Below are 144,179 nucleotides of genomic sequence, written 5' to 3' on the forward strand. Positions count from 1 at the left end.
AGCAAAAACAAGCTTTCAACGTAATGGACAAAGGGCACATGTATCTGAAATAGCTCATGTCAATGACACGTCACATTAATAGAGTGTATGACCACCCCCTCCTACAAGACACGCAAAACCTCTCCGTCGCACAGAAAAAGTCTGATGACGTCACGTGGGATACTTCGCCATTCTTCTTGGAGGGCCTGGATCAGTCGGTTGGCTGGAGGATGTGGTCGCCGTCGAACAACACGATCCATGACATCCCAGACACGACAACACGTTGACGTTGATGACTGTGAGGAAGTTCTGTACGATTCGGGCTGTATGGGGTCTGGCGTCGTCATGCGGAGAAAGGACACCACGTGACCTGTTGAAGAAATGGAAGATAATCGGACGAAGAATGCCATCCATGTCAAATTTCCGTTAACGATGACCAGTGGTGAAATCTCCTGCCCACAAATCCCTCCACACACCACAACCCCCACATAACCGGCACGACCTCCTGAACGCAACATCCCGCCTTTCGTTCTCCCCTTCGCTGGTAAACACGCTATCTTCCGTCAGCTCTGAACAGGCTTTCATCAGTGAAGAAGACCCGCTGCCAACGACGTACAGTCTGGGCCCATCTCAATCTCTGACGACGATGTTGCGCTGTCCCCTGTAAGGTATATAAGCCCTACTTCCTTGATCCCTGAGTCGCCTGGCCACTATCTGTCGACTAACCAGATGCCCTAAAAACATTCGTCGCTGATGACGTCACTGGAATCGGTTCCGGAGAAGCAAAGTACGCAAATGCCGATCTTTAATTGGCGTCTGCCTGTTCTTGGCCTGCCTTATGTCTGCCCGGTCTGTCTGTAACGTTGCATCTGGTTAGTTACAGCAACACGAGAGCAACCAAATGTTTCAGCAATGTGGGCATGGGTGGCTCCCATCTGTATCATACCCAGCGCGCGCTCGCTTTGTTCGCCGTCCGAATCATTTATATACCATAATTGCACGTGTAGTTTCGACTGCCCAAGCGGCACGTGCTTCTCGCTTCTTCTTTTTCTTTTTTTAACAAATAATAGACCAAGAGATACCTGGGATTTTACAATTTTATGAATGTGCATCTATACCATGTAATTTCACATGTTTAAAACCATAAGACCGTGGTCTAGTGGTAGAGCATCTGCGTCATAACAAAAGACGTTAAAAGATGGTACTTGTTCTTACCCTGCCTGGCGCTTGGCATTGAGGTGCTTAAACAAGGACTGGTCGGCTCGAAGTCAGTATATTGTGTCTGGGTTATTAATGTTAAACGGTGGCATGATATCACTCACTCACTCACTCACTCACTCACTCACGCACGCACGCACGCACGCACGCACGCACTCACGCACTCACTCACTCACTCACTCACCCAGTGAACCTTTCCAAGTTGCCATTGGCTGGTTTCTGTTGTTCTTCTTCAACTGGAATACTATCCATGAGCTGTGTATCGTCAGCATAGAAATGGTAAGGAATGCTGGAGGTGTTGATGAGACCTCCTTTGTGTTTATTGTGATGTAATCGAACAAGCGCATTTGAATAAGCCACGGTCCGAAAGTTTAAGTTTTGCGACTGAGTAGAGTGCGTGGGATTTACGACGCTTTTAGCAGTATTCCGGCAACCTCATGCTGACACCAAGAATGTGATTCAAGCACTGCACCTATGTGCGGAATTGAACCCAGGTCTTCAGTTGACGAGGAAAATCATGATGGATTCCTTCGAAGCAACTACCAAGAAATGGCCAAACGAGAAGAGGAACCTGTTGGATGACTTTCAGAGTGGGTTAAGTCAGTTCGTGATGTTGTCATTGGTAGAACGCACAAACCGAAGAAGCGATAACAGAAAGTCTGGCTGCGCTACATGAAAACATGCAGTTGTTTCCACCGACAAGGCCTCAAATAACATAACCATAATATGTATTTGTCATGTCAAAACGTACAACCGGTACAAACAACAGGACCAGTTCATATGTTTCCGATACATTGCTTTAATGTAAACATAAACATTTACAAAAGAATGTATATTGCACAAAATGTGAATCTTTAAACAAGTATTTTAGCTAAAATGGATAGAATTTTCATATAAATGCCCGCGTGTTAACAGAAATCTGAGGGCAACTGTAACTGGATAGCAGTCCGTTTTCCCCCAACGAAGGGCTGCTCAGCAATCTATTCCATTGCTATGTGACGTCATATGACGTCATCCTATATTATGTTCTATGACGTTGTTATTTGTAACTCAGTGAGCTCCGTTGTAACCTGTTTTTCTCTATACTTTTTATTAATAAAGTCACGAACGTTGTTCTTTAAACAAGTTCATTTGGCCAATGAGTTTAACTTTAGTTTCAGGTATATCAATGAGCTGATATCGTTCAATAACCATCAAATAGCTAATTCCCTTCCACTAACATGCCCACTTGAACTAGAAATAAAGGAGACCATATTTAGATCTACATGTATGCATGGAGATTCATAGAGTGACAAACCACTCTCCATAAGACTGTATGACAAGAGGGATGACTTCAACTTTACAATAGTTAACTTTCCTTTCATCCTTATATTCCTGCAGTTCCAGCTTTTGGTGTCTACATTTCACAATTTTTGAGGTAAAATCGAGCATGCTCTTTCAACCAAGATCTCAAAAAGCGTTGTACGACTCTTGCTCAGAAGTTGTTTGATCAAGGTTACAACACTTAAGGCCTCAGAAGAGCTTTCAATAAGTTTTATGGTAGACATGTGAAGGACATTTCCAAATGTGACGCATCGATGACAAAAATGATGCAGGCTACGCTCACCTTTTCGCGAACACATGGTATCATCACTACTTGATAGTGACTCATAAACACATGCTCATTAATCGTACAATCGACTCTGCTTTCACCAGACATTTCTATTTAATATGGAAAAAGGTTTTGTCGCTTTTATTTATTGACATTTACAAATGATATCGGCAACAGAGTGACTGAGTCAGTCAGTAAGTCTGTGAGTCAGTCAGAGACTGGTTTATGAGTCAGTCAGTCAGTCAGTCAGTCAAATCTTAAACTCATTGTGCTTCATTCCACTGAAAAGAAGACATATCTCGTTTGATTTTACATTATTCAGAACATCTAGATTGTGTTCAAATGCTAAATAAATCTCTAGCGAGGGTCATTCTGCAGAATATCTCTGAGACATGGCTTTTTTAGAATATCCCTGGGCCGGAGGTACTTTCCATAGAATATCCCCGGTACAAAGGGCTATATTCTGGACAAGGTTCTGCTCAGAGGTTATTCTACGTCATGAAGGCTCCGTAAAACAATAGGATGACGTCACTAGTGGTTTCGGACGCTATTTAGAATCTCACCCGAGTGTCGTTTATATCAAATATAACGACACGATTCGATAAAGGTTTAAACCTCAGTGGCTTTTTTAAATGTTAATATATTGGATGTATTTGATGTCAAAAGACACGAGTGTGGGGATTCTATTTATCATCCAAAATCATTGTTCCAAATGATTCACCTTGTAAACATTACTAACCAGTGTTGTGAGTGTGACAAGTACAGCTTCAGTGGCAGCTTCGTGGTAACCGATGACGTCACAATGGTGATTCAATTTCACTGTACTGATATCTCCCAGGATGATTTAAAGCTATGTTTATAGTTTTGAATTATTTGTATTTGCCAAGCCGTTCGATTTTTATCATCATGGGTCTGTCTGTCCGTATTTCTTTCCGGAGCATAATTTGAAAACCGTCAAAGAGTTTTCACTAAACTTGGTACATGTATTAACCATGGCTGAGGTAGTGTATTTTGCTATTGTGGGGCCTTTGGGATTTATCATCTTCTGATGACTCGTGCTTGTTTGGTGAGATCAATAGAAAGACCCTACCACAAACAATCAGAAACCAAGCTAACTGTAGAATTCTGACAATGACTATGAACATGTTTCCTATGTTGTAGGCCTCTATAAACACCCGATGGAGAGATTATGTTTCTAGGCTTATCATCACTATACCCATCATCGCGGGTCTCACCAAAGCGGTAAACGTCTAAGATCTGCATCACTACGGGCTTCCTCCAACATCAAGCTGACACGCCCTGATAACATTTAAATACTGTCCCATCCCCAATAGAGAGAACGAATTCTCGGACAGGTATATACTCATTAAATAACCTATATCCCCAGGTTTAGCATATATATGTAGCGTTGGTGCATGGATGGTTGACCCCGGACAACAAACTGAGGTCAAGGTCATCTTCCCACACTGACCCACGGCTTATACTACCGGGGAGATGCGGCAGCAGTTATTGATACTTCGTGCGGACGGTAACATCAAAACATGTTTTGACTCCTGGGGGACATTAGCTTCTTTGTAATTTATCTATCACCGCCATCAATCACCCCCACCAATCACCCCCGCGGGGGGGGGGGGGGGGGGGGAGATGAAATTATAATGTTAATTCATACTAAGAATTCTAACAATGTATTGTATAGCCGGTAGTCATAGAAATATTTAACTCTAAAGTTAGAACATGGTACTGGTGATTCATTCTCAAACAAAACTGACCTGCCCATGGCAAACTCTCCACCCCTGCTGTCGACTGAGTACATCATTCAAACCTGCGGTGTCAGTTGTAGGCCCTGGCCCTCAGGCTGTTCAGCAGTAGGGGTGTGGATATAACAATTTTTCACGCCATTCCGGTGGATTACAATTATGCACATACACCAAAATATACAATATATGTGGATACTGTTCTACAAAGTGAACTTAGCGCCCTGGTTAATGGAGTATATTATAAACAAATTCATCCCTACACAACCTTCGACCCTTGGGGATTCCGTGTTAGAATAAGTCCCCAGCAAACTATGCTGGTCGTAAGAGGGAACTTAACCTTTAGCCTGCTGAATTGTTTTAGCATAAAGTGATGTAAATAGGGTGGACGATTTCAAACAGTCGGAGGGCCAATTGAAGAAATATTTAGCACATTTATTCCTGATGTAAAACTAGACATTACTATTACAAAATATCCTGATGTTTTCAATCATAGCAAGGTCAAGATTAAAGCGAACATAAATTTAATGAATTTACATTACGTCATTGGCGTTGGTATACTTTTTATGTTAGGAACCTGTTTCAAATTATGAAATGTGTCCAAATTGATTTCAATATTCATATCTCCGATATCTTTATTTTAATCGAGTATAAATTCGATTTTTTATCGGCAAATAACAGTGCGATGGTAAATTGTGAACCATTTCAGTACAAGTATTATCCAAACTTCTTTGAGTGGCATTTAGAAGTTGGAGTGATGAAGTATCCAAACGTTAAAAAGAATATAAAAATAATTCTAGGTCATCATGTCAGTTGCAGAAATAAGAACGTTAGGGTTAATCTAACGTGTCAATTTTATAAACTTTGCAGGAAACAATAAATGGCTTTAAAAAATTCACCGATCCTTATTTCAAGTGTTTTCAATGAATATGCGAAAATACAATTCCTGTGTCGTTTGATAGCAGACGTACGAAAAACATGGTACGCTTAGCCCGACCTCAGCATACCTTATCGCACATTTAATATCAACAAAGTTTACATTGCCTTCATTTCTACTTCACTATCTCCTTAATCGAAGAATGTTTCATTTGTCAGGTTCCGTTCAATATTACGACAGAAAAGCGAAAATAAAGATCGGGAAATCTGACATCAATATTTCAGTAAGTGCAAAGGTCAGCGGATGTGATGTCACAGATAATGTTTCCTTACAAAACAATTAAAGTTTGAAATAATTCGCCTATCAAATTCCAAAATAAACATAAATCACTACGTAGTGTCAGTAAGTACCACTAATATGAAATAACAATGTGACTTTGACGATATAATTTAATCCGTTTCACCTTTCATGCCCCCGTGACCCGGAAACGGTAGGCGATGAATCAACACGCCACATGCAAGTTTCTTGGTATCTTTTATTTGAACTTTTGTTGTTATATAAGGATCGTCATTCGATGTTACGATGAATATGAAGGGATATGATTCATGTATTTACGATGTACACGCTGATGATTTTGTTTCCACTGCAATACTTGTGTCCCACGCAATACGTCTGTAGAGATCGTCGATCGGCAATGATCACCCCCGTAACAGCGCGAAAATGGGCGGCGACAACGTGGGTTTCAAAATGACATTAATGCGTTGCTGTTACGAAACACGCTGCTGCGTGATGTATGTATCAATAAAATACTAAATGAAAATATTTTCAAATTTGAGATAGTTTACGGATTTTGCTATTATAATACATTTATAGATTCCAGCATGATTTGGGAACACTTTTAAGTAGCATATGATAATGTATTGATGATATATTTGTTAATGTTTAATTATTTACAGCTGACCTATCTTCAATTATTTTCTTTCACCTGAAGATGAATTATGTGAATATGTAACTATTTGATGTCTTTATTAAATTTTAGAATTCAATGAATAATAAATAATTAAATAGATAAGATAATTAACATAGACATTCAAAACTCATATGGACATTAATTTTATGTTTTAAGTGGTTTGTTTCCATACAAAATAATTCTAAAATATAATTGTATTCTGAATATGATTCATTTATTTTTACACGATATTATTGTTTGTTTAATTACAAAAACCTAAGCTGGTGAGGTAACCATATATTTATAAGAGAAAGTTATCTTTTGAAAAAGGAATAGGGCACATTTATGTACATTTACAATTCTTGCAGTTCTGTTGTAGAAAAGTACATGGACGATTTCCTACTTACTGTGTACTTTTCTGGGTTCTCATCAATGAAATCATGTGTGATCAGTCTGGCATGACTTTCCAGGTTTGTTGCAGTATGCTCCGGTGTGCGACAGTGACGCTCCTTCATGCCCATACAGGAACATAAACCATTGTAAACTGTGGTCAACAGGTTTTCATCGATCAGTCGACGTGATGTACAAAAATCTCAACTAATGCAGATCATCACCAGCCTTGGATCTGACATCCTTGATCAGCTGATGGGTTTCTGAATATCCAGTCAGTAAAGGTCCCTATCATGTTCCATATGTCTCAGTCTTCTGGGTGGAGTGAAAAGAAATGTCCCTATATATGATTACCCTTGCCAGATGTATTTCTGCCAGCCAGCCACTACCCCTGACTTTATCTCACCTTATGTGGTTTACTGTGCACATGCATGTACTGCTGCAAACCTGTTTTTCCCTTGTATGCAATCACAGTATTACACTGTCCGTAGTTGGTGGGTCACACGTTTCTCAGTTGGTGTGTATAAAAGTGCCAAAACCATCATGAAACGAGAATTGCAAAAAAAGGTCACATTTTCAATATAAAAAAACATATTTGTCATTCCTTGAATACTCTTTGGTTAAGGGCATGAAATTAATTATCAGTCTCCTAAAAAAATAATCTAAAATTTCTTTAGGATTTTTCTTTGATAGACCAACGTCAAACCATCAAGTTAGATAGACTTTTCACTTTAAAAGCCCTTATTTCTAAGGTGTCCATATTTTCTGAAAAAAATCTACTTTTATGACAAAAAAAATGACCTGTCTGCCTGTTTGGTTGAGTAAACAAATACTCGTTTTAATATGTGACAAGGAATCCCACTGACGAGAAATCTTGTTTTAAATCCCATCTTTCCACGACACCCAGTTTAAATGGAGTGATTTTTGTACCTCAAAATGTCGTGTGAGTTTGTTCCCCAAACCGGTGTGATTTTGTACCAAGAAAAATTTTGTATTATTTTTAAAGTTACTTTTAGTATCAAACAATTACATTATTATCACTTTTCTGTCAAAACAATACAATTAGCTCAGGTTTAACCATGTATCTGGCCTCTCCTTCAGTGACAAGATGACACTTCCCTATCAAAACCAAAAACAATTTGAGCTGTGGCAATGTAGACTGACCTCACTCAAGGACCAGGTACAGTTAGTCATATTATGAACGTGATGAAATGTTTTATTATAATATAGTGCACATTGCTTGCAATAAACATGAAAAATAAATATTCCTGGGTACAAAATTACCAAGTATTTTGGGTACAATATCACATAGGCCTTACATTCATCCAGTCCTTCGTGCAATGATAGACGGATTTAAACTTACAAATTTGGCGCAATCACGAAAAATATGAAACATAGGAGGGAAGACAGTTATTGCGAGTTTCATTTGGAGATGTCCATTGCGCCTGTCGAATGGGTTCGCCTGCTGCATTGAGAGCTTTAGTAGGCCTCCAACGCGCCTTCAATTATGTTCCTTATATGTTCGATCATGCGACTTTCTATGTACTTATTGGATTGGATTCACCCAGATGGTGAGCGTAATGGCGGATAAAAATCTTTATCGATCCGGTTTCAAATTCGATAAGTAATTATATTTTGTCACAGCATGTACCATTTGTGGGGTACTAAGCGCTGAAATTGAAAAAAAACCCTTCATATTTGATATGTTTACTAGGTGTTACTAACCTGCTTCAAACAAAGTAATCCTTAGGAAACAGGCCGTAGTATTATGAAATTAAATAATTAATTAGAGTGTATGAAGTACTAGTATTAGATTAAGTTACGTCCCATGACGCCTGAAAGATACTCAGATCAGTATTACAAACTGTTTAAGGTACTCGATGATAATGATAAAAATAATTGGTTTCAGATGTGAGAAATCTATTATTTGTTTGTGGCTTTTCATATGAATAGATTTCCCGAGATGTGGGAGATTCAGTTATGTTCATATTCAGCTAAGCAGAGACTAAATGCTATATTTTGTCAGCAGTGGCATGAGAGTATTTCTGTATCACTTTATCTTAGCAATTACAGCAAAGTGAAATCATTCATACAAACTGAAAGATATTTTACTTGTGAAAATGTTTAATCAGAGCTTATTGTGACTTTGGAACCTATTTGCACAATTTTGATGTGAGTGTATGTTGCATGTTCAAAGACGATGATATTGTGAATTCTATGTGTACAAATTGTTTATCCGGCGAATTAGAGGATGAATACCATGTCTTACTGATATGTGAACAATATTGTCATTTAATGTACAAATTATCCCCCTTAGCGCAGGGTATTTGTTAATCTACTGAACTCTGAAAAAACTGATATTTTTTATCCATGCTGTTGCTGTATTTTTAAAACATGTCTCAATAATGAGAAATTGGTAACTTGATTAAAATCTAATAATGTACATCACGTGATAAATGTTAATATGCAATCTACTTTGAACTATGGGCCGTGATGCCTAATACTGAATAAACCATCTGTCTGTCCGTCTGTCTGTAGTGTTGCACGATGTAAAATATAAGTACTCGTAAGGCAGGTGTCTCAGAAGGGTAATTTGTCGTCAGATGATGACACATGCACTTCACTGAAGAATATAAAGTGCGATGGGTGATACATGTGGAAAACGCTATGTGAGGCAGCCCGTTGCTCTGAAGCGTCAGGAAAATATTCAAACAGTTGGTAGGGAGACGCACAGAGATACCGTTACAGCATCTAGGTTTGTGGACCGAACGCGAGTATAACCATATGCCTGTATTCAAGGGACCCCTTTGCTTAATCAGATTTGTAGGCTCTGACGCCTTATATTTAGTCTTCTATGAACTTGGTGAATTATATAGGGGTGATTCTTTCAACATAGATAGACCTAACTGCCGACATTCGTGGAGAAGAATGAATGTCGACTATATTAGGCCTCAGCAAATACATACTGCACAAAAACAAGTTAGGGATCATGAACATTTTGGGGATATTATTTTGTAGTGAAGATGGAGAACACGATTTCATAAAAAAATATCCTCAATATTATTCATGATCCCAAAGTTTTATGTTCTGTATATTCTTCTCTATAAGTAAAGAATGTTTGCATTTTGCATCCTAGATCGGACGGTGACATCATCTAATTTCCTGTCAGTTAAGCTATGCTAAACAAAAACTAAAGTATACTAAAATATTTTATGTGAGGGTAGTGCCATTTAAGACATATCTTTCTTATATTTGGATAGCCCAATATTGTGGACAAAAACGTGTTTATCTAAGCAAACATGTATTGAAGTTGAAATTCAAAACGGGTATCAAAGACTAAGATGTTCAGCCTTTATAAATCATATTAAGCTTTGTTATCACCAGAAGTATATATATATATATATATATATATATATATATATATATATATATATATATATATATATATATATATATATATATATATATATATATAATGTTTTCCTACATTGAGAAAACATTGACACGTGTATTGGCAACGTTTCGTATCCTGTCACATAATTATAAAGTGCACAAGACCGGTCTAGTAAAACTGACAGGAACCAAAGCTTGCTGCTTGCTTGCTGATGGCGACAGAAGATGAGTAGATTTTTTTACGAACATGTAAAGACTATATTCTCCATCACTTTATACATATCATGCTACGGTCTACACATTTGTCTCTTACAATCTCTCGTGGCTAGAAGTACCAGGGTATTCTGTGTGTTTTGGATATGTACTTTTTCTTTCATTACTTTATTGAATTCTGTAAGAGTGTACTATGATCTAAAGGTTTCTGAAGAATCATGATATGATTCCGTGAAGATTCCGGGTTCACAATTGGTCTTCAGCAACCAAGACGACTAACGGGATCGGGTGATCAACCTCGCTGACTCGGTTGCTGCATGTCATGGTATCCCATTTGCGTATAAAATAATGATAACTATGTAGTGAGCGTGCAGAGACCAAAGTATATTATCAACATAAGAGGTTTGTTCCCCTTATAAGGTTTCTTCTTAAGGATACCTATGCTTTATCTTGGAAGGGCAACCTTAGTGTCAAATCCTAAAGTTTTGTTCAAAAGGACCGATTGAAAAAGTATTAAAACACTTGATATCCTTTATGAATAGAGTACATGAGTACATCACATTTCACGATACAGCAAAATATAAAAATACACTTTGAATAAAAACACAACACATGTCTCATCTATTCTCCCATTAGTCAACATGGAGCCCTACTACAGAATAAGCAAATATAAGAATACATTGCAATTATATTAAGGTAACACTATGAGAGACATGTTACGTAGAATAGGCGGGACGGTGGGGTAGCCTAGTGGTTAATGTTTCGCCCATCACGTCGAATTCTCCACATAGGTACAATATGTGAAGTTCATTTCTGCTGTCCCCTCCGTGATATTGCTGGAATATTGCAAATAACGGCGTAAAACCATTCTCACTCATTCACTTAGTTTAAACAATTTTCTGCTATCTAGCTATTACTACGAACTATAATTAACAACATAATCATTACTGAGGACTGTACTGTTTCAAACCACAAAGGCAATGATTCCTTCACGCCTACCCACTTTCAGGGAGATATTTGCTGATGACGACATCAACAGCTCTCAACGTTCCTTCAATCCATCCTTGAAGATCGTCTGCAGCCCAGGAGTTGCTGACGATGTGCACGTCATCGGACGGGGACGGTTTGGCTATCAAATCGCGAACTTTTCGTTCGTCAAATCCGGGCTTGAAATAGCTCCATGCAGCTTGGAAAGGATACTTGTCCCACAACATCATTGCGCCCCCCACAGCCTCGGGGATGTCAGATTGGCTGACGTTGTAGATGGCGCTCAGGTACTTCTCAACTCTCTTCTTGACGACGTCGGTAACGGCATTCGCTCCTGGGAGACTGCCAGGGATGGGTGTCCCGAACTGACTCAGTTCTCGCCAGTAGTGTGCCAAGTCCCCGTCGTGGTAGGACGCCAGGATGATGGAGACGTTGTTGGTGCCGGTGGACCAGTCATAGGTCTGTCTGTTGGGTAGGTCACTCCTGGTGTGGGTGATGTCAGGGTTCCCGGTCTTCCACCACGTGGTGTTGTAGGCAAGGAAGATTTTACCAGCTGGATATGAGAAAACAGAGTCCAGGTTCTTCACAATCTCCGGGTTGTCCTTGAAACCAGGGAAGTCAATATCCTGAATGCATTCCCGCTCGACAGCCAATACTACCTTCCTCGCACACATCACCACATTAGGGTCACCTGTCTAAAATTGGAAAAACACAAATTTATTACCTGACGTAAATAAATTTAACTCATGAAATACATCAAAACCATTAAACGATTTTATCAACACTAAAATCCCACTGACTATCTAAATATAAAAGCACTGGTTCTACAGGGAGGATACTGACCTGTACAGGAGTTGTGATTCCGTCTGTTGTCTGAGTCTTTCTGAACCCGAGGTTGTATCCTCCAGCCTGTCTCTTCTCTATCTTCATCAGTTGGTGGTTCAGGTGGAGCTCGTGTCTGTGGGGAAAACATATCATGTGAGGTTCAGTTGTGAGAATTAATTAATTAATTTTTAAATTAATATTTTCTTGTGCCATTATGTTTCTTTTCGTGAGATTGTTAGATTCATACTGATGAATCAACAACGCTGTTAGAATAAAGACATGTGAGGTCACCCGTAATCCGGGCTACCGTAGACGTAGTCAACATATTGTTTGGCTAATCTTAATGTTGTCCCTCGTTTCACGCGTACATGCACGTCGCTATGTAAGTGCAAAAATCTTGGACGCGACGTTGAACCCCATTTCACCTCACCTATGCTTTATCTTGGAAGGGCAACCTTAGTGTCAGATGCAAAAGTGCTGTTCAAAAGGACCGATTGAAAAAGTATTAAAACACTTGATATCCTTTATGAATAGAGTACATGGGTACATCACATTTCACGATAAAGCAAAATATAAAAATACACTTTGAATAAAAACACAACACATGTCTCATCTATTCTCCCATTAATCCACATGGAGCCCTACTACAGAATATACAAATATAAGTATACATTGCAATTATATTAAGGTAACTCTATGAGAGACATGTTACGTAGTATAGGCGGGACGGTGGGGTAGCTCACTTTGTGCTGGCCTCGAGGAATTTCTCCATGAGAGTCTGTGGAACCTTGCTCATTCCCCCCTCGATTGTCTTGTATCCTTCAGATGGTCCTGTATTCCCGGGGTATGACAGAAACACCTTTGGTCCGTGGAGAGCCCCCTGTCTACCCACAGCGTCAGCCCATCCACTGGTGTCCAGCTCGTATTTGTAGGCTTCCCTGCTGGCATATTGTCCAAGGAAGTTGTCGTACCTATATTAAATCATGTAAACAGTCAGTAAGTTATAAGGTTGAAGTATACATATTACAATCCTATTTTCTAGATCATACGATGGCTGTGAGTTCGAATCCTGCGTCGTTACGATAGTGGTGGTTCAAATCCCAGATCCAACACCGATTTTTGCAATACTGTTGAAAGTGACGTTAAAACCAACTCTGTCACTTCGTGTTGGAGTAGACTGAGTGTTGTCACGGGAATTGTCCGTTATCTCACGGCTTGCCAGCTTAACGTGTGATGAAACAATATAGACATCGATCACGTTGGTGAAGGCCAGCCGAACGGTGGTGGTGCTGAGCATTCTTTAATGAAGTGTTAATGACATTAACATTTGGGCGCCTGTGATACTTTATCAATGTCACCAGTGTATGGGGATAAGTGCCCTAGCTATGTCACTGTTCAACATTGGGTAGCTATATTTAAGGCTGGAGAACTAGATGTCCCTCAACTTCCAGCAAAGAAGTTTCAATCAAGGAGATAGAAAAACTTATTTCGTAAACTTATACATATTACCATTGCTGGACTAGGGGAAGAACCAGGTCTAAATCATGCATCCATTGAAACTATTATTCATGAACATTTACACATGAATGAGATATCTGCTCGTTGGGTGCCAACGTTTATAAATTCTGATCTTAAGGAAAAACGAACTGACAATGCAGAATTTAGAGTTAATTGAGAAGGATTTCGTCAAATTCAAAAAGAAATTAGTAATGGGTGATAAAACAATGGTCATAACGTCAAACCCATGGAATGGCACCGTTCCACTTCTGTGGAACCAAGGAAATTCGAGTCTTTGATAAATATCAAAGTGTCTGTGTAAGAGCTGACACATGACAAACAGGTTAAGAGATAAATGTGAGTGAGTGAGTGAGTGAGTTATTATTTACTGTCACGTCGGCAATAGTTCAGCCATACCGTGACGAGAGAAAAGTAACTAAATACTGACGACATGTGGTACAGTGGCGTTCCATCCGAGGTGGTGAGGGAGTACATTTGCTCCAGACTGGGGTAGGTATCGGTGATGTTGACGTTGTTCTTGAACAGCTCCCTGTTGAAACATGCATGCTCATTCACACACGTCATTATAACATATGTAACATCGCGCAAGGTCATATTTTGAGAAATAATCAATTATCGAAAAACATCCTAATTGGTTGATAGATATTAATATTATACGAGAAGAAAGTCCAACCATATCTTATTCTTTGAGAGTGCTGTGATTTTATCGAGAGAAAAAATGTTGTCCCATAATGTGCTTGTAAAACATAATTAAGCATTAGACTGTTGAAACAATAGACGACTTTTCTGCCACAAAAAATACTTTGTTGTAAGATGTTTTTAAAAATAAAAATTAATTAGGCTCATTGTTAAATGAATAATAATGTTAGCATGATTCAGAAACGGGTCGTTCCTTTATTGTTGGTATGATCGAAATAGAAAGTTATTGTTCAAAACTCCACATACCACAATAATGTATCAGGATCCTTCTGTTCTTCTTTGTTGAGGTTGAAGGGTGTCTTGTTTGTTCCAAGGTCCGTATTGCGCATGTGTGTGTCACGTGTGTACCAGATCGTCTCATCTGCATTTCCAAACCCGAAGGAAAATGGTATGATGTTTAGTCCCAGCGACGTCACTGTTCTATTCAATATTGGGTGAGCCCCGGATTTAAACCTCATTCCTCCTAACTCCACGTACGTGCCTGCAACTGTAGGAACTTTAGCTGTGAAGATTCTCCCCCCGACTCGGTCCGAGTACTCGAACACGGATATTGTGTGACCTCTGTCCTTAAGTCTCCACCCCGTGTAGGCGCCTCCCATGCCGCCGCCGATCACGGCGATGTCGAGACAGTAGGCGTCTGAAGAAACTAAAACGTAGGCATAGACAACTGTAAGTTCGTTTGGATCGCATCTTTCGTATTATGGTGCAGTCCTCATTCTACAGCTACAAACAGTTAGCGCATGCCCTGTGCTGTCTCCAGTCGTGTATGCCTACAATGTTCATTTGTCGAACATTGGTCTTTCATGGTTTACATTTATAAACATACCTTATTGCTAAAGGTTAGCTCCTGGTAAAGAAGCGGCTAATTTTATGACAGTTTCTTGTAAACTTTATGTCTTTTAGAAGCAAAATACGACGTTTGGCCAATCATTCCTAGAATCTACCGTCTAAAAGACAGGGTTGGTGACAATCAGGAGAGTATTAAAGATCGCATGTCACATATTATTTCTCGAAAGTGTAATACCTATCCTGCAAGTTACAGTTGTGTAAATAAAAAACTTTTACACGAAACACATACGCACACGCACACGCACACGCACACGCACACACATACACACAAACACAACAACAGAACCATTAAAACATGTTTCACACGAAACACAGGCAAGCCATTGGAACTAGCTTCAGCTAAATGGACTTACATCATCCCACGTCATACACTTTGAAAAAATACAGCTGCAATTTTTCTACCGGATATGCCTAAGCATTGGACAAGGTGTTAGTACAACAAAATACAGTTCCCAATTTCCCAAATCCTCAATTATCCAGTGTACATTATCTGTGTATAACAACAAGCTGTTGTCATAGATACCATCATATCTCGTATCAGACACCTACCATCCTGTCTCGTAACAACATAGAGGAACGATCTCTCCACCAAAATAATGAGAATGTGTTCTGACAAAACGTTTGTCAATATTGTTAACGTTGTAAAGTCTGCGTGAGTGTGAGTTAAGAATTCTAGTCACGTCGGCAGTATTTCAGCCATATCGTGACTAATAAATGTTATACATAATATATATATTTAAACAGTAAAATCCTGTCACCGAAGGACAGTAAAATAACTAGAATATCACAGATTATTATTTAAAACTAGAATACAACCATAAAAAGATTTCACTATATGTAACGATACAATCTATAAAAGGCTACAGATCGCCAGCAACTGAACGTAAATCACCACACTTGGGACCATGCTTCCAGTACTTTTGCTACCTGCATGGACCCTAGCAGGATTAACATCACCCCTTCAGGTGTTGGCGATTAGTGACAAATTTAGCTGAATTAAAAGACACATATTCTGCGATTAAAACTGTGGCAGTATTAATATACTTTGAATGACGTGGTCTTTCGTACCATCTCCGGGGGAAAATCGTTTTACACTAATTAAACCCCATCGAGGGTACAGCCACTGACAATCTTGGTTATCAAATGTAATCTACTAATATCAAAAGTAATTTATTTTATACAGGACTTATTAATCAAAATTTATGACACAAGACGATTTCTTTAAAAAAAACATATAATTAAATCAATGTTAACATTTGTAAAAAAGATCCTTAATGTTGTAAAGTTAATGCTTGGTTCTCACCTCCAACAGTTAACTTCTTGTTAATGGATGCACCAACTGGAAATGCTGCAATGTGAGCGGATGAAGTAATTGAAAATGATCAAGATCCATCACATATAATTGAATGAGTGAGTGAGTTGTGTTTAACACCGTTTTTAACAGTATTCCAGTCATATCACGGCATGTAAGCTTTATGTGGGAGAAAAACCCGAAGTGATGCAGGTCTCAGACGTTTACCACTTCGGTGAAACCCACGAGCACGGGTATGGTGCTGACAAACCTAGAAACATAATCGGGGCGAACCGGGATTCGAACCCACAATCATAGGTTTCTGGCATGCCCAAGGGACGCAACTCTGCACAGCTAATTGCGGCGCCTTAGACGACTGGGCCACCCATGCCTCCTCATTACATATAAACTGCTAGGCAAAAAGAATAAAAACACTTAAACGTCAGATTTGGCCAAAACACTCGTTAACAAAACGTTACTCGGATGAAAACAGTCGCCTTAACATTGCAAACTAAAAGGGGCAGGACGTCGATCGTTCTGAAGGTTTGTTTATAACAATAGCCAATAACCCCCGATCGTACTCAGAATCTTCTGCTACAGTGACCACACCGTGGGTGAAGGGTTATCACCTGCGAAGACGGTTCCCTTGTTTGAAAGCAAACGCACTTATTATGAAATAGTGAATGAGTGAGTATTGTTTTACACCGGTTTTATTCCAGTACTATTTCAGCAATACCACGACGGGGAACACCAGAAATGGGCTTCACACATTGTGCCCATGTGGGGAATCGAACCCGGGTTTTCGGCGTGACGAACGAACGCTTAAACCACTAGGCTACCCCGACGCCCCTATTATGAAATAGGAAACGGGCCTAATGAAAGCCTTTCGATGCGCTTTATATATTGTTTAGCATAATTATATAGACATACCACTACAACCATAACTTTACTTATAAAGTGACCGTATCGCCAGTACTCCGTAGGGCTTCAATGTGGGATAAATACACAAATGGAAACAGTTTTTCATGTTTTATGATATTTTCTCAATGATAGTTACGTTTATCTAAATATGTAGACTCGTTCAAAATGAAACATGTAAAAACACATGAATGGGCTGTGTGCGCTGTAACAGAGGTATTAACCTGGCCTCAAGGAACTCTGGGTAGGAGAGTCATTTGTAATCTAGGCTTTGATAAACACGGGTTAATCTAATCAAGGTGGCCATTAGTACTTTGTAACTCACCCGTAAGAAAAACACACGAACTTTCTCTTTCCTTCTAATAAAAAATGGGGCGGTCGGGTAGCCTAGTGGTTAAAGCGTTCGTTCATCACGCCGAAGACCCGGGTTCGATTCCCGACATGGGTACAATGTGTGAAGCCCATTTCTGGTGTTCCCCGCCGTGATATTGCTGGAATATTGCTAAAAGCGGCGTAAAACCATACTCACTCACTCACTCCTTCTAATAAAAACATTTCTGAAGTAACTTTACCCTGCGCAGCGCTTCCGCTCTCGGCTTCGCTGTGCAGAGCTCTAATGTTTCTGGTTTGACAATTGAAACGGGCATCACACTCGAAAATGATTAAAAAACACAAATATATCACATTCGAATAACAATGTGTTTGTGTTTGTGGTTTTTTTTATTTTAGCCACCATCAAACATGGGAATATACTTTTTTTGTCCGGCAGTTTATTTCGACTCTGAAACTTACATCTTGTCACAGAATAAGCATATTCGAAGTACTCTCATTTCTATTATGTGGCAACGACTTATCGTAAAATAGAATATAAGAATTATGAATTTCCAAAGATTCTCGAGAATAATAAATGCCTTTACTTGATACGATCTGTTTATAAGCAGGGGGACTATGCACAAATGTATAGTCTATATAGACTCCCTGATATTATAATAAGACTTAGCGTAAAAATTACTTAGTGATGGATGCTCTGGAAAACAACAACGGTATTTTATATCTATCTATAGAGGGCCATTAAGAGACTTACTTGTAGCTATAAGCGTGGCGCTGACCACGATGGTGGCACTAAGGAGGACCACCATGACAACCGTCAACATCCGGCATGGTCCACAGCGTCGCTCCAGGAATGGGTCTTTGGAAACCATAGCTGACTGCTGAAACCCAGGGGAGTTAGATGTACTCGTTAATACAATGTATCCGACCGCTCCAGTTGACGTTGTTCAGTCAGTACTATGTATAATTAATAACTGAACAAGATCAGAGCAAAGTCTCTGACAAGGGCAAACTCTATAAAAAGGGAGAGAAACCTGCCTGATAGAAGCACACACACACTTTCAGATATCATACATGTACTTCTATCGTTACTAGAATATTATGTGCAACACACCCTTTTTCAAAATCCTGGAAACGCCTTGTTGGAACCCAACAATATTGTAACAAATACGTGCTTAATAACTGTATGTCAAAAGTAAGAGTGAGGGCAAACGGACGAAACAAGATCAAGCCAACTATGTGGAACCCATCGTCATGCAATGACCGGGAAGCCAGCTCCGCAAACTGTGTGGAACCCATCGTCATGCAATGACCGGGAAGCCAGCTCCGCAAACTGTGTGGAACCCAACGTCATGCAATGACAGGGAAGCCAGCTCCGCAAACTGTGTGGAACCCATCGTCATGCAATGACCGGGAAGCCAGCTCCGCAAACTGTGTGGAACCCATCGTCATGCAATGACCGGGAAGCCAGCTCCGCAAACTGTGTGGAACCCAACGTCATGCAATGACAGGGAAGCCAGCTCCGCAAACTGTGTGGAACCCAACGTCATGCAATGACCGGGAAGCCAGCTCCGCAAACTGTGTGGAACCCATCGTCATGCAATGACCGGGAAGCCAGCTCCGCAAACTGTGTGGAACCCATCGTCATGCAATGACCGGGAAGCCAGCTCCGCAAACTGTGTGGAACCCGAGGTCATGCAATGACCGGGAAGCCAGCTCTGCCAACTATGTGGAACCCAGCGTCATGCAATGACCGGGAAGCCAGCTCCGCAAACTGTGTGGAACCCATCGTCATGCAATGACCGGGAAGCCAGCTCCGCAAACTGTGTGGAACCCAACGTCATGCAATGACCGGGAAGCCAGCTCCGCAAACTGTGTGGAACCCGAGGTCATGCAATGACCGGGAAGCCAGCTCTGCCAACTATGTGGAACCCAACGTCATGCAATGACCGGGAAGCCAGCTCTGCCAACTATGTGGAACCCGAGGTCATGCAATGACCGGGAAGCCAGCTCTGCCAACTGTGTGGAACCCGAGGTCATGCAATGACCGGGAAGCCAGCTCTGCCAACTGTGTGGAACCCATCGTCATGCAATGACCGGGAAGCCAGCTCTGCCAACTGTGTGGAACCCATCGTCATGCAATGACCGGGAAGCCAGCTCTGCCAACTGTGTGGAACCCAACGTCATGCAATGACCGGGAAGCCAGCTCTGCCAACTGTGTGGAACCCGAGGTCATGCAATGACCGGGAAGCCAGCTCTGCCAACTATGTGGAACCCGAGGTCATGCAATGACCGGGAAGCCAGCTCTGCCAACTGTGTGGAACCCGAGGTCATGCAATGACCGGAAAAACCAGCTCTGCCAACTGTGTGGAACCCGAGGTCATGCAATGACCGGGAAGCCAGCTCTGCCAACTGTGTGGAACCCAACGTCATGCAATGACCGGGAAGCCAGCTCTGCCAACTATGTGGAACCCGAGGTCATGCAATGACCGGGAAGCCTCTGCGTCGTTTGATTGTCCAGTGTCACGCGGGACCGAACACTGTTGGCCAATGGAACGGAGTGTTCTCAGCTGTTTTGGGCCGGGAAAGCCACATCAGAATGTCAGATAGTCCCGGGAAAGCAGAACTCATAATTCGAGGGATTCTGCTGTTGGTACCAAATCGATGGATTAGCCGTGAATGTTGTTAACCGTTAATGCTTATCGTTTTATACAGATATGCATCATGATATAAACGAGTTTTTTAGAATATAGTAGAAATACATAAAATGGATAAAACACAAAATACAATTAATTTTAACAGATCATGATACTAACAATTTGCAGATAATTGGCAGTGAGTCTACGTACGATGCGGATGTGTTTACAGATAAAGCTTTCAAGAAGATCAAAACTTCTGTCTCAAGGCCATATGAAAAAAGGTTATCTTAAAAATACAGTTAAGGATAAACTAAATGATATCCAGTTGCAATCCTGGATATCTGCAAGATTTAAATCTTCCAAAGGATCCATGTATAGAATTGCAAAAAATGACCATTTAATTAATACAGATGAAAACGTTTTTAGAATTTTACCCCCATCACAATTTAACAGTTGAAACAGGTGGATGGAGGAAATTACCATTAGCTGAAGGAAAATGACCACTCTGCCACTTGTATGCCATAGGACATGAATTTCACTTTTTGGTTAAATGACCTTCATTTGAAAAAAGAGATGAAACAACTCATTCATAAATATTATTATATTAAACCTGACATGTTTAAAATGAATTTATTGTTTAATTGTTTAATAAACATTGAACAAACTATCTAAGTTCTGTAAAATAATCATGATAAAGTTTAAACCTGGAAAGAACATTTCATAAATGTTCCTACAAATTTTCAGTTGTGTTCTGAACATGATCCGACTGCTCCGAAAAGATATGTCTGACAATGTAATACTGTTTTAAGTTCAATCTGAACTACCTTACCTGGTAGTTCATATGGGTACCAATAGGTACATTTTAACATTTTAAACATTCTAGCTTAACATGCATTAATTAAACATTAAGTACGGTAATGAAATTGATTCGGGCACTTCTTTGTTCTTGTTTTGCTTCCCTTGTACTGGGAGCACCAAACCCCGCGTCACTGAACCATGTCTGAGCCCTAACTGGTCCAGGAAGCGCCAAAATAGTTTTTCTTCCGCTGTAGGTGAGGTGAAATTGGGTTTAACGTCGCGTCCAAGATTATTGCACTTATATAGCGACGTGCATGCACGTGTGTGTTCCTTCCGTTGTAAGTGAGGGAGGGAGGGAGCGAGAGCGTGCGTGCGTGCGTGCGTGCGTGCGCGCGTGCGTGCGAGAGATATGACACATAAACTGTGTTCACTTTGACCTGGCGCCAGACATCATCCTGGCAAGGAAAGACAACATGAGCGTCAAATAACCCCCTGATTCGGTAATGGAACACTCCAGCCCTGCTCATCTCTCTTCTACCATCTCTACACGACCCATGCTCTTAAAGATGGAGTGATGTTCTCGTTTGTGTATCCTTCCTAACAGGGCAGAGACGACAGACAGACATTCTTTATTTCTCCAATAACTGAAGAGTACATATCAAGGTAAATTAGATCAAGTCATAAATGACCTGTAATTAACCAAAAGCAGATAACAAAAATATAAACATACAATGCCCTTCTAGGTAGATGCTAGTGAACAGTAACGGTTATAACATGTTGTGTTTGATGTGTAGCCTGCAAATATTAATTTTGAGACAACCAACACAAATTGTATCCAAGTGCTAAAATCAATACGACAGAAAGTGTTGTGATCTCCTCCAAGCAAACAGGTCAACATTGCAGTGTCATCCTGGTCACAAAAATTAATCAAATCGTTTATGTGCAGCACTGAAGAAATTTTATCGCACATCTGATTTCTCTGTTGTGAGTCCTTCACAGTCAATGCTGACATGTTTTCTACAGCCCGGTACTATGGTGTGACATTGTGTACATGAAACATCACCAGGTTTTTCTCATGCCAGATATATCATGGATGATATGTACAGTTTGTGTTTTGGATGAACGTATGCTCTTTTCCACAGATGAGTTATATATACCCACTGTCGGGTGAATTTCATAAAAGGTTTGTAGTCCCAGTTTGTTAAGGCACGCTGTATTGTTGATACCGAGGCTGAGAGGAGACTGTTTGGTCCTTTGGCTAGTTGGATATTGGTTAATATAACCGTTGAGGTCACGAGCTTGTACACATGTTCCGACATAAGAATATTTGTGTTACATAGTGCATTCAAGATGTCTTTATAAAGGCTAGTGTTCCGATAAGTCGAAGGGAGCCTTTTCCGAAGTACATATCAATCTTCAAACGTAGGTTTAACAATCTGTGTTATCCTAACGTGATTATCTTCAGATGGTACTTGCTTCGCTGTATATTCTGTTGATTTACTAAGTAAAATAGCAATGCCTCCAGATACACGACCCATGCTCTTATAGATGGAGTGATGTTCCCGTTTGTGAATACCCTCCTTCCTAACAGGCGAGGGACGACGTACAACCACGTGGAGGCATGGCACAGAACACAGTAAACAGTACAAGTTTGTAGGGTAGGTATCCCCAGCCCACACCTGAAGATGGGAGAATAGTGCAGCAAAATGACCATGGAGTACAGAGAACTTGAACGGGGGCTTGAGGATTACAAGGCAGACTTTGTTGCTGGAAAGGAAGGGCTCAAATGTTGTGTAGACGCTGAAACTCATACTGCACAGCTTGAGTAATTGTAAAAGCACGCGTGATATATGATATGAAAATATGCGATATGATACGTGATTAGTGATGTGATATGTATCAGTATCTGTGCCATTGAAATATATTAAAATATGTATATTGCTAATCATTATTATAAAGAATATTCCACAAGTTTTGTGGTAATGTTATCTCCTTAAACCAAACTTCGTTTAATTAGCAGCCATAGATACTAATATGTTGTCTGATATGGGTTATAGCTAAATTGCCTATAAAAGATGGCTACGCGATAAATCGCAAAGAACAATGAAGAACGAATTGTGGTATATTTCACGATAAAACATTGTTCTATCATGACGTCATTTCTGAAGATTCTAACATGCGATCGCATCTTGATGACATCGATATTAGACATTATGACATCGATATATTGTACAGTGGAGAAAATTATATATATGTTTTGTCACATAAAACATGCTCTACTTGAGTAACAAATAGTGTTCTTTTACCCCTATAAAACAATAGTGGGCAATCGTAAGAAACAGGTATAACGATTTTATAGAAATCGCCATGTATTCATACATGTGTTATGAACTAACAGTGGAGAACCAGTTATTTGTCTTTCAGTCTTGTTGTCCCAACCCATCCCCCAAACTAAAACACATGTTTTTCATCAACTACTGAAGATGGAGGTTACGATACCTACTTCAGACAGTTCTTTATTTTGGTGACTTCAAATATACCCAAAGACAGTGAAGCCAGCATATTAAGCCGAACACATTGAACGTCTTGCATTCAACACGTCTACGCCATAGAGAGTAAGTCTTTGGAAACAGTTGCCATAGTGCGTAAAGGGCACAATAGGGATAACTGTTATATATACTGATCACTAAGACTCAGTGGCAACACCAGGTATGCGCTAATAGGGTCAGCATTCCGGTTCTACCGGTAGCAGCCGCCACTTAGTTGTACAAAAATTGAGTTTTTTGTTGCCTTACGCCGTTCCAAGCAAACTTCCTGCCATAACTCGGCAGACTGAAACAACGGAATCTAGACCAGACAATCCAGTGATCAGTATCAGGAACGGTGTTCAACGTCGGTCAGAAAACGACACCACGCCCTTATCAAGCGTTAAGTCACCACGCCTTATCACACATAGCATTGCATACCATCCCGCTTAACCCCCCCCCCCCCCCTCCCCCCTCCCCATAATAAGGGGGATGGGGAGGGCACATTATTGATTGAAACCCATAAAAAAAATTCTGAAACTTACTTTTTCTTGATTTCTAATATCCTGTCAGTTAATTCCCACGGTTAAGCATTCACCATATTCTTTGCGAAGAGCGAGGTGTTTTTCACCCGGGCAAGTGACCTAGATGCGATTCGTGAGTGTCAGGTCATAGTCACATGACTTATGTGTCCAATGACGAAAAAGTTGCATCAATTCGAGATTACTCAAGCTTGTTAAAACAGGCTAGTAGATCCAGTTACATATCTGGCCCCTGCACAGGCTGTTGAGATGTCGCATAATTATCACATAAGTATCAACAACCACGTCCTCTGAAAAAAGAAACAATCTTTCGATATATGATCGAGGGTGAGATGTTGCTATGTGAGAGTTGTTGACAACTATGGTGACCCCAAGTACGACCGTCATGGTTGTCAACACCCGACATGGTCCACAACCTCGGTATGCTTCCCCAGAAATGGGTTTCTGACAATGTACCCATCGAGCGGCGTGACGAACGAACGCTTTCACCACAAGCCTACCCCACCGCCCCTATGACAGTACACAAACCTCAACTTGGTCAGACCACATCAGGGCCCAATCCTCGGGTCCTCGTTTTCGTAAAATGACCTCTTCAAGTGAGTGTCAAGTTGATTATCATTAAAAGTCTAGATTTTCATTCATAGTAGTACAAATATCATGTGACAAATGCAAGCTAATTGAAATACATACTTACACTAATGAGACACAAAGCATGCATAGTGTGCTATGCGTTTGTCATGTAGCTCACCTTACATATACGGATACAGTAACATCTTACAATTTCCTGTCAGTTAAGCTTTAATCCAAGTGTGAACAATCCCGCCAGTACATCTAATGACAGCCAAGGTATAACTATTCCTAGATATGTGTGGATTGACCTCGGTAAGTAAACAATTCCTGGATAATCTGGACTCGGAAAATACCAGCGCCATTATTCAAAGATTCTCGGTCCATATACACGAAGAAAGATTAAACAAACTGTTCTACGCTGTAATGAAGAAAGGAGGCTCGAAATACATGCTTAAACAATCAACAAAAAGATTTGATAAAGAATGCAGCGATTTATAAAAGATATAAAAAAAAACCATTTGCGTCTTCTTAGAAATCGTAGCATCAAAGGGAACACTGATATAGAAGTGTCGAGAAATACAGAAGCTCACCAAACACACATCCATTAAGATGTTCATGCTGCTTAATCAGTAAAATGATTCAGAGTGGTTGGAAAGCTTCACTACAGTTTGTTTGTTTGTTTGTTTGTTATTTAACACCGCACTCAGCAATATCCCAGCTATATGAAGGCGGTCTGTAAATAATCGAGTCTGTGATTGACATCATGAGCATCGATCCACGCAATTGGGATACGATGACATGCATCAACGAAGAATGCGAGCCTCACCACCCGATCCCGTTAGTCGCATCTTACGACAAGCATGAGTTGCTGAATACCTGTTCTACCCGGATCTTCACGGGTCAATGTTTATAAGAAGCCACAAACCATCGTGAAACGTATTATACTTTGTTGTACGCAGGCGCCTTTGAAAACAATCGCATTGATAGAACTTAAGACATAACGGAAGCGTTTTACTTCGTTAGAATACGATATGTTTGAATACGACTGTCGTAAAAGGCGTCTATGCTTGCCGTAAGAGGCGACTAACGGGATCGGGTGGTCAGACTCGCTGACTTCGTTGATGCATGCCAGCGATCCCAATTGCGTGGATCGATACGCATGATGTCAATCACTGGATTATCTTGTCCAGACTCGATTATTTACAGACCGCCGTCATATGGCTGGAATATTGCTGAGTGCGGCGTTAAACAAACAAACAAAACCACAAATCTTATAAACATTATCATGCTCACAAAGGTTCTTGAGTGTACAAGATTTGAATATTTTGTGACATTTAAATTTTTACTACTTATTCCTATGACAGAGTTTAAAATCCTAATACATTGAACAAACTATGTCGTCGTCATGACGATACACTATACATGCTAAAGTTCAGCTTCCTCACTCTTGCCGTTTCAGGGAGGGGGTATAACAAAACCTTAATGCATCTTTATATGCCAAATTTCATTACATTTTGACAAGAAATTACTGAAAACATATCTTGTAAGCACAGTTACTCTTATGTATCCACGAGAACCTTTACACGAGACAAAGGCAAACCATCGGAATCAGATCAGCTAGATGGACCACTTAACGTCGTCACACGTCATGGATTTGAAAAATTGCAGTTGTAGTTATCATAGAGGGTGTAGATAAGCATCGGAGAAGGTGTCAGTGAAACAAAAGTACTTCAGTTCCCATGTTCCCAGATCCTCGATTATCCAGTGTATTACACCTGTGTATAATAACATTCTGTTATGATTTATAAACCGTCGTATCTCGTATCAGAAACTTACCATCCCGTCTCGTACACAAGTGTCTGACACAAGTGACTCTTAATTGTTACTCTTAACATTATATGTTGATTTATTAAATGATTTGGGAATTATCCTCGTCCAACCGAAGCAACAACAAAAATACTGAGATAATTATCCCAGGATTAAACAGTTCCTAATATATGGTATGTTATCAAAACAACTTTTACCCGCCGAGAGTGCACATGACTTTGATTAATGAAACATAACATCCACTGTATTTATTCAACTTCTTCTATTTCAACTGTTTGGCTTGTTCGCACGACCAACACTAACTTAAGAAGCCCGTGCTTACAAACTGTCAAAAGTAAGAGCGAGGTCAAACGTACTAAACAAGATCAAACAAACTGTCTGAAACCGAGCGTCAAGCAATTTGGGGAAACCAGCCCTGCGTCTTTTGATAACTCACACGACAATATGTCACGCGTGACTAAAGACTGTTGGCCCATGGAACTGCAACAGCGGTCACTCATGCGTAACAGTCACATACATTCATTCATATACATTTTATATATGTGTCACATGTTGTATGTGCACACATTAGACATAAAAAACTTGCATAAATACATAAAACATCAGGTCATAATGGGCCGATGAGACACAATGAACAATGAAAAACATTATTTATATAAAGGAATTACAAGTTATAGGATTGCAAAACCCGATAAAAATGAATTACAGTTTTAAGTAAGGAAATGTTGCCTAGTAGCAAAAATTTTTGAAATAAGTGCGGCAAGAGGTTTTATATACGTGTTACAGTTCATTAAGAACACTGTCTGGTCCACAGGAGGGAATGAAATAAATATAGGATCAGACTTTATAATTCTCGACCATAAATCATATCATAAGTCAGAATAAAATGGACAGTTAATGAGAAAATGTATCTCATCATTTTCAGCTTTATTATTACATAATTTACAAATTCTATCCTGTAAAGGAGTGATAGGTTTAGCAAATCTCCCAATTTCAACTTGTAAGGGTAATGTGCCGCAGCGTAACTTGCTTAGGATACTACGATGAGACCTGTTCATAATACATGTAACATAGGGTTCGGCAGACAGCGAGTGTTTGAACAATCGATAAGTACGAAGCTTATTTCCATTTTGTAAACCTCTATCATTCCGCAATTCTGAATACCAATCATGCTCATCTAACGCTAATAGCTTATATTTTAGACGGGTAAAATCGAAGTGGGTTAAATGCAGACCGTCAGAGATAGTTAGATCTAAACTATTAAGCAAATCCAAAACATTGTTTACCCAAGATTTACGGAATTTTGTAGACCATATACTAATCCAACAAAGAAGTCTATTGAGATCGACCGCTTGAATTCGCCGCCAAAAACGAAATATTTCAATATGCCATACCAGCCGCTAATTTAAATTTACAGATAAGAACACCAAGAGCTCTATTTGCTGATTTTGCCAATTCCTTAACAGAATAAGTAATATCCAAATGCTCATGAAGCCAAAATCCTAAATATTTATAGGCGTCAATAATGTCAGTGTGAGAAGAGCCGATAGTAAAGAAAACTTCCGATATTTTAACAGATGGGGGCCTGAAATTAACAACCTTAGTTTTTTTTCACATTTACTTTTAAACGCCATTGTGCATCACAGCCAGAGACAGTCTAACATACGCTGTAAGGAGATTTCGTCCGTAGCAATCAAAGCTACGTCGTCCGCGTACAGTAAAATACTTAACATATTATCGACTACCTGAATACCACATTTAAGTTTATTAATTTCCTCTGCGAGATCGTTAAGAAATACCTAAAACAATGTCGGAGATAACACACATCCTTGTCTAACTCCAGAAGTTACTGGAAACGGATCTGTTCAGCAATTTTTTATAATTACACGTGACCAGGTGTTATCATACATTGCTTATGCAGCATGAAGAAATCTACCATTGACGCCACTATAAACACGAACGATTCACTTTGTCAAACGCCTTCATCGCGTCAATGAAACAAACATATGTGGATTGTCTAGACGACTTTCTATTATTGATAACGGAAAATAAACTAAATATATGTTCTTGAGTACTTCGCTTAGTACGAAAACCGTTTTGTTCATCAGCAAGAATGTTATTAGTTTCTAACCAGCTGCTTAAACGAGTGTTTAACACATCGGCGTATAACTTACATGGGACCGAAATTAAAGAAATAGCTCGATAACTTAACGGATCACGTGGATTGGTATTAGTTGTTTTAATCGGGTTAATAACACTAGAGCGCCAGGTTTCTGGACATGTATTGTTTTCGAAGCAAAAAGTAAAAAGCCTGAAAGAATGTCGTTACAAGTGCTGTTCTTTAGCGCCTCAACTGGGAGAAGGTCAAGGCCGACTGCCTTACCACGTTTTGCACGTGCAATAGCTCACTCGACTTCCGCACGTGTAATTGGAAGATCCAGGTCAGTAGTATCAAGTATCCGGTCATTTGTAATCCTGTTATTTGCGATCTCATTTTGAATCGAACTCAAGTGATTATCATCAAAATCCGAGGAAGAGCTTTCCACAAATAACGACAAATAATCGCTTTGCCATTTATTCAAAACCGTGGTTTTATAATACATTACCGACGGATTCAACCTCCCAGGGAACAAAATTACTTCTATCTTTCGCAATACCAATCCTACCAATAGTCTTCCAAAAACTGAGCGCGTCGCCTTGATTATAATTGTCTAATAAACGCTGCTGTTCAGCTAGTTGATACGAACGTTTATGTCTACGTAGAATTGTGTCAAAATATTTACGTTCCTGAACAAAATGGAACTTAAAAACTTTCTTTCGAACAGGAGATTTACATTTAAGATACCACGCTTTGTCCCATTGATGTTGGAGCTCTAAACACCAGTAAGGTTTACGAACAGATTTAGATTAGAAAATTTATTTTCAGTAGGTAAAGCAACCCTGTCTAATTCTGAATACATGAATGAGACAAAATCTTCGTAAGCTGTATTAATATCGCCTTGAACAGACAATTCAGATTAAATTTGAGTAATTGTAGCATTAACCTGATCTAAACACATACCGTCATTCAAAAACGTGAGTGGTATTTTGCTTTTAACATAGCATGTGGATTTTTCTTGTGTATGTTCTTCCTGAATACCCTGACAACAAGGAAGGGAAATATCGCACGTTAACATCGAGTGGTCAGGGATAGTATCGGGGACATTGCAGCCATTTCTGTATATGGTCTCTGTCCACACCTAAAGGCTGTAATATAGAGTTCTTGAAGAAGGCACCGACTGCGCAATGTAAAAGGACATGTGTCTCATCTTCGATGCAGCTGTCACAAAATCAGCATAACCGTTGTTGAATGGACAGTCCTTCATATCGGCCCGTTTCAATACGTATGGGGGCCACGCCATAGCGAAATTTACTTAATGCACTCCTGAAGTTTTGGGCATGTTAACTTGAGTATAAGGTTCCATACAGTAATCTTGTTTGAAAAGACGATAAGTTTTCAGTTTTCTTTCATTTTGTCGAATGTTGCCTCTCCATGCTTCCAGTATTTTCAGTTCATATGCATTAATAACACTATCGATCACATTCTTGGATATAAAAGTTTCAACGTTATAGGAATTACTCGACTTGTAAATTCTGTAGTTCCATATCTTATATCTTGATACTAGGTAATTGTCCAGTGGGATGAATATTCTTCTGTTCAATCTGTCCAATCTTCTCCACTGACGTAACACGGCTTTCCACAGATTGACACAGATAGGGGTCCATCCCATCTCCCCCTGTACTGACATCATTAGGAATATATTTTCCGACTCCAAGAAAATGTCTACGCGGTCTGTTTTGAATCTATGTAATTGTGGAAAATCCTCGAGTTCCCCAAACTGATGCACCATACGTAATCACAGTTAGCACAATTGCATCATTTAGTTTGGAATACGCATCGTAGGGGAGACCATCCAGGGCTTTACTCTTAGCAATGATAAGACCCAGGGCTCTACTCGCTGACTGTGAAACTGCTTTTGCCGTGGTGTTAAACTCCAAGAATTCATCAATTAAAAGCCCGAGATACTTGTATGATGAAACTGTCGTCACCGTAGTAAAAACTACAATTCGGTCTGCTGCACGATGGGTTACGAAAATGTACAGTCTTTTCTCTGTTAACACACATCTTGTTATTGACACACCACTTATGAACATGACAAGCATTATTTGGAGATCCGTTTCATTCTCCGCGAGTAATACAAGGTCGTCAGCATAAAGTAAACCACATATTAACTCGTCGTTTATTGTCATTCCTTTCCCAAGCGCCTTTAAGGTGATTGCTAGATCATGAATATACAGATTGAAAAGTAATGGAGACAGCAGACAACCCTGTTTAACACCAAAATGTATTTCAAAACAGTCCGTTTTAAAACCATTTATTCTCACACAACTTGAGACTTGTGTATATAACTCACATAATATCTGTGGTATGTTTCCACCAAGACCGAGTTGGCGTAGCTTCTCCCACAATATTGATCTGTCCACTGAATCGTACGTCTTTTTAAAGTCTATGAGTGCTGCGTATGTTGACAATTTCTTCTTCTTTCTCAGCTCCACAATCGATGTCAGAGTGTTTAAATGATCAACTGAACTTCTTCCCTTTCTGAATCAATTTTGTTCTTCAACTAAAATGCCATTTTGTTCAACCTATTCAGTAAGTCTATTGTTAAGAATATTGCAAAACAGTTTATTCATAACATTTATCAGAGTAATGCCTCTATATGACATTGGATCTCGCATGCCTAGATCTGCCGTAGATGCTTAGGGGATTGGGCTGATGATGCCTTGTCGCCATAAATCAGGAATTACGCCACTGCTAAAACATTTGTTGAAAAGGCTCAGGAGAAATGCATGCGAAAGTCCATTACGTAATACTACAATTGGTATTTCATCACTTCCGATTGCTTTCCCATTTTTCATTCTGGAGATGGCACGGGATAACTCTTCCTCCGTTATGGGAATATTCAAAGTATGATCAACATTAGGTAGCTGCCTATCTGTGGGGAGGTTAATATCATAGTCTGCATGAACATTTAAAAGATTTCTAAAATCGGTTTTCTATTTGCCCATTTCAACATCAAGTGAGTTGGATACAGTCCCATCACCTTTAATCACTTCCATAGGGATTGTCTTTCTGCTTTCATTACCCACACTCACTTTTCCTGTTGTCTTCCAAAACTGTGTGTTATCATCCCAAACCATGTCAGCAATCTCGCCATGCAATTTCTTCTCATAATCCCGTTTTGAGCTCTGTACACAACTATGTGGGTATCAAGGTGCCGTGCATGTATCGCCCAACATGGTGGCCACACAAGACATTGATCTACACTCCCGAAATGAATTTTAAAGACATTTGTCGTCATCATACCTTCACTATCATTTCATTACTCCCCTTATTTTGTGTGTGTGCGTGCGTGCGGTGGGTTTGTAGGTGTGGTCGGTGTGGTGTGGGTGTGTGGATGGTATAGGTGGTGTGGGTGGTGTGAGTGGTGTGGGTGGTGTGGCTGTGGGTGTGTGGGTTGTGTTGGTGTGGTAGTGGGTGTGGTTATAGGTGTGGGTATTTGCGATGGGTGTGTGGGTGTGGATGGACGGGTGTAGTGGTGTGGGTTGTGTGGGTGTGGGTGGTGTGTGGATGTGTGGGTGGTTTGGATGTGGGTGTGGTGGTGTGGGTGTGGGTATGTGGGTGGTATGAGCGTGTGGGTGTGGATGTATGAGTGGTGTGGGTGTGGGTGTTGGGGGGTGCGAGTGTGTGGGTGGTGTGGGCGGTTTGGGGTGTATGGGTGGTGTGGGTGTGGGTGGTTTGGGGTGTGTGGGTGGTGTGAGGGTGTGGGTGTATGGGTGATGTGGCTGTGTGGGTGGTGTGAGTGCGTGGATGTGTGGGTGGTGTGAGTGTGTAGGTGTGGTTGTGTAGGTGGTGTGGGTGGTGCGGCTGTGGTTGTGTGGGTGTGGGTATTTGTGGTGTGTGTGTGTGTGTGGTTTGGCTGTGGGTGTGGCGGTGTGGGTTGTGTGTGTGGGGGTGTGTGGGTGTGGATGTGTGAGTGGTGTGGATGTGGGTGTGTATGTGTGAGTGTGTTGGTGTGGATGTGTGAGTGGTGTGGATGTGGGTGTGGTGGTGTGGGTATGTGGGTGGTATGAATGTGTGGGTGGTGTGAGTGTGTGGATGTGTGGGTGTATGGGTGGTGTGTGCGTGGTGTGAGTGTTTGGGTGTGGATGTGTGGGTGTATGGGTAGTGTGGGTGTGGGTGGTATGGGGTGTGTGGGTGATGTGAGGGTGTGGGGGTGTGGGTGGTGATGGTTGTGAGAGTGTTGTGTGTGTGGATGTGTGGGTGGTTTAGGGGGTGTGGGTGGTGTGGGTGTGGTGGTGTGTGGGTGGTGTGTTGGTGTGGATGTGTGGGTGTATGGGTGGTGTGGGCGTGGGGGGTTGGTGTGTGTGTGCGTTGTGGGTGTGGGTGGTGTGGGTGTGGATGTATGGGTGGTGTGGGCGTGGGGGGTTGGTTTGTGTGTGCGGTGTGGGTGTGGTGGGTGACGGTGTGGGTGGGGGTTTGGTTTGGGGATGTATGGCTGGTGTGAGTGTGTGGGTGTGGGTATTTGTGGTGTGTGTGTGTGTGTGGTTTGGCTGTGGGTGTGGTGGTGTGGGTTGTGTGTGTGGGGGTGTGTGGGTGGTGTGTGGGTGTGGATGTGTGAGTGGTGTGGGTGTGTATGTGTGAGTGTGTTGGTGTGGATGTGTGAGTGGTGTGGATGTGGGTGTGGTGGTGTGGGTATGTGGGTGGTATGAATGTGTGGGTGGTGTGAGTGTGTGGGTGTATGGGTGGTGTGTGCGTGGTGTGAGTGTTTGGGTGTGGATGTGTGGGTGTATGAGTAGTGTGGGTGTGGGTGGTATGGGGTGTGTGGGTGATGTGAGGGTGTGGGGGTGTGGGTGGTGATGGTTGTGAGGGTGTTGTGTGTGTGGATGTGTGGGTGGTTTAGGGGGTGTGGGTGTGGTGGTGTGTGGGTGGTGTGGGGTGTGTTGGTGTGGATGTGTGGGTGTATGGGTGGTGTGGGCGTGGGGGGTTGGTGTGTGTGTGCGTTGTGGGTGTGGGTGGTGTGGGTGTGGATGTGTGGGTGTATGGGTGGTGTGGGCGTGGGGGGTTGGTTTGTGTGTGCGGTGTGGGTGTGGTGGGTGACGGTGTGGGTGGGGGTTTGGTTTGGGGATGTATGGCTGGTGTGAGTGTGTGGGTGTGGGTGTATGGGTGGTGTGAGTGTATGGTTGTGGATGTGTGGGTGGTGGGTGGTGTGGAGTGGGCGGTGTTTGGGTGGTGTGGGTGTGTGGGTGGCGTGAGTGTGTGGGTGTGGATGTATGGGGTGTGTGGGCGTGGGTGGTGTAGATATGTGGGTGGTGTCGGGTGGTGTGGGTGTGGATGTGTGGGTGTATGGATGGTTTTGATGTGTGGGTATAGTGGTATAGTAGTATACGGTGATATATAGTGGCATATGGTGGTATAGTGTTATATAGTGGTATAGTGATATAGTGGTATAGTTGTATAGTGGTATATAGTGATATAGTGGTATAGATATATAGTGGTATATGGTGGTATAGTGGTATATAGTGGTATAGTGGTATATAGTGATATAGATACATAGTGGTATATGGTGGTATAGTGGTATATGGTGGTATAGTGGCATATATTGGTCGAGTGGTATATATAGTGGTATATAGTGGTATATTGGTATATAGTGGTATAGTGGTATATAGTGATATTGTGGTATAGTGGTATATAGTGGTATATAGTGGTATGGTGGTATATAGTGATATGGTGGTATAGTGGTATAGTGGTATAGTGGTATATAGTGGTATATAGTGGTATGGTGGTATATAGTGATATATTTGTATATAGTGGTATAGTGGTATATAGTTGTGTAGTGGTATATAGAGGTATTGTGGTATATAGTGGTATAGTGGTATATAGTGGTATAGTGGTATTGTGGTATACAGTGGTATTTAGTGGTATGGTGGTATATAGTGGTATAGTGGTATATAGTGCTATAGTGCTATAGTAGTATAGTGGTATATACAGGGGTATAGTGGTATATAGTGCTGCATAGTGGTATATATGGTGGTATAGTGGTATATAGTGGTATTTGTCTAGGTATATATAGTGGCATATATAGTGGTATAGTGGTTTATAGTGGTATAGAACGCAACATTTGATTAGGCTAAATTTTAGGTTGATCAATTCGAATACGGTCAAGGGCTACGAAGGTGTGTATGAAACCGTTAGACATTGACTACCTAGCATTCAAAATACCAACGCCTGGGACTAATAAGTCTCGATAGTCTCCCGAAACAGATTCCTTAGGGCATTGAAGCACATTCCATGGAAAACAACATGAAACCTTTCGTTTCTGGTTGCTATTACCTGTCTGCTAATTCCCACGGTTAAGCATTTATCATATTCGTTGAAACCCTCAACGTGTATTTCAGTGACCTAGTGATCCTCTCAGGTGATTTCAGTCACATGACACCCTTTTTTTGTTAACCGATGTTACAATATCTATTCGACGTTACTCAAGCTTGTTAAACCCGGCCAGGGGGCCCATTTACAGATATGTCCCCAACACAGGCCATGGGTACCGTACCCAAACAAGGACAGACATCGCACAACTACTGCATAAGTATGTAAAACCACGTGCTGTAAAATAGAAACGATCTTGTGTCAAAAGCTTTTTCGTATATATTTATGGCCATAACGAGAGTAATATGGGTGGCGGTGAGATCTATGGTGACCCACAGGGCGATCACCATCACTGTCAACGCCCGATACGGTCATGCTTGGCTGCTGAACACAGTGTTGGAGAGCATCAGTCAGTCGTGCGAAACTAGGCCTTCGTCGCCACAAGCGAACGCTTTAAAGGGAAGTCAACATAGCAATTTCGCAGAATGTAATATTTTAGGGGATAACTAATCACAGAGACTTGACCAAAATTAAATTTGAAAAAAGATAATAGCGTAAATCTGACGATAGAAAAGCAAAAACGTCAGCCAAAAGAACTTTATATACAGAATTCTTTAATCTGGTACTTGCCTCTGGTGTGATCCCCGAATCATGGTTAACGGGAGTAATTAAACCACTGTACAAACATAAAGGTGACCCACCTGACCAACATTCGGATCGACATTGCTGAGTTGCTTCGGCAAGTTATTTACAAGCATTCTATATGACCGATTAAAACTCTTTTTTAGAAGAAAACAATCTTATTACATCAGCGCAAGATGGCATGAGAAACAACCTTTCATCGACAGATAATGCATTTGTTATTCATATGTTAACACAGATATTTGACACCCTCAGGAGACATGGTCTTGGGACCAAAATGCTCCAACCAGGCATAAAGGGAAGATTCTTTAATTTGGTTAAAAATATCTGTGTGAATATATAATCATTAGTAAAATCAAATGCTACATTGTCTGTTTATTTCCCATGGGAGTCAGGTGTACGACAAGAGGAAACACCCCTATTGTTTTCACGTTTTCCTAATGACCTGGAATCCTTTTTAATCGGCAAAATGCGAAGGAATATATGTGGACTGCTTAACGGAGAATGACCCCAGGTTTGGATACATTTGCTAGTTTTTTCTTTGATGAAGATGACACTGTACTTTTCAGCGGAACTCCTCAAGGTCTGCAAAGTTCACTGGATATGTTTCAAAATTATTGTCTGAGGTGGAAACTAATAAACGTAAAAATATAAAAAAACCAAGGTTTTATTTTTTGGAGATTGACAAGCTAAATCATCCAAATATATATATTTTTTAAATATAAGGTCCCTAGGAATAGTAGATACCTATACATACCTAGGAAGAAAAGTCCATAGAAACAGAAGATTTGTTATGGGAATAAAAGCTCTGACTGAAAGTGCAACGAAAGCGATATACTGCTTATTAAAAAGAGCTAAAAATGTAAACCTACCACTCGATTGTCTTCTAACTGCTTTTGAAATTATCGTTGCCCCAATCCTTTATAGTGGTCAGATGTGTGGGGTTTTGAAAAGTTAGAAGTAATAGAAAGAATACACTTAAAATTCTTGAAAATTGTGCAGCCGGAATAAGAAATTTAACGCCAACATTATTGTATATGGAGAACTCTCCAAGCAATTCTCTAACAAAGAATTCCGTATATTCCAAACAATACTACTTGTGGCCGAATGTTTTTAAACTCTGTAGAACTGTATCATCCAAAAGGTGACACGACATAAGAAATTGGTCCAGAAATATTGTATGTCTACGTAATTAACTTTGAAAAAACCGCTGACCTTTATTGTCTTATTATATCAGTAAATGCTCATGTACCACCAGTAGCGATTTCTCTGAGAATTAACTGAACTGAAGCCTACTTGTCATGCACCAGTTGGGATGGGATTGAAGCAACTGTTTGGGGCATAAATTCACCCGCGTGTTGTTGGGGATTTAGGGATCTCTCCAAACAGGTTTATTCCCAATTCTAAGGGGTATCGGAACCTGTTTTTTGCCGGAAACAGATTATTTAGGTGTTACGCGTTAAATAAGCTGTATATATGCAACAAATGAACATACAATTTAAAAGTAACTTCCAGCCCTAAGGCTTATGAGACACAATAAAACCGTGACATTGATTGATCCACAGATGAAAATCCAGTAAGCGTTGGCACACAAAACACAATCTCAAGATGCTCACTGACGACACTGTATAAACAACCCGTGCTTGTAGAGAAAAACCTCTTAAAAAAACAACATTGTCGAAACAAAACGACTGATACTTTCAGAGAAGAAAATCTAAAGGCGATCACAACTGATGCAGGTATTGACATGGCCAAATAAAGTGTATAAACTACCGGGCTAAAGATTATACTCTTGGAAATTGGATTTGATCGTTCGTTCGTTCGTGAGTGAGTGACGAAGGTTTTTTAAAGGTTTATATAAGGGGAAAATTGAAAAATGTTTACCTAACAATTCAACTCCGTTGTTTCTATTGTCATAGCATATAAACATTGAATAAAACTGTCGTGGTGACTGGTAGTGCACGATTTTTTAATCATTTTGTGGGTACAATAACATACACGTGCGTTTTCCTTTTACGGAGATGTGGGAACAATAACATACACGTGCGTTTTCCTTTTACGGAGATGTGGGAACAATAACATACACGTGCGTTTTCCTTTACGGAGATGTGGGAACAATAACATACACGTGCGTTTTCCTTTTACGGAAATGTGGGAACAATAACATACACGTGCGTTTTCCTTTTACGGAGATGTGGGAACAATAACATACACGTGCGTTTTCCTTTTACGGAGATGTGGGAAAGCATGCATTGAGGCAGCTGGAGGTCATACACGCTACTGAAGACAACTGTGTCGACAATGAACTTGTAGTGTGTCTGACAATTTTTTGGTGACATTTCAGACAACTTTTGAAAATGAAATTTCTTACCCCACCATTGTTTACCTTGAGCTTACATTACCTGTGATTGCACAATTTCATTCAAACTGTGGTTGATCAATCATTTGTTACCCCTCCCTAGATTCTATTATAATTCACAACAAAACCTCTTCTTGGTTTTTTTTTTATCGACCATGGAACTCGACCTATACTTTCTTTTGTCGCCCAGTTTAGAATTGGTTGGCTGTACAATGTGTATTTTCTTGGTTCATTGCAGTCAGCCTCTGGTTCGATAATTAACAGGTGATACGTGATATGATTGGTTTAGGAAATATGGTTGGTTTTTAAGTAAGAATCTCCACATACATTCTAGTAAAATGACTTTGCCATAAATGAAAAATAGCATTTTCTAAATTCACAATGTCATCAAAGGATTATGTTTCTGTTGGAAGACCCCAGGAGAAGTGTATTTGCATCGGACCAATGCGTATCTTTCTATCGCATTACAATCAGATCTTTTACCGCCGATTCGATGACTCTCGTCCTCCGTCTTCAATGGCAGTAAAGTATTTAATTTTGGTACTACAAAATCAGTCAACCTTGTTCACATGAACGAATATCCACCTCGCACAGCTGATAGTTAATCTTCTTCAACAGCTTAGTGTTTAGAAAGAGATGTCTTATTTTACAACAAAAATTTAAAAAATAAAAAAAAATATCTATGTAAAATTATATTTCTAAAACCAACATTTACTACGTATATGTCTAATATACTGTTAATTTTCACAAGTTGAAGGGGCATTGTGCGTTGGGTATTAACAGTATTATCCGTTTCGTCAATCTCAAGAGAAGCGAGTCACAATGGCGTGGTATCAAGAGATTTTACACCCACTTCAAACACTACAGTGTTGATCACATATTTGTGTGCGTGTTTGTGTGTGATTGCGTGCGTGCGTGTGCGCGTGCGCGTGCGCGCGTGCGTGTGCGCGTAATGAATGCATAGCCGAATGCTCTCTATATGTTTTCGTCTAAATAAGTGCATCGGGTGACATCGTGTCTGATCCTAACTGCAATATAACACAAACAGTAAGATATATCTTTAACAAGAACGTGACAGTTAAGTGATGCATTTGGGTATTATTAATAAACAAATGGTCATCACGATGCAAATCTGCGACTATGCAAAATGTCCTATTATCCAAAAGACTGAGACCAAATGTTTTTATGCCAAGATTAATCACAGAACTCCAGGTAATGGGATACATTAAGGTCATCCGTGTAATTGATATACTATCAACTATTGCTACCATACATATTTGCATCATTTAATCGATCTCTGCAACGGTTAATATGTAACACATTTCATAAATGAGCGCACAACATCTACCTATTGGCGCTTTTCTTGTCCAAAAATATAATTAACCAGTAGTTTTGTGTTTGTTTGTTTTCTTTGTTGTTTAACGCCACCCACGCCAATATTCAAGCTATGAGACGGCGATCTGTAAATAGTCGAGTCTGGACAATCTAGGTAATTGGATATGATGACGTGCATTAACCAAGTCAGCGAGCCTGACCACCCGATCCCGTCTGTCGCCTCTTACGACAAGCAGGGGTTGCTGAAGACCTGTTCTACCCTTATCTTAACGGGTCAGTAGTTGTGTGGCGTGGACAGACAGTGGCACCTGCTATGCCTGCGAAAATATTTCCCCATTTGGTGAGTAATCCACGGAACGTGTGTACATCTGATGAAGACATCGGTTGGTGATAACAGAAGAAACAACACGTGTCGGGGAATGATGACACACGTTCAGTAAGGCGACACATTACTTGTGACACGTTACTTGTGACACATTACTTGTGACACGTTACTTGTGACACATTACTTGACACATTATTTGTGACACATTACTTGTGACACATTACTTGACACATTATTTGTGACACATTACTTGACACATTACTTGTGACACATTACTTGTAACACATTACTTGTGACACATGACACATTACTTGTGACATTACTTGTGACATTACTTGTGACACATTACTTGCGACACATTACTTGCGACACATTACTTGCGACACGTTACTTGTGTCTACCCGATCCTCAGTTTGTCGGCCCATGAGAAAAGCAAGAGGTACTGGGGCCTGGTTGGAACCGGGATGTCCACAGGGGCGTGCCCAAGTGGAAAACTTTACTTTCAAGTTTCTTGTTTGTTGGTTGGTAGGTTAACGCCGTACTCAGCAATATTCCAGCTATACGACGGCGGTCTCTAAATAATCGGGGGACCAGACAATCCAGTGATTGACATCACGAGCATCTATCTGCACAATTAGGATACGATGACATGCATCAATCAACTCACCGAGCCTGACCACGGTCACCGTTTTTAGTTGTTTCAAGTAATCTGCTGTGCCCTACATCTCAAGACATTTCCCACGTTGGTACCAATCACAAGAAGTTGATTTTCAAAAAATATATGGTTTATTTAAAGAAAAGTATTATTATTCTGGTAAAAATATTTACAAATCATGTATACTAGTCCTCAAAGCATCAGAAAGCAATCCAAATAAATCTGTTACAAAACATTAATCTGATTGAAAACACGGGTATTTACTTATGGCTCTTATTACAACTGGTGTCATTTTGTTAGAGATGTACAAACAAATGTTCGAATCAGTAGAAACATGTTAGAGCTCGATATAGTTCACCATATCAGTACATATTGCTTAGACTGAACGGAAAGCTATGCGTTACATAATTTACATTAGGACTATCCTTGAACGTCAATGCAAGTCGTTAAGTCAAGAGACGTTTAATCCGAGATTATGAGGCCTTGGTTATAATCATGACGATTCTGGGTTCTACACAAAGGGGTATAAAACGTCTTAAATATAGGCGACGTTTTAACTAATATTTATACAATATGAAATAGAACAGTATAAAAATTATTATACAGATGATATGTCTGATCATGGTGGTGTTATTGCCAACAATAACACATAACATAGGGTTCAAAAGCTAAAAATATATACAAAGTTACGTATAAAAGTGCATATGTACAGTTCGTATGTACACAAAGCTCGTTTTTAACTGATGGACAGAATCATTTGTTAATTTGCCTAACAGATGCGACAGAGGTAGTCTATATTATGACTGTCTTACGGGATACACAAATTACCGAAATAACGAACATTTCACCTTGTTCCGATTCTTCCCCACTTACTTTCATTCTCAATAAGAAATTGTGAAACAGCTAATCGTGTACCGTTACTCATTTGTTCATTATTTGAGAAAAGACATAATTATTTCCAAATTGTAGTGTTTGCAGTTCTCTATTGCATAGCTGGATTTAAGATTGATTATATCTCGATTTAAGAATGATTCTGATGAGGCGAAAAGTGAAATGTTGCACCTATGAACTGTGTTTGTCGTACGGGTTCAGATCAATGTAGCGCTAGATGAATAACAGTTTAAGTTTGACGGCAAGAAAGCAGATGACAGCCAGAACGAGGCTAGTATGGACACGTGAGGAACCGTTGCAGCCATCTTTGTCTTCACAGTAACATGTTTCCCTGAACACTCCCGTGTAGTCCCAGCTCCATCGGCAGCCCCAGGCGACACCTGGTGAGAAGAAACAGTTCAGTATCAGCCATCCAACATTATACAGAAGATGTACTCTACTCTGAGGAACTGCCATCTTCCCGCGGCAAGGGAGATAACTGACTATAAAAGTCCAGTTTACAGTCATGTAACTCCCTTACCACCAATGTTAGATGAATGAGTAAGGTTTTACGCTGCTTTTAGCAATATTCCAGCAATATCACGGAGGGGGACACCAGAAATGGGCTTAACACATTGCACCCATGTCGGGAATCGAACCCGGGTGTTCGGCGTGACGAGCGAACGCTTTAGATGAAATGAAAATATTTCTTTGTTTGTTGTTTAAGGCCACACTCAACATAACCCGGGGCGGTCGGGTAGCCTAGTGGTTAAAGCGTTCGTTCGTCACGCCGAAGACCCGGGTTCGATTCCCGACATGGGTACAATGTGTGAAGCCCATTACTGGTGTCCCCCGCCGTGATATTGCTAAAAGCGGCGTAAAACAATACTCACTCACTCAACATAATCCAACTATATGACGGTGGTCTGGAGTAAATCGAGGCTATTAAATTCCAACTTTAATTACCACATGGATGAAGTAATGCAAGGATTAAGTAAATGATTAAATAGTATGGACCTATATATGTATACAAACAAAATAAGAAAGGGAGTAAACAGTTTTCTTTGACTTGTGTGTATTTGAGAGTACCTTTTCTCATACCAGGAAGTACATACCAAAATCTGTTCTGGAACCACAGCGTCTTGTGATTTTCTTCCAACCTCCATCTGAAATAAGAAGTAGAATTTATAATATATGGAATTTTAGATCATCTCAAACTGATGAAGGAATAAGCCTACACTCCGAAACGTTGTGTTCCTCATAATAAAGAAGTTGACATCCATAAACTCTCTTCCTTATGTGTATTTCTTATAAATGCCTTTCAAAGACTTCATCCTAAAAATAGCTTCATTATAATACATCTTCAGGAAAATAATCGTGATAACAATAATACATCTTAATGATGATAACACGGTATCTTAATAATGCCAATGCATTATAATATAAATAGGATGTCCACGTTTGTCCCCGTCTAAAGTTAGAAAAACCACAAGGAACATGGGGTGAAGGGAATAAAGCGATAGTAGTACTATGTTGCAACGCCTACACATCTAAACCATCATTAGTCGTAGCTTTGTAAAAGACTGCCAAGTGACATTTAGTCTATTTCAGTGACAATTCATATTATCCGTCATTACCAACATATGTATCATCACTCTATTAAATACATTCAGGTATTGGTAACTTCATTGGGGTAATGACACGGACTAGTTGCACGTACATCCGGGGCTTTCCTGATAAATCTTCATGCAGAATTGTCCGGGCACGTACGCCTCGAAGCTGTTGCAGTCCACCATGGCGTTGACGCTGGTGTCGAAGCGGCGGTCGCCGGGGCAGGAAATGTCCTCATTGCTGTCACACTGGTAGCACTGGATGCAGTTACCTGTGTGGGTAAAGTTGTCAGTGAGTGAGTGGGTTTTGTTTAGGGTAGAACAGTATGTAAGTTATATCACGGTGTGTCAAGCGGTGACCTCGTATTTCACTGTCAGTATTTACGTCGACATGTCAATATTCGCAATGTGATCATAATTTGTATTTTTCATATCTTAATTTGTTGAAGGGCATAATACCAGCAACCGGTTTTTTTAAGATTTCAAGTGTATTGTTAAGCTATCTGAAACTGGAACTAGTGAGTTTTAAGCTTTTTATATTTTTTCTAAATTATGATTAATCTTATATCATTAAAGTTTTTGCCAATCAATGTCTGTGTTCTATATACTCAGAACATGCCCATATCCCATCAGTATTTGAACTAATGTGCAACAGTTGGACAGTTTGAAAATGAAAAGAAATTTCGAAGTGTTCATGAATCAATCGGAAATATTTCCCCCAATCAAGCTACCTGGTCTACTTTGAAAGACCAAAGTCAATATAACCATTAATTATTGTTAATTTTCAATTACATATGCAATGGAGTGACAGCATCATCCCTTTGTTGTCACACCTACCTATGTTATCCCACTCATGTATGCTTTTGTTGTTACTGTTAATCCTCTACTGTTAATCCTCCACCTACTATATATATTCTGCACTATGTCCCTCATTCAGTCTTGCTTGACAATGGTATAAGGATCTATACCGAAACGTCGCTTTTCACAGTATTAAAGAAGTTGTTATCCATAAAAATATTGTGTCTATCTTGTCATCCGTCAACTTCTAAGTAATGCCTATCAAACAAAGAGTGAAATAAAATGAGCTTTTTTCACTTTCGCTCCCTATAATATAGCAATCGTAAGATTAGTCCAACTTTCATCGTTCTAGTTCAGCGTAAAACGGCGACTGAATACTGCTCGTATCAAATGCAAATTACCTGGTCATTGAAAAATTGAAAAAATTCAAACACAACCAGCTGAAGAAAGTAAACATGGGCCAAAGTCGGTCTTGTCCCAACGTTTGACACTACAAGCTTATTGATAACATTGGGTCGGACTGGTAAGTGCAAACTGTTTGATAAAACACATTCGATGAAACGCGAAAGCAGAATAAATAATATACATGTACTGTGTTCATATACTGTCGAATTAAGATTTTAAAATGTGTAAATTTTACTAAATTCATATAAAATTATTACTGCATACTGACAATTGACAGAATGCACCTGAGCCCTCCTAAATCACCTGTGCCAGGTGTAAAACGCCCTCCCTGCACTTGAATATGCTGCTTCATTTAAAAGGATCACGGATTAATCAACACAAAAAAATTGACATATAAATATATATATTCCTGATTGACTCCTACAAAAAACGTACCTAAATGATACTTTTCAACTACAAATTTATAACAATATAGACTGACAAACATGCATACTTACTGTTTATAACTCTATCTCGGTACAAAGTTATTTACAAAGCTCAAAGTAGCAGGCATTTGGGTTACAGTGTTTGACTGACATGTTTACAAAATACACTAAAATAATCTCATGACACTTCGGTATCATTATACATAAACAATAAACACCGAAATTAATAATCCGCCGCAGCAGCCTCATTACACTGACCCTAGGCTACAGACGAAACCACGCTAGAGAAGCATAGGTACACATATTAATATAAAGCTGCACAAGTCAATTGTATCTCGGTACTTTGATTATTTCAAATTACGATACGGTGGGAACGCATCTTTCACTTTAGGCAGCCACTGCTACCAAATCATACGAAAATACACAAACATCACCTGTATTTTGGAGGGTAGAGGCGCCCGGTCTGCGTCTCACGTTGTATGTATGAAGTGTGTCTATTTGAAATCCTGAAATGTCTTAGTCGAGATTTTTGTCTCCTAAATCGATTTTGGCTCTTGTAAGCATGGCAACGGCACGAGACACAAGACCTGGTACATCAAGAGCATTTCATCCCCACAATGATCGAATGTGCCCCTTTTAACCAGATTGAGAAAAAGCTGATGTTGTTTGTAAATTGTACATAACGCATTTTCGTTGAGAACACTTCCGGACACAACTGCCCCGTCGTATCTAGATTGCATTGATCACTTAGCCTCCTAAAACACATCGGTCGATTTCTCTTTTAATTTATTAACTGAAACAATGTTCAAAATTATTATAATACTTACCGATCGCCAGTACAGAGGCGAAAAATAGGAGCACTCCAATCACTCGATCTGTCGCCATCATGGCGGATGACTATTTTGTGTGTCAACGAAGGTGGCGCTTCTCTTCTCCTCTCACCTGTAAATTGCATTCAGGTAAGTCAGGTGTGTCAAAAATTATATCACCTCGTGTAACGAAATGTATTCGATTTTTAGCTTTTTTAAATGGATACTTGTTATATATGATGTATAATTCCTATTTTTCAAACGAAAAATAGTTTGGGTCCTGGAATGTTTATTAGTCATATGTAAAACGCGCATGCGTCATTTGGGGCCCTGTTTGGGATACAGGTATAACGACTTGTGGTGGTTGTGAGGATAGCAAAGATAACATGCTGATGTTATTTTAAAGCATTTGAAATAACTGATGTAAGACAAACAAGATATAATTTATATTTTTTATCTATTTTTGTAAAAACACTCCTATTAAACGATACATGATCGAGTGCGTAAGTGGCATACAAAGGGTGTTTTTATTCATCAGAGCGAAGCGAATATTTTCATAGGACAATTTATTTCTAACTTATATGAAGATGTTGTAGTTAGGTGTAATGAAATATGTCACATTTCAATAATATAAATAAACATTGTAAAAATACGCTGATACATTTTGTTTTTTTATAAGGAGCCCTGTGACGTGTGTAGACATTAGCAAGCGTGTAACTGATCTTGTTACTGTGTGCGTTTGTAGAGGTCAGCATCTATGCCTGTAGTTCGGACTTGGTGATGTCACACAAGCATGACGAACTTGGTGGTGATGTCACACAGGCATGACGAACTTGGTGGTGATTTCACACAAGCATGACGAACTTGGTGGTGATGTCACACAAGCATGACGAACTTGGTGGTGATGTCATACATAATATTGATGGTGGCTCATTCAAAAACATATGATGGACTTTGCGTTAGTGTCACACAGAAACATGGCGGACATAGCGTTAATGTCACACAGAAACATGATGGACTTGGCGTTAATGTCACACAGAAACATGATGGACTTGGCGTTAGTGTCACACAGAAACATGATGGACTTGGCGTTAATGTCACACAGAAACATGATGGACTTGGCGTTAGTGTCACACAGAAACATGATGGACTTGGCGTTAATGTCACACAGAAACATGATGGACTTGGCGTTAGTGTCACACAGAAACATGATGGACTTGGCGTTAATGTCACACAGAAACATGATGGACTTGGCGTTAATGTCACACAGAAACATGATGGACTTGGCGTTAATGTCACACAGAAACATGATGCACTTGGCGTTAATGTCACACAGAAACATTGGTGGTAAATGCAACGTTAATTAAGACTTTGCTAGAGAGAGAAACCACAGGACCATGTATAAATGGTATAACTAATGATAATAACAAACAAACTCGCAAAACCCTAGGCCTCGCCTGCATGTTTGTTTATTATTATTATTATTATTATTATTATTAGTTACGTATGATGCTGTGGTGAAACAGACGGGCCTTCTGTCATTTTACAAAACATCTTCGCATAAGACTGATGTCCTATCGTGAGTGCATCTTTACTACCCTAGCAGCTGCGTGTACCCACCATTATCCTATAACCAGCGAATATTGAATTTCAGCGAATTATTGAATATTGATATTTGAATATCAAGAAGCTAAAATCTGCTGACAAGAATGTCCCAACCCAGCGAGGGCCCCTGAGGACGCTTGTCACACCTGTGCAAGAGGCGACCTAGTTATCAAGCGGCTAAGGTAGTTCCGCAGATACGGTACGAGTTGACTTCAACGATGAAGGCGATTCTTGCCACTTTCGCCTTTATTGTGGCAGTATTTGTGATTTTGGATACAGGTAAGTTTTGGATAACTACTAATCACCGCCAGATGCAGGCGGCTTTTTAAATTGATCTCCAAATCTTCAGTCGTCCCATTTGCTATCAGGTAGTACACACACGGAAGTGCCCATAAGATAGCGCAGACCGCCATGTTTCGGGGTTTGAATAGTTTCATGGAAGATGTGTATAAACCAGAAACGTCAGATAATAATAAATAGTGATGTAGGCAACTGATCTGCGGAGTAAATCGAAAATGCATTAAATACGAATCGTTTAATGTTTAAATCTTATAAACTTTCAAATACACTTGTTACTAGTATTTTAAAAACACATTGTGTGTGTGTGTGTGTGTCTGTGTGTGTGTGCGTGCACACACACTTATGTTTTCAAATAATCTTTCCTGAACGTTATTTGTATTTTAAGTATGAAATACACAGTGCATTATTTAAGCACGGACATGCCTTCAAGACTCCAAGAAGTAACTGTCCTGAGACCGGAAAGTTGGGGGTTTGATTCCCAGGAACATTATACCAACAGAAGCTAAAAGATAGAACTTGTACCAGTGACAGACACTCCGCATTAAGGGGCTAAAACAAGGACTGGTCAGCTCAGAGTCAGTATACTGTATCTGAGTAGGGTAGCCATGTTAAACTTCCAAATGGTATCTCAATGGGCTAGTACTATAAAACAGACACTAGTCCGGACTAGTAAAGCACCATCTGTGTCTGTCGAAGGCCCAGTGTCTGTCGTAGGCCAAGTGTTTGTCGAAGGCCCAGTGTCTGTCGAAGGCATCTGTCGAAGGCCCAGTATCTGTCGTAGGCCTAGTGTCTGTCGAAGGCCCAGTGTCTGTCGAAGGCCCTGTGTCTGTCGAAGGCCAAGTGTCTGTCGAAGGCCTAGTGTCTGTAGAAGGCCCAGTGTCTGTCGAAGGCCAAGTTGTCTATCGAAGGCCCAGTGTGTTGGAGGCCTAGTGTCTGTAGAAGGCCTTGTGTCCGTTGAAAGCAAAGTGTCTGTTGAAGGCCTAGTATTTCTTGAAGGATTAGTGTATGTAGAAGGCCAAGTGTCTTTTGAAGGACCTGTGTCTGTTGAAGGCCCACTGTGTTGGAGGCCTCGTGACTGTAGAAGGCCTAGTGTCTGTTAAAAGCAAAGTGCCTGTTGAAGGCCAAGTGTCCCTTGAAGGCCCAGTGTCTGTAAGTGTTGAAGCCTATTGTCTATTAGAGACCTAGTAGCGGTTAGAGGTCTGGCATCTGTTTGAGGAAATACAGCACATTGCGTATTGATAGCCTAAATAAGCCAAATCTCAACAAAAGTCAGGCTGATTGTGTGTTGTTTCACCTGGATGGAAATGAACGATTTCACACACTATCAGTTTGAAACACTGGTGTCCTTAGGCCTGTTCTGATGACGTTATCATGCATGACTGTAGTAATGAACTCTTGTGTTTGCAGGTTCCGCCATCAAGTGTTTCCAGTGCAACTCCTACCATCAGCATGACTGTGCCGACTGGTTCGACAACGTCACACAACATCTGACGCAGTGCCAAGATAATGAAAACCTTTGTCGAAAGGTTGTGCAAGAAGGTAAGGCTAATAAAATACACTCGCTTGACTGATTTCACATAACTAGGGCAGTCAGGTTGCTTAGTGGTTAAAGCGTTCACTCGTCACACCAAAGACCGAGGTTCGATTCCCGACATGGGTACAAGATGTAAACCCCATTTCTGGTGTCCTCCGCCATGATATTGATGGAATATTGCTAAAAGCGGCGTAATACCATACTCGCTCACAATTCAAATGACTATGCTTTGAAGAATGTTTCCAAACACTGTGAAATGAGAGTTTGGTCTTGTTGCTTGTAGAGGGCACTTATGGGAGGTCAATTTTTAATTTGATAAACTACCTGTGATAAAAGTTCACATGCTACTGAATTTACCAGTCAAAAAACTGATATAAACAAATGTTATACCGCAATGACCCTAACAAAAATTAAGCAATATTGGCATTTAGCCATTTCATTCTTTCATATATCAGCTGTCTTTTAGATTCTGCATTATTCTTACTTCCTTGAGGGCAAGACATTTTGTTAGCATGTATAACACTACAAACAAATTCTTATTTGATTATTTTACTAATATGCAAGTGATTCAATTTGCATGTGATTGGCTTACCAAACAAATTTCTTTGCATTTGTTTAAAAAAACACTTGGCCATACCCACTAACAGACTACTATCCTGATAAAAGAGTGAGTGAGTGAGTGAGTTGGGTTTACCACAGCTTTTAACAGTATTCCAGTTATATCGCGGCGTGTCAGCTTAATGTGGGAGGAAAGCCCGAAGTGATGCAGGTCTCAGACGTTTACCACTTCGGTGAAACCTACGAGCACGGGTATGGTGCTGACAAACCTAGAAACATAATCGGGGCGAACCGGGATTCGAACCCACAGTCATAGGTTTCTGGCGTGCCCAAGGGACGCAATTCTGCACAGCAAATCGCGACGACTGGGCCACCCGTACACCCTCCTGATAAAAGAGTGGGTGGGACTTGTGTTGCATTGCTGCGCTGATCATATCACATCTACAGTTGTTTTATCTTAATGATTAAAAAGAAGTCTGTGAAGTTATTATTGTTGACTTATTTATAAGAATTGACTTCAAAATCATTCATGAAATGTTACAGAGCCTAATAAAATGAGTCAAACATACCCAATAATTCTGACTCAATCTTTATGTTGCTTCATTACAGTGTATTTTGATGGAGCGTGGGAGATCCGCTACGTCCGACAGTGTGCTAGTGCTGGGGAGATCGGGATGTACGAAGGACGGGTGTGTCAGGAGCGTCTCGGGACGTACCGCGTGAAGATGCGCTACTGTCACTGTGACAACCAGGATGGCTGCAACAGCGGTGCAACTTTGACAACATTGACACCAGTCATTGTGGGGATATTTGTGACATTTTTTCAGTATGTGCTACCAAAGTTATGAAGCTAAAACATTTTGGATCTTTCCTTGGGGAATCAGTAGATCTATGCAAGTCTTGTGAAAACAAAGTCTGAAAAACACAAGATGAATAAGGTGATATGGAAGATTGAAAGAAACAGATGTCTACACAATCACTGACCAAATAAAGTGATCATGGTGTGTAAATGCATGTCAACTGAGAAATTTGTTTTCCGGCAGATTTCACTTAAAATTTTATAATTTAATAATTGTTGAAATATTGATGAAAGTATCAAAGTCATATCTTATCAGATCACATGAAACCAAATAATGTGACATAAGTATTTTCATTATTTTCGATCATATAAAATGTTTTTGTCCCATTTTATGTTATAACCATATTACTGTGAGAGGGGTTCTACTTCCGTGTAGTACACTTTATAGCTAGAAAGTTCTTCATGTTTTACCGTACTCTGTAATTACCACTTGTGAGAAAGAGTCATGTCCTACTATACAACAAACCAGAGCCATTAATTCACCAAGATTCATGATCATTTCTGGGATTTTAACATGTTAACAATTGAGAAAAATAAGAATCAGTTAAGGTCTAATCAGACAAGAACTATCCTGTCTATAGTCGGCCATTATCATGATTGCTCATGCCCTCCCTGTCATTGACCTGTTGTATATAGCGGTCCCTGTATATTTGTACATTTGATATACCCTTTTGATCATATCATTTAATCAAACATGAACATTCTTTATCCATATGCCTTTAGGTTAGGTGACCATTTAATTCTTGTGAATAATTTACCATTATAAGGTTTTATTAGTTCAAGTGAATACGATTACCAGAAATGATTTTCACCACTGTTCGTATTAGGCCAACACTTTGGAAAAGTGGTTTCCACACATCACAGTCTGATTTGAGGCTATGATAACAGTTAAGATACATATATATGGTCCCTCTCTTGCCTGTCATAAGACTAAAATATGTTCATTCTGTTCATATAGTCTACTTTAGTTATTGCATTCCAAGCACTAGGGAGTTTACCTGCATGGTATAAACATTATTTGTTAAGTGATGTATCATACATCATGTATGGCAGTATCTGAGGCTGTACTGTATGTCATATAGTTTTATATATGTAATGGCATATACAGTGTTTTACAAATAAAATGTGCCTTTTAGTAATTTTATCTTTATAATAAATGATAATTTTGTACATGATTCATTTGTGTTGTGTTTTTATTGGTTCCTTGAGGTCAAGTCTATCCAGGATTCTGACATTTCCCCCATCCCACAATAGCAAATTGAATCCATTGTTGCCAAAAAAATGGGACATAAAATTGTTAATGAACATCCTGAGTATATGTCTTACCAGAATAGAAATGTCCGATTCACACAACATGCAGTCTACATTTGGATAAATTTTTATGATCAAAATAGTTTTAGAGTTTTTGAGAAGAAATATATCAACCTATACCAAAACCAGTTTTGGAACTCTGTGACATGAACTTCAACATTATGCTATTTGGATGTCAAGCACTGAGCTAATGAACAACCACCTCATTGTCACCCCTTTATTATCATGACTGCTGTTTCCAGCGAATGTTACACCTACAGTGCCAAGAATCACACCTTTGCACAGCACCTTCAGTAGACTACACCTACAGTGCCAAGACTCACACCTTTGCACACCACCTTCAGTAGACTACACCTACAGTGCCAAGTCTCACACCTTTGCACACCACCTTCACTAGACTACACCTACTGCAGTTCCAAAAGAAATGCAGGTCTCATGTTGCAAGTTCCCATCACACTGTCAGCACCATACCCGTGCTCATGGGTTTCACCGAAGTGGTAAACGTCTGAGGCCTGCATCACCTGGGCTTTTCCAACATTAAGCTGACACGCCGCGATATAACTGGAATACTGTTAAAAGCAGCATTAAACCCAATCCCAGCACACAGACATCCATTGAAAGTGATGTATTTGCACAAAACAAGATGCACAGTGATAGAATAACATGTCTAGAAGGGTGTGCATATTGTCAAAAACAAGTCCCGAGCATGTGCTGTGGACACTATGCATGCTCTTAATGTGAAACATCAACTGTTGGTTGTTGAGGCGAGGTGAAATGGGGTTTAACGTCGCGTTCAATGGTGAGTTGGGTTAAACGCCGATTTTAACATAAAATTTACATTATTCCAATTATATCACGGCATGTCAGCTTAATGTGGGAGGAAAGCCCGAAGTGATGCAGGTCTCAGATGTTTACCACTTCGGTGAAACCCACGAGCACGGTGCTGACAATCCTAGAACAATAAATTGGGGCGAACTGAGATTCGAGATTTGGGTGGTCGCTGACTTGGTTCATGCATGTTATCGTATCCCAATTATGTAGATCGATGCTCATAATGCCAACTCCTAGATTTTCTGGTCCAGATTTGATTATTTACACACATATTTACCGTCATATGAAATAACAAACAAACAGACAAGGCATGGAATGCACAGACAAACAGTGCACAGGATTGCCCTAGTCTGTCTTACAGACCCTGATACAAATATATATCAAATACAGCCCATGCAAGTCTATAATGTTTGGCAAGTCTAGATCACTGCAGTATCTGAAAATGAAGAGAGTCACTGGGCTCCTTTTTATTATATTTTTATTAAGATAACTGAACTGTTATTTTATGTACGATATGTTCATTTCAGAGACTAGATGTTAGTCTAAGGATTGCCCCAGAAGCGGACTTCCATGTGTACATTTGTCATGTCAACACAGGTTATCATCTGTTCTCTGCCACATATTGCAGACAGCTGGAACTCCCCACAGACCTGTGTCTGCAAACAGTGCATTGACTGTCAGCAGTAAGTCCAAGGTGTTGATGTCCTTTTGGAATTGAGTATACTATTGGGCTGAAAACCCCTGGTTCACTGACTAAATATGTTGGTGGTATTGTTTTCAGTGTGGAAAGGTGTGCTACCTGGGTGCCTAAACTGTCCATGTTATGTTGTTGTGATGAGAGTATTCTGGGTTATCATAGGTTCCCAGCAGCCTGTGCTTGTGGAATGGATCGGGTGGTCAGCCTGGTTGATGGTGTGTCAATTCAGCTTAAGATTCAGCCAATAAAATCAAATTGACTTGGAGATAACAAGTACTTGTAAGAACTATTTTCCAGGATACATGAGGTCATCCTCCATATCTCGCATTTGGTAAACCAACACTAACCACTGGTTCATTCCCCTTGTTCTCGCAACCCATAATAACCGGCCCTTGCCTTGATCTTCATTATTATATTACCAACAAATGAAACGTTGAAATCAGGAAATGGGTAAGAGAGGACTTTTCATCGCCAGTTTTGATGGACAATAAGACATCCTTTCCATCAACAAGATTTTTTAGGGTTTTCTTTTGTGAGTTTTGCAAAGTTGAATTTTGCAAACTCTATCGTAATGAATAGGCCTGGCCTTCACATTGTTGATATTGTCAACCCAACATTGAGGCTGGGTTGTAGCTCGCTTTCTGATTCGTCCATTAGCTAAATCAAGGGCAGATAATCTGAGATTGCGAGAAACACAGGAATGGATGCAGGGGTTAGTGTAGGTTTACCAACAGCGAGCCATGGGGGTATAGAGGATGACATGAGGTTGATGCAGCTGAATAAACCAATCATTATGCACATTCTTAAAATTAAAAGCCCTACACATGTTCCAAATACATTTGTCCTCACAATCAACTATTCTAATAAGAGGGAAAACTATCAGGATGTGTATTGAGCACACTTTAAGATTCATCTCATGTTCTTAGTTTCTCAATAAGTTAATACTGTCTAACCCATTTATTATCATGATTTTTTCAGATGCACAAACAATAATATTTCAACTTAGAGAGAAAAAGAAGCAAGGCATTTCTATCTAAAAAGCTTTATTAACATGTTTCCCATAAAATCAGGTATGTGACATCTGATAAACAGTTTGTCCTTCGGAGTCAAATGATGTTGAATGTCCTGGAATGAGAGTGTTGTCCACAGATGTCGTTCTTATGACAGATAAACAGGATGGCTTATGGTTGCTGAAGATGTGTTCCCATGGTAACAATTAAATGTCTTTGTTTCAATGATAAGGCAAGTCACAAAAACACACAGATCACCTTTTCTTGAAGCCATATTTCTTTCTCTCATAAAACAAGTCTGTCTTGGCACTTCCCAAATTCACAATTTTAGGACACCCGTCTCTCTAAAACATGGAAATGTGTTATGATTAATACACATGACATACATGAAATTAAAAATATATAACATTGGGGGGCATGGGTGGCCCTGTCATCTAAGGCGCTGCGATTGGCTGTGCAGAGTTGCATCCCTTGGGCACGCCAGAAACCTATGATCGCGTGTTAGAATCCCGGTTTGCCCCGATTATGTTTCAAGGTTTGTCAGCACAATACCCGTGCTCGTGGGTTTCACAAAAGTGGTAAATGTCTGAGACCTGCATCGTTTCGGGCTTTCCTCCCACATTAAGCTGACACACCGTGATATAACTGGAATACTGTTTAAAACCAACTCACTCACTCACTCATATATAACACTGAATGTTAAAGATCACAAAACAGAAGGGCAATCAACCTGCATTTAACACATCACCTATATAACAACCAGGGATACAGGCACATTTAGGGGAAATGAAAAAACAACAACATGTATATATATATATGTGTAATTAACCATTGTACTGATCATACTGATAAATCCTTTGAAGAAATGACAGAAAACATGTATCATGCCAATAGCAAGTAGGATTTCCAACATAAACTGACTGATATATTGCTCATATCCAAGCACATGAATTAATTAAAATATGCCTTGATAAATCTAACTCTTATGAAAAAGGTCTGGATGTTGTTTCAAATATATCAGTCAGATGTATTAATGCAAGAATTATATTACAATAGCACATATCACAATAATGATACAGGCCTGATAAATCACCAACTTGGATTGTATCGTCCCCCCATGTACAAGGGTAGACACTATTGCTCATAGCCAACAACTTTTTAGACTAGTCGTTTATGTAAAATATCTACACTTTTGGGAGTATGAGCCAGCAAGATTTTCACTTGTCTCCGACCAGTGCCGTGTCTACCTGCTGCCAAGTACATAGACCTACTCACATCCTTCTCCATGATGGTGCATTCCTTGCAGTAGTAGGCATCCGACACACCAGGCCCTCCACAGATCACACACCGACCCTGGTAGGACCCGTAGTTACACTCGTCACAGATCCGGACCAAGGTACACGGACGCACGTAAGAGTCACAGATAACACACTTTCCATCACCTGCAAATGAAAACAATTACAACATTAGTAATTTCAACTTCTTTGATGTGATGAACAAGGACCATTAACCATCCATCAATCATAACCCCAATACTTGGCTTGAAAAGTGTTAGAATCTACACTTAAAATGACATGGCTTATCCCCAAGTCCTTGTTGCATTAGTGAGGTGAGGTGAAGTGGGGTTATATAGTGACATGCATTCACATGTGGCTGCTTGAAGTGGGGTTATAATATATAGTGACATGCATGCACATGTGGCTGCTTGTACTTGACAGGACATACCGGTTTGAAGGTTTTACTAGTCTGCTGAGATACTTTGATGCATATTTATGTGTATACCCCACTCAGACACAGTATACTGACTCTGACCTGAACACTCCTTGTTGTATCCCCTAAAAGCCCAGCTACAAGAAGGCTAACACGACCAGGAATCAAACCACCGACCTCCCTCTGAGGCAGGCCATGAGGCAGTCACTGTTCATAGGTTATCTTGTAACCATTGATGGTCAACCTTATTTTAAAGACCATTACATCCTATCACCTTGTCGTAATCGTAACACTACTAGTTAAAGGAGTTCGGGGTTGGGAAGGGAGGGGGATTAAATACCATAGGAGCAAACCTCAAGGACCACCTTTATTTTAAACATTCTCAAGAGATACTAGGATTAAATTTCACATCAGACCTAACACAAATTGATTTTGCCATACATTTATTAATACATAATTGGGCTTAATCATTCTAATTGCAACACATGTTTATCATGTTTAAACTGAACTCCGAAATTACTGATGTAGTGTTCTTTTCATGATTTGACAGTTTTACACATTCATATACTGAGCTAAGAAAGTAACCTATCAACAGTGTTAAAATCAGTACATGTATATATCATACTTATGAGTCATGTATTATATATAATACAGAGTGTGTATCATGTTTATCTATTCTTAATGAATATAGGCAATGGTAACAATTAAACTTGGTGATCATGGTGATAGCATGAAATATTATTTGAAATTTTATTACAATTATCATGGTTATACTTACATTTTTCACAGAGCCTCCCAATAGCTGAAATTGTAACCAGAAAAAATTAGTACAGTGAATCATTGGTACCATTCAACTGAACAGTAAATCATGTCTGAAATCACCCCTGGTAGCTGTGGTAACCGTATCTGTGTGCAGCTCCTTATTAACGATTTTAATACTGACTTGTCACACAGAGCTATGGACTATCACATAGTGTTTTCCTAATAGATTTCCAATGCAATTCTGCATCAAACTTAATATGCTATATTCTATATTCTTACATTTTTGTTTGTGCAACTTTCAAAGTACTTGTAAGGTTGGGATCAAGAAACAGTGAATTCATAGACACTCCCAACTTGTAGACACAATTTATGGTGAATTCGTTGGCAAGTCTGGAGTGAATTTTGTATGTAGGCATATGATTGGTTGCATCACTTCCAAAATGCAAGATAAGTGTATGTTTCTGAGTGTTTTCTTTGGCAGGCTCTTTTGTGAATAAAGTAATTTTTTTTAAAATACATTAAGTATTAGTATTTCTTTAGCAGGATCTTTGTAACTATTATTATAAAAAATAATCAGGTAAGTATATCCACATGATCCAAGCCGAGAAGGAAAAGATCCAAGCTGAAAAGATTACATTGGAGGTAACACATCCAAAAAAGATAATTGGCAAAATGTCATGCCAGGCCATAATGTATCAAGGATTTATTTTTCTTTAAAATTTGAAATAACTTTTGTCACATAATAATTCTATAATTATATGTAATAAATCATTATACAGTCCTACTTCTCCACTGTATTTGTTTTGACCACTAGTTCACCGTGAATTTTGTCTGCGAGTAGGGAGTGGCTATGAATTCTCCATGATGGCTACAATTTGGTAAGATTACAAGTTAACCTACAGCCTTGGAATCATGCACTTGGCTGAAGCATATAAAGGGTGATGCAGATTTGGATCAGGAATCTATTAAGAAATCACTTCGGGACAGCCCATAGCTCTGTGTAGCGACAAACAATATCAAAATCGTTTATCAGGGAGCAGCATAGAGGTACAGTTACTGCAGCTAGACCCCCAATAACTAACAAACGAACATTGTTAACCACTTTCTGAACTATCCGACCAATGTTGGGGACATAAACATGATGAAAGAACAAATTATGAAAAACAGTCAGCCATGCCATCAGCAGTTGTGCGTCTACAAATGTTAAACCTTCCACCAGTAATATTTTAGCCTCATGGTATGTGATAACAGGCTCAATACACAACACTCTTACACCAGCACTTGATGAGTGACAAAGTCTGACAGTCCTCCCTGGATCAGTGACTGAATGAGGATAAAGGTCCACACAAGAAACGTTTTCACTACGTCTGTTACCTGTTTACCATGATCCGATCAAAATATTATCCTCTGTGTCCATCTGTTATCTCTAACCATCTCTATCATGGCTTTAAAACATTTGACCGGACAAACCTGGCTGCAAGGAACATAAAAACACCCCGAATAAACACAAATTTACAAACCAACGCCCGGCTGCTTTCGACAGAAAATCAAATCTGGATGATGCTTCGCCATTTTGTAAGAGGGAATACAGAATTGTGGATTGGGAATGGAATCAATAACAAGTATCCGTACGAACCTCATACGACTAAAAATCTATGGTAATACGACAATTATTTAATATAATTATGTTTAGTTTTCTTATTGTACTTACGCTTATGTTATGGTTAGGAAAACAGTACTTAAAAGAAAATATCCATTTTTTAAAGAATTTACTATTCGTATTAAACGTTTTTCGGATTCTTTCATTTCAACAAACCCAGGAAAGATAATCCACTTCCGCCTGGAAGCTCGCACGTGTGGTCATCGTTGAAATCCTAAACAAAACATGGAAGAAGAGGAAGCGATCGCTTCATCAAATGTTGAAGAGGATGCCGAAGAAACACCTGTTACATTCAAGTCACTTGTATGTGTACTTTGAATTCCTTGATTTGGTGCCTTTTAGCGTGCTTAGTTGAGCATGTACTTTGTAATGATATGTAGAACCCAGCTTGTTTTGACAAACGAGATTCCATACTTTGTAGGAATGAATATTAACGTGAATAACATGGATTCTCCTTCCCGGGCCCGACTATGCCTAGATCATTCTGTTTAGAAAAAAAACATAACAATATAGATTTTTTAATAAAGTTATGTTGATGATGTCTCAGGTGTAAATATACTCATTTATTGCGTGTATTTTTGGTGGATGTGCATTACGGGTGTCTTTTGATTTTCTAAACAACACAGTCATAATTATCAATGGCAAGTTTTTGAATACATGTTACCATTATCATTTATCGTAAGAGCCGACTGATGGTTTGAAAGATCACCGATGGTCAGGCTCAGTGACTTGGTTGATTGTGTGTCATCACATACCAATTGTTTGGATCGATGATCATGTCAATCACCAGATTGTCTGATCCAGACTCTATTATATACGGGTGCAGGCTAAAACGGCACCTCAGCATAACGTCACCGATTTCTCTGGCGAAAACGGCACCGCATTTGGCGAAAACGGCTACTATGTGTCGGGCGAAAACGGCACCTCTATTTTTAATAACGATAACAACGATCTTTGTGGTAATATACATGGTTTATTTACATGGTATTTGATGTATAGAGTACATCTGAAGCCGTAATGTGAATTTCCGATAGGTTTGGTACTCTCATTTCTTCAGCGCCTTCTGAATGGAAACTGACATCAAAGTTACCGATCACCTCTTCAATGAAGGGAGCAACGCATTTCACACAGCGGAAAGGGAAGTCTTCTTCAGTCCGGCAAATTTCTCTTTAACGGGCCACAGAAATTCCGTTCCACATACACAATGGGTCCACTGGTCACAGTTATCAAAGGATACAGCATGTTGATTTTTTCTGACATTCGTCTCGCATGCAACACATCGAAAGGCCTTTGTGAATAATTGTGAACTGACAGCCCCATGTTAGGCCTCTTAAATACAGTTTCAGTTTTAATTGAGTAAAGGTACTTAAAACTTCAAAGCGTATAGTGTTTTCACAATAAGTTTAGCTTAGTTGGATTATAGTTGGAGCAGAGGCTAATTTCTAATGTAAACTTGTTTTAACATCTCACAATTATTGGCCTTTGCAAGTTACAATGTAAGTTTAATATCATTTATTTGACCAAGGTAAAAAATAAATAAGGTGCCGTTTTCGCTCGAGTCGAGGTGCCGTTTTCGCTTGAGTCGAGGTGCCGTTTTCGCCAATCGGTGCCGTTTTCGCCCGGTGACGTTTTGCTGAGGTGCCGTTTTCGCTATAACCCTTATATACTGACTGCCATCATGTAGCTGGAAGTTTGCTGAGTGGCATAAAACAACAAACAAATTAGATTTTTTATTTAGATATTACTAAAATGCAGTTAAGTACATTTTGCTATTGGATCTCTGTGATGTGAGCATCGGCTATCAATTGTTGTCATTGTGATTATTGCTTGCAGGGCATTGTGGATGTACTTTGTGAGGCATGTGAGCAACTGAAGTGGAAAGTCCCAACACAAATACAGAAGGAATCACTCCCTATTGCCTTGGATGGTACAACAGTCTTATTAATTTCAGTTTTGAATATAAATAATTTGAGACTTTCAGGTTAACATAGTTACCATGATTAAATCTCACACTGACTAGAGCTCCTTCAAGGGTTGGAGTTCTAGAACAAAATACAATAGTTCTCTGTTTAAAGTGGTTTTTTTCTGTGAAACTACATGTTACTTCTTTGTTCCTTGTACATGTTGGTTATCAGTATCAATGAGAGAAACAAGTGACCTAGTGATCTAAGGCACTAGCACTGCAATCAATGAGAGAAACAAGTGACCTAGTGATCTAAGGCACTAGCACTGCAATCAATGAGAGAAACAAGTGACCTAGTGATCTAAGGCACTAGCACTGCAATCAGTGAGAGAAACAAGTGACCTAGTGATCTAAGGCACTAGCCCTGCACCTCTGTTTGCAGAGTTGCATCCCTTGGGTGTGCCAGAAACCTATGATCCTGGGTTTGAATTCCAAATTTGCCTATATCATGTATCATACCCATGCTCATTAGTTTCACGAGAAGTGACAAACTTTCAACAACTGCATCAGTGTCTTTCCTCCAACATCATCATGATCAAGCTGGATCACACAATGTGATTGGAACGCTTATCATAGAGGCATTAAAGGGCCAGTACATCCCCCATTCTGAAGCTTTGTTGCAAACAATAAATGATAACCCTCGTCCCTGCTTGTCATATCCTGCTTATTCCGTTAGAGAGGTTTCTGCATCCGTGATCACAGCATGTTAATGAGCTCATTCAGGCCGGCGAAAGAAATCTTTAGGATATCATATCAGGAAACGTAAAATATGCAAAAAATATTGCCCAACAAACACATTGAGAATTTCATGCATGATTTAAAAATCCCAGATCCATCTTCATACTGGCCATTCAGCCTTTACTCACACATAATAACTTATATCAACATAATCATCAAGTCAAATCCAACGTCAAGTGTGTTCATTTTCAGTCTCATTAAAATCTGGTCAAAATTCTGACATGTCTAATAGATGGATGAAATTGTATGGCAGTACTTCCCTAGGGCTATGGAAAGTCTGTTCCACTTCAAATATTTATCCCATCTATCGTTTGGAATACCCCATGTTAACCATTTGGGGGATGCATGATTAGAAAACACATTCTGAGTCAAACATTTACTTCCTCGGTCTGGTAAGCAACGCTCTGATCATGCTGATTGGTCAGATGAAAGGTTGTTCAGCTCGCATAAAAACCCAACAAAGTTTTTTCAGCATGCATACTACGGAGCTAATTTCCGAAACACAATTACGAGTTTACTTTCTGAGTTGAGCCTATATTTAGAACCATTATATACCGTTACATCTAAAACATTTCATTTAAAATCTCAAAATCTTTACTCATTTTTGGAAAAATCCATAAGGGTGATGAATAGATAAGTGAAAAAATATTGGTTACCCAATGAAACATGTAATAACCCAATTAAAATAGAAACCTCGAGTAAAACCTCAATTGCTTAAAAAGTTATATGGGGCTCTATGAGAACATGTTAACAATGAGAGCAAGGATTGATCATGTTGATCAGTGTTGATTTTCCTCTTTGTATTTCCAGGTAAAGATGTGATAGGCTTGGCTGAGACAGGGTCTGGTAAAACAGGCTCGTTCGCCCTGCCCATCCTCCAGGCTCTCCTGGACACGCCCCAGAGAATGTTCGCCCTTGTTCTGACTCCCACCAGGGAACTGGCATTCCAGATCTCCGAGCAGTTTGAAGCTCTCGGGGCGAGCATTGGCGTCAAAACTGGTATGTAGAGTTTCGTTGTTTATTGTTGAACGCCACACTCACCACAATTCCAGCCAGAGGACAGCACAGGAATAAAACTGACGGTTTTTTTTGGCCCACTCAGCAAAGTTCAGCTGCTTTGGATTCAGAAACATTGTGTACTAACTGTGACACAAAAGTAACTGCCTTTCCTGACCTCCCCAACTGACTGTTGTAGTTTGATGGCCCACTCAGCAATATTCCATCTGCATGACAACAAATTACATTAAGTAATACGTTACCACTGTTATACCGAGGCTGTTGTCTCCCACAACTGCTGCTATAGCGAAATCTACCACAGAGATCTCAATTACCTCATGCAGCACGTGCGTAGCCACCTAGCTGCCATGTGACACCCTTCACTCTTGTCTGCTTAGCAAGACGTGTTTTCTCCTGCTGAAGCGTTCCTTGAAGATTTGGTGATATTTATTATAGTTTATTCTCTAATAAACTGTGCTTTTATGGGTCGTTGCGGTAGCTACGCTTGGTAATAATTTTCCCGCCAAACGAAAAATTTTTCCCGCCCTTTTTTCTATATACTTGCGGGGTTCCCGTATGCACGTTGTGTTTTACGTTTCCCCTGTTCTTGTATGTTTTGGGGGTTAACATAACTTATTTCTTTAATAAAAGTTATATGTGTATGTTATATGTTCACATTGCTCGTTTATTTTCTTGTGAAAATGTTCGTTTGTGAATCATTGTGGTGCATGCGTTGTAACCATGTTTTGTTCTTTGTTTATAGCAAACAATCAATGTCTGACATGGATATGTCCCCAGTATCCACCCCCTCTACCCCTGCTCCTCGGAGTTGTGGGGTGTGCAGAAAGTTTTTGTCGTCCCGGGATCCCCACGATCATTGCCCGCGGTGCAGGGTTCCTTGCGGGGACACCCGGTGCATCCTGTGCGAAGGTCTGGGGCCTGCGGAGTTTGAGTGGTACCGGCTGTACGTACAGTCCGTCTCCACCCCTGTGGTGGCCGGTTCGTCCGGTCGGGGTCCCCGTGCGGGTACCACCTCCTCGGCTGCGGCGGATCCCCTTGCGGCCCTCGGGCTGTCTGGGGATTCCGTCGCCGCATTGTTGTCGAAACTTGTGGACTCCAAGCTGGCGGCCTTATCGCAAGATAGGCCGCTGGCTGTTCCGTCCCCGGCCTCTTCGGTGGCCGCGGGGTCCACCGGTAAAGCGGCGGATCTCTTGGCGGCCCGTGTGCTGTCCGGGGATTCCGTCGCTGCATTACTTGCATAACTTGTGGACTCCAAGCTGGCGGCCTTATCAGGATAGGCCGCTGGCTGTTCCGTCCCCGGCCACTTCGGTGGCCGCGGGGTCCACCGGTACGGCGGCGGCTCCCGTGGTCACCGGTCCTTCCCCTGAACCGTTGCTCCCGCTATCGGTTTAGGACCACGTGGCCATGGTTTATGACCTCTTTGAGGACATGCCCCGGCCGGTACCGCGGGGAATCCACGACTGTGGGTTCCTCCGAGGTATACGATGAGTCTTCCGACACGGCTTTCCCCGCATCGACCTTGCTGCACGGTTTCAAGCCTTCCTTGGAGAACGCCTTCGCGGCGGCCTCCGGTCGGGGTCTCCCGTTGCCTCCGACGTCGTGGAGAAAGGGTTTATTCCCGGTACATGACCTTGCCTTTCCCGAGGCTGGTCCTACCGCGGAGGCCCATGTTGAGCGGTTGGGTGTCCGTGCCCCACCGGCTGCTACGGTAACGCAAGCTACCTTGCACCAGCTGGACGCCCTCGCTCGGCACTCCTTGTCTCACGGAGACACTTACTTGGCTGCAGCGGCCCGTCTGGTCGAAGGTTCTCCCACGGACCGTGACCAGCGCATTTACAACTGCCTGCTCAGTTTAAATGCTTCCCTGGAGTTCGTTGCCGAGGACTCTCGGCACACACTTGCTCTTGTTGGGTCCCTGCATAGGCGCCTGGGTGCCGCTCCTAACCGGAGCGCGCCCCAGGCTGCTGCGGCCTGTAGGTCTAAGGGGTTGGGTTCTTCTTCCTCTGGGAAGTAGCCCCGCCCTGAGGGCTCCGGTATGGGCAATCAGCTGCCCTTTCGCGGGAAGACGGGGAACTGGGGGAAGCCCAAGTCGTCGACGGACGGCAAGGGCCCCTCCAGGTGACTCTCATTGGAGGGGTTCGTATGCCGACAGCGCCAACTTCGGTTGGCCCTTAGGCGAACCCGAGTCACTTGGCCCTGGACAGTTGCGCCTGCCGCAACCTGTCAGGGCCCCCTCTCCTTCCCCAGTGGGAGCCAGACTCCAGACTTACTGGGAGAATTGGGAACAAGTGTTCGACGACCCGTGGGTGGTCAACACGATTCGGTACGGCTCTTGGCTTGATCTCAAAGCGAATCCGCCGCTCACCGTTGCCCTGTTGGCAGGTTTCGATTCGGAAACCGATCTTCCCATCCTCGCCGATGCCATCGGCAGGTTGGTGGAGAAGGGGCAGTACGGGAGTTAGCTCTACCAGAAATAACACCGGGGTTTTCCTCCAGGATATTTCTCGTTCCCAAGTAGGACAGTGCCGAACTCAGAATGATTCACACGTCCGCTCCCTGGCTGTTCACCCGGTTAACCACCCCCATAGTGGGGTTCCTCCACAGGAGGGGTGTCCGGTACTTCGCGTACCTGGACGACTCGCTAGTAGCAAATCGAATGACGGACACCCTGTCACGCCATCTCGATTTCGCACGTCGGCTCTTGGAGCATCTGGGACCTGCATCACTTCGGGCTTTCCTCCCACATTAAGCTGACACGCCGTGATATAACTGGAATACTGTTAAAAACGGCGTAAAAACCAACTCACTCACTCTTGGAGCAAATTGGGTGGATTATCAATCTCCCCAAGAGCGAGTTAACCCCTTCTCAGAACTTGCTGTTCATCGGAGGTCGGTTCAACACGGTGTCCCATCGCCTCTTTGTCCCCCCAGACCGGTGGCACAAAATTCAGGCGATGATTGCCAAAGTCTTAGCGGTGCAACAGTCTGTTCACTTTTGGGAACAGCTGTTAGGGCTACTTGTATCAGCCCAGGACTGCACCGCACGGGGTCGTCTCCAACTCCGCCCGCTGCAACGGTTTTTAATCCAGTTGTTAGCAACGGAGGTGAACAGTGCGACCGTCGCCCTCCCGGATCGGCTCCGACCGCATCTGGAGTGGTGGACGGTCCCTTACATTGTCTTATCAGGAGTCTCTATGCGGCCCTACCGGGCCACGTTGACCCTGTATACAGACGCCTCTCTAGTGGGCTGGGGCGCCCATCTAAAGGGGGAGGTGAGCTCGGGGCTGTGGTGCGTAGACGAACTAGGTCTTCACATCACTTGTCTCGAGTTCAAGGCAGTGATCAACGCAGTCAATCACTGGAAGCATCGTCTCGTCGACGCCCGGCTCATGCTGGCGACCGACAACACGACGGTAGTGTCCTATGTGAACAAACTGGGGGGAACCCACAGTCACTCGCTACTCGATCTCACGTTCGAGTTTTACGCTCTGGTGGACAGTGTCCCGTGCCAGATACGCGCCCGTCACATCCCAGGTGTGCGGAACGTACTGGCCGATGCTCTATCGAGGCCTCAGGATCCGAGCCCCACAGAGTGGATGCTGAACCCAGTAGTGTTTCAGTGGCTGTGCGAACGTTTGGGTCGTCCGATGGTCGACCTGTTCGCAACGCGGTTCAACAATCAACTCCCGTTGTTTGTATCACCAGTCCCGGACCCGAGGGCCATCGATCACGATGCTCTCGCGTTAGACTGGACGGGCTTGGTCGCTTATGCTTACCCGCTGACAGCGTTGATACCACACATTCTAAGCCGGCTCCGAGGTGTTCGCTGTCGAATGTTACTGATCGCGCCCATGTGGCCGAACAGATCGTGGTACCCCGACTTGCTGACCCAGGTCACGCAGTCGCCACTTCCACTGCCTGTGAGACCGGATCTCTTGATCCACCCTCACACCCGTCAAATTCATCCAAACGCAGGGCAGTTCAATCTGCACGCGTGGATGTTGTCACCGAGCGTCTGAGGAGTAAAGTTTTTTCTCGCCGGGCGTCTCGGGCATACGTTAGTATGCATCGTGATTCTACCCAGAAGGTGTATAATGCACGTTGGGTTATTTTCACGAAGTGGTGTTGTAAACATCACATTCATTCGCCAGATAAGGTATCTGTGCAGGATATTGCTCGTTTCATGTCTCACTTGCGAGAGACCCGGAAACTCTCCGGGGGTTCCATTGCCAACTATGTCTCGTCCGTTGCTACGGTACGGGACGTTGCTATGGGTACCAGTCTCTCCAAAGAGCCGGTGATACGGGGTATTATCAAGGGTTTCAAACAGCACGATCTTAAGAAGGGCCGCCTTCGGGCACCGGCCTGGGATCTTTCCCTAGTGTTGCAATCACTTACGGAAGCTCCGTATGAACCCTTGCATAGTGCTTGTTCCGGCATGTGACTTGGAAAACAGCATTTCTCCTCTCCTTTGCCACGGCGGCACGTGTATCCGAAATTCATGCACTCGATGTCGCCAAGGTACGATTCGATAGGGGTGACGAAGGAGCGGTCCGCCTGAGCCTGCTCATGGGCTTCGTCGCCAAGAATCAGAGAGTCGGGCAAACGGAGAGAGAATTCACTGTAAGATCACTCAAAGAAATCTTACATCCTGCTGATACTGAGGACAGAGCGCTGTGTCCGGTTAGGGCCCTTAAGTATTATCTTAAGGCTTCGAATGAACGTAGACAAGGGCGTGACCGTCTGTTCATATCGTGTAACCCTAATCGCACGGTTGACATAACTCGCAACTCGATTGCGTTGTGGCTTCGTTCTGTCATCAATCTGGCGTACCGGTCTCGGGGGTTACCGGTAGCGGGGTCAAACCCGCACGAGATCAGGGCGCTAGCGGCAACATTTGCCCTACACTCGAATATCTCTGTTCGCAGAATATTACGAGGTTGTTACTGGCGTTCTGACTCGGTTTTTGCCAATCATTACCTCAAACAGGTCGCTGATGCCGTCGTGGAGAGTGTGCACCGTCTTGGCCCGCGGATCGCGGCGCAAGCGGGCACCTAAGGGGTGTGCCCAGCGCAATTCCGAACTCCTCAGGCGTCTGACCTTGCACGGTGGTCAATCTGGGTCGACTCCAATGTTCCCACTGCCGTGGGTACAGGAGTTGGGGTCCCGCAAACCAGCGCACTCACACCACAGGTGAGGGCGGCTTTTTGTGTGCTTTGTCCTTATTTGTATTTTGACAATTATGTCTTTAATTGTCTGTCGTGTATCCCAACCTTGTGATGCATGCTTACAAATACTGGAATTAGGTCACGCGCCTAATGCATACTTTAAGTAGGCTTGCTCTGGGATATACGGTCTGAATGAAATTAATTTCCCTCTTTTCGACTGTTTAACCTGATCTAAGATTAAGCTCACGCGGATACAGTGTTCTCATCCGCTGCGGCGATGAAATACCTATCCAGTGGGGCCGTTTGGAGTCACCAATCGTTTTGGCAATGACGATTGAGCCTTACGGTATGCGCTTGACAGTGCTTTGGTATTCCTATAGGGTAACGCCTAGCTAGGTGCATGCACATCGAGTGCTTCCGCCTTGGTGTTTACTTCCGCTGGTCGGAAGGAACGCTAGCAGTCAGGATTCGGGTTGTAGGTGCTCCCCACCGCCTACTGTGGTAGTCAGCCTCGGTATAACAGTGGTAACGTATTACTTAATGTAATTTGTAGAATTTTCCTATTCGGAATATTCTATAAGTAATACGTTACCACTGGGCTGCTGCCCGCCCGTCCGTCCCCCGAGCACTTGCTCTTGCAGGAGACAAGAGTGAAGGGTGTCACATGGCAGCTAGGTGGCTACGCACGTGCTGCATGAGGTAATTGAGATCTCTGTGGTAGATTTCGCTATAGCAGCAGTTGTGGGAGACAACAGCCTCGGTATAACAGTGGTAACGTATTACTTATAGAATATTCCGAATAGGAAAATTCTACAAATTGTAAATAATCAAGTCTGGATCAGACAATCATGTGATTGACATGAGTGTTGATCTATGCAATTTGGATACAATGACATGCATTAACCAAGTTAGTGAGCCTGAGCACCAGATCTCGTTAGTAGCCTCTTACGGCAAGCATGGGATGCTGGAGGCCTATTCTAACGTGGATATTTTCAAGTGGGAGGAGAATGTTGGAAGTAGATGGAACAAGGGAACAGCACTTTTCTACTATACAGTGATAATACACAAAACTGTAGCTGCTTTGTTTCTATGTTGGATGTTAAAGGCCACTGAAGAACACTGAAACATGAAACTAGAACTTTGAATGTTTGCTGCGTGACATGTTTAGAATGTGCATGATGCCAGTCTCATTACCGGTGATGGGATCTTTAGCTCTTACTCAGTACTTGTCTCCGCATCTGACAACCCCCACCATTGTAGGTTGTACCAGGTGAACCCTGATTGAAATGCATATCAAACCAAATGATGCATGTATTTTCAGCCAATCAGATATCTGCCGTAAAAGGCGACTATGCTTGTCATAAGAGGCGACTAACTGGATCGGGTGGTCAGGCTCGCTGACTTGGTTGATGCATGTCATCATATCCCAATTGCGTGGATCAATGCTCAATGACTGGATGTCAATCACTGGATTGTCTGGTCCGGACTCGATTATTTACAGACTGCTGCCATATGGCTGGAATATTTCTGAGTGCTGCGTTAAACAACAAACAAAGAAACAAATTGTACTACATCTTGAAGAAATCTTGAAGAACATTCAGTTAGAAGAAGATGGTGCTGGGCTAGATGCATGTCATGCTGACAGGTGCTGTTATTCATTGCAGCTGTGGTGGTCGGCGGTATCGACATGATGACACAAGCACTGGTGTTAGCGAAGAAACCACATGTTATAATTGGTAAGAACTGCTCTCTCATCTTCGTAATACAGACAGACACCACTGTCAAACTTTGATGTGTAAAAATTGAATTCTACATCATGGACATGTTAGATGGGTCAAATTTTAAGTTGCATGAACATGATGAAGTTATTTTGCATGTTTGAGGTCCATAACATTGAAATCTTAACAATTCCCTTACTACCATGATCACTATAACATGAGCCAAAGTCAATCCTAATAAGAAAAAATTGTCTTTCGACACTAATTTAGTTTTGTGCTTCCATTCTATAGTTAATGTAACTGTTTACAACAGAAATTCAGAATGGTGCATTATTGTTACTGACATATTGTAATATTGTAGTTTAATAAACTGGAGAAGCCTGTGAGTAAGTGATGGTCATTCAATGTGTTCATAGTATGATAGTTTATTTAATTCAATTGGATTAACATACAATAGTGGTGTAAAGGGGGTTATAAAAGTTGGTATATTTTTACTGACATTGGACATTCTCATCATGAGTTTGAAACGAAAACGCCATGCTTACGATGCTGAATTCAAACTGCGAGTCTTCGCTCTAGCCGATATATTTTCTCACGGGTTCATAATTCTATATACACCGATTCACAAAATGGCGCTTCGTTGTTGATGGCAACATATAACGATCATTATGAGATTAAAAAAAACCACGAGAAACAGCTTCCCACATTATGAAAGTGGATGACTGGTTTGTTAAATCTTTATTAGAAATAATAATGACTTTTTCAATATAATTACAACGTTTTTCATCTTATATTTTTGAATATCTGCGAGTACCGGCACATGTCTTGCAGTCCGACTTCGCAGTGTTTTTTGCCTTTCAATTCCTGGTTCGGCTTATCTGCGGGTCATACCATTTTCTTTCGTATTTCAATGGTCAAGTTAACACCTCGGCTTATCTACGGGGTCGGCTTATCCGCGGTCATATACGGTAATGTGAACTGAAATATAGCTGAATGTGCTGAAAGTGGCTTAAAACGTCCTCATTCACATTGTGACAACTTTAACTCAGTGATGTTCAATTCTGTACTTTCATACAAACCAAAATGTTTGTACCAATGGAACCTACACTGAGGGAGAAGCTATATTGGTTAGATTTTCAAAAAACTCCTCAGAGGAAAAGTTATAATAAATATTTTCAACATGACTAATGATATATATTCAAAAAGACATACCGTATTTGACGCTCTCAAAATTAGAAATAGGGGGCTCTTATTAGAATGTTTTTTTGGTGACAGCCTGAAATGTTTATATACGACAGATATATTTTTCCAGAATTTAATTGCCCATAATTAAGGATGCATATAACACACAAGTGCGTATTATACGCGAATAAATAAGTCTTATGTACATGGATCAATCGGAAGGGGTGCTAATTGGGATTGTTCACTAGCCAATATATTAACAAATATCGCCGTGGGCGCTTTTTACGTCGAATACGTTATGCATGTCATCAGTATAGATAGTTTTGAAATAGTGGTTTTGCTGACTGTTCACGATGATCAATATGCTGTTGTCGCTTTCAGCCACCCCAGGGCGACTGGTCGACCATCTAGAAAACACAAAGGGCTTCAATCTGCGTAATCTGAAATTTCTGGTGAGTGTGTGCCTGTAGTCTGCTGTGTAGGGTCGCTACAGCAAGTTTGACTGTAAATGTAGCAGCTGTTCCTTACCATGAAATCTGGCTTTGGAAAGTTTTTTATGTTGTTACATGTTTGTTTGTTTTTTGTTTAACGCCACAGTTACATATAATTTCCTGGTACGTCTCCAGGTTGTCACGCTTGTCCCTAGAGGTGTCTAACATGGGGAACAGGTGGTCGGTCATCAGGCCTATAAGTTTAATTCTTTAACTAGTAGCCATATGGCTACAAGTACTTTTTTCAAGGTAGCCACTTGTAAAATCAACAGAACAAGCCAAGATTTTAGGTAGCCAAACAAATTTTAAATTATCTTTTATCAGATAACTATTATGATATGTGTACAAGTCATAGCACTAGGCTTGAAATTGTATATTAGTGGAAACTGTACTTGATTTTTGTTATTTGTGTTATTTGTGACTCGAACAATGATGCAATTTATTTTACTAGATGACGTAGGTATATCCTTGCTTATCCAATGAGCATTGTCAACTAAAATAAAATAGTATAACAATCTGCCATTAACAGATTTCTATAGGTCTTCGACAATGTGTGTTTAGATCGTAACTGAATATATTGAAAGTGAAAAGACATTGAAAGCGAATACCGGTATTGTAAATGGTGTTACAGTTTCATTATGCAATAAACATGAAGAAATACCTCCGTTTTCGTATGAATAACACGTTCGTCGAAGACTGTCATATGACACACCGCTAGAAAGTTTGTTTTTTCATCTGCTTGTTATTGATAAAAATTGGTTTCTAATGACTCTTTCTTGCAGAAATCTGCTACAAGGTTCGTGATTGGTTAAATTTGAGCATGTGACCTAAGGCAGCCAATTAAATTACAGCTATGTTACTGTCCGCGTGTGTCATGAATTTCAGATTTTGACCAAAAAAATGTTTTAAATCTTGTTATTCCTAATGTTTTTAGGCAGGAAATTGCAATCTGTATTAAAAATATGGAACTTCACGGTGTATCATGTTAGGTCACGAGCTGTGACAGCATGCATATATTTTGGCATTAAACATCGTGTCCGAGCTGAGAAATCGAGACGACGATGTCATTTGACTTACATTACACGCGATTGCATGGAAATAATAACTTAGATGTAAGTTTGACAATTTTTAGTAATATTTTTATTAATAGTTTTATTACTTTGTATAATATATTTAAAGATTTGCTTGAAACGTCTTTATTTTGCTCTTTGACATGTTCGATGTGGACATGTTGTCGAAGTGTGTGACCGAGAATTATATTTTCAATAACATTGCTGGAAATAGAGGATATTTTTTTTAAATTATTGATAAAAAATTATAAACTGAAATGGAAGGCATATTTAGACATTGTGATAATGTGATAGATTTTATAAATGCATGATAGGAAAAATGCATGATTAAATTATACATACTATCTTGACCCGTCCGACTGTGTTGAAAGAGTTTATGTAACTGAATCCCCCGTAATGCTGCATTGATCTGTGGGAATGTTAATGAAACAGACGATGAGTACAGTAAACGCGTTCCATTGCGACCGTGAAAACACTGGCGAACTAGAAAATGGCATTGCAAATGTCAATCAAATTATATATGTTTGTGTCTATGTATGTGAAGCAATAGAATTTAGTCACCACAAGATATTTTTCAAGGTAGCCATTTGACGACCTCTGAATTTTAGTCAGTAGACAAATTAAAATTTAGGTCGCATTGGAGACTGTTTTAGTCGCAACTTTGAGGTCTGGGTCATGCTTGTCCCCAGAGGTGTCTAACATGGGGACCAGGTTGTCAGCCCATGACTTTACTGTTCATATGTCATTGTAGTACATCTTCCTGAGGTAAGGTAGTTAACTGACTGTAAAAGTCCAGTTTCCACCCTTGCCATGATATTACTGGAATAAAAAAAGATATGGATAAAAAAGATATGGGCCAGGTTACCCTCCCCCGAAAAAGAAATGCAATTTGCGCTGACCAGGCATTTCGAACATGTTACATGTCCCCAAGACACGAACACATTCATGCTTGCCGTAAAAGGCAACCTTTCTTGTCGTAGGAGGTGCAAAACGTGATCGGGTGGTCAGGCTCACTGACTTGGTTGATGCATATCATTGTATCCCGATTGTGTGGATCGATGCTCATGATATCAATCATTAAATTGTCTGGTCCAGACTTGATTATTTACAGACCGCTATGTTGTAGCTGGAATATTGCTGAGAGCGACATTAAACAACAAACAAAACAAATCACGCTTCCGCTTTATTTGACATGAACTTTGTATTATACTTTGATCATTTAAGAGTTGTGCATACAAAACTGACTGAAAATAGCCAGCATACATATTTTCTGCATCCATTTCCTAAATCGTGTAAAACACTGTCACTGTTTGTACACCTTCTCTATTGATTCCCACTTGTGTCTTGTTGCAGGTGATGGATGAGGCAGACCGGATTCTCAACATGGATTTTGAGCAGGAGGTAGGTCCTGAAGCACTGTACTGAGTGATATGAGGGGTAGCTGAACAATTCTGAGCCCAGCTACGAAGGATGTATAGTGCATTCTTAACAGTTTGTATGTATTAAGTAGAATACTGTCCTTGCTGACATACTGCATTTGAACCAAACACAGTGAGGCAGCACATTCCTGCAGGCATTAATGTGACTGGGTATTCTCTCTTGATGAAAATGGACGAAATTGGCCGATGTGCTGTCATGAAGTATCTCCAACTGAAAGGGCTAACTCCAACAGCTATCCATGCGGTCATGGTTTCAGCTTTAGGGGATGATGCTTGTTCCTTTGTCACTGTTAGGAGGTGGTGAGCAGAGTTCAAGAGGAGAAGAGAGAGCCTCATTGATAAAATACATGACATGATTATGGATGATTGACAACTCACCACATACAGAAGGCATCTCTCATTAGAGAGTTGAGGAAATTCGGAGGAATGAACTGGGGATGACAAAGGTTTGGCACTCGGACTCCAGATTGGAAACATTCCAGGTTGATCATTTCTCGTGAGAATTTGCATTGTTTTGAAGAAGACCCAGCTGATTTTGTTGAGTGATTTGTAACCATGGATGAGTCTTGGGCCCACCACTATCAGCCAGAGACTACACAACTGTCAAAACAGTGGAAACATCTAACGTCAACTCCTCAAAAGGAGGCAAAGTCTGCTCCATCAACTGGCAAGGTAATGGCTTGGCATTTCTGGGATTCCAAAGGAATCCTTCTGTGGACTGCCTCCCAATAGGTCAGACCATTAATAGCCAATATTATGTGATTCTGCTCAGGCAACTGTGTGAGAATATCAAGGCTAAACATCCAGGAAAACTCACTATAGGTGCGTTGTTTCATCAGGAGAGTGTCACCATGACTGCAATGCATGACGTGGCTTTGATCTTGAATATCCTCCACATTCACAAGATTTCACACCATCCGATTTCCAACTCTTCCCAAATGTGAAGAACTGTCTGGCAAGTATTATGCAAATGATGATGACGTCACGTCTGCTGTGAATGTTTGACACCACCAGGAGGAAGCCTTCCACACCAGTGAGGTCCAGGCACTCCAGCATTGTCAGCAGTCGTGTGTGGTCCTCAGAGGGTACCAACCAACTCCATCAACGCAGTCTCTCATAGTTAGGCTCAGAACGTATCGGCCACCCACACTGCTCCCTACCCTAGAATGTTGGCAGCAGTAGTGTGTGGTCCTCAGAGGGTAACAACCAACTCCATCAACGCAGTCTCTCATAGTTAGGCTCAGAACGTATCGGCCACCCACACTGCTCCCTACCCTAGAATGTTGGCAGCAGCTATGCATGTTATTTGCATGATGAACATTACAAAGTCAGCTCTTCAGGATTTTGAAAAAAATAATAAACATCACCTAAAATAATTTCAGTGACAGCACCACTGGTAAAACGTCTTCCCCTCTTCAGTTGTAACTGTAAAGAAAACAACACGCTGTGAATCCATGTTTGTCAGATGGTACATTTCCAAATGGAGTTTCCTGGAAAAACAAATTAAGGGTATAGAACTGTTTCCAGCAGAAAGCATTTGGAGGTCAGGGTTTCCAGACAGTCGAGGTCCAGACTGTTGAGGTGTCACTATAGTCAATATCTCATTTAGCATGTTTAGGAGATAAACATACTGTGTCGTCACTATGAAGCTGTTGTACCTACAGACTGATGGCACTAAATTGAAACTGAATGTGCTGTGTGGATTTTCACATGTTAAGTAAAGCTTGGACAAATCTACTGGTCACAGCTCTATGTATCTGTGTGTGGTGTTATTTCTCACTTAGTGAATTGTCATGGGGTGAGTCTTATGTTTAGAGTAGGTTGCCATGTGAATAAGCAAGGTACTTCATAGCAAACATTAAGTTGACTCTGGCCTGAGCCTCTCTAGTGTTCCTGATTTTGTTTTTAAACACTCTCCAGGCGTATTTGTATTGTGGTCTACCTAGTATGTATTGCCTCATTCTATCAATAATGTGGCGACGCGATTATGTGACCTACATTTGTATAAATCATGAATCAAGTATTTCCCCTGGTCATGAGGATCTTCTTGTAGCAGTAGTGTACTGTATCGTAATGTTTCTTGTTTTTCCTGCTATGCTCGCAACTGCCTCATTTTTTAATAGCAAATATGAATTAGCTACGCGATAAATCCGAAAAAGCAATTAAGAACGAAGCATGGTATATTTCACAAAAAAGCATTATTCTATCAAGACATCATTTCTGGAGATTCGAAAATGCCCTCGCAACTTCATGATATCGTAGATTGGACGACGTTATTTGTGAGGGGGAAGTGTCTAGTTAGGTTTTCCCCGTAGATGTAGCTGGAAAACACAACGATCGCATATGAAAGTGGGCGAGATATGGCAATCTCTAATCACGTTAAAGGTGCATATAATTAGCATGAAAACTCACACTTTGCACCCCCATTCATAAAATGGACTTGTCTGACTTTGCCAAGGTCAGATTGTATTGAGGGAATCATGGCTATTTAAATATGGGTACATATTTTTAAGTCTTGTCTGTTTACTAACATCCTGAAAGAGGCTGTACATATTGTGGATATCTCGTATTAGAAATATACGACTCGTGGTCACTGTTGTATGATCTGCGCCTCTCATGGTTTATTCTCCCGGCAGTCGTTTGTTTGTTGTACAATAAACAACTCCCACTGGTTGGGTATTTCTTATATACATGATCTCTATGTTGTTGGTTCCAGGTGGACAAGATTCTCAAGGTCATCCCAAGGGAGAGGAACACCTACCTGTACTCCGCCACAATGACCAAGAAGGTGGGGTTCACTCAACACAGGGATCTTCAAGATCACTGGTCTTTATGCACGATTTAGAGAATAACCAACAAGCTAAGAGGAATGATGCATTGTCTGTCCTGAGTGGATAAATGCTGTCAGTCCCGAGCCTTTGCCAAGGCATTCATTCATCTGGGATTCGTAATTCCTTGTAGCTCGTTGGTTGTTCCATGTTTTACTCATTGGCAGGGAGACAATGAAGAAAAAATGTATTAAATGTCAACCCAACAGAGAAACCTCACTGAAGGCAGCCTATTGTTTAGATAGAGGGGCGGTGGGGTAGCCTAGTGGTTAAAGCATCCGCTCATGACGCCGAAGACCTGGGTTCGATTCCCAGCGTGGGTACAATGTGTGAAGCCCATTTCTTGTGTCCCCCCACCGTGATATTGCTGGAATATTGCTAAAAGCGGCGTAAAACCATACTCAGACACTCACTATTGTTTAGATACAGTGATGTTATCAATTTGTGAACAATGGATGGCGTCATATTGTTCTCTACAATAAAGCACTGTGGCTTCAACTGACCAATCAGTATTGAGATTCACTAAAATACACATGCGCAAAAGTTATTACACATGATCATTCTAATCTTAAGCATGCTGAAGACCCAGGTTTGATTCCCGACATGGGTACAATGTGTGAAGCCTATTTCTGGTGTCCCCCGCTGTGATATTGCTGGAATATTGCTAAAAACTGTGTAATTCCATACTCCATACAAATCTTCAGCATTAGGTGAATGAGTCCAAATTTAACGTCACATCGGCAATATTGCAACCATATCATGACTATCTTCAGCATAGAATCTACACCAAAACGTTGCTACAATTGTGTTAATGAAGATGATCATCCCTACTATCTTGGCATCACTTACTTTTCCAACTTCTAAATACCACTCCCATGGAAGTTGGTAGGACTTGAGAGGAATGTATGTGTGACTCTTAGGGCCAGTGGCGTAGCCCAGAAATGGGTTTCAGACATTGTACCCATGTGGGGAATCAAACCTGGGCCTTTGGCGTGACGAGCTAAGGCTTTAACCACAGTGCTATCTAACTAAGAAAGGAAAGGGCACTTATTACTTAATGGAAAACAGTGGCTCATGAGTTTGTGAACAAGCTTTACGACATCAAACCTTTGTTCAAAGACAGTTGTCTCCCTTTATCCAGGTTCAGAAACTACAGAGGGCGTCGCTGAGGAACCCCGTAAAGGTGGAAGTATCGACAAAGTACCAGACAGTCGAGAAACTTCAGCAATCCTACATCTTTCTACCAGTCAAGTATAAGGTGGGAAATGGCTATTTGATCTTTGGTTAAAATATTAAGCTAATAAATATTCTTGGTTTGGGGCAAAATTTGTGTCTGTGAACATGTTGAACTGATTTAAAAAATAACAACTTCAGCCACATTGCGATATATGTCTGTTATCATTGTTATTAGATACCTGTTTTAGTTTAAATGGATTATACATCATTATCTAAGTCAGGGACTATCTAAACCTGATTAGAAGCCAAATTGGAATTTAACATTCCCAGTTCATGCTGGTATATTTATGACTAATGTTATGGCCATGTAGGGAGACTTGCCTGTAACTGATAACAGGACCTGTATGGAGGAAGAGGCTTATGCTCAGTTTAACATTGAATGCAAGGTTAACATTTAAAGTTAAAAAAACCCTGATTGAGGAAAATAAGAACTGTAAAAAAAGTTTAAACAATTTCCAAAATGCCTTTCTAGGACCCTTAGTGTGTATCCCAGATACTTCCAAGTAACGCCTGTATGATGTTGAAACACTAACAAATGTTATGTGTTTAGTCTGGATGTGTTGTATGATACAGGATGTCTATCTGGTGTACATCCTCAACGAGCTGGCCGGCAACTCCTTCATCATCTTCTGCAGCACCTGTGCCAATACCCAGAGAGTAGCGCTCATGTTGCGTAACCTCGGCCTGACGGCTGTCCCCCTGCACGGCCAGATGTCCCAGGTAAATAACTTTCTGTGTTAAGTCGGACTTTTGGTTCATTTGTTTGCCATGATCAATATGCTGTACAAAGTGGCTACTTCTAACCTGTTTAACTCAGTATTTCATTATGAATTATATTAAGGGGATGCAACTTCATCGTCCAGGCGATCACCTCCGTGGTCTAGTGATAGAGCATCTGCTTGGACAGCGGAAGGTTGACGGTTCTATCTTAGGCTGTGTCATAACGAAAGACGTTAAAAGATGGTCCTTTTTGTTACCCTGCCTGGTGCTTGGCATCAAGGAGACAAAACAAGGACTGGTCGGCTTTGAGTCAGTATACTGTGCCTGAGTTGCATGTCTATGTTAAACTGTGGCATGGAATCTCAGTGGACTTGTACGACAGAACAGGTTTTAGTCTTGACGAGTATAAGCAGCAACACACACACATGTCATAAGTTCAATAATGTTCAATGTGACCAATTTGATGGTCCTTATGGTCCATGGTCCCTACTGGTCCTTCATGGTCCTTATGGTCCATGGTCTCTCATGGCCCTTATGGTCCATGGTCCCTAATGGTCTCTCATGGCCCTTATGGTCCATGGTCCCTAATGGTCCCTCATGGCCCTTATGGTCCCTCATGATCCCTCATGATCCCTTATGGTCCCTCATGATCCCTCATGATCCCTCATGGTCCCTCGTGGTCCCTCATGATCCCTCATGGTCCCTCATGGTCCCTCATGATCCCTCATGGTCCTTCATGGTCCCTCATGGCCCTTCATGGTCCCTCATGATCCTTCATGGTCCCTCATGGTCCTTCATGATCCCTCATGGTCCTTCATGGTCCTTCATGGTCCCTCATGGTCCTCCATGGTCCCTCATGGCCCTTATGGTCCAACTCCTGGTTGACCTCACAAGACAGCGTAAAATGAAGTATGAAATCTTGGTATATGTTTGTGTATTTATTTGTCTAGACAAAAAGACTGGGTGCCTTGAACAAGTTTAAGAGCAAGAACCGATCCATCCTAATAGCTACAGATGTAGCCAGCAGGTGAGTGACTATATACTCCCAACGAACTGAAGCCAGTCAGTCTGAACCCCATGGGGATTTCAAGTTAGAAGTGTTCCCCAGCACTAGGTTGACTTTGTTGATGCATGTCATCATATACAAATTGCGTAATCGGTGTTCATTCATGATGTGATGTCACTTGATGGTAATGATAAATTTGTTACATGAGTGTGAGTGTACAAGCCGAACATTTGTGGACACTCATCGACTTCAGTGCAGATGTGTAAGCCCTATCAGTTCCATAAATCTCATACACGCCTCTACTGACACCTGTAACTCAGCATGTTTTAGATAGAAAAATAGTGTTTCTTATGAGGTTTCTAAATAAGTTTAGTTGCATTTGTCAGTCTTCCGTTGTGTCTGTGAAGACTACTCGTGTGGTGCGTGCGTGCGTGTGTGTGTGCAGACTACTCGGTGTGTGTGTGTCTGTGCAGACTCCTCGGGGGTGTGTGTCTGTGCAGACTACTCGGGTGTGTGTGTGTCTGTGCAGACTACTCGGATGTGTGTGTGTCTGTGCAGACTACTCGGGTGTGTGTGTGTCTGTGCAGACTACTCGGGTGTGTGTGTGTCTGTGCAGACTACTCAGGTGTGTGTGTGTCTGTGCAGACTACTCGGGTGTGTGTGTGTCTGTGCAGACTACTCGGGTGTTTTTGTGTCTGTGCAGACTACTTGGGTGTGTGTGTGTCTGTGCAGACTACTCAGGTGTTTTTGTGTCTGTGAAGACTACTTGGGTGTGTGTGTGTCTGTGCAGACTACTCGGGTGTGTGTGTGTGTCTGTGCAGACTACTCGGGTGTGTGTGTGTCTGTGCAGACTACTCGGGTGTGTGTGTGTCTGTGCAGACTACTCGGGTGTTTTTGTGTCTGTGCAGACTACTCGGGTGTGTGTGTGTCTGTGCAGACTACTCAGGTGTTTTTGTGTCTGTGCAGACTACTTGGGTGTGTGTGTGTCTGTGCAGACTACTTGGGTGTGTGTGTGTCTGTGCAGACTACTCGGGTGTGTGTGTGTCTGTAGTATATTGACGGGCTGTCATGGAAGGTTACTGACTGTGGACTAACACAACATTCCCTCACCGAGTCACTCTGTTGCAGAGGTCTGGACATCCCTCATGTGGACGTTGTCATCAACCTCGACATCCCCACCCACTCCAAAGACTACATCCACCGCGTGGGCAGGACGGCAAGAGCAGGGAGATCAGGAAAGGCAGTCACTTTTGTGTCACAGTAAGTACCCACTGTTTCTGAGTCCAAAGTTGCCAAAAAACTTGTTACGAATTTACAACTAAGATGACACGATTCCTCCCTAATTCATACGAATAATGTCCACTCTACGAACACAAAGAAAACTCACCAGTAAAGAGATGGTAAGGATATAGCCTTACACCTTCTGCTAAGAACGTAAGCGCACCTTGTTTACAGATTGGTATGAAGTCTATTTATGATGTTGCTTCTGTTCAATTGAGACACTCAATTCATATTATGGAAAGTTGCTGTAGTCGAAATAGAAACTAAGCAGTTAGTCTATCAACCAGGTAACGAATCACATAGCCGTATTGTATTGTACAATAATATCATTGGTCTTTGGTGTTCCGGCCAGAAGATACTTAATACTCACTTTAAATGGGAAAGTTGGCAGCTATGTGAATCTGACACACCAGTTGTGAAGGTAACTTGCCATGTTGGACTTCATCACGTTCAAGTAGTTTGTCATGGTGGAGGAAGTGCTACCTTTAACATGTTTAAGCTGCTGCTGTGTGCATCATAGTCTCATATTTGTTCTGGATTTATCGCCTGAGACGCCCTCCTGTGTGTAAAGGGAAGGGAGATAACCCAGGAAGGGACTCATCCCTCACTCCCGAGAAATACCTTATGAGAGAAGGTATCGGAAATAACCTTGGGCTCGGACATAGTTATAGGACTTATTTTGCTGCAAACAATTTTCACCAATTATGACTCAACTGATAAATATGCAAACAAGGTCACCTGGAAGTCTCTACTTTTAATAGCCTCCATGCATCTATACAATGTCTAATTGCTCTGAAAATATTTTGGATGACATTCCAGAAAAGGTTTAGAAAGAGGTTCACTGATGTGTGAGTGCTGATGTAAGCTAAATATGGAGGCAAATTATTGGGCACTATGTTATAGATTGAGCAGTTCACTCAGCATTGTATTTATGCGCAGTGTCAAATGTTGCTACAGTGAATACACATGTCTTGAACTTTGGTTATATTAAGTATAACATTATGTGACAAAGAGATCATTACTCTCAACTGTTTCCATGTCGTAAACTACTCATAATAAATAAGTTCTCCAAAGGGTCGCATTCCTATTTCATGATATTTATGACAGTAAACAATCTCCATTCATTAACTCTGCTGTTGTCATTCTGCGGCAATCATCACAATAGGTCCCAGGCCCCCAGTGTGATCCATTGTTGTCATTGTTACTGTGGACCCGTGAAGATCCGGGGTAGAATAGGTCTTCAGCAACCCACGCTTGCCTTAAAAAGGGACTATGCTTATCGCTGACTTGGTTGATGCATGTCATCATATTCTGATTGCGTGGATTGATGCTCATGGACTGTCATGGATATTGTACCAGCATATCGAGCGCCTAACTCCAATGTTTGCATTGTTTGTGTGACATATGACATTGAGCTGTACAAACCTATCAACCACCTGACTCCAATGTTTGCATTGTTTGTGTGACAGATATGACATTGAGCTGTACTAACGTATCGACCACCTGACTCCAATGTTTGCATTGTTTGTGTGACAGATATGACACTGAGCTGTACTAACGTATCGAGCACCTGACTCCAATGTTTGCATTGTTTGTGTGACAGATATGACACTGAGCTGTACAAACGTATCGACCACCTGACTCCAATGTTTGCATTGTTTGTGTGACATATGACATTGAGCTGTACTAGCGTATCGAGCACCTGACTCCAATGTTTGCATTGTTTGTGTGCCAGATATGACACTGAGCTGTACAAACGTATCGACCACCTGACTCCAATGTTTGCATTGTTTGTGTGACAGATATGACACTGAGCTGTACAAACGTATCGACCACCTGACTCCAATGTTTGCATTGTTTGTGTGACATATGACATTGAGCTGTACAAACGTATCGAGCGCCTGACTCCAATGTTTGCATTGTTTGTGTGACAGATATGACACTGAGCTGTACAAACGTATCGACCACCTGACTCCAATGTTTGCATTGTTTGTGTGACATATGACACTGAGCTGTACAAACGTATCCAGCGCCTGACTCCAATGTTTGCATTGTTTGTGTGACAGATATGACATTGAGCTGTACAAACGTATCGAGCACCTACCTCCAATGTTTGCATTGTTTGTGTGACATATGACATTGAGCTGTACAAACGTATCGAGCACCTACCTCCAATGTTTGCATTGTTTGTGTGACAGATACGATGTTGAGCTGTACAAACGTATCGAGCACCTGACTCCAATGTTTGCATTGTTTGTGTGACAGATACGATGTTGAGCTGTACAAACGTATCGAGCACTTGACTCCAATGTTTGCATTGTTTGTGTGACAGATATGACATTGAGCTGTACAAACGTATCGAGCACCTGACTCCAATGTTTGCATTGTTTGTGTGACAGATACGATGTTGAGCTGTACAAACGTATCAAGCACCTGACTCCAATGTTTGCATTGTTTGTGTGACAGATACGATGTTGAGCTGTACAAACGTATCGAGCACTTGACTCCAATGTTTGCATTGTTTGTGTGACATATGACACTGAGCTGTACAAACGTATCGAGCACCTGACTCCAATGTTTGCATTGTTTGTGTGACAGATATGACACTGAGCTGTACAAACGTATCGAGCACCTGACTCCAATGTTTGCATTGTTTGTGTGACATATGACACTGAGCTGTACAAACGTATCGAGCACCTGACTCCAATGTTTGCATTGTTTGTGTGACATATGACACTGAGCTGTACAAACGTATCGAGCGCCTGACTCCAATGTTTGCATTGTTTGTGTGACAGATATGACACTGAGCTGTACAAACGTATCGAGCACCTGACTCCAATGTTTGCATTGTTTGTGTGACAGATATGACATTGAGCTGTACAAACGTATCGAGCACCTGACTCCAATGTTTGCATTGTTTGTGTGACAGATATGACATTGAGCTGTACTAACGTATCGAGCACCTGACTCCAATGTTTGCATTGTTTGTGTGACAGATACGATGTTGAGCTGTACCAGCGTATCGAGCACCTGATCAACAAGAAGCTGCCGCTGTACAAGACGGAGGAGGAGGAGGTGATGATGTTGATGGAGCGAGTCAGCGAGGCACAGAGACACGCCAAAATGGTCAGTATTCCCCTGAGCTCCCTGTACCTCCAGCACAAAGGTTATCCGCTGGTGGACAGACAAATACTATTCACAGACTGTTAATATCAAGGACAGAACTCTGTGTACACAATCTCATTAAAATCAGATTTTAGTTCTCGCTGCCACTAGAATATCTAAGGACATCCCCTTACAGGTCATGTCAGAATGACCTTTCGCAAACTTTGATGACCAATGAAATGATTAACATAAAGTCAACATTAGCCAATTAGAAAGCAGCTCTGGTATTACAGCACTAGTTTCAAACTGGTGACTTCCATTCCTGACGACGCTTTGAAAACTGTTTTGACAACGTTATCCTACAGGCGCTTCTGTTTCAAATCTGTATCCCATTGAAGCGAGAGATAGACGATGATTTTGATGGAATCAGTCGTACAGCCTGTTGTTTGGGTTACCCCGTGTTAACCTTTTCAAGTTTGCATGATCAGAAAACATAATCTGACTGTCACTTTCCTGATCTGGTAGGCAAGGCTCTGATTGGTCGGATGAAAAGTCATTTTGACGTGACCCGTGATTGGATGTCCCAAGAACTTTGTGTAGCGAGAATAATGAGATTATTTGCATAAATTGAGACATCTTTGAGACATTATATCAAATTTCATTTAATGTCAAAATTTGTTCCTGAAAGTTTTATTTGTTAGTCACTGATGCTTGAACACATCTGAGATGCTGTTTACATCTACGGTGGTAGGCACTTGAGTGTCTCAGGGGTTCCAGGATTCTACTGGACTTGCTCAAGCCCAGCACAGAGCCACACTTCACTACTGAGAGTTGTGCGTTAGCCATTATCATCAGATTCAGAAATCATCCGATTTTGTGAGTGATAAAAAATTCCTATGATCTGTTTGAATATGGTTAAGTCACTTGTATTCAATAGCCCTATGGTAATTTGGGGTTAGAACAGGTCCCCAGCCACCAATAAGAGGTGACTAAATGGATATATTGGTCAGACTCTGTGACTTGGATGATTGCATGTCATCAAACTTTGACTGTGTGCTCATAATATCAACCACTGGATTATGTAGCGATTGCCGTCATGAAGCAGGACTATTGCCGAGTACACTGTACACTTGCTTTGCTTGTCTTGATTGAGAGTGCTCGTAACGGGTGGAGCAACAGTTTCTTGTGTAAATGACATTATCATCGCTCTTTGAAGAATTAAGCTGCAGCAAAGAATAACATTTAACAACATGAACACCATGAACAACATAGTAAACTTGTTCTGTCATTCTCCTGTCAGACATTCTAGGTGTGAAAGATGGTTTAAAAAACAGCACAGATGTTGATTCAGTCGTGTCTCTTACAGACACCAGAGCTTTTTTTTTGTCAAAGTTATTCCACCCTTCATCCCATTCTCAATCACTCACTCACTCACTCACTCACTCACTCACTCACATGTGATAACGTCTATATCCGTCACATCCACACAGCCGGAAGACGGCGAGTGATATACCCATCCCATTCTCACTCATTCACTCACTCACTCACTCACTCAGCCTATACACATCCCATTCTCAGCTCACCCCATTCTCACTCATTCACTCACTCACTCACTCACTCACTCAGCCTATACCCATCCCATTCTCACTCATCCTATACCCATCCTATTCTCAGCTCTCACTCACTCATCCTATACCCATCCCATTCTCAGCTCACACTCAATCATTCACTCACTCACTCACTCAGGCTATACACATCCCATTCTCAGCTCACACTCACTCACTCACTCACTCATCCTATACCCATCCCATTCTCAGCTCACACTCACTCATTCACTCACTCACTCACTCACTCAGCCTATACACATCCCATTCTCAGCTCTCACTCACTCAGCCTATACACATCCCATTCTCAGCTCACACTCACTCACTCACTCACTCACTCATCCTATACCCATCCCATTCTCACTCATTCACTCACTCACTCACTCACTCATCCTATACCCATCCCATTCTCAGCTCTCACTCACTCACTCATCCTATACCCATCCCATTCTCACTCATTCACTCACTCAGCCTATACACATCCCATTCTCAGCTCACACTCACTCATTCACTCACTCACTCACTCACTCAGCCTATACACATCCCTTTCTCAGCTCACACTCACTCACTCACTCACTCACTCATCCTATACCCATCCCATTCTCACTCATTCACTCACTCACTCACTCACTCATCCTATACCCATCCCATTCTCAGCTCTCACTCACTCACTCATCCTATACCCATCCCATTCTCACTCATTCACTCACTCAGCCTATACACATCCCATTCTCAGCTCACACTCACTCATTCACTCACTCACTCACTCACTCAGCCTATACACATCCCTTTCTCAGCTCACACTCACTCACTCACTCATCCTATACCCGTCCCATTCTCAGCTCACACTCACTCATTCACTCACTCACTCACTCATCCTATACCCATCCCATTCTCAGCTCTCACTCACTCAGCCTATACACATCCCATTCTCAGCTCACACTCACTCATTCACTCACTCACTCACTCACTCAGCCTAAACACATCCCATTCTCAGCTCACACTCACTCACTCACTCACTCACTCATCCTATACCCGTCCCATTCTCAGCTCACACTCACTCACTCACTCACTCACTCACTCACTCAGCCTATACCCATCCCATTCTCAGCTCACACTCACTCATTCACTCACTCACTCACTCACTCAGCCTATACACATCCCATTCTCAGCTCTCACTCACTCAGCCTATACACATCCCATTCTCAGCTCTCACTCACTCATCCTTTACACATCCCATTCTCAGCTCACACTCACTCATCCTATACCCATCCCATTCTCAGCTCACACTCACTCATTCACTCACTCACTCACTCACTCAGCCTATACCCGCCCCATTCTCAGCTCACACTCACTCACTCACTCACTCACTCATCCTATACCCGTCCCATTCTCAGCTCACACTCACTCATTCACTCACTCACTCACTCACTCACTCAGCCTATACACATCCCATTCTCAGCTCTCACTCACTCAGCCTATACACATCCCATTCTCAGCTCTCACTCACTCATCCTATACCCATCCCATTCTCAGCTCACACTCACTCATTCACTCACTCACTCAGCCTATACACATCCCATTCTCAGCTCTCACTCACTTAGCCTATACCCACCCCATTCTCAGCTCACACTCACTCACTCACTCACTCACTCACTCACTCAGCCTATACCCGTCCCATTCTCAGCTCACACTCACTCACTCACTCAGCCTATACCCGTCCCATTCTCAGCTCACACTCACTCACTCACTCACTCACTCACTCACTCATCCTATACCCGTCCCATTCTCAGCTCACACTCACTCATTCACTCACTCACTCACTCACTCACTCACTCAGCCTATACACATCCCATTCTCAGCTCTCACTCACTCAGCCTATACACATCCCATTCTCAGCTCTCACTCACTCATCCTATACCCATCCCATTCTCAGCTCACACTCACTCATTCACTCACTCACTCACTCACTCAGCCTATACACATCCCATTCTCAGCTCTCACTCACTTAGCCTATACCCACCCCATTCTCAGCTCACACTCACTCTCTCACTCACTCACTCATCCTATACCCGTCCCTCATCTCTGGGAGCCTGTATTCATCCCATTCTCACTCACTCACTCACTCATCCTATACCCGTCCCATTCTCAGCTCACACTCACTCATTCACTCACTCACTCAGCCTATACACATCCCATTCTCAGCTCTCACTCACTCTTCTTATACCCATCCCATTCTCAGCTCTCACTCACTTAGCCTATACCCACCCCATTCTCAGCTCACACTCACTCTCTCACTCACTCACTCACTCATCCTATACCCGTCCCTCATCTCTGGGAGCCTGTATTCATCCCATTCTCACTCACTCAATCACTCACTCATCCCATTATCAGTTCCGAGCGTATTGTAACTGATAGATTGATTACAGAACTGTGACGTGAGTATCTTGTTCTTCAGGAAATGAATGATGCTACTGATGGGAAGAAGAAGAAACGTCATCGCGACGAGGATGACACCGAGGAATCCCGGGGGGTTAGAAAGAAGATGAAAATGAAGAAGAAGGGTCGTTGATGTTGTCATGGATATTGTCTTGGTTATATTGTACAGTTATGAATAAAATATGGCATCCATTCTCGTATTTATTTGTCAACCAACTGTGGGAGGAGCTGTGACCTTTCCTTCCACTCAGCTATGGCTGGTAGGGTAGTCCCATGGATAGTGTGGGGCGGTTGGGTAGCCTAGCGGTTAAAGCGTTAGCCCGTCACGCCGAAGATCCGGGTTCGATTCCCGACATGGGTACAATGTGTGAAGCCCATTTTATTTCTGGTGTCCCCTGCCGTGATATTGCGGGAATATTGCTAAAAACGGCGTAAAACCATACTCACTCACTCAATGGATAGTGTGTTTGATAGTCATGCCAAACACCAAACTTTTGGGATTCACACATTTTGGCCATGTGGTAAATCATTCTTTTGCCCACTGCCATGATATAGCTTAAATATTGCTAAACAGCTTAAAATCATACATTCTCACTGCTTCATATAAATATAGTATTAGATTGTATTTGGAATGTCACAATTGATAATTAATTTGGAATAGCTATCAATTAGTTTTTGTTTGTTTGTTTGCCATTTCATGCCACATTCAGCAATATTCTAGCTATATGATGGCAGGCTATAAATAATCGGGTCTGGACCAGACAATCCAGTGATTGATATCATGACCATCGAGCTACTCAATTGGGATACGATGACATGCATCAACTATGTCAGCAAGACTGACTATCCGATCCCGTTAGTCGCCTCTTAAGACAAGCATATAGCAATTAGTGATTAATCAGGAATGAGGAATGATAATAGAAATATCTCATGTTTTGATCAGTCTTCCCCAGTATCCTTTGGAGGCATGGACAGCCCTGTTCACAGGGGCAGAAATACATATAAGAGCGTAATTGCATGGAGAGTAAATTTACTCATGTATGTAAAAATAAAGATTTGTGTTCACATATTATATTATTGATGTGTGCAGCTCCATATTTTGTTCCCCCTTAAAGGAAGAGAATTGACCATTCCTTCCTGGTCTGTCTATATGAAGACCTGGAGGAAATCTCTCCTATTTCCTGTGTGGGCTAAGATCTGGGTCACGAGAGTGGTGGAATGAAATTGTGAACAAAACTTTCACCGGTGGTCAATGAATTGAGAGTTTTAGAGTGACAAGGCAGACATTTCATTTCATTTGTCAAGAGCTCTATATGGCTCTAGCAACATAGTCCACTGCCATCAGGGAACCACTTGCAACCCACGCTTCCATGCTTGATGTAAAAGGCGACTATTCTTGTCGTAAGAGGCTAACGGGTGGTCAGGCTCGCTGACTTGGTTGGTGCATGTCACCATATCCAAATGCGTGAATCGATGCTCATGCTGTCAATCACTGGATTGTCTGGCCCATACCCGATTTTTTACAGACCACCGTCATATAGCTGGAATATTGCTGAGTGCAGTGTTTAAACGACGAACAAACATAACATCTTGCCTCGAGTCGCCTTCAGGACATCAGGACTTCATCACTCACATGTGATAACGTCTATATCCGTCACAGCCGGAACACGGCGAGTGACTCGAGCCAGAGACTCCGGTTCACGTGCTGTATTCAGCCTGACGTGGACTTATTCCAGGACAAAATATTAATACGCAGATAAAATCATTTTGTCACAACGCCATTTGTCAACTACATTTGTCCCAGCCTCTTGACGGAGAACTCGATGATTGTACCCACTGTAGGTGACACCGACTATAGTTCGTCTGCAGTCTACCAGAATGAGCCCGATGTTGGTCGACCAACCCAAATGTGACAAACTTTGTGATTTCAAAATGGCGGAGTGCAACAGAAAATTCAAGAAATATGTGGCGTATTTCTGCCATGCCAATGCTGACACAAAGTGGGTCATGAAGTGGATCAACACTCTGGAGTCGGAGAAGTATGGAATTAAGTGTGGTGAATACGATCGGAATTTCAGCTGCGGGGGGAAGTACATCACAGATCTGTTTCAGGAGTTTCTCGAAAACTCCCATCATGTAGTTGTGGTGCTGTCGCCGGAGTTTGTACAGTCTAAGTGGTCTATGTACCAGCTAAATCTAGCTGTTCAATACAGCATTAACAACAACGGCAGCATTGTACCCTTAATGATAAAATCTGTCGCTGTTCCCGATTGTCTGAAATGTTTCGAAATGGTTGACGCAACAAAGAAGCAATGGTTTGTTCAGCTGCTGGAGCGATTGTGTTCCCCAGGTAGGTCAACTTCCTTTAACACATTTATGGCGAATGTTATTGGTACTGCCCTCATGACTGGATGATATCAACCATGGCCACCCTGAAACATAATAAACACGTAGCTGTACACAATTCACACACACACACACACACACACACACACACACACACACACGCGCGCGCGCGCACACCATGTTAATTATTTGCAGTCGTCTAGCACCCCTCTCTTTTCATAGAATCTGCCGTACATGACATATTCGTGTTGGAGCGAAATGCTGTTTACTTCCAACGATAAGATCCGGGTTAGAATAGGTCGTTAACAACCCATGCTTGCCGTAAAAGGCGACTACGCTTGTCGTAAAAGGCGACTAACGGGATGGTCAGGCTCGCTGACTTGGTCGATGCATGTCATCTTATCCCAATTGCGTGGATCGATGCTCATGATGTCAATCACTGGATTGTCTGGTCCATTAATTACAGACAGACGTCATATAGCTGGAATATTGCTGAGTGTGGTGTTAAACAACAAACAAACAAATCCAACGATATGAAGAACTATGAGGGTTTTATTGAATGCCAGTCAGAGATTATCCCCTGAGTAGACAACTGAAGGTATCTTCAATCTTGTTAAGGAATTAGGTGACATAAAATTATTGGAAAAAGCAGGCAGATCGTTGAAATTGCACAGCGCGTTAAACGGAACCCGTTTTAACCTCAGTAAAGGGAATCCCCTCAGTTGCGGTGCACGATTTCGCCTGTCGTTTTTCATCGTCTTTTTTTATATCCCTTTTTCAAATGTAATTTTGGCCAAAAAATTGTGATGAAGTTGCAAATGGTGACTTTACTTGCCCTTTAAGTGTAAACATCGTATGGAAATGACATGTGTTATGATTATTTCCAGCTGTGAGGGTTCCAAAACTCAAGCCCTTCTGCACAAGAGAAGGTAAGAAAATATCATCTTAATGAAATGTCCAATGCCAGGCCTAGTTAGGATAGCAGCATTGAGTTGTCTCTGTACAACCATTATAGCAGCCACACACGAACCACGTACTTCTTTCTCTGGTATAGGTGGTCTGTTACCATGTAAGAGTCAAGCGTGTGCTTCAATACAAACAGTCTATTCTTCAGTATAGGCGGAACGCTAAATCACAGGACACCAGCATAAATCATGTGCTTCAAAAACACGTGTTCCACTCTCCAGGATAGGCGGAACGCTAAATCACAGGACACAAGCATAAATCATGTGCTTCAAAAACACGTGTTCCACTCTCCAGTATAGGCGGAACGCTTAATCACAGGACACCAGCATAAATCATGTGCTTCAAAAACACGTGTTCCACTCTCCAGTATAGGCGGAACGCTTAATCACAGGACACAAGCATAAATCATGTGCTTCAAAAACACGTGTTCCACTCTCCAGGATAGGCGGAACGCTAAATCACAGGACACCAGCATAAATCATGTGCTTCAAAAACACGTGTTCCACTCTCCAGTATAGGCGGAACGCTTAATCACAGGACACAAGCATAAATCATGTGCTTCAAAAACACGTGTTCCACTCTCCAGGATAGGCGGAACGCTAAATCACAGGACACAAGCATAAATCATGTGCTTCAAAAACACGTGTTCCACTCTCCAGTATAGGCGGAACGCTTAATCACAGGACACCAGCATAAATCATGTGCTTCAAAAACACGTGTTCCACTCTCCAGTATAGGCGGAACGCTTAATCACAGGACACAAGCATAAATCATGTGCTTCAAAAACACGTGTTCCACTCTCCAGGATAGGCGGAACGCTAAATCACAGGACACAAGCATAAATCATGTGCTTCAAAAACACGTGTTCCACTCTCCAGTATAGGCGGAACGCTTAATCACAGGACACCAGCATAAATCATGTGCTTCAAAAACACGTGTTCCACTCTCCAGGATAGGTGTCACGCTATAATGTAGGAGACCAACATCAAATATGTGCTATATCAAAACGTGTTCAATCCTCTACTAGAGGTGGCACCATATAGGACAGAAGCCCAAAATGAATCATGTGCTTCAATAACATGTGCTCCATTATCTAGTGTCGTCGGTACGCCATAGCACAATAACTCATCCTGAGTCCTGTGTTTGAATAACCGGTGGTACGCCATGACACAGGAACGGCACATGAATCATGTGCTTCGATAACATTCGTTCCATTCTACGGTGTAGGTGGCACATTATCGCACAGGAGCACATGAAACATGTGGTTCTATATACACCTGACTCAAATTTCACCGAAAGCTTTTGTTCGTAGTAATTTGATGACAGGCAAATATTGATGCACTCGTCTGTAAATATTGATACACTCGTCTATAAATATTGATACATTCGTCTGTAAATATCGATACACTCGTCTGTAAATATCGATACACTCGTCTATAAATATTGATACACTCGTCTGTAAATATTGATGCACTCGTCTGTAAATATTGATACACTCGTCTGTAAATATCGATACACTCGTCTGTAAATATCGATACACTCGTCTGTAAATATCGATACACTCGTCTGTAAATATTGATACGCTCGTCTGTAAATATTGATACACTGTGCCTGTAAGAAGAAAAAGTACATTCCTCTAAAATGTCAGTTGTTAAAAGCTAATAATAGCATATATTTATTGTATGTGCTTGTTTAGTTATGTGTTTACACATTTGCTACACTACTGGTTTGTGGGGAAATTGTCGAACTGCTATTATTCTGACATGCTATGCAAACACTTCAGCCTCGTTTATCCCCCCCCAGTTTCGTTTCTGATCCGCAGATCATATCAGTATTGATGATCTGAAGGGACCCGCCATTCGCGAGATTGCGAGTTTGACGTGCTGCTTTCGGAGAGACATTACACTTTCCCAGAATAACTTTGACAAAGTTAAGGTAAATAAAGTATTGTTTAGTATTGTCATACTTGTTTGTCGCAGGGCCGGTCAGGCCAGGCAGCATTAACCGTTAGAGCTTGTGATGCCTTGGACTGAAAACAGGGACGTCATTTAAGTGCCCCGCGAAACTCCGGCTTAAAATTGATCTTCAGCAACCCATGTTTGTCGTAAGAGGCGACTAACGGGATCGCGTGGCCATGCTATCTGATGCTTGCAATCGTATAGCTGGCATATTGATGAGTGCGGCATTAAACAACGAACCAACAAACAAACATTTTAGTTTTAGAACATTTACTAGTTGTGCATGTGAAGTCAGCACCATAAACCCATGCTGTTGGTTACGGTCACCCCCAACTCAATGGTGTTGTTGTACAGTTTGTAGGTTCTGAACGTCCAATGATTTGTTAAAACACACCATACCACGTGGCTGCCTGTATCCTGATCCTCCTAGCTATTGGGGGCGGTCGGGTAGCCTAGTGGTTAAAGCGTTCGCTCGTCACACCGAAGACCCGGGTTCGATTCCCGACATTGGTACAATGTGTGAAGCCCATTTCTGGTGTCCCCCGCCGTGATATTGCTGGAATATTGCTAAAAGCGGCGTAAAACCATTCTCACTCACTCACTCACTCCTAGCTATTGATTAATTGATGACTCAACCATTTCTCGACCATTACTGTTACTAAAGTCATCACTGAATTACGGAATATTTCTGGTCTGTATTCTTTTCCATTATTCATTTACGGACTATAACAGAGCAGTCGACAACAGTTTTGTCAGATTCTACTTTTCTACTTTTCTACATTTCTACTTTTCATCTGCCAATATTTGTTTCAGGCCATAAAGTACATGAGCGAAGCACCGGTAAGTCAATATCATGTCACTTCCACTCTAGGTAACTGAGATTGGACAAGACAAATCAGTCTTAGATAGCATAATAAATGTCCTATACATGGTCATGTGATACAATCAGTGAAGTCAGAGCCTGACCACCCGATCCATTTCCTTGGCTCTAACTTCGGGCCTAATCTGACCCGGAATCTCAAAATCTGACCAGGGGCTTCAACATCGCGATTGCGCGTTTAAAGTTTGCATCCGAAAATGAGAAATGTGGTTTAAGTTGAAGGTGAGGTGAAATGGGGTTTAACGTCGCGTTCAAAATTATTACACTTATAGTGAGTGACAGTATTCCATTTATATCACGGCGTGTCAGCTTAATATGGTAGGAAAGCCCAAGTGATGCAGCGTTTACCACTTCGGTGAAACCCACGAGCACGGGTATGGTGCTGACAAACCTAGAAACATAATCAGGGCGAACCGGGATTCGAGCCCACAATCATAGATTTGTGGCGTGTCCAAGGGACGCACATCGCGGCGCCTGAGACGACCAGGCAACCCGTGCCCCTTATTGCACTTACATAACACGTAGTAGTGCTGCTTGTACTAGTCCAGACTGATGCCGGTTTTATAGTGCTAGCCCGCTGAGATACCATGCCGCAGTTTAACATGAATACTTCACTCAGACACAATATACTGACTCCGAGCTGACCAGTCCTTATTTTAGCCCCTTAATGTCGAGCGCCAGGCAGGGCAACAACAAGTACCAACTTTTAACGTCTTTTGGTGTGACGCGGCTGGGGATCGAACCCCGGACCTTCCGCTCTCCGGGTGGACGTTCTACCACAAGACCACGGAGGCGGTCGTCTAAGTTGAAGTCTATTCTTCTCCCTGGTGATGTGTCAGCACCACTCCCGTGTTCGTGGGTGTCACCCAAAGTGGCAACCGCCGAAGACTTGCATCTTCGGACTTCTGTTCGAAGGGGGGTTGTTCACTTCACACACTCACATCACACTCACTCAGACTCAGATATGTCTTAAATATCTCAATGTCTTTACTTCCACTATGTATTTTACAGAAGTTTTTGGACAAGGTCCGCCGTGAAAGCTTCGCAGCCGTTCAGAGGACTTTATTGCGAAAAAGCGTGAAGAAAACCCACTGAGAACGCACAGGCAGCTCGTGAGAGAGTGCAGAATAGAAGCAGGAAACAACGCTCTGTGAAAAAAACCCTGAAAAGATCCGGGAAAAAACCCGTCAGTGAATTCAAACTTAAAAAGAGTTAGTGACTGGGCTGAACTGGGTTTATATCTTACAATCCACATAAAACGTAGCCCATGCTTTTCTCTTAAGAATGAAATTAGCTTCATTGACATGGCGGATAAAGACAAACATGTATATGGTATGGAAAATCATAAGCAATGGGGAATAACGTTATGTAGGAAGTGATACTATTATAGGCATGGAATTATAATACAGTAGACTACGGTTATAACGAACTCGAGGGGACCACTATTTTTAGTTCGTAATAACCGTAGTTCGTTATAAGCATACATACAGCATATAAACAACAAATTATCAGGACACAAAATAAGTTCGTAATATCCGTCAGTTCGTTATAAGCGTGTTCGTTATAAACGTAGTTTACTGTAGTCACTTAAATAAATAAATAAAAGTTAAATCATGAATTGTAATACGTATTTGGACAATTAAACAAATAAGATATTATTGCCATATTATTGTTATGACAAGAATTGGCAACATTCTTGAGTATGTATCATCCTTGAGTAGATACACAGCCCTCCGAGGTGAGAGCAGTACTAGGCCACGAGGGCAAGGGGTCTATCAGGTATCATAGTAAAGGTAATGAGGTTAGAAATAACATCCAAGCTACTAATAAGAGACCAACCGACAGATAAAACATATATGGTATTAGGGAAGAGAGTTCAGATTCCTGGAAATCGGGGAGTTCGTCTTACGTTCATCCCCAAGTTGTCAGGACCAGGTACGAGGGCTAGCCTTAGTTCAGGTGAAGGTACGCAAATTATCTTCAAATTACTATCATATAACATCTTAAAACGCCTTGGACAATACCGTCACATATCAAATATTATTGGTAAAACTTCAAAAAGGATCTTTTCCATGAAAAAATTACATTGACTAAAAATATGTTTCTTAAGACGTACACGGTATTGACAGGTCGTCACTTTGAGTAGGCATTGAAGCTGTGGGTGGCTGTGGACAAGGAGTTGCGTTTACAGTTAAAAAGACTGCAGATGAAAGCATACAGAATAATTACAGGTCCTCGAAAATTTATTTTTTACCAGTCTCTCCACTTTGAAACAGTTCTAGAAACAATTAAAGCAGAACGTAGCCGAAAAAGGAAACTGTTTATTTAACAATATTTACAACGATAAAGCCCCCTCACAAAATAGTGAAGCATCCTAGGAAAGTTTTCAGTGACATGGAATACAAAACGAACGCAACCCGCGAAGATTCGGAGTAGAATAGGTCTCAGCAACCCATGCTTGTCGTAAGAGGCGACTTACGGGATCGGTTGGTCTGGCTCGCTGACGTGGTTGATCCCAATTGCGTGGATCGATGCTCATGATATCAAGCACTGGATTTTCTGGTCCAGAGTCGATTATTTACAGACCGTCGTCAAATAGCTGGAATATTGCTGAGTGCGGCGTTAAACATCAAACAAAGACAAAATGAACGCGAATCAACGAATGTGATCTGTAAGAATAATTTTCAGGCAATACAAAACGACCACCGTTGTCAACTGAGGTTTAATTTTAATCACGATATTGTAGCACAACCAAAGGTGATGTTTTAAGCCCCATAACGATATACCTTTTAAGTATGGAACGGCGGAGTTCATTCGACCAAATCAGGTTGCAATTTCAGGTTATAAATGTCACTTTGAGAACCCATATGACATCCGTTGTTCGAAGGTTCAGGAAGCCGCCCAGGTGCCCGGATGACAGGGTCTACCTTGTGTCTCCTCCCCCCCCCCCCCCCCCCCCCCCCGCAAGTTGAGAAATCTTTTTTTCTTAATCTGCTCTCTCAGCGTCTAAAGACAATTTTCAACAACTCTGGCACAGCGACTAGTTGGATTTTATGCTAATTTAAAAACACTTTTTGTATGTGCAGATTACTTACAAACTATGTAATCGGGCTAACTTTCCCAATTTCGGCTGAGCTGTCACAATTGAGCGAGGACAACAGTTCAATATTCTGCTGAAATTTAGAAACTGTAATGTATGTACTCTGATTACATTGAAAATGAATACCACTTGTTGTTGATATGCCCAGCCTAAGCTCACCTTTGGCAATGTACATTGAATCAAATTATTATATATACCCAAATATACAAAGTTTGACGACTGCTATCATCTCCAAGTCCAAATATAATCAGTAACACAGCAACGTGTTTGAACCATGCAAATGTGGAGAGATGTTATGTCCCTAGTTTACAAAGGATTCTGTACTGCAATTATCCATATATCCTATATGTAATGTCCATCTGTTATGTATTACATGTATGCAGTGCACACTCGTGTGTACATTGCTGTATGTTATGTCCACCGTTATGTATTACATCTAGCAGTGCACACTCGTGTGTACATTGCTGTATGTCATGTACACAAAGGCCTGTGGCCTACACGTACTGAAATAAATGAGGATGACTTCTTTGGGGTTTTTTTGCACCTGTGGTGTCATACTTCACTGATTGATTGACCATTTCATATTCGACGGGGTTAGGGTTTGACAGTGGTGAAATATGTTTTCTGTCACTGTTCAGACACACAGACGTTTCGTTGCACAGAGGTGCCAATCTTAATATTTTGTTGGGGTAGAGAATACATTTCTTTCAGCATGACTTCCAGTATTACCCCATGTCAGCGGTACCTCATTTCAGAGGCAAAGAAGCCCAAATTGAATATGCTTTGTTTTAAATGTCAGTTTTTGCACGTGCATGCACCTGTCCATGTTGTTAACTTCAAGATAAAGTGTCTGAAAAGGGGTGGGTTGCGCACAACCACGCTGCATATTTCGGCAGGCATCAATGTGATTAGGTATTCTGTTACCCGTGAACAATAGGATTAGAATAGGATCAGAAGATGTATTCAGCAACCCATGCTTGGCATAGGATGCGACTATGCTTGTCTTAAGAGGCGACATACGAGATCAGGTTGACATGATCGCTGACTTGGTTGATGTATGTCATCGTATCCCAATTGTGTAGATCGATGCTCATGATGTCAATCACTGGATTGTTTGGTCCAGATTCGATTATTTCCAGACCGTCGTCATATAGCTAAAATATTGCTGTGTGCGGCGTTAAACAACAAACAAACAAAGCAAAACGTATTCTGTGGCTACCGTGCTCTCATGCAGTATCTCCAACTGAACAGCCAACAGTCATCCATGTGAACATGGTGCTATGGGAATGCTGCTGCGGCCCCAGTCGCTGTTAAGAGGTGGACAGCACAGTTCAAGAGGGGAAGAGAGGGCTTCGAAGATGATCCAATATCAGGAAGACCTTTACCATTGCAATTGCTGAGGAAAAGATTGTCATACCTAGTACAGTTGGCATCTCCCATGGGAGCGTTGGGAAAATGAGCTTGGCATGACCAAGGTTTCAGCATGCTGGGTTCCAATGCTTCTTATTTCTGATCAGAAACACCCCAGGATCATCATCTCTCGTTAGAATATACGTCGTTTTGAAGCGGACGATGTTGAGACATGGGTTTTAGGTTCACCACTATCAACCAGACAACTAAACAAGTCAAAGCAGTGGAAACATCTAACGTCCCCCCCTTCGCAGAAGGCAACGTCTTTCCCATCAGCTGGCAAGTGATGGCTTCAATTTTCAGGAATTCAAATGGAATCCAAGTTGGGAACTACCTCCCAAAACGTCCTGAACTTTAATTTGGCACCGTCAGATTTACCTCTTCCCCAACGTGGGGAAAGAACTGTCCGTCACGCATTATGTAAATGACGATTACGGCATTTCTGCGTTAGGCGCCCTTTTACATGATCAGGAGGAAGCTTTCTACACCAGTAGGATCGATTAATCAAGTCAGTCATAGGCTTAGTCAAATATGCCTGATGTCAATGTTGTAGGGTATGGACAGACTCCATTACATCTCACTCTTGATCGGGTCCTGGTGACGTAGTTCAAAGTGTGTTGTGTGATGCGTTAGTAATGTTGCAGATGTATAACGAAGATGATACCACACTGCAACAGACCAGGATGTAGACGACAGTGTTCAGCTGTTGTTGCAGGTGCAATGGCAGAATCGGCAGAGATCGGTCATCACCGCGCGTTGAATTATAACATCAGACAGCTATTTACCAACAAGTCAGCAAGGTTGACACACATACATTTATTAACGATATGAAAATATTATCTTGCAACAATTATCTTCCTATCAAAATGGGAAGATGAAAAACGTATTGCTTATCAATAGAATATATAACCTGTAACCGACAATGGAGATGACCAAAATACACTGTCTGGGTGTAGTAAAATGTGTTTCTATTCTGCAGAGCAGGAACAAGCTAATTTATACTTCATGTATATTCAATATCTAAATATTGTTTCTTATCCCGAAACTGTATACGATGGTTACAACAATCAAGGAACGACTTACACACGTTTATTTACCACTGAAATATAATAATAACATCCGATAGAGCAATAAAAAGTGAAGAATTGATTCGCTGGCAGAAAGTAAAGCTTGCAAATACAACATATAGGTTCCCCTTGTTCACACTCTCACAAACAGAGAGTCGGATTGGTTAGAATGTAATGTATACATACTTCAGTCATGACGTCACTAATACCGAGACATTGCTTGTCTTATCAGTTACTGAAATAGATACAACCTAAGTCATGAACAGTGTCTTTGAAAACCTACGACACAATCGCACATAAATAGTAAGTTAAAAACATAAACAAGATTACGAGAAAACATCAAACAGATTTATTTCAATTATCAGTCTTTGAAACAGATGTTTTTTTCTGAGAAAAGGTAACGCCTGAAGTTCGTTTGCCATTCGATAAACATGTTGCTGCACTTGTCGACAACATTCTCTTCATGTCAGTTTTAGTTTAGGATGTATTAATGGGATTTATGAGTAAACATGGACAGGGTGAAGAGTAAGTGCTTAAAACAATCGCTGTCGTACAAATCAGAGTGAACTTTCAGTGTTGTTGGAACTCTTCTGTATGCAACTCGATGTGACTCGATGAGGTGAGGCGAAATGGGGTTTAACGTTGGGTTTGAGATTATGCAAATGTGTTTTCCGGAGTATCTTCCTTCAGTCTAACAGCTCGTTGCGCTCTGTGCATCGAGAACTGAAACAGACCATGTTTATAGAATGTGATTCAAACAATATCGCTGGACGTGATCATGATTTATCATCAAAAACTGGCTCTCACAGGAGATATTGCATGGGTGACATCAAGCGATATCTACCTTGTAGCTATCGCCGCAATGAAATTGCATCACAATGCTTTGTAGGCAAGCCTCTGAGTTTTTCCACTTTTATCAACTCGTGTTGATATAACTGATATCAAAAGTCACGAGGGTGAGATTTTCTATCTATCAAATGGATGCCTTTTTGATAAATCGAGTTTAGTAGAAACATGGTACAACTAGCAACAAGTAAGTTCTCAAAGATTGGTTGTGATGCCACCGGCAAATTATGTATTTCAGTATTATCATATCATTGTATACCTTCTTCCGTGTTAATCTGGAGTTGCAGGTCTTCTGCTGGTTTAAACCCGCCACAGAATCCCCCACCAAGAATCTCAATCACGGCTCCATTGTAGGAACGTTGTGCACTTCCCCAAGGAAATACGCCCTTGTATTGCCACGTTATCTGCAACAAAGGTAATACGGCACCTATTGACTTGCTGAATAACAGAGTAGTCAATAATGAAGGTGTTGATCTGAATACAAGTTTGAATAGTTTGAATACAAGTTGCCAGTGCAATAAGTTTCGAATTTTCAAACTATTTGCTCCATATTTTCAGGTACAGGTAGGCATTAAATGTTACATTATTGTTACAGTACGCATGATATATTTGACTAAGTATATATAAAAAAAACATTTATTAAGCAGTATTACATATTGCTGAAATTGTCATGGAAAACTATACAAGCTAGCTGTGAATATATAGTTATTCAAAAAACGGTACATATAAAATGATAGTTATTAAGAACATCACAATATACAACGAGTATAGGTTTTGATATGCTTTGGAAACATTATGGATCGTTAATACAGGTTTTACTAAACTTTAAAGATAAGGTACATTAAGGTACATTCAGCAAATTACTACAGTAAGTGTAGAGATGACCAGAAGGAAAAGATTTTTTTCTTTTTCTCCACTAGAAAAATAAATAATTTTTGTAATCTCTCTTTTAATGTATTCTACATTTGGGATATTCTTGTTTATGCCAGATCTATAAATAATTTTCTTAATCAATAATATGATTGTATTAATAGGACTGTTGTTTTCCCCTTTTATGCCTAACATAATATTTTAATTAATTATTTTAAAAACTACATTCGTACTTGTATTAGGAGAATCCTTTTTCTTCTAGTTTGTGCCAAATATATTAGTAACAATTTCCCACTTATAGAATAAATGTTCAATAGTTTTAAGTTCTTTTTTTTTTACCGAATTCGCATAAAGATGAATCAATGTATCCCTTTTTAAATAAATTATTTCTAACTGGTAGTATCTTATGTATGATTCTAAATTGTTGCCATTTCAGGTTGATACTTTGGGTACACCTATTTGAAAAGACATTGAACGTTATTAATCGCTTTCAGCATAGTGACAACCAAGTTTTCGTTTCCATTTAGTATAGCAGGGTAATTTTACAAATTTGGAATTCAGGAGGTGATTGTATAAATATTTGCTTCCCAAGATATTGTTAACTTGTCTAAGATTAAAAGGATATACAGGGTTGCCTAAATCTTAATTAACTTTTATTATATCTAATTGATTCGGATATTGTTTTAAGGCTCTTTTAACGCCTTTGTAAATTAAGAATATTTTGTGGTGAATATTTCATAAGTCAAGAATCTACCTTCCTTGAGCATAAGATCGTTAACAAAAAACAACACCTTTATCATACCAGCTACTATACAAAATTGGTCTCTTGTCAATTCTTGTGTCATCATTGTTCCATAAACACCGAGATTGTAGTTCTGCCTCTATTAAGTATTGAGTCTTAACAAGCTTAAAGCACATCTGGAAGGGCAGAAGGTAAGTGATTCAGTTTCGAAAAGAGGAGTGAATCCAAAATATTCATGCGCTTTTAAATTTGCAGTAATGTTTCATTGTAATTTTGTTCTACCTTTTTTTCTAGGTCAATGTAAAACTTTATTCCCAAAAGAGTAAACTCTGATTGAGACCATATAAATTGCCTTTCCTTACATAATTTGTACCTTGTCCTCATTTAGAATCCATCCAAATGATCAAAACTTGCTAGGATTGAGTTTTGGACATTAGCACGCCAACAGCCGAACATACAGAAGTGAATAAGTGAGTATGGTTCTACGCCGCATTTATTCCAACACTATCCAACACTATGGATAACAACACTATATTCCAACACTATCACGGCGGGGGACACCAGAAAAGGGCTTCATATATTGTACCCATGTGGGGAATCGAACCCGAGTCTTCGGCGTGACGAGTGAACGCTTTAACCACTCGGCTACGCCACCGCCCGGAGTGAGACATGATGTCACTTGATTAAATCGGTGAATGTTGTTTAATGCCTTAGTCAACAATATGAAAGCACTATCATCGCGACCTGTAAATAACTGAACCTTTGTTGACAGTGGTCGACAGCACTTGCATCGGTCCACGCTGCCGCCACCATGAGCCCAGTCATACTTTGTAGTCTGATCGTTAATTTAGTATGCACGAAAAGCATTGGTTGGGGGACTTGTCTCCCTCGAGAACCTACTGGATTCGTGAAAGTAATGTTTGTGTTACACACATATCGAGTCAAACATTAAGATTAAGTAAATTACAACATACAGGTCGAGTTAAGCTTTGAGTTGCAGTCACGATATGGCTGAAATATTGCCGCTGTGACTTTAAATAATAACTCACTCACTTTGAGTTGCAGAACGTATAGTTAAGGATGGTGTTAACATGTAGGTCGCGTTGAGAAAATAGTTTATGACAGATAAGCGTACATTTGTATTGATCAACAGCCCAGTCCCTCTGGTGTCTATGCGGAATGTTCCTTTGGGGCCGCATGCATTACGAACATGGTCAGTATGGCGGGTGTAGCAGTCTTGAGCCACGCCGTACGGGTTCAGGTAGCCGGTCGAGGATGCAAACAGGAAGTCTATTTGTATCACAGTCATGGTCTGAAACAAGACAACGCTTTACAGGTTTTTACAAATGTAAGGGTTGATCACATCAGCGTATCTTCAAAACATCAACGTTCGTTCTACAGGCACGGTCACACATGGTGGGTAACCCGGGTTAGAACCTGGAACCTGGATGGAAGTATCTTAAGGAGGCAATGGAGTTAACTGACTATGTAACTGGACTTTATATAGTCAGTTAATTTCCTTGCTTCGGGTAGAAGGGGTGGAAGAGAAACATAAAGGGATCGGGTTGTTTAACTCTGAAACATTGGGTCTGTGATTGTTATTTTTGTTTGACGCCGCACTCAGCAATATTCAAGCTATACTATTTTAAGTTTGCTGGGGATAAAGTTTTGATGGAAAAAAAACATCTAACAAATAAAGATAAAAATACATAATGATTGGGTAACCTCTAATAGAATCTAAATTTCATGATGAAGGGACAGAGGCACGATGTGAACGAGGTGCTTGAAAAGTTGCTTTTGGAATTATCGTGACAGAATTGTTGCATATCATTATCAGAAAGCACAACAAAATTTGGTACTGAGGATTGCCAAAACCGTTTGCACATATGCCACCTCAGCGTCAAACACGTCCTTTGACGTCCGGAGAATTAGGCAGGTGCAAAGGCATGCTTTGAAATAGGTGCCTGTGGTGTCAGCCCAAGTGTGAGTTGCAGGGCATGGCATGAAAACCAGACGTATAGATCGGTTACCCAGGAACATGTTTGTGGTGCCACAACACAGAGGGAAGACGTGTTTCCCCTGACTGCAGCAAGACGCCATCAATTTGTGACTGCCACCATACTCAGAAATGACATGCGGTACGTCAGTGGCGTTAACGTTTCTACTCAGACGGTATATAATCGTACCCGTGAGGCTTGTCTCCAGTTTCGGAGGGCATGCATTTGCATCCCACTGACACGAGATCACAGGTAGGCACGTTGGGATTTGGCTGAAGATCACGTCAAATGGACAGACCAGGATTGTGCTCCAGTTCTTTTCACTGATGAATCGTGTCCGAGCGTGGCATAGACAAGGAGATTTCAGGATTCGAACGAAGCCGAACATGACTGCTATGGAGGGGGCTAAATCATGATTGATTAGGGGTGGAATCAGTAAAGCTGGAAGAACCGATCTCCATGTCCTACAGCGGGGCACGGCGACAGGTGTAAGTTGAAGGGATGACATTCTGGATGTGTACGTGAGACCGTATGCTGGTGAAATCAGACATCATGGACGATGATGCACGACCTCAATGAGACAGGCTTGTTGATGCCTCCTGAGGGCAGAAAACCATTGTCCGCATGGAATGGCCAGCCGGTCACCACGTCTCACGACGCCCTGTCCATCCAGAAACTCTACAAGAACTCGGAAATGCTCTTACTGAAAGTGGAACAACCCTCTCTTGGAAACCAGCCAGACACTTATTGGGAGCATGAGACAAGGGTGACAGGCTGTATCACGTGGATCACATACGCGTTACAGAGAGTTGTTTTTGACAATGAATTTGTTTTCGCGTGTTTCAGTTTTGGTCAGATATTCTCATTTTGATGGGTTATCTGACTGATTATTGGCGTTATCAACAAGTACATTGTCAAAGATTGGTGGCAGTATTGTGTTTCAGTATTTCGTATCACTTTGTGGCTTCTGGAGTTGCAGGACTTCCGCTGGGTTTTGTCTATTTCAACAAACGCACACAATTTGGCGCATTACCTTAAAATTGTGATCCACAGCAAACTTTGAGTAATATATATGACGGCCTCCTGAAAATAATCGAGTCTGGCCAAGACAATCCAGTGATTGATAATGTGCGCAAGGATCCACGCCGTAGGGGTACGAGGACACGCTATCAAAAAAGTGACCAAGTCTGACCACCCAATCCATTTGGGTTGACTCTCCACGGAGTGACTTTGGATGGCTGCGGTACCTAACGGTGTGAACCGTTGCTCATGTCATCGATCACTGGACTGTCTGGTGAGACTTGATCATTTACAGGATGGCGTTAAACAAAGACACAAAACATGTCTTTCATGTAGTTTATATACTCTTAAAAAAGTAGGGTGTCGTGAAACATAAATGTTCATACCAACTATTAGAACAAAGATAGTTGCAAACATCCAATGCATCCGTATTCTTGTTTTTGTAATCTCTGTGGACCATTATTTCTATCGATCCTTTTGATTTTGCTTATCATCCAGCTTTCAGTTACACGTCTACATTCATTGTTTGTGTATGAACTGGCAATGCGGCGTCTGCACATCTACTGGCTATGGCATACTTGAAACTGGCAGAAGTCAGCATGTAGAGGCCGACGAGCAGACTATGCAACATGTACCAACAAAACAAAAACGGTGAACCCCGTTCGGGGCGTCCCAGGTCAAAGACAAGAATACAGGACCGATTGATCCAAAACCAGGCTTTACGAAATCGAGCTCAAACGGCGATTTAAATTGTTGTAAACTTTCATCAGGCTGCTGAAGCACGAGGTGTGGGTGAAACGATTACAAATCGTCTGCATGCAGTTCATCTTCTGCTCGCCGGCCACGTGCTGCGCCATCCCTTAGGAGTCGTAATATTGCCAACAGATGGTGTACGAAACTAGGACAGTCGTCCCTCGCCACGTGTCATGTTTTCTGATGAGTCCCGATTCGCTTTGCATTTTCATGAGGCGTTGACGTGTCTGACAACGTCGTAATGAACGTCAAGTCAATATTAATCTGAGGCCTCATGACAGATTTGGCATCACTATGACTGGCCGAACCCAACTCCAAATTTTGCAAGGAAGATCACTGGATTGTACTATCTGGACAACATACTGACACCTTATGTTGTCCAGTTTGCAAGGCGTATGGGTCGACGTTCTGTCTTTCAGGAAGACAACGCCCATGCTCACCGTGCAGGAATGGTCAATGTTCACCTCCATAGAATGAGAAAAGGGCTGACCCCAGCGGAACACGTCTGGGCCATGAGGGGAGACGTGTGCGGCAATGTCGCAGGCCGCCGACCACGTTGGTTAATGGTTGAACGACCAGGCGCTGCAATAGGTAAGGGACGGACTCCCTCAAATCGCCATTGGGAGACTCATACGCAGTATGAATGAATGTTTGAGAAATCGTGGCGGTATTACGCACTACTGATCCAAAAACGCCAACTATGACATTTCCAATCTTACCCCTATTATCCTTTAATATCGTTGGCAGTCCTAACATCTACTTTCATACTTCCAGATATAATGTGTTCCCACTTCGTTCATTATTATCATACAACTATTACTAGAAACTAATATATGTTACAAATTTGGAGTATTTCCGAGTATCCCCTACTTTTATTAAGAGCATATATGATTCATGATCAATGTACCTCAACGTTGACCTTGACTTTCGAGAATTCTGTGACCCCAACTTTGACACCTGTCATCGCGTCATCGACACCGACACACTTCTTGTTCTTGACGCCTGGGTAGACGCCCTTGTTAATGTGAGCCAAGGTCACATACTCGCTGGGTATACCAGTCATGTTATGACAGTAGATTCGAACCTTCTTGTTGCCCAAGGTAGGTGAGTAGATCCAGTATTCACCGTCAGTGGCGCCAGGAAGACATTGTGTTATGTTGAAACAGTTTAGAGGTTTCGCAGCTGGGTGAGTTTCTGTAGGAACTCCTAAAAAAAACGACCATATGTTTTGTAAAACTACCAAGCTACATTGTCCTATTAAGAAACAAAGTGAGAACTAATTACTACCTCTTTATAAAGAGTATATATTTGTATATATAAACGGACTCCTAATATGATTACCGTTTAGCTGCACTATTCTTATTTCATCAACATCCCCTTCTCCCCCTTCATTATGATCAACCGTTCATAGATATTTGGAAGGGGGCAGCCCACAATCTTGATCGATCTACTGTGCCACCCTTCCACATGATCTGCCTGGTAGTTATGTGGCCTTGAAAGTTGACAGAGAGGTGTTAATGTGACTGGACTACCCTTTGAATGACGCTTACAAAATAGTGTTTCCTTGTGACGGTTCTCCTTTGCCGATATCCAGCACAAAGTAAGGTACAACCATAGTGGAAAGGGGTGCAAACTCGACGCGAACACAAGCATTAGCCATGATGACCTATGCCTAGAAAACATTGTCATAGGTCCATATTACTGATAAATAATCAGTGTAGCATACACAATAATCACAAGCTCAATGTGGACACAGCTAATCTGTTGTAGTATAGCCATGTCAACATGAACACAGTAATGATTAAATAATTACATACCTCCAAATTGAACTCAAGCTCAAGTGAGTGAATAGTGAGTGAGTGAATATTGCTTAACGCCCGCATCAGCAATTTTACAGATATTCACGGCGAGAAATGTCTTTTGTGCAACTTGTTAAAGCTTTTGGAAGGTAATTAGAAGAATTCGCGTGATCCTTCCCTTGTTTGGGCACAGAAATGATAGTAGCATCATGCCAAGAAGAAGGAAAATTACTAGATTCCCAAATATTATTGAAAATGAAAAAGAGGGTTAAAAGAGATGACTCAGGTAGATGTTATCAATAATTGATAAAGGATATTATCTGGCCCAGATGCTGTATCATGAGCTTAGTTAAGAGCCTCTTGCAGTTCACTTTAGGAAAGAGATTCATTGTAATCTTCAGAATTATCGGATTTGAAATTAAGAATCTTCTTTTCCTGCTGACTTTGATACCTTTGTAATTTAGGATGATGAAGTTTTACTAATTGTCTCTGCCAGCTTATTAGCGATGTCTTTTTGGAAGTTAATTTCTCAGTTTCAGCTTTTAAGTGTTGAACACTGCTGGTGGACCCTTCACCTTTTATCCTTTGAACCATATTCCATACTTTATTGAGTGAAGTACGTGTAGTCAGTTTGGAAACACAATGTCTCCAGCTGCTACGTTTATGGTTCTACGAGCTTTTGCTCTTGATATCCCTATTTGTTGTAAGTTGTCTTGAGTTGGATGTTTATTTAAAACTCTTTCAGCCTTTTCCCTGTTTTTTCTAGCTTTTTTGCAATCTTCATTGTACCATGGTGCACTAACACGTCTTGAGCTCAAGGTGACCACAAGTCTTTGCATGGCATTTAGAAGTGATACACATCACAGAGAGAATTTATGGATGTCGGCTTCTTCATTATAGAAACACAACGTTTCGGAGTATATGCTTACTCCTTCATCGGGCGAATTTTCTTGGTGACCACAGTGACCACAGTTCAAGAACAGTCTATAAAATCCCAATGCTCTCTGATTTTCAGTTTTGAGAACACCCCTTTTCGTAGAAGGCGTTGAGTGAAAACATGTGCTGGTACGAATTTGTATTGTTGTATCAATAAAGAGTTACAGGCTAGGGAAGCTGTAACTGGTAATTCAGAAGTCCGAGTACGCCCCCTGAGGCCCGCCAGACTGTGAGTGTGTCCTACTATTATCAGTGACCCCAATGACAGGACACACTATACTGTTATACTGACACATTCCGCCTGCTAGCTTGAAACTTGACCGATCTGTAACTGCACACGCTTGCCACCAATTTACCTCATACATGAATGGTATTTTTCCCAGACCACCAATGAACGGCAAAGTAAGCTTAGTCCAAGATGAACTACAGACTGAAGTCACCGAGGCAGACAGCTGCAATCACTGTGGAAGTGTCTAGGTTAAATTAAATTTGGGAGGCTCAAAAGCTTTATCTTACCAATACTCGGCTTAATGATGTTGACTTTGAACAGTCGAAACACCGTGTTACGTGTCTATTCCCAATAACAATAAAGTTGGTCTTGATGTAATGAAATGTGTGAGAGATACGAGAGGTATGCCTCTTTTCCCCTCACATACAGTCTAACTAGCTACTGGAAATTTCCACGCAGTGCCATCACCAGTCTACTGGCACTAGAACATTACAGAATAATCAGCCCAGGCTGTTCCAGGAGTTTACACATCAGACTAGCATCTAAATATAGTAACTTCCTCAAAACTACTTACGTTAAATAGTACTACATTCCTGACAACACTCTCCCCCTTTGGAAAAAGGAAGTGTGAAGTAAGTACATATTAAATCAAATGACAAGTGTTTTCCTTATATTCCCGAGCATTGAAGATGCAACCTTCGTATCTGTAGCACAGTAAGTGCACCACTTGGCTGCAGAGGGGATGATAAATCGTAATGCTTTTACGAGTACCGTCTTCTTCAAGTACCGTACGCTCGCAACAGATATTTTAGGCCCTTTTCCTCAGGTTCATGGAAAGTATATTTGAAACAAAAATGTTGATAATTGTTGTTTTAAGTTTCTTTCTTCGGTTAATAAGTTAGATAAAACATTCCCTTCTAGATATTTTTGTTATATTTGTTCTTTATTTATGAAAATAAGATAGGAATATTGCTGAGTGCGGCGTTAAACAACAAACAAACTCACGGAAAGAACGCGGAGACAGTTGTCTGTCCTGCCGTCCTTGATTCATGTTTACCTAGTTCCATGAAGAGCTGTACAGATAATGTACCTGAGAATCAATATGTTCACACTATTATAAAGATCAAGGCGGTATATAGACACACAGACAAATCAGCTCGTGTATTATTTGAAAGTTGACAGCGTGTTCTTGTGCGTATAAGATAGCTACGCAAAGAACAATGAAGAACGAAGGGTGGTTTATTTCATGGTAAAACATTGTTCTATTATGATGTCATTTCTGGAGATTCGAACATTCCCCCGCAACTGGATGATACCTATATTTTGACGACGCTGCGCCCCTCATGGTTTATTCTCCCTGCAGTGTTTTATTGAATATAAACAACTCCCACTCGTCGTTTATATTTTAATTAATTTGAACTCGGATAACTACAATCATGTCAGAAGTAGAAAGCGTAATAGGCCTGTATTGAAATAGGGACACGGGGAATCTCGTTAAACCATTAATGCACGTCACTAATTAGATAAAGATGCGTTTTGGCTATCAGCGAAAAGAAACTTGCTTTTCTAATTCCATCAGAAGATTGGGCGTATGACAAAGGGTTGCCAGAGGCAGTCTCGCTGCCTAAGCAGTTATAACATTGTAAGGATATGGTAGCACAACCAGTCAAAGGTGGAACTGGAAAGGAAACAAACTCTCTGGTTGTGAAAGTCAGCGGATGGCTATTGGTCAGAGGTTGATTTGTATTTGCAATCTTGTCATTACTTACGGTGAAAATACAACATAAATAAGATGGCACCCTGGTTCGTCGTCGACAGACAACTTCAAAGGTGGCGACTAGCTTTGTTATATTACGTTGTGATGCCAATTCGTCTGAATCTGTATTTTAAGATATGTTCTTTATTGGAACATGAATAAATTATCAGAAGATTAATAAGTGATAATAACTGATGCTGAAACACCATTGTTTGATTCATGTCAAACGGGATAAATAGCTTTCGCTCAGTCCCTTCGGTTGCCTTGGGGGTCGACTGATAATTATAAAGTATAAATTAGAGGGAAATGCGTAATAGTGAAATCTTGTGTAGTGTATATTACATGATGTCAGCGTGAATTGAAATTGGACTAACTTGAGAACGTGCAGTGAGTCAGATTTCACCCAAATCATTCAGCTTCGTCTATAAAGTTCAATGCAACAATGCGATTAATGATTGTATTTAGCAGCTGTCAATGACCAAGAAACCAACCTTTTTTTATAAGTGTAGCAAAACTTACTACTTCCTTATATAAAAATATTTTCTCGTATTTACATAATGGTGACTCCCTCAATACAATCAGTTCTCGGCAATGTCAGACTCCCTCAATACAATCTGTTCTCGGCAATGTCAGACTCCCTCAATACAATCTGTTCTCGGCAATGTCAGACAAGTCCATATTATGGACAGGAGGGTTAAGTTTGGTATTTCCCGGTCTTTTCATTCCGATTAAAGTTTTTAAAAGGCATTTAGAAGTTGGGGGAACGTGAATACATGATACCTTTTTATGGACAGCAACTTCATTTATTTTTTATACGACGTTTCAGAGCTACTTCTTGCTCCTTCATCAGGTGAATGCTAAGTAAGTGCATAGAGGAGTGATATTATAGTATATCTCGTTTTATCATGAACCACTACCTAAATATATTATGAAATATGAACATTTTGGCATACATTTACCCAACACTACATCTATCAAATAAAAAAAACTATATCTTAGTAGACTATTTGTTTGATTCTGGTAATCTAAAGTGTGAAAAATATGAAGACGTATATGCATTTCTTTCTTTCATTAATGCAAATTAACTATACTGATATTGTATACTCATATGGTAAATTACAGAATATTTAAAAAAAATTGTTTGTATTTATTGAAATATGGTTCTGCATGGTTTATGTTTTGGTTGGCTAGTGACAATGAAATGTGATCACAGTGGCGTACTAATCCAACCTGGCACAGTCACACCTTGCTCTGCATCTCCCCTCAGACTTTCAACTGCATCTCAGAATCTCTCGGCATGGCTTAGAAGCTGGTGGTAGTGTAGTCCACAAAGGCTCATAACCATATGCTACTGATATTGCCCATCCCCACTCAGTGTCTCTCTTGGCCTCCAGACTTCGTCGCCAACAGTGGTCAGCTTGAAATGCAGCTCCTTTGACATGTTGGTACAATGTAAGAGGAAACGAATCAAATGCTCTGCCTTTCTTAGTGAATACGTTTTTGCTTGCCCCTTGAACTCTTGTACAGATATCATACATTAAGACCACTAAACGCTGAATGACTGGCATAATGTTCTATACATCCTGATCTGTTGGTACATCACTGATGAGTCTGAAAGCTGTTGCAACAGTTCTGTCTTGTTCTCGTCAAATCTCATAAATGTCTCCCATGTGTGAAAAAGTTTGCTGTTGAACGCAGCGTGTGACTCCTTTTCCTCGTTTGCACCATGCTGATGACTTGAGTCTCTACTTGTACCAAACAATGTTAACTCTGGACATTCACAAGACACCCACGGGATCTTTGCATGGTCACTTATGCTCACCCCTCTAAGAGTAGTGTATGTATACACTGGGCTAGTGTTAGCACTGATCAGATGCAACAAAAGTGACTGAGTGAGTAGGGTTTTACGCAGCTTTTAGCAGTATTCCAGCAATATCATGGCGGGGGACACCAGAAATGGGCTTCACACATTGTACCCGTGTCGGGAATCGAACCCGGGTCTTCGGTGTGACGAACGAACGCTTTAACCACCAGGCTACCCGACCTCCCCCATGCAACAATAGGGATCGCTTCTGGATTGACTTGATGTGCAGCCTGTTATATTACACCAAGTTTATGTCTATCCATGGTCATTGATTTGGAATATTCCCAAACATCCTACTACGGAAGAGGAATTCAAGAATGGTAATTGTATTGTGAAAATTCCACGCAATCAATCACATGAACAACACAACACGCGTTGGGTTAACAGAGAATTCCTCTCAGCTTTTGAGACGGATGGTGTCAGGGCCAGAAATGGCACATGTTGTTTGCGAATTCGAGGCTTCATAATACTTGCTAAGAAAGAAATCAGAACTAGAAGTTAGGCATCATGAACAGAGGGGAGGTGTTCAACAAACATTCAAAAGACAGGTCTAATCACTTTGTGATGTATTTTAGGATATGGGTAACCCATATATGGAGGAAAAATGTAAGCTATTGGTGTTAGATATGAATGACATCATTGCAAACACTACAGTAGACACAATTCAAAAGGTAAAACAATGAGGAGCAATTGTTACAAAAAAATTGGGAAGGGAACATCTCCAATAGAAAACTAGAAGCCTTTATGAACCTTTATCCCAAAGATCAAACTTTCTCTGTTTTCTTGCCCACACTCAAGAGTCACTGCCAAAACCAAACAAGAAATTGGACGTCAAGCACGCAATGGCAAGCTTGAGGTTTAGAAACACTCTCTACAAAAGACAAATACTCGCCCATAGATTATGCACTACTCTTAAATGGGGCGACAATAGTCAACATTAAAACACCATGTGGGACAGGGATGCATTCTGGAGATTATTCAAAAAGACGTTTTCATTCCATTTGCACAAAAACAGTAGTGCCTCAATCAACAGCAAGAAATAAACGATAAAAAAGAGTCACATGCTGCGTTCAACCAAACAGCAAAATATTTCACACATGGGAGGCATTTCTAAGAATTGGCGGGAACAAGAGAGAACTGTTTAAGTTCTTGGCTGAACAAGTTATATCATGAGAATTTTGGGATGAACAAATCATACGCACTTCTGGTAAACAGGTACTGTGGTTAACAAAGGGTCAGATTTTGTCAATGTTCTATATTCAGATGAAGAAGCTGACACAGGACTCTGTTTGCACATGTCTAGTGCTGCCACACAGGGGCATGATAGGATTTGGATTCGAACAGTTGATACCGATGACCTTGTTCATTGTCTGCCCCGGATACTTTGGAACAGGCAAACAATTCAGATAGTTGACTGTACTTGTCCTTGCCGGATGCCGTGTACCAGAGAAACCTGTTCATTACGAGCTTTACTGCCTGTGCAACAACAAAACAGCCTGGGAAACATCGAATATGTATGATGAAGCAACAGAAGTTTTCAATCTCATTGTTGATGTACCAACCAAACAGGATTTGATGAACATGATGACAGTCATTCAGCTTTTTGTGGTCTTAATGAATGATTGGACCAGTATATGTACAAGAATTGATGAGGCACGCACTAAAAATCATTCACTAAGAAAGGTGGAGCAATTGATTCCATTCCTCTTCCATTGTACCAACATGTCAAAGGAGCTGCATTCCATGCTCGCCACTGTTGGCGACAAAAACTGGAGGCCGAAACAGACCTTCCCCATGGGGAATATCAGTAGCACATGGCTCTGGGCCTTTGTGGACTACACTACTTCAAGCTTCTAAGTCATGCCAAGAGCTTCTGAGATGCAGTTGTACGCCTGCGTGGTGCAAGAGCAAAGTCTGTGTGTTGCCACATTTGATAAGTACACCACTTTGTAAATGTGGTGGCAAAGGAATCACATTTAATTGTCCCAGCCAACCAAAACCACTAGCATATTTAAATAAATACAAATTCTGATCTTTAAATATTCATTTATTATCATTGTATTCACCATATGAATATACAATATTGCTATACTTTATTGGCCTTTATAACGTATGTCTTAAAGATATTCTTTCATTTCTACTTTCAATTACCTAAATCAACATAAATAGTCCATAATGATAAAATTACTTACTGTACAGATGTAGTGTTGGGTAAATACATTCCAAAACGTTCATGTTTCATATATTTAGGTTGTGGGTCATGTTCACATGCGATTTACAAGAATTTCATACCTCCGTGGCGGCCATATTGTATTTGGTGGCCATATTTGATTTTTGTGGGTGGCCACATATCTGAAATTATTTGGAATGTCATTACCTACAACTGTGCCAAGTTTCATGCTTTTATCACAAAGTGCACAATTGACCCTATATCTGTCACGAAACGACTCCACTATGACAGCTACATTCTTGACTATCCAGTGTTCTTTATCCATACACTGGGCCCATTCGTCACCATACCTTTTTAAGCCCGATTCATACTTCACAATGCCAAAGGTAAACGTCCCAAATACTCCCATGAGCGACAGAAATTATGTTCTGAGGCAGGGATTATAGAGATGGTGATATCACTTCTGAAAATAATCTTGGATAGAGAATAGAGCGTATTTATCACTATGAAACGGAGATGTAATGGATGAACACCATACTTGTGAAATGATCCTCGATACTGTTGGAGACACAAAACAGAGACGTTGATCGTCATACCCAGCAATGTTCGAATTAATTATCTTATTATCTGAGTGTGACCATAATTATCGTTTTCATTGAAACAAAAGTTAGTATGAGGAATCGCATTTCGACTGCAAGGTTTTGAGTTTGGACCAGACGATCCAGTGACTGAAATCAGAACCCACGTACAGACCAGCAGGCTACGATGATACATCAGTCAAGTCACAGACAATGACCATCTGACCACGACCGTGAGCGTAATTGTAAAACTTGAGTCATGGTCACGTTCAGGATAATCATTTAAATTATATTAATTGTTCAAAGTTTTTCGTGACATGGCATGTATGTTTTACCTGTTTCGTAGAACCGTGCACCAATGTCCTTTACGTCCACTTCGTGTGTTTGTGGGAGGGACGAGCTACGACGGCATACCCTTGTAAGGGGATTGAAGATGAACGCCAAGCATTGGTCCTTTAAGCAGAGCACCCCGCATTGTCGCATGTTCAACACATTACGTTCCTCCAATAAACCAGTAACACTCATATCATTGTATTCGGGACGGTTCTTAAAGTTCGTTGAAGTAATGCTAGCAACTCCACACTTGTATAGCACGAACACCAGCAGGATCGTGTTCATCATTGTCTGTTCTGTCGCCTTCTAGCAGTGACTGACTGTGTTCACCATCAATCAAGATTCACCACTGAACAATCAATATGCACAGGAAGGGACCGAGTCGGAAACGATTTTATGTATCGAATGGACGGCTAATATTAATTATAAGAAATAATAATTACCTTTGACACGGGGACAATAAAGCAATAAATAATTCCAAACCCCTTTCAAATAAACGCCACAAGCAATTACCGTTAACCAGGTTTTATTTCCCGTTTAGAGTAGGTCCCTAGCAACCTATGATGGTTTTAATATGCGTGACAGGCTCGGTGAAGTGGTTCGTTGCGTTCATACTCCGCCGGCGTGGACCGTTGCTCACAATGTTGATCACCTGATTGTTTAGTCCAGACTCGATTATTTACAGGCCGCCGTCATATACCTGGAATATTGCTGACTGTGGAGTAACACAGAGGTATATTCCATCTACGATAATGACATACACACTACCCGGTACCTGATATCACACGTCCAATGGATATTTGTAAGAGACCAGAACATGTTCATAAATGTAACACTTTACAGTCTAACTGAGTAACATATAACAAGGAGACACAAATATTATAATTATATGTATAGTTTGTTATCCATTATACCAACAGCTTGTTTGTTGGACCCAGATTCGGTAACTTACAGGCCACAATATTGCTGACTGTGGCTTAATGCCATATACACTGAATCAGTACGCTGATTTTTATTTCTGCAAGACTATTGCAGCAATACGTGTCTGTCCATCTTGATTTTAAATATGGTTCATGCGGCAATACAGTACTGTATTAGCTGGTCGTACATACCTGAGTGCATGGTTCATGCGACAATACAGTACTGTATTAGCTGGTCGTACATACCTGAGTGCATGGTTCATGCGGCAATACAGTACTGTATTAGCCGGTCGTACATACCTGAGTGCATGGTTCATGCGGCAATACAGTACTGTATTAGCCGGTCGTACATACCTGAGTGCATGGTTCAAGCGGCAATACAGTACTGTATTAGCTGGCCGTACATACCTGAGTGCATGGTTCAGGCGGCAATACAGTACTGTATTAGCCGGTCGTACATACCTGAGTGCATGGTTCACGCGGCAATACAGTACTGTATTAGCTGGCCGTACATACCTGAGTGCATGGTTCACGCGGCAATACAGTTCTGTATTAGCTGGCCGTACATACCTGAGTGCATGGTTCACGCGGCAATACAGTACTGTATTAGCTGGCCGTACATACCTGAGTGCATCTCAAAAATATTTATTTCTCATGATCCTCAATCGGCCTATGTAGGTGTTAAACCCATAGTGGAGGATCTACTCGCCCAGCAGGGGTACAACCGTACACAACTTAACCACACAATAATACAAGACCTGAGTGAATAAACAGTTCAATAGCACTAAGCAATAGAATCCTTACAATCAAGTAAAGAATGTTTTAATGATTGTAAGCATCCTATTGCTGACAACCAATTATAGATATACACATGTACGAAGAACATGTACATGACGTAGAAGGAGTGTCAATGATTGATACATATTGAATTTAACATAGCAGATCATGCTTATACAACATTCAACAATTAACATATAATTGAAAATATCATACCCGACACACTCTAACTAAAAACATTTCCCCAGTGGGCATGCACAAAAAATAACAATTGACAGATTCTCGTACTTGTTTAGGTTGATTGGGTTTGAATCCCGGACGGGAATAAACCTAAAAAAAAGTACGAGAATCTGTACTTTACTAAGAAAGTGTTATCCCAAATATAACATCGGTAACATGATCAAGGTAAACAAAATCTATTCACAGCAGTTTGACGAGAATATTTAAAGAACAAAGGTACGACATGATCAAATTACCACATGAAGTTGCAGATATTCCCACAGGAAATAGCATATAGTAAAGATTTAACATAGTACAATATTGTAACGTTTCTTACCTGGGCGAATTTATTTGTCAGCCACTGAGTGATGTGTGGCTGACTATCGTCTGTATTTATAGCTCTATTTATACTACAGATAATCTTATTTTCTGATTAAAGTGGCGATAAAAGTTGATATTTTGAACTTTAGTGGCGCTATCTCGACAGAAATGTGAAATTTAGTTTGACGGAGGCATTGATGACAAAAGTTGTTTATGAGTAAAGTATGAAGAAGTATGGCTGACGCGTGGTCCGTGTGATTTGAAAAGATTGAGGTGGCCCAGTCGTCTAAGGCGCCGCGATTCGCTGTGCAGAGTTGTGTTCCCTGGACACGCCAGAAACCTATGATTGTGGGTTCGAATCCCGGTTCGCCCCGATTATGTTTCTAGGTTTGTCAGCACCATACCCCTGCTCGTTGGTTTCATCGAAGTGGTAAACGTCTGAGACCTGCATCACTTCGGGCTTTCCTCCCACGTTAAGCTGACACGCTGTGATATAACTGGAAAACTGTTAAAAGCGGCGTTAAACCCAACTCACTTGATAAGGCTGATGATAGACATAGCCGTAATTGCAGATAATTAAAAATTGACTTTCACTTTGTTTGAGTTCATTGGAGCATGAACCTTCATAGAGTGAGGGCAAAACTGTATGGACGCCGGAGTTAGCGATGGACCAGAAAATCCGGTGACACGATAACGCATTTTCTGATTTTGTTGAAACTAAAAACGATATGTCATTTTGAATTACGTCTGCTGTATAGAAGTACAGATATTTTGCTGCTTGTAAGTAAAGAGAATTGCTGAGTGCGGCGCTAAACAACAAACAAACAAAGAGAAACGTATAAAAAGAAATATGTGCGTTTTGCAACACAGTGCCGGGGGGTTTTATGAGGGTATATGAATTAGCCTTATCGCCTGACTTAAACTGAAAACGTGCAACCACATGTCGAAACAACATAAATGCTGACAATATAAATATCCTTAAGCAAATACTCAACCAGTATATGTAAACACATATGCTGATATGTGATCTGTGGCATTGCCCGTAATATGAGATGAAGGATACTTAAAAGTTAATATGTTTCTATTATTGAAGAATTAATCAAATGTCGTGTATTTAAAGATTTGTCTTTTGCAGACTCCCACAGAAACATCGAATTCGTGATGAATCGGTTCAGCAAACATTATGCTCGTGTCTCTGTTAGCTCCTCTTCACATATGCATTCTTCCTAGAGTTGCAAATTAACAGTATTATCGTCATCATTAATGCTTATTGAAATTACTGAACCGTTATGGGTTCAGTGTATAAGCATAGTAATGGTCTGTAATCAATGACAAAGATACCGAGAAAGGGGCAGTGTCAAAAAAGTGTTTATCTCATGGCATCCTGTCATATGTAATAACTCAAATTGTATAAAATAATTAATTAAATCATGAATTCTGTAAATATGCGATTCTGATTTGTTAATCAGAAGTTTCAATTTTAGTAAATTTGGTAAATTAGTAAATATTAAAACTGCGATGCATTAACATGGGAGGAGATGGTTAACAATTATGCCAAATGTATAAAATTTTACGACTAATCGTTCAGGTTGTTGACATTGTTGGTCATCAATTATACATGCATCCACTCCTTTACTATTTAGTTTTTAACTCCACTAAATACATATTTGTAACGGGCTACACTACTGGATGGATTTCCTGAGACTGATCTGGACTAAATTCCCTCTCCTGTTCAAACGAGACAGCAGCGTGTCCTATTCCTTGCAGAACATGCTTAAACGTGGCAGTGCAATACTGAGAGAAGGCTACCCCAGTAGAAATGAGTGAGTTGGGTTTAACGCCGCTCTCAACAGTATTGCAGTTATATCACATCGCGATACTTTAATGTGGGAGTAAATCCCAAAGTGATGCAGATCTCAGACGTTTACCATGAGCATGGGAATGGTGCTGGCAAACCTAGAAACGTAATCGGGACTTTCACTTTAGACAATACAATGTTCCTGATAAAACAGTATGACTTTAATGTACGTAAACCGTGTTCGCAGACAATCATACAGAATGAATGCTTGCTGAAATATCGAACATCGGAATCACATCACAAGGTAATTTACAAATACAACCATAGTCCTCATCAAATGATAACAGCGTTTGTGTTGCATACGTACACCGACTACTCAAATACAGTGGCATAAAATAATATATGGATTTCAGCATACTGTACTTCCTCGATTAAACGCCCCAGCGTTGATTTCTTTCAGGCACTCTTTATCCCCGGTAGTTAATCTCAAATATAATAATGGGGAGAATTCCGTGCATAAAGACTAACCGCCGTCAAATCGTGTGTTCGGCCTTCAGTCGAGGAAATATGATAGACGTCAGCTGTGTAGAATAAAATACATTTTAAACTTATATGTAATTGCATGATGGATTGCATCTACGGGTCTCTCCTGACCCGTTCCCGTTAGTCACCTCTTACGACAAGCAAATTCGCCTCTTATGGCAAGCATGGGTTACTGAAGACCAATTCTAACCCGGATCTTCACAGGTCTACTTTTTCCGTTAGTATATATAGAGAGCCGAAATATTTTTGGAAGAACATGGAACAGGAACATTTAAAAAAAAATTATAAATGAATGTTCGCGTTTAGAAACCACATTCCCTCACAAGACGAATATGTATCTATTTTGGGGGTTTTACTCCCTTGCGCATCCATTCAATTAAGCACTGTCAAATCTACAGGTAACACAACACTACATACAATATATTTATGTTCTAACTGAAGCACGGATCACATTTCCCGGTTCTTGTTAACCCTTGATCTGTTTGCTGGTCTCCTTGGAAACTACTTCATTACTCATTCAGACTTTGTTATGGCGACATTACGTGATCCACTTTCTCAAGATCATTGGTTTCGTAGTTTACCTTAACAACGCAGCGTGTGCTTGTAAACCAGGATGCGTGGCTACTGGGGCTGCAACAAGCGATACACAATGTCTATTATCATTTGGTCCCTTTTACAACTATGTAATTGTGGAGGGATTTCAAATACATATTTTAAGCTTCGTCTTACATTCAATGACAAGAGTCTTCAAGGGGGTGCTGTAAAGCTGCAAGATCCAAGCAGATCCTTGTGTGCTGCGCATTGCTTTAACAGAGGATGCGTCGCATTTGTGTATGTCCATAGGACACGGAGATGTCGACACATGATGACCTTCCCTCGGATAAAACAGCTAGACCAGCAGATGGACGGAGCACGGTTTTACCGAAGGGGTTCGTCTTTTCTTCACATACATCCTACTCTCATACAATTCACTCATCTTCATGGTGCGTAGATTCTTATAAAATACGCCGAACAAACATTTCTCAGAATAGAATAGGTCAATTGCTTAGTGCAGCGTTATAAAACAAACACACAAACACATCAAATGTGAGACTACAATTTATTTTTGAGGACACCCGTAACAGACACGTAACTATTTTTTGCAAAGAAAAAAATTCATTGACCGGTCTTTCAATCCAATTCGTTTTCATTTCTTTTTTTTCACTAAGCGGCAGCTCTTTTTCCTAGCGATTAAAACAGCCCCATCATCTTCCAAATTGTGTCTATATTTCCTCATAGAAATGCGTGTTCATAATCGAAATATTAATACTCCTGCCCTGCGAAAATATATCGGGCGAGAACAAAGATTCTTCTCCCGTGGGCTGTCACAGAAGGGAAGTCATTGAAATAGATCAGGCAAAAATGAATACTTGTGATACATCACAAAAGGACACCAACAACAACCGTTGTGTCCAGACATGGTCCTGGTGTCCCTAGCGTCCTATAGATGGAATATCCCTTATCATATAGCTGGACGTTTGCTGAAACTTTACTCCCTATCATATAGATGGAATATTGCTGAAACCTTGGTCCCTATCATATTACGGGAATGATTCTGAAACCTTTCTCCCTAACTCACTATCATATAGCTGAATATGGTGAAAACTTAAAAAACTGGGGGTGTTTCAATTTGGTCTTTCCCGCATAGTCTCACAATTTTCACGTCGATTATATATATATATATATATATATATGTACCTTTTCTCCCAATACCGACTGTCCTATCTCTCCTATCGTTCGAGCAGTGCGTTTATTTACGTTGCCAAGCTACATCTGTGGGGAACAACTCACTAGACACTTCCCTCTAAAAATGACGTCGTCCAATTTACGACGTCATCGCGTTGCGGGCGTATGTTCGAATCTCCAAACATGACGTCATGATAGAACAATGTTTTATCGTGGAATAAACCACGCCCCGTTCTTCATTGTTCTTTGCGTAGCTATCTTATATACACAAGTACCAGCTGTCAACGTATATAATACACGAGCTGATTTGTCTGTGTGTCTATAAACCTCACTGATCTGTTTTTTAGTGTGAGAATATTTTTTTCTCAGGTACAATGATAATCTGTACACCTCTGTATGGAACTAAGTAAAAATGAATCAATTTGTATTCAAGGTCTCAGCAAAGCGACTTGAGGTGTGTGTGTGTGTGTGTGTGTGTGTGTGTGTTGGGGGGGGGGGGGGGGGGGGGGGGGGCAAGGACGGCAGGACAAACCACTGTCTCCGCGTTCTTTCCGTGTGTTTGTTTGTTGTTTAACGCCGCACTCAGCAATCTTCCCTGACAACGGTTCTTCATTATACAACTACGTTGTATGTCTGCAATCAGTGTTCGAGGGGTAAACGAAAGGATAAACATGGCTTACAAATCAGTTCCTTTTGCTCAAAGCATTACAATTCAGCACGTTGAACAAACTTCCTGATCGTAGTGGTGCATCAATAACCAGCACCATACAAGAGCGGTCCGCGCGACTATTCACGCTACTTAACGAATGAGGACTCAGTTAACTTGTAGACCAGAATGCGTACTGAAGTAGTGTGTACGTGTTGGCATGAGGAATGTGCATGTAAATGATAACGTCGACGAAGTCACAAAGTTACAAAGGGGAGAGGATATTGGAAGTTTATTACATCATTACTACGAAAAGATGAATATGCAGCAATGGTAACAGATATTTTAGACGAAACTAAACGTGAATACGCAGTTCCTAAATATGATAACGAAGGTATTAAAAATGTCCCTGGCCAAACTTTAGATCTTACAATTACTGATTCGCTATTCTTGGAGACATTTTTGGTGAAAGTAAGATGAAAAACTATCTCACATTCTACACACTTGAAAAAAATAAAAGAGAAAAAATATAAAGAAGAGAAAATGCTATGTTGGAATTAGAAACACGATTAAAAACGACTTTCAAAACGTAAGCGAAACATTGTTATCCAAACTGTCGGAACGGAAACAATTAAAGAAGGAGAAATGAGAGGAATTCAAATCCATAATCGAATACAGTGGTATAACGAAGGAGAGAAACCAATTAATTTCTGTTGCCACCTAGAAAACGGAAACTGTACCAACAAACTTATCAATACTAGTATTACTGATAAAGGTGGGGAAATAACAGATTGTTCTTTAATAACCAACGAACAGAAAAACTTTCACGAAAAATTATACAAGTCGATAGACAATATTGACGTTGAAGGTTTAGATTGTTTAAAGACATAACCACTCCATCTTTAAATAACATTCTTTCAGAAGAACTAGATGAAGAATTAAAAATTAACGAGACAGCTGCTGCTATTAAATCAATGAAAAATAACTTGATGATTTCCCTATGGAATTTGTCAAATATTTTTGGAGAGACATCAACATTTGGATTTATTGCTATATCAAGGACACTTACAAAAACGACTCTATGATTTTAACAATTAATAGAGGAGTTATAACATGCATTCCAAAACCAAATAAAGATAGACGTTTATTAAAAATTGGAGGCCTATTTCTCTTTTAAATGCTCTATATAAGATTATTAGCACTTTGATAAGAAATTGGATAAAAAAGACACTGGATCTCCTTATCAGCGATAACCAGATAGGATTTATCCCGGGTAGGTGTATTAGCGAAAACATTAGGCTCTTATATGACATCGTCTTCAAAACAAAAATATTAAAAAATATTATTAATATTAAAGAAAGGCCTATCAATATTAATTGATTTTGAAAGAAGTCTTTGACACAGTTTCTAAACGATTCATTATGAAGGTTCTAGATAAATTTGATTTTGGAGCTTATATGCAAACATGGGTAAATATCCTGATCTTAAACTCTACTTCTTGTGTCATACAAGACGGTCACTTGTCATCATTTTTCAGCAACGAAAGAGGATATAGACAAGGAGATCCTATTTCCCCATATTCGTCGCAGACATACTAGGGATGATGATAAGAACAAGTACAAATATAAATGGTATAGTCCTTGGAGAAAGTGAGCACGTAATAGGTCAATATGCCGATGACACCGAACTATTTTTAGACGAGGAAGAGAATATATGGATGTCAACTTCTTTATTATGAGGAACACAACGTTTCGGAGTATATGCTTACTCCTTCATCAGTTGAATGAATGCCATTCGGCAGAGAGCATATATATGTACATGTAAGGATTAGCTTACTTAATCGATATCTCTTACAATTATTACAATGTGTCAAAGGTGAACTTACTGTCTTAATCACATCCTGTACATATTTCTCATGATGTTTAACAATGTAATTTGATGCATCTTATTATACAATGACTATGTATCCTCTGGAATAAATAAAAAGTTAACAATTAAAAAAAGGTTACAAAGTCACACAGTTTCAAAGTTACAAATCCACAAAGATGCACAACGATGAGCTGCAGGGATGTTTGAGACAAAGTATTTGTTCGTCAGCGCAAAACATACATATAATTTCCTCTGATTGGGAGAGCCTAACAGTTATTTCACCCACAACACATTCTGCATGTCCTTCGATTTATTATTTTCGTAAAACGTGCGAGACATTCGAAAGTAAACCCATATGTGATTCGTGGGACTTAACCAGTGTATATGTTCATTATGACCCATATGTGTTAACATCTCAGTCTTTGTTTTCAGGGGCGGTGGGGTAGCCTAGTGGTTAAAGCGTTCGCTCGTCACGGCGAAGGCCGGGGTTCGATTCCCCACATGGATACAACGTGTGAAGCCCATTTCTGGTGTTCCCCGCCGTGATATTGCTGGAATATTGCTGAAAGCGGCGTAAAACCATACTCACTCACTTTGTTTTCAATATTGTGGAAACTATCTGACAACATTTATTTCATGTAATATTCATATTGTTCCGAACAATAGGCCGTAATAGTATAGCATGTTTATATCGATCCCAAATCGATAGCCACCATTACCCTGGTATAATAGCGATGGTGATATTTATATAACTTACAACATACTTGCCTAATTACGCGTTTTCTTTCTTCTTTTGTTTATAGTTCTGAAGTCTGACGAGTATTCAGATGCCGAAACAAGATCCAGGCTGTTAGTGGTTTCGGCCACAGGCACATATCCTGTTGAATCGAGAGAAATATTCCTCTATAACAAGTCAATGGAAGACTATCCGTACATTGGGGGAAAGTCCCTGCATGTATCTGCCATAGAGTGGGTCTCCACACTACGCAGGATAGTTGTGGCAGTTAAAACAACGAAAGAGATACGTTCCTACCGCATAGATAGCAGCGAATATACAACCCTCAGAAAAGGGGTGGACGCCAATGCAATCGCTGTGGATGAAGGGAGACAACTGATATTTTTAGCTATAACCAGCAATAAAGCCAAAGTGTATAGCTTAGATATCAAGGGTAAGAGGTTCAAAGAGGTGCAATCTTCAAAGAATGGACAATATTCAAAATTGTCTGCCATTTCACTTGATACTGCTCACAGGACTATCTATGCGTGTGACCATTCCAACATTATAAGCACTTCCTACGACGGCAATGGTTACCGACGGTTCAAATACGTCTTACGTGCCCATGGCGTAGTTGTTGGGCCAGAGAGGCAGCTCTTCTACTCCAGTCGGGGCACTATTATGCGAGTGAATCTGTCCAGTAAAGCCGCCACTTCTGTGGGTCGCATTCCGTTCGATCCGTATTCGCTACATTATTATGCAGATGATATTTATATTTCTCCCATGTACCGAGAATACATTACTGTTCTTAATATATTGACCGGTGAACAAGAAAATCGTTATTTGTACGACCGTAAACAGACACTCATTCTCACTACAATCACGTAAACAAGACATGGAGGGAGGGCGTTCCGACCAGTACCTAGTGTGACCACCCTGTGCTGCAATCAGTCACTGCTCTAAACTCCTTGACACAAGACCCGTGAAGATCCGTGGTAGAATAGGTCTTCAACAACCCATGCTTGCTGTAACAGGCGACTGCTTGTCGTAAGAGGCGACTAACGGGATCGGGTGGTCATCCTCGTTGACTTGGTTGATGTATGTCCTTGTATCTCAATTGTGTGGATCGATGCTCATGATGTCCATCACTAGTCGTCTGGACTATAACTGGAATATTGCTCAGTGTGGCGTTAAACAACAGACAAACACATAAACAAAGCACCCTTTCCAAACAACCTGTTTTGCTCCTTTGATGCAGATCCCGTAGACCAAACAGTGTGCTTATCACACACCTCGTCCTGTAGGTGAACACTTATCAAAGCTCAGTTTATCGATATCTGTTTCCTGTCGACAGCGTAACGCCTGTGTTAATGAATGCAACTGAAAGCCCTTTCCATAAACATAAGAAATCTCTGCTGAAAGCACACTCCATTGTGAGTAAGTGTATTTGGTTTTAAGCAGCTTTTCGCAATATTCCAGCAATATCACGGCGGGGGACACCAGAAATGGGCTTCACACATTGTACCCATGTCGGGAATCGAACCCGGGTCCTCGGCGTGACGAGCGAACGCTTTAACCACTGGGCTACCCGACCGCCCCAGACGAATACGAATATGTATTATAAGTATGTGTTTAGAAACCACTTTCAAATAATGATGGTAACCAGAGTTCGCGAAAAGGTGAATTACCATCAGGAACGTAGCCCGTCATAATTTGACATACAGATCTGGAATGCACTTGTCGGTTATCAAATAAAGACGAAATTTGTTAAGAAATATAGAAAATGAGATATCGCTTGAATAGACGAAAGATGTTGCAGGTGCAAAGGCACTTGATTTAAATTCCTTAAATTGACGAAACTATCGATGGCTGGCCAGGAATTATTTGCCATTTCGGCGTCTTTGTAATGTTTTGATTCAATAAGTCTTCATTTATTTGCGATTTTAGCATCCGGTTTATTTCAATAAAGACGGTATTTGTCAAACCACAGGTGTCCTCCCATTAGTTAGACGTCCCAATAGTTAGACAGCTTATAACAACACTTTAAACGGTTGAGTGCACACTAATCCTTATGCTTGTTACCTCAGACTTTAAAATGGAATAGTCCAGATAAGATCTGACAAACAAAGCAAAGATGCTTTAAATAGATACTTTAATATTATACTTAACATTTAATGACACTTTACATTTGATAAATTTTATACAGTTTGTAACAACACTTTGTGACAGTTTTTGGTAATGTACACTTTACATTTAATAACTTTTACAGTTTATTTATCCCAGACGAAGCAAGTGTGCTAGGTGACAGAGGTCTGTTGAGTCGCTCTTGAACTTCTGTCTTCAGTTGTCGAAAAAGCCAGCCATAGGTTGTTGCTTGGCGATCTGGCAAAAGGGCGAACACTAGAGGGAAGGTGTTGGAACCAACTCTGGCATGAATGATGTATACTTGATCCCATAAACCTGGACATGCTGTGAAGGTACCATCCATGTAAAGGGTGTCAGCTTCCTGGAGGTCTTGTATCTGTTCTGCAGTGGAGAAAGCCAGGATCTTGTCATCGTCGCCGTCGCTGAACAGTAGAAAGGGACGTCTGTCTGTTGTCTCTGACCATTTGTCTTCAATGTCTACTGTTGACCGCGACCTGGGTAACGCTGGAATGTAACGCCTGAACAAGAGCAAAGGAACAGTTACACATATGTTACATGAAATATTGATAATGTTTAAGAGCAAAACAAGTTATGTGGGACCTAAAAAAGAAGAAGTAAATACTAACCAAGTCAAAAATACGGTATGATTTTTACCTGTAAAGTGCACTTTTCACGCTCTGAAATGATGGCATCGCTGGGATGTTGGCTTCAACATGCAAGATGCAGGCATTGTACGAGGAGCAAGTCACTCAAGTAAACTTGAGTGACTTGCTCCTCGTACAATGCCTGCATCTGTGTGGTTTCTTCTCGCGCTCTTTTACGAAGATTGCTGACAAAGTTCACTCTGGTTTCATCTTCAGGCGGATGATTATGTTCTGACTGATTGCGAAGAAAGTCACCGACAGTCGTACATTTCCCATTGCACGTCTTGACGACACATCTCCAATGTGTGCAGGTTTGCCTCTTGCGGTTTCTGTTGTAAATATATCCATCTAATATCAACAGATCACTTACTTACTTACTTACTTACTTTGGAGATTTAACGTGCGCTTTCCGACTGATGCGTATTTCGCACACGGGCCCGGCCAGGCCATTTAATGTGTTTCCGAAAGGGGCGAAAGTGGTCTGTGCAACCCAAGAGCGGGGTTTTAGGGGTTGCTTATATAGAATTTGGGAATTTTGAGATTTGGAATAGATGCCGATGGGATTGGGGAGGAGAACTAAGGGAGCTGGGTATGGTGGATGTTTGTTTGTTAAGTGATTTTGATTTGGTAGGTTATAGTGTTTTTAGATGCGTTTTATTAGTTCCGTTTTTATTAAGAATACGCCTAAGGCCTTGAAGTTTTCTAGTTTATTTTGTGGGTTTAGTATTGCTTCTAGAGTTAGAGCCATGTCTAGATTGAGGGTGGTTTGTAATGCGGTTCGATGCGTTAGGTAGTGTGTTTAGTGGATGAGTGCGTGTTCTGGGGTTTCTGGTTGTTTGCAGTGTGGGCAGTTACCTGTAGTGTGTTTTTTATTTTTTTTTAGGTGGTTATATAGGTCGGTGTGTCCTGTTTGGAGTTTAGTGATTACTCTGTCGATTTTTTTGGATGGATGGAGAAATTTTGGTTTGGTTAGTGGTTTGCTAACACTTTTTTGATTTGGCTATTTGAGTTTAGATATAGGTTATGCCATTTTTTTGTGATTTTTTGCTTGTTTACACTTTTAATTTCTGATTTTGAGATGGGTAAGTTTAAGCTTATTTCTGGGATATTGAGGGATAGTTTAGCTGCTTTATCGGCGTTTTCATTACCGTATATTCCTACGTGGGCGGGTATCCACAAGAAGGTTATTTGTATGCCTGCCTTAGTTAGGTCGTTAGAGCTTTTAAGTAAACAGCTCACTTCCACGCCGAGAGGTGATGTACTCTACTTTCCTTAAACCAGCCATATCGATACTGATAATGATACGTACCCCAAGATCATTTTTATTTGTTTGATGAATAGATAATCTAAACTCAACTCCTTCAACTGATCATACAGTAAGACAATTAAGCTACTCCATAGATTACATTGTTAATCTCATGCCTATTGTAATTTAGGTTAATTTAACGAAATTATAACATATAAACTCCCTAAACTGTGAGTCCCCTATCCCTACTCAGTACTTTAATCTAATTAGGACTGATCCATTACACCTGTAGGTATATTCCCTCTTTGCCTAAATAAACATGTCTAACAATTGGGACGTCTAACTAATGGGACGTCTAACTAATGGGATATAACCAAACCACATGTTTTCTTTTCACCCTGAAATGACATCATAAAAAGGGGATTTGCCAAAGACTCGGTGCAGCATTACACGATTACATTTTTGTACAGCAGTCGCACTGCGCTAATTAAGGTTGATTATATTATAAGAACTTGGGCGATATTTTGCTGCCGACGCGCTGCACTGCGCTGCCAACTCGCTGGTTTAATGTGTGAACACCTTTAGGCTCTACAATGGAACCCGTTCGAATTTCACATGATAACGGAGATTTACTTTCGCATGTTAACGTAGACTTACTTTCACGTGTTAACGGAGACTTACTTTCACGTGTTGACGGAGACTTACTTTCACATGTTCACGTAGACTTACTTTCACGTGTTGACGGAGACTTACTTTCACATGTTAACGTAGACTTACTTTCACGTGTTAACGTAGACTTACTTTCACGTGTTAACGTAGACTTACTTTCACGTGTTAACGGAGACTTACTTTCACGTGTTAACGTAGACTTACTTTCACGTGTTAACGCAGACTTACTTTCACATGATAACGGAGACTTACTTTCACGTGTTGACGGAGACTTCCTTTCACGTGTTAACGGAGATTTACTTTCACGTGTTAACGCAGACTTACTTTCACATGATAACGGAGACTTACTTTCACGTGTTGACGGAGACTTACTTTCACATGTTAACGTAGACTTACTTTCACGTGTTAACGTAAACTTACTTTCACGTGTTAACGTTGATTTACTTTCACGTGTTAACGGAGACTTACTTTCACGTGTTAACGTAGACTTCCTTTCACATGTTAACGGAGACTTACTTTCACGTGTTAACGGAGATTTACTTTCACGTGTTAACGTAGACTTACTTTCACGTGTTAACGTAGACTTATTTTCACCTGTTAACGGAGTCTTACTTTCACGTGTTAACGGAGATTTACTTTCACGTGTTAACGAAGACTTACTTTCACGTGTTAACGGGGACTGACTTTCACGTTTTAATGTAGATTTACTTTCACGTGTTAACGTAAACTTACTGTCATGTGTTAACGGAGACCTACTTTCGCATTTTAACAGATATTATCTTTCACGTGTTAACGGGGACCGGCTTTCACGTGTTATCGTAGAATTACTTTCACGTGTTAACGGAGACATACTTTCATGTGTTAACGGATACTAACATTCCCCCGTCGTTGGGTGATTTGGTTAACGGTGTCGCCAATATTGTGCCGAAATCAAGGGTGAAATTGGGGTGAATCTTAGAATCGAACACACAATCAGTGGGTCATGTCAACGAATAACAGAGCTTTGGACGACCCTCACCTCAAAATCTGGTATTCAAGCTCACGATGAGCACACCTAAACCCAGATGGGCGCCTCAGTCAAGATGGGAAATCCAAATGGTAAAAATAGGTGACGAGCGGTTGAACGTTTTAAGCGTGTCATCAACATGCACGCCATAGAAGAGCTGCGAGTAAATAATCAGTTGGTCAGGCATGCCAGTGCATGTGCATCGACCCAAGGTTAAATGACAACGATCTGGTAGGACATAACTCAATTCTTCTTCGCTTCTTTCTAGCAGGGACAGTTCCAAGTATTTTGTTAGTTTGTTGTTTTAACGCCGCACTCAGCAATATTCCAGCTAAAGGAATCGAGTAAATAATCGAGTCTGGACCAGACAATCCAGTCCGTCGTTCTGCGAAGTTGGGACACGATGACATGCATCAGCCAATTAAGCGAATCTGACCACTCGATTCCGTTAGTAGCCTCTTACGGCAAGCATAGGTTGCTGAAGACATATTCTAGCCCGGATCTTCACGTGTCTATCAATTTAATAGACATATAGCTTGTTTTAGTCCTAGTCCTAGTCTGGGCCCATTGCTTAACCAATCAGAAGGTAGTATTGTAAGCTACGATAATGTTTGTTAATGGACAGGCCATTGGTCCTGCTGTATATGAAAGTATGCACTAATCTAGGCATCACAACGGAGGTGTATGAGGTGCCAGGAAATGACCGAGGAAGAAATGTGTCACAACATTTTTCTATTGTCGACCTCATTATTAAATCCGTCTGAGAGTCATTGAGTAGGTTCTTCACCGCTCTTCGCCATATTACATCGTCGGCGCACACGGGGATTTGGCTTCATGTATTTTGCCCATGCAGAAATCTACCAGAATGACGAGCGAACGGTACAATCTCAAGGCAACACCCACCACCTTTGAAGACACCATACATGATTCGGGTGTGACCTTTTTTGCAGATCAACTTAATTACCAAAATCTACAGAAACTTCGCAACAAAGATGTCACAATGATACAGCCAAACCATATTTTATTTCAAAACATAAGTATGTTATATTTAATGATTGCCCGTCTACTTTGTAGAAGATACAGCAGCCGTTGTGAATGTGGTACACGTTTGCATGTGGAATGGTCTGGAGCATTCAACACGTTTTCAATCGCCAAATTTAAAATGATCATTTTGACGGTCGTAAAACAAAAGTATACATTGTGATGTCAAAACCGTAATGCCATTGACAGTTCGTAATACTCCTTTATCTCATCAAATCCCATGAACAAAGTATGATCGAATGTGGTCTCTGGAGAGTGGGGTGCTTCTGTGTGGTATGGCTATTGTTTAGCTGTGCCTTTGTCTGGTGCACACACAACGTTCACTGTTTGCTAGTTTCTTGTTTAAGGCCGCACTCAACAATAGTCCAGCTATATGGCGGCGGTCTGCAATTCCAGTGATTGACATCACGAGCATGGATCGACGCAATTTGGATACGATGAATGCAACAACCAAGGCAGCGAGCCTGGCCACCCGATCCCGTTAGTCGCCTCTTACGACAAGCATAGTCCCAAGATAAGAATGTGCCGCCGAAGACCTCTTCTTCCCCGGATCTTCACAGGTCTCATTCTGATGAGGTGGTATCATGGACAAATGCAACGACCAGTCTCTACTCGTTCCACCTTGCCTTCACAACACCGTTCTATGTCGTGTTTCTCACAAGGTAACCGCATGATACACAAGCAGAATGGGTGACTCTCTTGATCATCCACATGTACCCTCCATGTGACCCCCATCGTCCAAATCCGTCTGGGTCATGATCAAAGCCTCCCCTGTCACTCTGATACTCTCTTCTTCCAGGATCTTCCTTCTCAACACTTCCGCCCGATGCGCCATCTTATTTGCAAACTCGATGAAGATGGTCCTCATGTCCCGCAGCGCCTCCTGGCGGAGTGTGAGGTTGAAGAGCATGGATGTGGCGTCGTTTCTGGACGCAATATCTAGACGTCTCTGCAGCTCCTCATCCTGATTGTCAATGCGCCGAATCTCCTCACATGCATCCCAGAAGTGCCGCTCGGCCCGGCGGAACTTCACCCATGAACACAAACTGTCCATAATTGATTCGGGGAGTATTACACAGTCCTTTATTCAAATGCAGATATATAGCTAATTCTGTATGAACTGCACTGAATATCTAACGAAGTTCAACGACACGACACTCTTGATGTTATCAACGACAGTTGTAAATGTTAACGCTAACCTCGGTTTATTCAGTATTCACTGCACTAAATTTCAAACGAAGGTTATCGACACCAGACTCCGAATGTTATCAACGACAGTTTTAAATGGTAATGCCTAACTCGGCTGCTTATATTCACTTAAGGGGAGATTGTGATTTCTACGCCAACAAAGGGACTTACTCGTAAAGGCTTCGTACATTTAAGACGAGCAGCACAACAATGGACTGAAACTACGAGATCTCTACTGTGTTTAGATTGCTGTACCATAGCTGTTCATAACAACCCTAACAACACCCGAGGAGGCCTAAACTGAAACAACACAGAAGGTGTTGTAACAACAATTGAAGAGAAGCATTCGGACTAAAACAACACAAGGGTGAGTTCGTAACAAGTGTACAATGCCCTTTTCATTTAATCTGTAGCCTTTGATTCAACAGAGGGCAGGGTGAGAAAGTGTTTCGTTTTCAATCAAGGCGAGCTGTAGTTCAAAGTCTAATATTATCTGCGCTCTTACTTGTGTAAATTGCAAATCCCATATATTTTATCATTGTAACTACAGCACACGACAAACAGGTGTAAAGGTATGATTGATGTAATTATAAAACCGTTTTCACATAACACGGCGTTTAACCCTTCTCACACACAGGAGTCCCAAAGGTCAGCCGAAATTGCTAAGGCAGAAGGCGACCTCTTAAACACTTAATACAACAACAACAAATACAACACGGCGTTTAGATGAGCCACGAGTACTTCAAGCAGCTAAACTGTTGGAAAGTTATCTTTATGAATAATATAACATATTTCACCTGATGAAGGATTAAGCATATACTCCGAAACGTTCTGTTCCTCATAATAAGGAAGTTGACATCCATACATTCTCTTCCTTAAAAATATTGAATTCAAAACATGAGTGATCTACGTCATTTGTTGACATTGTTAATAGAATGGTATTTATATAGGAAAATTGTCTGTTGACAAACTATGTTTCATAGGTTGTGAAATAACATATTGTCAAAATCAGAAACATCCTAAGAACACATGTATGTAGATGTGGATCGGCAAACATGTCTATATCTTATATATTTACCTGTGACAGTGAAATGAAACTATTAACTACACATGATATAAGCCCCACTACAACAGTGCAGTATATGGTGTTATTATAAGCAATGTTTTGCTTGTTTACCAATCGAGACTTCGTTTATGAAATACAAATATGTTTAAAAAATAGGCAGAATCGTTTATAACACCTTCAAACGAAGTTTCTTTCCTTTGTTTGTTTAACGCTGCACTCAGCAATATTACAGGTATATGACCGCGGTCTGTAACTAGTCGAGTCTGGACCAGGCAATCCAGGCATTGATATCATGAACATCGATTGAGATACGATGACATACATTAACCAAATCACGTAGCCTGACCACGCGATTCCGTCAGTCGCCTCTTACCACAAGGAAAGGCAGAACAACCAGGAGAGGTGGTGCAGCAATCTACATAAAGGACACACTGTGTGCCTGGCGAATGTATGACTTAGAACTACTCGGTCTTGAGGCGATGTAGGTAAAGACAAAATGGAAGTTTCAAAATATGCTGATTGGTGTTATATACAGGGCTGATATACGAAATTCATACTGGGAATAAACTGACGAATCTCTGCCATAAACCATAATGGTTCCCTTCCAAAAGACGACAGATGCTTGTCACCCCCAATAACTTAATAGTCCTTCCCAGCATTGGTATAGCATAGCAAACCAACCATCTACTGGCTGTTATACTATACGAATAGCAGCAGAAACGCAATCAACTTTTTTATTATAAAATATAGATATAAAAAATAATAATTTCAAAACACCCCTTTGTATTATATTATACCATCGTGTTAATTAATTTTAGTTATGTCTTGGCAAATATAGTTCATGGCAGACGGTAACCTTATTGACATAGACCGATTTTGAGCAAGCTGAGAATGACCCGGAACGAATTATTAAAAACAACATTGTTACTAATTAAGATAGTCTATTGCTTGATTAGATCTTCATAGTCAGATGCAACCTTTCAAAAAGAAAAGTGAATTTAATCTTCTTTTGGCTAATGATTGATAGTTAGTTTCTCTATGATGATTATCATGGCTTGTACCCCTTGTAGCCCCACAAAAAGTCCTTAGTGCATCTAAATGTAAAATTTCTAGAATTAATTCTTGTTCTTTGGTACAATTATCCCAAATATGAGAGCAATATTTAAATATGGGCAATATGAAAGACTTGTACATAATTTCTAAAGATTTCCGTGAAAGGCGGTATTTAAGACTTCTAAGGCAATTAATCATAGGGCTTACTTTTTAACTGTGTCGTCAATATGCGATTGCCATAAACACTCTGACTGGAATGTTAATCCCAAATGTTTATGATTTTGTACTTCTTTAACATCAATTCCTTTCATTTTAAGACTAGGTTTTGCATCTGGGCAGATTTTAAGTGAGAATTGAACAGGTTTTGTTCTGGATACAATTTTACATGCCATTCATGTGCCCAATTGGTAAATTCCTCTAAATTGGCATTAATATTATACGCAGTAGTATTTGGATCTCCTACAATTACATATACCGACGTGTCATCTGCAAACAGTCAAATATTGCTAACAATGTCATCAACGATATCATTATTAATGTATACATGGAATAGCAGTGACCCCTGTGGGACTCCAGCCATTACAGGTTCCAAGCAAGATTTACTACTTTGAATAACAACTCCCTGTGGCCTGTCTTCAAGGCAGCTTTTAAACCACATTAATGTTAAGATCTCACGGATTCCGCAAGCTTTAAATTTACACAAAATGCCCTTATGCCATACCTTCTCGAAAGCTTTGCTAATATCGCAAAATACTGCTCTAACTTCTTCACCATTATCGAGTGTTTTTGCTATATAATCATAAAGTTAATTGAAAAGCAGTACAAAAACCAGGCATAAATCTCCATTGCAAATCTCCATCTAAAGACATTTAATACGTATTTTAATACACATTTTTCACATACCTTTGCTAAGCAGCTTGTAGGAGAAACTGGTCAGTAATTTGAACATTTGTTCACACTGCCCTTTTTCTGAATAGGTATGACTGAAGCTTCTTTTCATGTGGATGGAAAAACAAATTGGATGGACAAATTGTAAAGTTTGGTAAGAGGATCAGATATGGAAAGTGCCATGAATTTTAAAAGTTTATTACTAATCCCATCAGGCCCTGTTGTGTTTGTTGTGTCAACTGAAGTTAGGACATCCTGAACCTCATTTCTGGTCAAATTTATGTCAGTTAAAATATTATTACTAAGCCCAAAGACTGGTAGCTGTTTATAAGGGACATTAACATTTGATTGTTCAACAAAAGAACGTTAGCAATTGATTCAACATCATCATATAGTATATCTCTATGATAAATTGGAGGACAAGGACTGCTTTTATTTTGATTTATTTTTAAATAGGATTTATCTAAGGTCCACCGGGTTTTAGAATTGCAACTATCATTAATTTGTTTATCAATCTTCGATGAATAATCCTTCTTTGTTTTTCGTACCGCCGAAGAGACTTTATTCCTAAATAATCTAAAATTAACCCAGTCTTTATCTTAAGTTTTTCTTCTTGGCCCTGTTATGTTGGCGTACGGGCGGTGGGGTAGCCTAGTAGGGGCGGTCGGGCAGCCTAGTAGGGGCGGTGGGGTAGCCTAGTAGGGGCGGTCGGGCAGCCTAGTAGGGGCGGTCGGGTAGCCTAGTAGGGGCGGTGGGGCAGCCTAGTAGGGGCGGTCGGGTAGCCTAGGAGGGGCGGTGGGGTAGCCTAGTAGGGGCGGTCGGGCAGCCTAGTAGGGGCGGTCGGGCAGCCTAGTAGGGGCGGTGGGGCAGCCTAGTAGGGGCGGTCGGGTAGCCTAGGAGGGGCGGTGGGGTAGCCTAGTAGGGGCGGTCGGGCAGCCTAGTAGGGGCGGTCGGGCAGCCTAGTAGGGGCGGTGGGGTAGCCTAGTAGGGGCGGTCGGGCAGCCTAGTAGGGGCGGTCGGGTAGCCTAGTAGGGGCGGTGGGGCAGCCTAGTAGGGGCGGTCGGGTAGCCTAGGAGGGGCGGTGGGGTAGCCTAGTAGGGGCGGTCGGGCAGCCTAGTAGGGGCGGTCGGGCAGCCTAGTAGGGGCGGTGGGGCAGCCTAGTAGGGGCGGTCGGGTAGCCTAGGAGGGGCGGTGGGGTAGCCTAGTAGGGGCGGTCGGGCAGCCTAGTAGGGGCGGTCGGGCAGCCTAGTAGGGGCGGTGGGGTAGCCTAGTAGGGGCGGTCGGGCAGACTAGTAGGGGCGGTGGGGTAGCCTAGGAGGGGCGGTGGGGTAGCCTAGTAGGGGCGGTCGGGTAGCCTAGGAGGGGCGGTGGGGTAGCCTAGTAGGGGCGGTCGGGCAGCCTAGTAGGGGCGGTCGGGCAGCCTAGTAGGGGCGGTCGGGCAGCCTAGTAGGGGCGGTGGGGTAGCCTAGTAGGGGCGGTCGGGCAGCCTAGTAGGGGTGGTCGGGCAGACTAGTAGGGGCGGTGGGGTAGCCTAGTAGGGGCGGTCGGGCAGCCTAGTAGGGGCGGTGGGGTAGCCTAGTAGGAGCGGTCGGGCAGCCTAGTGGGGGCGGTGGGGTAGCATTCGCTTGTCACACTGAAGACCCGGGTCCGATTCCCGACATGGGTACAATGTGTGAAGCCCATTTCTGGTGTCCCCCGCCGTGATATTGCTGGAATATTGCTAAAAGCGGCGTAAAACCAAACTCACTCACTCACTCTTATGTTGGCGATTTCTCTTACGAATGAGTCTATGGATATAGCTATTTATCCAAGGGGGGTCAACTAATCTTATTGTTACTGTCTTACTAGGTATGAAAATGTCACTAATTCTGATGATTGACGCAACAATATCCTGTGCAATAGCATCTACATTTACTATAGAAAACATTTTAACCCAATAAGTATTAGTGATACTTCTGCTCACACCACCAGCATCAGCTAAAACATAATTATATATTTTTCTCTGATAAGCTAAAAGAGGTGGAATCTTCTCTTTAATATTGCAGTATACAGGACAATGATCACTACAAATAGAATCATGTACACCCGACTCACGTACCATATCGGTATTCGAAACAAATATTTAAAAAATTAATATACTTGATGTTTGTGTGATCCTTGTAGGTTCTGTAACGATTTGTCGTACTGCATAAAGTGTCACCAAATGACTGATTCATTCCCAGTAATTATCGGTCTTATCTGATCGATTAAAAAATCCTATCAAATAGTTCTCATATTTACATTTTACCAGTACCCGTATCTCTTAGGCCCGGCTGGACTTAACTGATTAATATACTTAACATAAAGCTCATCTTTCACATAAATAGCAACGCCAACACCTCTTGTTGTCCTTTTCTGAAAGGTAAATGATAACCAGGAATGCACTTCATTTCTTGCTTACGTGTTCCTTAAACATCACATTAAGGCAAAATATGTGTTATTTCATAAAAGGCTAGTGGACGATTTAAATTCAATTCTAAATGGTAATTCACATTTAGCGACTGTAACATATATGGAAATCTGGAAATCAGTGCACAGTTATATTCTATAGTTATATTCTTGCCGATTGAAGGATTTTGTCTGAGATGTTGGCTTTGGTATATGATACTAGGAGGTTGTTGTGCTGGATGTAAATAATAACGTAGCTGTAGTCACCTAGTAATAAAACACTTACAGCACAATAATTATCCTTAATGTCAACAATAAAATGTATGCTTTTTTCACATGTCACTTTCAATACATTGCAATTTGTATGTGTATCATGTTTGGGAGAGGCATTCAGATAATCAAAATTTGCTTGTTTGCCAGTCCTTCCACTTTATGGAATTAAATATGTTTATATCATATGGAATAATTGTACAGTAGATCAGAGTCAAATATTAGAAAAACCTCAAAAGGTGTTTTGGCGAAATAATTTTAAAATGATGATCTACTATAAAATGGTATAAAGGTTAACTCTTGATTATCTTCCTGATCTCGTCTAAGTAATTACTCGCTAAGGAATAGTTCCAACTTACAAGTTATTAAATGCAGGAAAACTATGCAAATGCATTTATTCCAAATACTACCAACTATATGGAACAATTTATCAATAGATTTTAACACCGGTTCCATATGATCTGTTAAACAAGTTATTTTTATAACTGATGATAATACATAGCACTTTGACTTGAACTACGGATCGAGAATATGTGAAATCTATCACTCGCGACTCAGACATGGATAGAGTGACTTGACTGCCTATAAGTGCGATCCTTTGAGCAATTGACTCGTTCCTGCTTTTGGAAAGGTGTGAGCAACCTGAGAATCCATCGTGCAGACACCTTATGCATGTTCAAATTGTCATGGATGATTTTTTCCACAGACCCTACACTGATCTTGACATCTTGTGCTAACTGGCAAACAGTTATACGTCGGTCTGCCAAAATGGCGGTCTCCACTTGATGGATAGTGTCCTCATCAATGGCTGAATGGGGGCGACCAGGAATGGCAGCTGTTCCCACAGATGTCCGACCACACTTGAACTGGCGATGCCAGTGTTTAACAACGTCATATGATGGGGCATCTTCCCCATAAGTTGCTTTCATTTCATCGAAAGTTTCTTTTGGTGTGCGACCTTTCAAATATAAAAACCTAATCACTGCTCGGTATTCTACTGGCTCCATTGTCACACCCTACTCGATCATAACACCTGTAAAAGTGGTAAAATTAATAGTTCGGTGCTGCAAATTCAGACATAACCCATAGATACATGTATCATTACACATGTGAAATCTCAACCAAATATGATAACCCTAAGTGGTTTAGGGGAAATCTTTAATGAACACCCCTCGTATAAAGGCCTTTCTTGTTCCTCTGGTTCGATATGCGAAGACACTGCTCATTATTTCTTAATATGTTCATATTATAATGCTATAATACTATACTGAACCAATACTAGCCTGTAAACATACTTTGAGACATATTAAAAAGATGAAACTTGGCACAACTGATCATCAAAGTTGAAATTAAAGTGTCAAATGTTCTTAACACCAGTCTCTGAGAAAATGGACTCACAAGTCAGTATCTCGTGTGTCAGCCATGTGCATTGATGACTGCTGTGCAACGTCGATACATGGAATGGATGACGCGGTTGATGAAGGCCATAGGCACTTGAGCCCACACTCTGAGGAACGCCTGTCGCAGTTCAGCTGGAGTTGTCGACCTTGGTCGGCCGTCATTCAGCCGTCTTTGAATCTCGTCCGACAGGTGCTCAATGGGATTTAAATCGGGTATGAGGGCAGGCCACTGCATGGTTCTGATGCCATTCTGCTGGAGGAAGTCTCGTGTAGCTCTCGCAGTATGGGCACGGGCGTTATCATGCTGAAACATGTGGTTTCGGCGACGTGCCAAATGAGGTATTGCGTATGGTCCTAAGACTTGATCAATGTACCGAGCTGCTGTGACACCATTGCCTCTCCCTGGACCGATGTTCAGGAAGACCACAGGGCCGACCCCCTGTGCAAGACTAATTCAACCCCACACCACGATGCTCGGATCACCCCACGAGTCTATCTCAACAACACAAGCAACCTAATAACGTTCCCCACGGCGTCGCCAGACTCTCTCTGGCATCTGCTGTTGAGATATAGTAACGGCTCTCGTCTGAGAAGAGGACTCTTCTCCACTGCTGTTGGCGCCAATGCTGGTGCTGTGTTGCCCACTGACTGGTCTGTCGAGCAGTTTACGCAGCAGTAACAAAGCGATCTTGAAGATGCTGTCGCACAATCTGACTGGTGGTTACCCTTGGTCTTCCACTACGTGGTCGGTCATCTGTAGTGTTGGTGGTCTGGTACCGTTGCCGGAGCCTGTATATGGTCCCTACGTGGACTTGAAATGCATTGGCTACTTGCCGGGCGGTTTGTCCAGGTGGCAATCGTCCAAGGGCTTGGTGTCGGTTATTTCTTGTCAGTCTTGGCATGTGGTAGCACTTCAAACCAAATGAATGTTATCCGATCTGGGTGAATTTTTGTAGGGCAAAAAATGTGGGAACGCATGTGCATTTCAGTTTGCACGGAACTGACGTGCATCGGGTTACCATGGCCGTTGTCGTGATGCGTTTGGGCGATGGGTGTTGTTGTCATCTGCTTTGTTTTTTATCATCAAATTTCATTTTTCCGGACAAGGTAGTGTTAAATTTTAGAAACCTTGACAAAAATTACCCAGAAATTTAAATGACAAATTTTCAGGCAATGTTACTTGGGGTGACGTTTCTTTTGCGGTTCAGTATATGAGATCAAACTCATACTTCTGTACCCTGGGATATAACCTCAGTTCATCACTTAAAGGCAATTCCTCAGCAACCGCAAACATCAACCAAATAGCTTTGGCATCTGTACATGACTATAATTAACAGACAAAACGATTTTGAATTGATTTTTAAACATTTTATATAGCTTATTACTAGCACCCGACTCACCTCCATCATATCGACTGGTATTATGTACATATTATTACTAGCTTGACTGTATTTCAAGTTTTCACTGTATGTATTACTGGACCGTGTTTAATATACGGAAATAAAATATGTTTTTACCAATACTGATGAGTACGAATGAGTAGCATTCTTTACAGATTTAGTCGTTGATACTACAGTCATATGTTTAAGCCATGACGATTTGATGAGGTCGCCGTAGAGGTATACACGTAGCTAGAAGAATGTGGAATGCCCTTCTTGAACCGTGTCTGAACATCTCCATACAACATATGTCAACACAAGCCACTTGGTCCTGCCAAACATTGATGTATCCTGTGTTCTAACACACAGAAGAGTAATCAAGAAGCCATTACAAATTCGATATTTAGTGCTTCGCTGTCGCGTGTAAACACGGAAGCCCTTGTAGAGGGGTGTTGTTCCACGCTGAGCCGGAGGAAGACAAAGGCCAACAGCCATGTCAAATGCAACCAGGTTGAGCATCTTTGAATGACAGCTTCTGGAAGAATTTATGTAAATACATCGTGCAAAGACATTATGGAAGATTACAAAAAGCGACGCTTATAAAACAACACTTAAGATGTAAACATCAACATGGGTTTGCCTGTTTTTTACATGTCTGCCTTCATGGCATCTTACTCACACTCTTATGAGAGTTTTAAGTTTAAACATGCAACTATGGAAATGAATTTTTTTCTGAACTTTCAAAAGTTTTGCTCACAAAAAAACGTATAACTGTATGGATAATAACTGTCCCGTCGACAGCGTAACGACTGTTTAAATGAATGCAACTGAAAGCCCTTTCCATAACCATAGGAAATCTCTGCTGAAAGCCGACTTCGTTGCGACAATATATTATAAGTATGTGTTTAGAAACCACTTTCAAATAATGATGACAACCAGAGTTCGCGAGGTGAATTACCATCAGGAAAGTTGTACGTCATAATTTGACATACAGATCTTGAATGCACTTGTCGGTTATTAAATAAAGAAGAAATTTGTTAAAAAATATAGAAAATCAGATATCACTTGAATAGACGAACGATGTTAAAGGTGCAAAGGGACATTTAAATTCATAATATTGACGAAACTGTCGATGGCTGGCCAGGAAGTATTTTCCATTTCGGCGTCTTTGTAATGCTTTGATTAATAGCATACAGACACTGATGTTTCTGTACTTCAAGATTCAATAAGTCTTCATTTATTTGCGATTTTAGCATCGTGTTTACTTCAATAAAGACTGTATTTGTCAAATCACATTTTTTCTTTTTACCCCGAAATGACATCATAAAAAATTTACTGCCGTCGCGCTTTCGCTGCACTGCGTTAATTAAGGTTGATTATTTCAAAACAACGAGAGCGATTTCTTTGCTGTCGACGCACTGCACTGCGCTGCCAACGCGCTGGTTTATTTAGAGGAGGCCTTTAGGCTCTAGAATGAAACCCGTTGAAATTATACTTTTTGAAAATGAAATGATCACCACAAAAATGTTGGACCTCGAACTGGAAAATACTAATGTCGACTTATTGTCATGTGTTAACAGAGACTTACTTTCACGTGTTAACGGAGACAGACTTTCACACGTTAACGGAGACTTACTGTCATGTGTTAACGGAGACAGACTTTCACACGTTAACGGAGACTTACTGTCATGTGTTAACGGAGACTTACTTTCACGTGTTAACGGAGACTTACTTTCACATGTTAACGGAGACTTACTGTCATGTGTTAACGGAGACATACTTTCACGTGTTAACGGACACTTACTTTCACACGTTAACGGAGACTTACTGTCATGTGTTAACGGAGACAGACTTTCACACGTTAACGGAGACTTACTGTCATGTGTTAACGGAGACTTACTTTCACGTGTTAACGGAGACTTACTTTCACATGTTAACGGAGACTTACTGTCATGTGTTAACGGAGACAGACTTTCACACGTTAACGGAGACTTACTGTCATGTGTTAACGGAGACAGACTTTCACGTGTTAACGGAGACTTACTTTCACATGTTAACGGAGACATACTTTCACGTGTTAACGGAGACTTACTTTCACGTGTTAACGAGACTTACTTTCACATGTTAACGGAGACTTACTGTCATGTGTTAACGGAGACAGACTTTCACGTGTTAACGGAGACTTACTTTCACACGTTAACGGAGACTTACTGTCATGTGTTAACGGAGACATACTTTCACACGTTAACGGAGACAGACTTTCACGTGTTAACGGAGACAGACTTTCGCGTGTTAACGGAGACTTACTTTCACATGTTAACGGAGACTTACTTTCACATGTTAACGGAGACTTACTGTCATGTGTTAACGGAGACAGACTTTCACACGTTAACGGAGACTTACTGTCATGTGTTAACGGAGACAGACTTTCACACGTTAACGGAGACTTACTTTCACGTGTTAACGGAGACAGACTTTCACACATTAACAGAGACTTACTGTCATGGGTTAACGGAGACTTACTGTCATGTGTTAACGGAGACTTACTGTCATGTTTCAACGGAGACTTACTTTCACATGTTAACGGAGACTTACTGTCATGTGTTAACGGAGACGGGGTTTAACTTTGCGGTCAAAGATTATGACATACCACAGTTTAACATGGATATCCAACCCACTAAGATAGCACACGGACTCAGAGCCAACCATTCCTTGTTGTTTTCCTATTAATACATGGCGACAGGCAGGGTTTACAACAAGTACCGTCTTTGTCTGTGTACGATGCGAACAGGGGATGGAACCACAGACCTTACCTTCACGGTAGATGCACTACACCACGGATGCGGTTTTCACTACATAAGATGCGAGAATGGTGTGAATATTCAACGCTGTTTAACGCCGCTTTGAACGACCCATCGTTGGGTGGCTTGTTTAACTGTGTCGCCAATATTGTGCAGAAATCAAGGATGAAAATTGAGGTGAATCTCGGAATCGAACACACAATCAGTGGGTCATGTCAACGAATAACAGAGCTTTGGACGACTGTCACCTCAAAATCGGGGAGAATCTTGTATTCGAGAACACGATTAGCAGATCCTAAACTCAGATGGGCGCCTCAGTCAAGCTGGGCAATCCAAATTATAAAAATCGGTGACGAGTGGTGAACGTTTTATCCGGGTCATCAACATGCACGCCATAGCAGAGCTGCGAGTAAAAAATCAGAAGGCCAGGCATGCCAGTGGTTGACAGCATGTGCATCGACACAAGGTTAAATGACAACGATCTGCTAGGACATAACTCAATTCTTCCATGTTGAGATGGTGGAATGTTCCTGGAGTTCCTGACAACTCTTAAATAAACAAAGACAAAAACTATTT

General features: G+C 41.1%; 8 protein-coding genes across 11 annotated transcripts; 3 read left to right on the forward strand and 5 right to left on the reverse strand.

Annotated features, from left to right (window-relative positions):
* Positions 1–10,881: 10,881 nt before the first annotated feature.
* Positions 10,882–24,655, reverse strand: LOC124113997 (L-amino-acid oxidase-like). 2 transcript variants are annotated; one of them, XM_046474510.2, is made up of 8 exons: positions 24,289–24,655; positions 18,536–18,659; positions 16,546–16,590; positions 14,640–15,039; positions 14,122–14,223; positions 12,920–13,147; positions 12,195–12,309; positions 10,882–12,046 (listed from the first exon to the last, which is right to left on the reverse strand). In XM_046474510.2, exons 2-8 carry the CDS (start codon positions 18,651–18,653, stop codon positions 11,360–11,362), a joined length of 1,695 nt encoding a protein of 564 aa, XP_046330466.2. In that variant the 5' UTR covers positions 18,654–18,659; positions 24,289–24,655; the 3' UTR covers positions 10,882–11,359. The 2 variants fall into 2 exon arrangements, with proteins under 2 accessions (XP_046330466.2, XP_046330465.2); XM_046474509.2 differs by having other exon boundaries at positions 18,536–18,662; positions 24,289–24,654.
* Positions 24,656–40,580: 15,925 nt separating this feature from the next.
* On the reverse strand, positions 40,581–45,593 carry LOC124114018. Its single transcript, XM_046474546.2, has 4 exons — positions 45,404–45,593; positions 43,059–43,220; positions 42,454–42,504; positions 40,581–41,739 (listed from the first exon to the last, which is right to left on the reverse strand). The coding sequence occupies exons 1-4, from the start codon at positions 45,462–45,464 to the stop codon at positions 41,573–41,575; spliced, it is 441 nt and encodes a 146-aa protein (XP_046330502.1). The 5' UTR covers positions 45,465–45,593; the 3' UTR covers positions 40,581–41,572.
* A 1,553-nt stretch (positions 45,594–47,146) lies between these two features.
* Positions 47,147–51,416, forward strand: LOC124114022. The gene is made up of 3 exons (XM_046474550.2): positions 47,147–47,269; positions 48,698–48,829; positions 49,992–51,416. The coding sequence occupies exons 1-3, from the start codon at positions 47,209–47,211 to the stop codon at positions 50,228–50,230; spliced, it is 432 nt and encodes a 143-aa protein (XP_046330506.1). The 5' UTR covers positions 47,147–47,208; the 3' UTR covers positions 50,231–51,416.
* Positions 51,417–54,106: 2,690 nt separating this feature from the next.
* Positions 54,107–58,158, reverse strand: LOC124114020 (PHD finger-like domain-containing protein 5A). Its single transcript, XM_046474548.2, has 4 exons — positions 58,083–58,158; positions 56,579–56,602; positions 55,366–55,532; positions 54,107–54,434 (listed from the first exon to the last, which is right to left on the reverse strand). Exons 1-4 carry the CDS (start codon positions 58,132–58,134, stop codon positions 54,345–54,347), a joined length of 333 nt encoding a protein of 110 aa, XP_046330504.1. The 5' UTR covers positions 58,135–58,158; the 3' UTR covers positions 54,107–54,344.
* Positions 58,159–58,384: 226 nt separating this feature from the next.
* Positions 58,385–87,419, forward strand: LOC124114019 (probable ATP-dependent RNA helicase DDX47). Of its 2 annotated transcripts, XM_048386931.1 has the most exons (13): positions 58,385–58,525; positions 60,056–60,149; positions 61,734–61,922; positions 68,773–68,844; positions 70,390–70,460; positions 72,923–72,970; positions 75,725–75,796; positions 76,978–77,094; positions 77,646–77,792; positions 78,743–78,819; positions 79,927–80,058; positions 83,076–83,205; positions 87,247–87,419. In XM_048386931.1, the coding sequence occupies exons 1-13, from the start codon at positions 58,448–58,450 to the stop codon at positions 87,358–87,360; spliced, it is 1,341 nt and encodes a 446-aa protein (XP_048242888.1). In that variant the 5' UTR covers positions 58,385–58,447; the 3' UTR covers positions 87,361–87,419. The 2 variants fall into 2 exon arrangements, with proteins under 2 accessions (XP_048242888.1, XP_048242889.1); XM_048386932.1 differs by lacking the exons at positions 83,076–83,205; positions 87,247–87,419 and adding an exon at positions 82,278–82,356.
* Positions 87,420–88,851: 1,432 nt separating this feature from the next.
* On the forward strand, positions 88,852–96,334 carry LOC124114016 (toll-like receptor 1). Of its 2 annotated transcripts, XM_046474542.2 has the most exons (5): positions 88,853–89,577; positions 90,461–90,502; positions 92,362–92,474; positions 93,311–93,337; positions 94,389–96,334. In XM_046474542.2, the coding sequence occupies exons 1-5, from the start codon at positions 89,106–89,108 to the stop codon at positions 94,470–94,472; spliced, it is 738 nt and encodes a 245-aa protein (XP_046330498.2). In that variant the 5' UTR covers positions 88,853–89,105; the 3' UTR covers positions 94,473–96,334. The 2 variants fall into 2 exon arrangements, with proteins under 2 accessions (XP_046330499.2, XP_046330498.2); XM_046474543.2 differs by lacking the exon at positions 92,362–92,474 and having other exon boundaries at positions 88,852–89,577; positions 94,389–94,480.
* A 5,812-nt stretch (positions 96,335–102,146) lies between these two features.
* LOC124114003 lies at positions 102,147–106,333 on the reverse strand. Its single transcript, XM_046474516.2, has 3 exons — positions 106,090–106,333; positions 102,548–102,724; positions 102,147–102,212 (listed from the first exon to the last, which is right to left on the reverse strand). Exons 1-3 carry the CDS (start codon positions 106,243–106,245, stop codon positions 102,147–102,149), a joined length of 399 nt encoding a protein of 132 aa, XP_046330472.2. The 5' UTR covers positions 106,246–106,333.
* A 20,202-nt stretch (positions 106,334–126,535) lies between these two features.
* LOC125375914 lies at positions 126,536–127,224 on the reverse strand. Its single transcript, XM_048386933.1, has 2 exons — positions 127,180–127,224; positions 126,536–127,043 (listed from the first exon to the last, which is right to left on the reverse strand). The coding sequence occupies exons 1-2, from the start codon at positions 127,215–127,217 to the stop codon at positions 126,644–126,646; spliced, it is 438 nt and encodes a 145-aa protein (XP_048242890.1). The 5' UTR covers positions 127,218–127,224; the 3' UTR covers positions 126,536–126,643.
* Positions 127,225–144,179: the final 16,955 nt, after the last annotated feature.

Source organism: Haliotis rufescens, unplaced genomic scaffold (assembly GCF_023055435.1).
Source record: "Haliotis rufescens isolate VD_foot unplaced genomic scaffold, xgHalRufe1.0.p SCAF_62, whole genome shotgun sequence".
NCBI lineage: Eukaryota > Metazoa > Mollusca > Gastropoda > Lepetellida > Haliotidae > Haliotis > Haliotis rufescens.

Bases quoted from the DNA above. Each gene is read 5' to 3' on its own strand.
- LOC124113997 (XM_046474510.2), bottom strand. From the start codon at position 18,653: ATGGTTTCCAAAGACCCATTCCTGGAGCGACGCTGTGGACCATGCCGG. The intron at 15,040-16,545 runs GTGAGAACCAAG...CCTACGTTTTAG, and splicing joins CAAGAAGTTAACTGTTGGAG to TTTCTTCAGACGCCTACTGT. The intron at 14,224-14,639 runs GTATGTGGAGTT...ATGTTTCAACAG, and splicing joins GATCCTGATACATTATTGTG to GGAGCTGTTCAAGAACAACG.
- LOC124114018 (XM_046474546.2), bottom strand. From the start codon at position 45,464: ATGATGGCGACAGATCGAGTGATTGGAGTGCTCCTATTTTTCGCCTCT. The intron at 43,221-45,403 runs GTAAGTATTATA...TTACCCACACAG, and splicing joins CGCCTCTGTACTGGCGATCG to GTAACTGCATCCAGTGCTAC. The intron at 42,505-43,058 runs GTACGTGCAACT...TTCTTATTTCAG, and splicing joins TTATCAGGAAAGCCCCGGAT to ATGGAGGTTGGAAGAAAATC.
- LOC124114022 (XM_046474550.2), top strand. From the start codon at position 47,209: ATGAAGGCGATTCTTGCCACTTTCGCCTTTATTGTGGCAGTATTTGTG. The intron at 47,270-48,697 runs GTAAGTTTTGGA...TTGTGTTTGCAG, and splicing joins ATTTGTGATTTTGGATACAG to GTTCCGCCATCAAGTGTTTC. The intron at 48,830-49,991 runs GTAAGGCTAATA...GCTTCATTACAG, and splicing joins TCGAAAGGTTGTGCAAGAAG to TGTATTTTGATGGAGCGTGG.
- LOC124114020 (XM_046474548.2), bottom strand. From the start codon at position 58,134: ATGGCGAAGCATCATCCAGATTTGATTTTCTGTCGAAAGCAGCCGGGC. The intron at 56,603-58,082 runs GTTTGTAAATTT...TTACAATTTCAG, and splicing joins TCGAAAGCAGCCGGGCGTTG to CTATTGGGAGGCTCTGTGAA. The intron at 55,533-56,578 runs GTAAGTATAACC...TTTCATTTGCAG, and splicing joins TGGGAGGCTCTGTGAAAAAT to GTGATGGAAAGTGTGTTATC.
- LOC124114019 (XM_048386931.1), top strand. From the start codon at position 58,448: ATGGAAGAAGAGGAAGCGATCGCTTCATCAAATGTTGAAGAGGATGCC. The intron at 60,150-61,733 runs GTACAACAGTCT...TTGTATTTCCAG, and splicing joins ACTCCCTATTGCCTTGGATG to GTAAAGATGTGATAGGCTTG. The intron at 70,461-72,922 runs GTGAGTGTGTGC...GTCTTGTTGCAG, and splicing joins TGCGTAATCTGAAATTTCTG to GTGATGGATGAGGCAGACCG.
- LOC124114016 (XM_046474542.2), top strand. From the start codon at position 89,106: ATGAGCCCGATGTTGGTCGACCAACCCAAATGTGACAAACTTTGTGAT. The intron at 89,578-90,460 runs GTAGGTCAACTT...GATTATTTCCAG, and splicing joins GGAGCGATTGTGTTCCCCAG to CTGTGAGGGTTCCAAAACTC. The intron at 93,338-94,388 runs GTAAGTCAATAT...TGTATTTTACAG, and splicing joins AGTACATGAGCGAAGCACCG to AAGTTTTTGGACAAGGTCCG.
- LOC124114003 (XM_046474516.2), bottom strand. From the start codon at position 106,245: ATGACTGGTATACCCAGCGAGTATGTGACCTTGGCTCACATTAACAAG. The intron at 102,725-106,089 runs GTACATTGATCA...GTCTTGTTTCAG, and splicing joins AAGTCAAGGTCAACGTTGAG to ACCATGACTGTGATACAAAT. The intron at 102,213-102,547 runs GTACGCTTATCT...TGGTGGCGGCAG, and splicing joins GGCTGTTGATCAATACAAAT to CGTGGACCGATGCAAGTGCT.
- LOC125375914 (XM_048386933.1), bottom strand. From the start codon at position 127,217: ATGCCATCATTTCAGAGCGTGAAAAGTGCACTTTACAG. The intron at 127,044-127,179 runs GTAAAAATCATA...GCTCTTGTTCAG, and splicing joins GTGAAAAGTGCACTTTACAG to GCGTTACATTCCAGCGTTAC.